The sequence below is a fragment of the Oncorhynchus kisutch genome, linkage group LG11 (assembly GCF_002021735.2).
Source record: "Oncorhynchus kisutch isolate 150728-3 linkage group LG11, Okis_V2, whole genome shotgun sequence".
Taxonomy (NCBI): Eukaryota; Metazoa; Chordata; class Actinopteri; order Salmoniformes; family Salmonidae; genus Oncorhynchus; species Oncorhynchus kisutch.
The window spans coordinates 64,526,191-64,665,452 of NC_034184.2; the positions used below are offsets into that span (position 1 = coordinate 64,526,191).

The 139,262-nt window shown below is 41.5% G+C and overlaps 1 protein-coding gene across 1 annotated transcript; it reads left to right on the forward strand.

Moving 5' to 3' along the window:
- Nucleotides 1-2,359: 2,359 nt before the first annotated feature.
- Nucleotides 2,360-106,655, forward strand: gpr158a (G protein-coupled receptor 158a). The gene is made up of 11 exons (XM_020494083.2): nucleotides 2,360-3,685; nucleotides 24,143-24,248; nucleotides 47,447-47,549; nucleotides 50,604-50,830; nucleotides 56,032-56,100; nucleotides 75,857-75,966; nucleotides 77,898-78,142; nucleotides 96,696-96,834; nucleotides 100,241-100,346; nucleotides 100,440-100,586; nucleotides 101,573-106,655. The coding sequence occupies exons 1-11, from the start codon at nucleotides 2,793-2,795 to the stop codon at nucleotides 103,457-103,459; spliced, it is 4,032 nt and encodes a 1,343-aa protein (XP_020349672.2). The 5' UTR covers nucleotides 2,360-2,792; the 3' UTR covers nucleotides 103,460-106,655.
- The last annotated feature ends 32,607 nt before the right edge of the window (nucleotides 106,656-139,262 follow it).

Consider the following 139,262-nt stretch of genomic DNA (forward strand, 5'->3'; position numbering starts at 1 on the left):
AGAGAGAGAGAGGTAGAGGGGGAGGTTGAGAGGGGGGTGGATAGAAAGAGGGAAGGAGGGATGGGGTGGAGAGAGAGCGAAGGGGGGGTAGAGAGAGATAGAGCGAGCGAGAGATGGAGATAGAGGTGTGTGTGTGTGGGGGGGGGGGGGTGAAATACATGCAATGAGATAGATAGAGGGTCCACATGAGTTAATGAAGCCATGATCTTTCAATGATGCTTACTTGAATAAGACAAATGAGGGACCCACAGAATACTTTAGATGAGTTTATTGATTGGAAGGTGCACAGGTCTATAGTAGATTGTAGGGGAAATACACGCCTGAATTTGCAAGGTGCTGTTGGCAGGATATAATATAACAGGCTTCAAGGCACGCTTCACCTCATTTTATGCCTCACAAGAGGTCTAAAGTAGAACTGGAGTCCATATTCTATTCTATTCTATTAGTCGGATTAGTTTGGAATCAATAAGGTGTGCGGCTACATTAGCAAATTCATAGAAATGGCTTCATTCTTTGAATGTTTTCTTTATTTATTATCTTGTTGAGAATACTGTACCGCTCATGAGGTTAGAGAGTTATAGCTTGATTGACAACTTGATTGATTGTGAGGATAGCGGGACCCATTGAAAAGGTGTCAAAAGACTAAGATGCAAAGGTGACAGGAAATGTGCTGTGAATGCCTGACTGTTGTATTGATGGTCTTGGTTGTAAGGAATGTTGTTGATGAAGCGAAAAATGTACTTTAAATATTCATGCCCATAAACATTTATGAGGGTTATAGTGACACCCTATGGCCAACAAGATATCACAGACTCACGTCATTTCTTGACGTCCTTGGAGAAACGTTATTTTTTACTAGTAACCTGACTTCATCTCCCGTCATCCTGTATTTAGGCACACAGCTCCCGCATAGGCTCCAGACAATCTAGGTATATATTAGGCACACAGAAACAACTACTATTGGCACAGAATGCATTGATTGTAGTACAAAATCTATTACCATATAAACTGGATATGGAATTGAGTAAGAATGTTGGCCATTGTGTGTGTGACAGGGTTTCACTGCAAATTGCAGTAAAACATATTGTTTCATTTATAAAGACGAGTGAAACTGACATTGCATAATATGACAGTGTGTACTTGTGCAACTCAAGCCACGCCCTAGAATTCATTTAGGATGTCTAAAACGAGAAAAATCTGTTTTTGTGCCACATGACCCAGTGACGCAAGTCCAAAGAAAGATGAAGTCGTTTGTTATTTGATATTACCTTGTTTACAGACATGAGCCAACGGATTAAGCGGTCGTGCAGCTGCAATGACTCATTGCACCATGATTCACAACTTGAAACGTTTTACATTCAGCCTGTTCTATTTTCCGGTGGTCCCTCATCGCCTTTTCTTGGACCATATTTGTCTGCGAGGCAGAAAGGATACAATACAATTTCGATGCCATATAGCCTACTTTGGCTGCGTCTGCAGGCAGCCCAATTCTGATCCTTTTTTTCACTAATTGGTCTTTTGACCAATCACATCAGTTCTGAAAAAGATCTGATTTTAAAATATCTGATGTGATTGGTCGAAAGACCAATTAGTGGAAAAAATATCAGATTTCGGTAGCCTGTGTAAATTCAGCCATTGTGACATCATTCAAGATGTATTCAAATGTGTCTAATCAATTTGTGATGAATGGTTTTGTATTTAGCCTACATTGTGGTTGCCTCCTAGGCCTGTAGTCACTAACGGATTTATTAATAAAGACGAAAGCAACGTAATCTGCCCTGTGGCATGTTTTTAGCATTAATCATCAATCCATTTGTAGCCTATACCTATTATAGAGTAGGCTTTAGCGCCTCAACAGATTGACTCTGCACAATCTTAACCCACAACTGACAATCTACTCTTCCTACAACATCTTCATTTTCAATTTGTAGTCAATTCTGCTGTTATCCCTGTTGACTAGCCTATGGACAGCGTCGTTTATAACACTTTAAACACCGCGTATTTTACGACAAAATACCTTTATCAATAAAATCCCCAAATAATGTAAACCTATCTTTAGAACGTTATTAAAGATTAGAATAACCGAAAGTCTCCCTCTAAAAATCATCATCTGGGAGAGATCACAGGTTGCTGAGCGAGCGACTCCTTTCCTTGCCTGTTTTTCTCGAGCGCAGCTTTCAGCACTGGACAGCTCCTTCGCCGCTCCACCTAACCCGCGCTCCCATTGCAATGATTGACAGAGGAAACGGCCATACGCGAATCAAGGGCACTTTAGAAATCCTATAAGATAATGAAGGAGACGGGCTTTAAGAACGAATGGTTCCCGATGTCCCCACGGTTTAGTTACTGCTTGTTGTGGACGGAAGAGGGCGGAGTGTGTTTGTCACCCAAGTGTGAAGTACTGACTCGCTGCTTCCAAAAATCTGAGGATTTTTTCCCCGTTTCAATTCAGGCTGTGTACAAACATCACAGTCTAAGGAGGACGCCAAGCAACACCCAAGCCCGTGTTGGATGTTATTTAGATTGGTTTACCAAACGGAATCAGAGAGGATAAAACAGCTGCAAGCGGGAGACACAATAACAAGCCAAACGTGACATATGTTTGGAGAAAAAATAAGGGATTTGATTAGAGATTTCAAAATAGTTATCTTATTTTCAGGAGCCAAGTGTGGAACTCGCGTGAATATCTACAGGTGAAAAAAAAAGATTTTGTAACTGAGAAATTGGCTCGCTCTATGGTGCCCAACGCAATCATTTGCTGAGCATCAACCCAGTCGCCAAACATCTGTAAAATGATTGGGGATATGGCTGTTATCCGTTTATCAATACTGTTGCAAGTGGGATTTGTTATTGGATCAAATTATAGACATGTGGAGTGGCCAGAGCACGAGCGAGATATCAGAGCACAGCAGCCGATCTACAACACTCATATCAAGTACCAACAAGCACATCTTCGTGCGTCTCATCTGCCAAAAGGCGCGACAGAGCGCTCTGTCTTGCCGCAGACTATTGAGGAGCATCTTCCTCGGGTCGTTACAGCGTTTTTACACACAGGGGATTCTACTACCTTAAAACATGCCAACTGCTCACGGAGATACGAGCTCAGTGCTCTGCGAGGAAGGTCTCATACGGCCCCGCATTATACCATGCACAGCGTGCTAGACACTGTGATGCACGCTACTAACTTCCTAAACATGATACTGCAAGCCAACAGGTCAAGGGAGCAGAGTCTCCGAAGAGACATTGAGTGGTACCACGCGCTGGTCAGGAGTATATTGGAGGGGGACTCCAAGATCCATAGGGCCGTGGTCATATTCAACACTGAGTCGTCTGCCCAAGGGCCCTCTGTCTTTCTCCAAGCTACGAGAGCAGGAGGCGAGATAGTTCTCCAGGATCTCTCCAGCACGGCCCACCATCACCTCAAAAACAGAACGGCCGAGACAGAGTGGTACCACGACATCAAAGACAAGAAGAAGCCCCACTTCCACAAAAGGGTGTTGAGCCAAGACATTACATCAGTTGACGCTTCTCTGAAAAGAGGAGAGAGTTTCATACCTGACAAATCCCATATCAAATGGTCAGCACCATACCTGGAATGTGAACACGGGAATTTCATCCCGCGGTGGCTTTTGACCCTATCAGCTGGTTTCTATGGCCTCAAACCCAACCTGGCTCCAGAGTTCAGGTATGGTTGAACTACTACTGTTGTTTCAGTCATTATTCATAAGCATTGCACCCAGGAGATACCAGAATAGTAGGCCTATGCTGCTGCTGTAAGGTAACGTTACTTTTGGCACATGAGTAAAGTAGTGAGGCAGCCGCATGCTGGTGTCTTTGTGTAGCCTATACTTGTTTTGTTTAAGTCACCTTTCTTAAAACACACCAATGCCCAACGCAATATAATACATGTCAGTTGGTGTGGTAGGTCTACTGGTACTCCGTACTTTGGCGTGAAAGCTAATTATTCATTTCAAGTTATCTACCGCCGCCGTTGTTTCCAACGGGTTGTCGCTCCTTCTCTCGTCTAACAACGCGCGTTGGGAAAGCGTCACTGCAGGTGCAGAGGATGATGCTAAAAATAACTCCCGATGTTATTCCGTTGCAACGATGGAAACCTCTGGCTAATTAATTTTTCAAACTCGTACATCTCCTTTACGACTCATACAGTGTTGGGTGCGTGCTTTTCCCTTATCCGAAAAGGAATCCTTCTATTTTCATATCACTCAAATGTGCATAATAAACATAATATCCTGGTATTTCGAGTAAAACTGCATCCAATTGAAATGCGAGACAGTCACACGCAAGCTCCAGGGTGGCCAGTTTGCGTCTCAGCTGTAACGAGGAATGTTGAAATATATATTCTTGAATATGAGTGTTTTATCTATTATTCATGCTCCAATATGTTTACCACCACTACTGTCTAATAGGGCTCCTGTAAGTGTGGTATTGCCATGTTTACGACAACAGTGGAATAGGTAGCCTAGCCTAAGTGAGGCTCAATAGAATTTTGACCGACATCTTCGTGATACATTTTTTATTCAGATAGATAGTTGTGTGCACTGCGTTCAATTGATATTTAATTGACATACACCAGGGTTGCTCACGGAAAGGCATGGATTGCAAATGAGACATATCGTGCTGAACATTGTATAAGGCTTACTATAGCTAGGTTACATTAAGCTTTGGAATCAAATTCATTTTCTCTTCAGTTTCCCTTTCCTCATTGCAGATGCAGCATCATGTCCATTTGTGATACCAATGTTACTTCAATGTAACAACAACGTACAACAAGAATGTTACAATGCATTTTTACCCCATAAACCGTGTAAACTCACTAACAACATCATACTGGTTAAATAGGGGATGTTATGTATTGTCTCGGGTCCTTGGGGAGTGGCCACAACAACAGCAATCAATGGTGCATCTTTTCAATCCAATTGATCCCACAGGTACTTCGGAAATGTCTCACCGGTCAGCATTATACATTCTCTTCTGAAAATCATTGTTGCGAATCAATATCCGTACATAAAACATTTGTGTTTCACCTCAATGATTAGTTATTAAATAACAGCTTGTAATAGTCTGGTCTATTCTTACCCCCACCTTCAAACTACATGAGAACATGTTGAGATGCTGTCATATGCTCAGCCATTAAGACTGCTGTGTTACCTTTTGTTTAACGCAGAGGATAGGCCTATCTGGTTATAAGATGATATGTGGTTGATCAGGTTTTTACTTAGTCAACATTTTGTTTTGTGACCCCTTTCCCTCCACGTTCTCTTTGAATTGTGTGATGTCCAATTACCTCCTCTCAGACTAGATTAAAAGGAAATATATATGTATATATTCTCTTAAAACCTTTCTGTCCCTTACCTCCCCCATACACAGATACAAAGGGGGAAATGTTTGCTAATATACTGCGTCAGACAGGACATCTCAGTCTCCTATCCAGATCAATACGCAATCAATACAATGATGAATTAATAATGAAAGATGTTCAACAACAACCCTGGGCCATCATGATTCCAGTCCTTTAATTCTTCAACAGCTACTTTTTGTTTTTACTAATAATGCACTCCTTCTGAATTTGAGATATGTGCCTCATGTTAAAATTGTTGCCCACAACACGGAGAGGGAAACTGTGAATAAGTTAATGTCTTTCTACAGTTATTCAAAGTAGATTTGAGCAAACTTTATAGTGGTGCAAACACATACTAATCTGTCCCTATACGGTACAGTAGATTGGTACAGTAGAATGAGTGTGTGTCTATATGAACATGTGTGAATGTGTGTGTGGCAGATCAACCTGCTCACATGGAGGTGTGTGAGCTCACACTTTGAACATCCTCTCAATTCATCAACATTTGCCACAGGGGACAAGAGGGAGGCCACAGGGTGTAGTTAGAACAGTGTGTAGAGACATGCTATCTGTACAGTTCTGGCCCTTAGGTACACCCATCGGGGATGAGTGTGTGTGTAAGAGAGAGAGAGAGAAAGTAGTGTATTTTTACATGTATTTATCCGCTTATTTTAGGCACTAAGCGATCTCCATATATACTTCCATTTATATAAGTTTGTAGCCTAAACTGTTTGGAAACTACAGAAATAAGTTGGCAGAAGAGGAGTCTTGTGAGATTTCTGGGCATCCTAGAGCAAAACGGAGAAACCCATCATGTTCCTGAGAGTCTCAGCTTTCAGTCGGGTGCTTTGTAGGCGAAACCGTTTGGATGCTACAGACTTTTATGCGACAAGACCGATATTCGGGATGTCTCATGGTCTGACAAACACCACTCTAGCTCTGCCACCTTTCACCACAGATGCCCAAGGGTGATATCGGCAGATGCGGTGGATTGAGATGCAGCCCATGCAAAAAAACATATCTCTAGCTTACACGGACAGATTTTGATGGGGATGTTTTTATTATGTTAATTAGGTTGTACCATTGTTTGGGTGAAATAAAACGCCTCCCTTTTCCCTGCAATATTCCCTGTCTTTGGTTATGTTACACTGTCCTTTTTTCCATTTGCAAGTTTTGGCACATTCATTCCAGCAACATAGCACACGGCATAGCACTGCTGGTTTGCCTCTGAAGCTAAGCCGGGTCTGTCCCTGGATGGGGGGACAAGATGTAGCTGGACGTTGTGAAAGATGTATGTCTTAAGCACCCCTTCAAATTAGTAGATTTTCCTATTTCAGCCACACCTGTTGCTGACAGGTGCATAAAATCGAGCACACAGCCATGAAATCTCCATAGACAAACATTGGCAGTAGAATGGCCTTACTGAAGAGCTCAGTGACTTTCAATGTGATACTGTCATAGGATGCCACCTTTACAACAAGTCAGTTCTTCAAATTTCTGCTCTGCTAGAGGTGCCCCAGTCAACTCTAAGTGCTGTTATTGGGAAGTGGAAATGTCTAGGAGCAGCAACGGCTCAGCCGCGAAGTGGTAGGCCACACAAGCTCATAGAACGGGACCGCTGAAGCGCATACCAATAACAAAATAACAAAATCGTCTGTCCTGGGTTGCAACACCTAAGATTACCATGCACAATGCCAAGCGTCGGCTGGAGTGGTGTAAAGCTAGCTGCCATTGGACTCTTGAGCAGTGGAAACACGTTTTCTGGAGTGATGAATCAAGCTTCACCATCTGGCAGTCCAACTGACAAATCTGGATTTGTCAGATGCCAGGAGAACTCTACCTGCCCAAATACATAGTGCCAACTGTAAAGTTTGGTTGAGGAGAAATAATGGTCTGGGGGTGGTTTTCATAGTTTGGGCTGCATCAGATGACCTGGCCTCCACAATCCCCCGACCTCATCCCAATTGAGATGGTTTGGACCGCAGAGTGAAGGAAAAGCAGCCAACAAGTGCTCAGCATATGTGGGAACTCCTTCAAGACAGTTGGAAAAGCATTCCAGGTGAAGCTGGTTGAGAGAATGCCAAGAGTGTGCAAAGCTGTCATCAAGGCAAAGGGTGGCTACTTTGAAGAATCTCAAATATAAAATATGTTTAATACTTTTTTGGTTACTCCATATGTGATATGTCATAGTTTTGATGTCTTCACTACCATTTCACAATGTAGAAAACAGTCCCCCAAAAAATAAAAAAAATAACCTGGATTTGGATTTAACCAGGCAAGTCAGTTAAGAACAAATTCTTATTTACAATGACGGCCTAGGGACATTAGGTTAACTGCCTTGATCAAGGGCAGAATGACAGATTTTTATCTAATCAGCTCAGGGATTCGATCTAGCAACCTTTTAATTACTGGCCCAACGCTCTCACCACTAGGCTACCTGCAGCCCCAGAGTGAGTAGGTGTGTCCAAAATGTTGACTGATACACCAGGATTTCTTCATGTTTTTCTTTGTAAGGGAACTCACACTCACATTCTGATCAAGCTGGTAAGAACCCAGCAAGGGAAAGTGTCCTTCCCTTTTGACCATATAATTAGCACCTTCTAAATAAATAGTTTTCATCTCATGTACTTGGATTGACTTTATTCCCAGTAAGCAACTGAACTCAGTGTTAGAAGATAACATATAACGAAGGGATTAACCTCTCTTTGCTTGACATTTGGAGTCCGTTAAAATAAGATTTGTTTTCATTGGTGCACATTATCGCAGGTACTAGGAACAACTTTCCTTGAATATTGACAGGCCAATATTCAAGCCGTGATTGCACGGTTGGATACATTAGTCCATCTAGTTTCACAATGCGGTGTCTCGATTACATCAGTTTGAATAGACATTCAGAGAAGCTTTGAGTTGAAAAGACCCCATGAAAACATAGATTCTCTACTCTGTTAATGTGATTGCAAATCCATTCATTATGCACACTACTGTAGTAATACAAAGAAAAGAACAAGAAGGATCATGACCGATATACTACCTACACGTTTATTACTCTATTCAAGATACAAATGTCCTATGAAGTTACAAAATTAAACATACTGACTATACTGTAGACTAGAAAATGAGTGTCAGAGAATGGATGAGGTAGAGTACACTCTTGGGAAAAAAAGAGTTCCAAAAGGCTTCTTTGGCTGTCCCCATAGGAGAACCGTTTTGGGGTTCCATGTAGAACCCTCTGTGTAAAAGGTACTGTCTGGAACAAAAAATGGTTCTTCAAAGGTTCTCCTATGGGGACAGCCGAAGAACCGTTTTAGGTTCTAGATAGCACCTTTTTTTCTAAGTGTAGAGAGGGGACAAGGACAACCGTTTAATATAGTTATATACAGTATGCAGTGGTCATATCTTGGCACTGCCATGATGACTGTACACTAAGCCAGGCATAATATACATGGTCACTTATTCATGTGTTGTATTCAATCAAAGCTCCTCTGACCAAAAGTCATTTGTTTAGCCAGTCCAAGTCACATCCTTGCCCACATATAACCAAATATATCATATCTTTCAGAAGAGCACAACACCTTATGCATTATGTCAAAGAATGATCACAATGTCCGATTTTTTCTGGGAAAACGTCTCCAATGTGATGGAAATGTATTAACCTGACAGGACAAGCAGAGACTAATGTGACCAGCTAGCCGCTGGCCCGGACTCCGCCTCTGCTGCCTCCATGAAGCAACGCAACCGGGGTCATTTTATAGAGTTCTGTCGCCGGTCATCAAAGCAGACGGAACGCCCATGGCGACTTTAATGTCACAGAAAGCACTGAACGCCGTTCTCTTGAGTGCTCTCGCTTTTCTGTCTGTTTTCTGTCTGGCACTGCACTTTAAACACCCTCACGTCAACCCTCTTTTCTTTAGACCGTAACCCAGAAATGATTGAGATGATTGAGCAATACCCCCATCTTTATCAAATTAATGAAAAGTGAAAGCATCCATAGTATTGAGAAGATCAAATTTAAGATAATCTCACCATTACTCTTAGTTCAGCTAAACATGCAGAGACATGGCCATAGCTGAATTGTTTATCCTTTATTACGCCCGGTATTGTTTACAGCATGTATCTTTACCCCTAACTAGCCAGCCCAAACACATCTCTCATTAGGCCTTCTCTGCTGTATTACAGCTCTAGCTCTCTGCAAAAGATTACATGGGGATAAATCTAAAGACATTACAGGATTAAAATCCCTGTAGGCGATCTGTCATACAACAACAGATGGTGATTTGATTATCATTAATAAAACCACTGAGATGGTTATTATTAATGAAATGGTTATTATTAATTGCTTTCTCTCTCTATGTAGGGGAAGTCGTGTTTTTGTGTGTCCAATGAGCCTCAGCCGTTTACTCACTGTTCACATTTACCTGATTGGCAACAGAGTATTGACAAGTAACCTTACTGAGCAGTGGAGTCCCCATGGCATCAATGGAAAATGTAGGCAAATCCTAGGGATTGTTAGCTAGCCATTGCACATGTCAAATACAACGTTGCTACAGCGCTGTAAAACCATATAATTTACCCTGGCATAACGTTATTGCAACATTACGGTAGGTTTTGTGTTTGTTGCAATTTGAAGTCCCTGATCTCAGAGAGTAAGGCTGTCAAAATGATCATTTTCTGTCCTCTGATCTTCACAGTTTACTAGCATATTATTCCACTTAGCTAGAGGCATACTGGGGCTTCCTTACTAGCTGTTTCTGGAAGGCCACCATCTCAGCAGATGCTATTGGCACCTCACTGTGCTCCCACTCTGGAGGACAGTGGGATGTCCCGTAGCATTCAAGCTGTCCAGATAGCAGTCAGCTGCTGAGCCAAACTGAAAGCCGGCTACATAGTTCTCTAATGGAAACCATTTGACCATTGGAGAACATACTTTTTTTTGTTGCTCTTGGTCTTTCTAGTTAGTATAAGCTTTAGGATTTTAAAGACAATTCTGAACGACTATTCTGCCCCCAAAACCACTCATGTCATCTCCAATTTGAACGTCCACAGTGCAAGGTGTTCTACATTGGACGGACAAAGAGGCGCCTTCAAGACCACTTAGTGGATCACAAGTACGCCATAAGGCTAGGCAATGAAGACTACCCCATGTCAAGGCACTACAAGTCCTTACACCATGGCAACCCTGCCTCCCTTCAAGCTATGGGTATTGATCATGTTCTGGCCTCAATTAGAAAAGGCTAAACAGCTAAACCAAAGGGAAAGTTTTTGGATTTACAAACTACATGCCACCCTGTTTTAAGTACCCTGTTTTAAATGAAGATATGGATTTCTCACCTGTCCTGTAGGGTTGTGAGAGGTCCATTTGCTGTCATCTAGTGGACATTTTGCTCTATTGCCCTCAGCTATGTTTAGACTGTTGTGGTCCATGTCTGCTGTGATCTAGTGTACTATAAAATAGATGGCTCTCCTATTCGTAGCACTTGGCCCAATCATATTCAAGGTTAGAACTACCTTTCTAGGGGTTCTGATGCTTCTAGCCTTGAGTTGAATTTTTTATAACATATCTACAGTATTTCACTTTTTAATGTGTATAGTATTGCTTGCTAGGTGTTGTCCAATGCATTCATTAACCACTCCTTCTTCAAAATAGGGTTGATTGAAAAAAGCTGTTCAAAAGAAGACATTGTATTATCATATCTTTGTACTCTCTGACGAAGGCCATGCAGCTGAAACACGTTGGAGTTTTTAAATTCGGTTTCCATAGAACATGCCATACAAATAAAGGTATTTGAATTAATTATATGAAGAGTGCCTTGGTCCTCCTTTCTTCTTGATGACTATTCTACTCCATTTAGCATTAGGTCTCAGCATTTCTGCAAATCACTGCACGTATTAGCATATTGACTTTGAAACATGTGGAAGAGACTTCAAAGTGCGTGGGCTAATATTATTATTATATTTTTTAGGGGGTAGATAAGTTTTAATATTGCAGACAGATTGTATCTTCCATCCAATATATATATTGTTTTGCAAATATAATATATATATATTTGCAAAAAAATATATGCCAATACATATACATATGTACACATATGTATGGGCCGGCAGGTAGCCTAGAGCGTTGGACTTGTAACTGACCTAAGACAGGGAATTTTTACTAGGATTAAATGTCAGGAATTGTGAAAAACTGAGTTGAAATGTATTTGGCTAAGGTATATGTAACTATGTACACACATCTTTAAAAAAAAGGTTTCTTTTTAAAACTTTCTAACCCTACCACCCATCCCCTAATTGGAGTAAAGTGAACAACAATTCTTAGGCTTCTACTTCCAGTTTATACATACTATATACATTTTATGGGCACAGTCTATTTTAAAATAATTATATTTAGTTTGTTTTCACTCCTGTCCTTCCTCTAACCTCAACCTCTCCCATCTATTTATTTCACAAAAGTCTTGAACCTACAGTGTATATACGTTTAACGGACACAGTATGCTTCACATTAGTTATCTTGTTGTTATTAGTTGTTATTAGTCCCAACCTTCAGCTCCATTCACCCCCCCCCCATCTATCTCTTAACACCATCCATATTGGATTTCTATATATTTTTCAACTGTGCTATGTTTTACAAAAATTCTGAACCTTTCTATTCTCATAATTTCTACAGATTGTAAAATAAAAAATAAACATTTTTGCTAAAAGTATTATTATATTATTGATCGATTGACTATGACTTTTCAGATCACCCAGTAGTACTATCTGCAGGGTTAAGCTCCAGGTAAATGTTGCAATTATTCAGCCATTCCTGGACCTGTGACCAAAAACAAGCTACATATGGACGGTACCAAAATAAATGATCTATTGATTCTGTCTCTCAGCAAAATCTGCAGAGCTGGGAAGGTTGTATTCCCCCATGTAATATAACATTCTATTGGTTGCAAGAATTTTGTATAATAATTTAAATCTGGCATCGTTTTGCAGGTCAGTTCATAAACCATGTGTCATGGAATCAGTACGTCGAAAATGTCTTCGCAACTATTTTAACAACTATTCTAACTTTTTTTGGTCCGTACTCTTTGGGTAGAGCAGACATTTAGTTTTGTTAGCTGCATGTGTGACATAATTATTTTTCTTTTTTTAATCTATTTGAGTTTAACCACAATATTTGTTGAATTATTTGTTCAGTTTTTTTTCTGGTGGATTAAATTGAAATTGCAACCAACTTTAAATGGCTTGTTTAAAAAAATATTGATTATTTCCTTTTCAAACAACAGAAAGTGCGAGGTTGTAATCTGAATAAAGGGAAAAAGGCCATTCTTGAACATGGGGTGAGACATTCTTATTAATTGGCTAGAGAACCAGTTCGAATTTAAGTGTAGCTTTTGTATGACTGAAGCATTTAGTGAGAGGTCTAATGCTTTAATATTCAATCATTTCTGCCCTCTGAATTCATATTCATTATATAATTCCAAATAAAATGTAATGTTTTTTTAATCATAGAATTTAAATAACTGTTTGCTAGGTGTAGGCAAGACCATATGGAAATAGGTCAACTGGGATATGACTAAAGAGTCAGGGTGATTATTCCACAAATAGACAGGTATTTTCCTTTCCATGGTAGTAAGATCTTGTCTATTTTTGCTAACTTTCTTTAAAAATGTATTGGAATGAGATCATGTATTTATTTCGGGAATATGTATACAGAGTATGTCCACCTCAGACCATTTTACTGTTAAACTTCACAGCAATGTAAAAGTTGAATTATTTTGTGATCCAATAAATAATATAGTACACTTAATCATAATTTGGTTGTAATCCAGAGAGGTTAGAAAAAGTATCTAGATCCTCTATGAGGCTGTGGAGGTATCCAAATAGTAGATTTCAGCGTACAAGGACACCTTTGTTTTTAAACCCTGTGTTTCTAATCCCTTGATATTATTGTTGGATCTGATTTTAATAGCTAACATTTCAATGGCCATAATAAATAGAAATGCCGATAGTGGACCACCTTGTTTTACTCCTCTTCACAGTTTAAAACTTTCTGGGAAGTAGCCATTATTTAATATTTTACACCTAGGGTTACTATACATGACTTCAACCCATTTAATAAGAGATTCTCCAAAATTGAAATATTCCAGGCATTGATGTATAAACTCCAGTCGTACTTTATCGAAAGCTTTTTCAAAATCAGTTATGAACAGCAGACCTGGTTTCCCAGATTTTTCATAGTGTTCTATTGTTTCCAGTACTTGTCTTATATTATCTCCAATGAATCATCCATGTAAAAAAAAAATGTCAGTTTAGAATGAATATGATCTGACAATACCTTTTCAATTCTATGCGCTATACATTTTGCTCAAATTTTTGCATCACAACACTGTGTAAGGGGCCACCAATTTTGTAAATGGACTGGATCTTTATATTTACCACTTGTATCCTGCTTCAGTAATAATTAAATCAGACCTTCTTGTTGAGTGTCTGATAATCTACCATTTACATCAGAGAGGTTAAACATGCTAGTAATGGTCCTCTGAGTATATCAAAGCTTGGTATACCTCAACTGGTATGCCATCCAGCCCTGGAGTTTTCCCGGTCTTAAAAGCTTTAATAGCATCAAGAAGTTCCTCCTCTGCCTTCACATGAGTCTTTCTGTACAGCGGTTCATTTTACATTATTAATAGAACAAAAATCCTTACAATTAACTTCAGTTAGAGGAGATGGAGGAGACAGAATTTTTTATATTATATTATACTTTCTTTCTTGAATAAGTTCCTGCATTTCTTTGAGTTTTTCCTCTAACTTATTCTGAGCCTCTATGGTACCGTTTTTATCTATCTGTTCTATTAGACCTTCTATTTCCTTTTAATATGGACTCTTTTGACAAAAAAATGCTTTTGTTTTAGAGCTGTGTAGTGAATTGAATGGCCTCTAAAGGCACATTTAAAAGTGTCCCATACAATACGGGGATCTGCTGTACCTATGTTTTGTTGGAAAAATTCTGTCATAAATTCCCCTGTCAACAAATAGGCTTTGATAAAATGTCCAATATGCTCACATTCATAGGCCAATATTAGCACGGCATTGTGGCTGACTGGTCCATTAGAGGAAGTGGAACCCCCCCCTGTCCGATGCTCATCCTTTCTCCCACTGTTCTTTAGAACCCGCAATGAATGGAGATGGAGAAAAAAAGAGAGCTCTCTGATTCCTGGGACAAGACTCTTTCCTGTTCCCTGTGATCTTTCAGCCTTTGTGCCTGAGGGCCCAATGACCACTATGATGCCTTTGGAGCCTGCTCCTTGTGGCTGCCCAGATTAAATTGCACTCCAACGGTGTCGTCTTTATTCATTCACTGCCTCTGTCGGATAGAGCCATGGTTCTAGGCATTTGGACGCTTTGGAAAACTGCACGTGCTTGAGACTTTTTGCGTACCATATGGACGCTTTGGCTCGGCTGCTGAAAATTGCCTGGGGAATTTGGCTTAGGCTCCAAAAGAGATGGAAGAATTCGGAAGAAAAAAAAACAAATGAAGCTTTTCAGGGTATTTTGGACAAGATGTGACGAGCAGACAGTGTGTTATCTCAGGATCCAGAGGGCAGAAGATAATTTTTTTGTTTGGTGGGAAAGCAATGTCTTGTTAACTGAGCACTGGCTGGGGGAGTGGGTCAGGCGAGGTCGCAGCAAGAGTTATAAATAACGGCATACTGTAAGCCAGTTCACTTGCACCTGGATAAGGTGCTTCACCAGCAACATACATAGCAACATGTGTACGTGACTGGAAGAAGTACTAGGAGTAATATTAATATGTCCTAGTACATAGTATCAGTTTATGTACACATCCAAATATTACTTTTTAGGTAGTTGAGACTGAATGATTGTATGATTGTGTCAGAGGCAGAACATTGAAATGCATTATTTTCAAAATATCGTTTACCGGTATCTAGTTTTGGCAGCAGCTGGTAGCATCATAGGAGGACGGAGAAATTGCACCTTTTTCTTTTCTCATCTCGGTCGGTATCTGCTTGTGCCAAGCTGTTCTCCAAATCACAGTGAGGTTGCCAACAGCAGGTGCAGGTAAATCAGGTGCAAACACCTGCTGCACCTAGAGTAAAAATAAACAAGGTGAAAAGATAGCAGCATACTGTGACTGAATAGCGCAGTCAACCTCCTATATCCTCTCTGCCATCGGAACCCACCGTCCTCATAAGCCTCATGGATCTAACCAACTACGGGTCAAACACTATTTCATGACATTCTCCCATGTTAAAGGGACAGTATGAGATTTTGTCAATCAATCCCTTTTTATGTCTCTGCGTGCAGTTTGAAGGAAGTTGAAGGTAGTTTCCCAACCCATTGCTATCTAGCATTAGCGCAATGACTGGAAGTCCACTGGAATAGCTCCTCTTCATTACCACAAATGAGAAAAATATACTCATTTCCTCAGCTCTTATTGTTGAGGAGGGAGGTGTAAGGATGACTTGTCATTAGGAATGAGTACTGGGTTGGAAATTGTTCTCTGTAATTGATACACTCTTAGAAAAAAGGGTTACAAAAGGGTTATTAGGCTGTTCCCGTAGGACAACCTTTTTGCTTCCAATTAAAACTATTTTGGGTTCCATGTAGAACCGCCTGTGTAAATGACTTTTACATGGAACCCAAAAGGGTTCTACCTGGAACCAAAAGTATTCTACCTGGAACCAAAAATGGTTATTCAAAGGGTTCTCCTTTTTTTTCTAAAAGTGTATTGCACAGGAGCATTATTCTTTGGCACTGGGGGCAAAAAAAACATTAGAAATCATAAGCACGGTAAAGCCTTGTTAACAAATCTGCAGGTGTAGGGACCTTGTTCGTTTATTTTCTCAGTTAAAAAAATCACAAGATAATGGTACATGGGTAGTGGTGTCCATTTTTTGTCTTACATATAGACCAGCGTGGTCTCATAGACTAGACGTAACATAGTAAAGCTAAATCCGGGACACTCAAATTAGTATGCTATGTTACGTTTGGTATGGTTACATAAGACAAAAGGCTACTTAAGGCAAAAAAGAAAGTAGAGCGGTTGGTTGGGGTAGATGGATGGAAGGATGGATAGATGTATAACGTGAATGTCTAGCAACCCGAAGGTTGTGTGTTTGAATCTCATCACAGACAACTATAGCATTTGAGCTAATTAGCAACTTTGAAACTACTTACTACTTTTAGCTACTTTGCAAAAACTTAGCGTGTTAGCTAACCCTTCCCCTAACCCTAACATTGACCCTAAACCTAACTCTTAACCCTAACCTTAACTGCTAGCCTAGTCACCTAGCTAACATTTACCACAACAAACTTGAATTTGTAACATATCATACGTTTTGCAAATTCGTAACATCAAATCAAATCAAAGTGTATTGGTCACATACACATGGTTAGCAGATGTTATTGCGAGTGTAGCAAAATGCTTATCCTTCTAGATCCGACAGTGCAGCAGTATCTAACAGGTAATATCAAACAATTCCACAACAAAACCTAATACACACAATCTAGTAAAGGAATGGAATAAGAATATATACGTTTAAAATATATGGATGAGCAGGAACAGAGCGGCTAAGATGCAATAGATAGTAAAGAATAGATAGTGAAGGATATAGTATACATTATGTACATATGAGATGAGTAATGTGAGGTATGTATACATTCTTAAAGTGGCACTATTAAAGTGACTAGTGTTCCATGTTTTAAAGTGGCCAATGATATCAAGTTTGTAGGGAGGCAGCCCTCTCTGTGCTAGTGGTGGATGTTTAACAATCTGATGGCTTTGAGATAGAAGCTGTTTTTCAATCTCTCTGTCCCAGCTTTGATGCACATGTACTGACCTAGCTTTCTGGATGGAAGTGGAGTGAACAGGTAGTGGCTCGGGTGGTTATTGTTCTTGATGATATTTTTTGCCTTCCTGTGACATCCGGTGCTGTAGGTGTCCTGGAGGGCAGGTAGTTTGCCCCCGGTGATGCGTTGTGCAGACCGCACCACCCTGTGGAGAGCCTTGCGGTTGTGGGCGGTGCAGTTTCCGTACATATTGTATGAAATGCAATTGGTAACGTATCATATGAATTGTAATTTTTTTGTGGGAAACATAAGCTAGGTGGCTAATGCTAGGTGACTAACATTAGCAAGGCTAGGGGTTGGTGTTAGGGGTTGAGGTTAGGGTAACATATCATACGAAATGGATGATGGACATCCACAAATTAATACATATCACAAGACATGTAACATATCATAGTAATTGGGGTGTCCCGAATTTACATTTACTATGTTAGGTCTACCCCTGAGTCCAGGTTGCAGCGACGGGTTGCCTGACAACTTCACGAATATGATGTGTGCGCAACGATGATGATGCAGAAGGCTGTGTGTTTTATGATTCTGGATGGTCAGATAGCTAGCTAGTCAGATAGCTATCACGTACAATAAGCTGCCAAATGTGGATTCTTAGTTGGCTTGTTTTCAGCTAGTTCTTGATACCATATCTTGTTTTGAGGTATTTTGACTTATGTCAGGCCTATACTGATATGGCTAAAATTCACTAGCTAGCTTACCAACAACTGTAACAATGTATTTGAAAGACAACAAGTACTTATTGTGAAAATGTATTTCTGTTTTCAGTAAACATTTGGAGACAAAATATAGTTCAAATGTTCTCAATCAATAAGCCTTTGGAGATGAGAGTTGTTTTGCCCTAAAGTTGCGCACGCATCAGTTTTGTTGCTAAACAACCCATCTGTCTATGTAACCTACCTAAGAAACTGGGGAAATACCGTCCTTGTGGTGAGTGTGCGTGCACACGCACATGCATCTCTGTTTGCACATACGTGTGTGTGTTTGTTCGTATGTGCATATGCATGTGTGTACGAGAGGGGATTACAGCCAGTCGATGAACAGAATGCTGTTGCAGTTCAGAGAAATGTCAATATTGGCCTTACAAGCTCCTGCCTTTCCATTTTCAGTAGCAGGTTCACTTCTTCATAAACCTTTCTTTAAGTGTTTCGCCTCCAGCCAAGCGTTTTCTATAATTGTACAATGATTTCTATGCATGACACTGCAACGTGTCTAGTACCAATTACTAATAATAACTCCTACAAGGGTTTTTGTAAATACGTAATTATACAGATTAGAAGTAGTGTTAACTTTGTAGTACTAGTTGAGGAAGTTTCTTATAGATACAGTACCAGTCAAAAATTTGGACAGATCTACTCATTCAAGGGTTTTTATTTATTTGTACTATTTTCTACATTATAAAATAGAGAAGACGTCAAAACTATGAAATAACACATATGGAATCATGTAGTAACCAAAAAAAGTGTTAAACAAATCAAAATATATTTTATATTTGAGATTCTTCAAAGTAGCCACCCTTTGCCTTGACAGCTTCACACACTCTTGGCATCCTCTTAACTAGCTTCATGAGGTAGTCACCTGGAATGCATTTCAATTAACAGGTGTGCCTTGTTAAAAGTTAATTTGTGGAATTTCTGTCCTTAATGTGTTTGAGGTAATCAGGTGTGTTGTGACAAGGTAGGGGTGGTATACAGAAGATGGACATATTTGGTAAAAGACCAAGTCCATATTATGGCAAGAACAGCTCAAATAAGAGACGAGAAATGACAGTCCATCATTACTTTAAGACATGAAAGTCAGGCAATCCGGAAAATTTCAAGAACCTGAAGTTTCTTCAAGTACAGTCTTGTTACGCACGCCTCTATGAAGAGGGAACGCAACACCCTGCTACAACTAAACTCTCCGTGAAGTGAAAAGGGTATGGACTGTAGGCGTAAGCAAGGATGACAACAGGCAGAATGTGGTACCGTTTACATGGTAATATGGGAAAAAGGGGCTGGACGGGACCAAAGCAAAGAAAGTAAATCTCAAAGCCCCCTCTCCTATCTTACCTGCCTAACCAATACTTACCTAATTTAGCACCACCTGGTGCCCTAACCAAAATACAGGGGGTGGTCCGCCCAGGTCTTACCTAGTGTGCCTAGACAGTGAATATACTACGGGTATATGTATGCCCGCGGGCCTCTTGCCTAAGCACTCCCTAGGTGCCTTCCCCTTCCCCCCTGGGAACAAATGAAACAGGAGAACAAATAATTTCTCAAACAAACTAAGAAACAAAGGACATCAAATAAGCTCTATCTGAGCAACAAACTCACTGAACATACCAACTGCTACCAACAACTAACATAGTAAATTATCCACAGCCATCTCTCTCAGCAATGACCTCCCTCACATTCAATCTCTCTGCAATGACCTCCCAGCAATGACTCCCTCCTGAACAGAACACTGGCTTTTATATAGCTTCAGAATGAATGTGTAACTGGAGACAGCTGCGTCTTGACGAGGGGGCGGGGTCAGCTCTCCAATTAGCCATGGAGTCGACCAATCAGCTGCTTGAGGGATTTCAGGAAGCCAATTCCTGAAATAAACACATGCAAATACACAAACTACAACACATAAACTGGGGAACGTAACAAGTCTCAAAAACCATCAAGCGTTATGATGAAACTGGCTCTCATGAGGACCACCATAGGAAAGGAAGACCCACAGTTATCTCTGCTGCAGAGGATACGTTCATTAGAGTTACCAGCCCAAATAAATGCTTCACAGAGATAAAGTAACAGACACATCTTGACATAAACTGTTCAGAGGAGACTTCGTGAATCAGGCCTTCATGGTCGAATTACTGCAAAGACACCACTACTAAAGAACACCGGTAAGAAGACGAGGCTTGCTTGGGCCAAGAAACACGAGAAATGGACATTAGAACGATGGAAATCTGTCCTTTGGTCTGATGAGTCCAAATTTGACATGTTTGGTTCCAACCGTCGTGTCTTTGTGAGACACAAAGTAGGTGAACAGATGATCTCTGCATGTGTGGTTCCCACCTTGAAGGACGGAGGAGGAGGTGTGATGGTGTGCATTCAATGCACACTTAACTAGCATGGCTACCAAAAATCAAATCACATTTTATTTGTCACATACGCATGTTTAGCAGATGTTATGGCGGGTGTAGCGAAATGCTTGTGTTTCTAGCTTTAACAGTGCAGTAAAATCTGACAGTAATATCTAACAATTTCACAACAATACACACAATCTAATGTAAAGGAATGGAATTAAGAATATATAAATATCGGGCGAGCAATATCAGAGCGGCATAGACTTAGATACAGTAGAATATGATAGAATATAGTATATACACATGAGATGAGTAATACAACATTTGTAAACTTTATTAAAGTGACTAGTTTTCCATTATTAGAGTGGCCAGTGATTCCAAGTCTGTGTATATAGAGCAGCAACCTCTAATGCGCTAGTTATGGCTATTTAACAGAATTTAACAGTCTGATGGAAGCTGTTGAGATAGAAGCTGTTATTTAGTCTCTTGGTCCCAGCTTTGATGCACCTGTACTGACCTCGGCTTCTGGATGATAGCGGGGTGAACAAACTGTGGCTTGGGTGGTTGTTGTCCTTGATTATCTTTTCGGCCTTCCTGTGACATCGGGTGCTGTAGGTGTCCTGGAGGGCAGGTAGTTTGCCCCCGGTGATGCGTTGGGCAGACCGCACCACCCTCTGGAGATCCCTGCTGTTGCGGGCGGTGCAGATGCCATACCAGGCGGTGATACAGCCCGACAGGATGCTCTCAATTGTGCATCTGTAAAGGTTTGTGAGAGTTTTAGGTGCCAAGCCAAATTTCTTCAGGCTCCTAAGGTTGAAGAGGCGCTGCTGCGCCTTCTTCACAACGCTGTCTTTGTGGGGGGACCAATTCAGTTTGTCAAAGACATGTACGCTGAACGCTGTACGTCTAAATGGATAGGGGGATGCTCCTGCTGTTGTTTCCTGAAGACCAAGATCCACTCCTTTGTTTTGTTGAGGTTGGCTAAGAGATTATTTTCCTGGCACCACACTTCCAGGACCCTCACCTCCTGCCTGTAGTCTATCTCGTCATTGTTGGTAGTCAGGGCTACTACTGTCGTCTGCAAACTGATTGAGTTGGAGGCGTGCAAGGCCACGCAGTCATGGGTGAACAGGGAGTACAGGAGCGGGCTGAGCACGCATCCTTGTGGGGCCCCAGTGTTGAGTATCAGCAAAGTGGAGGTGTTTTTTCCTACCTTCACCACCTGGGGGCGGCCCGTCAGGAAGTCCAGGACTGAATTGAACAGGGTGGGGTTCAGACCCATGGCCGCAAGCTTAATGATGGGCTTGGAGGATACTATGGTGTTGAATACTGAGCTATAGTCAATGAACAGCATTCTTACATAGGTATTCCTCTTGTCCAGATGGTATAGAACAGTGTACAGTGCGATGGCGATTGCATCGTCTGTGGATCTATTGGGGCGGTAAGCAAATTGAAGTAGGTCTAGTGTGTCAGGTAAGGTAGAGGTGATATGATCCTTGACTAGTCTCTCAAAGCACTTTATGATGACAGAAGTGAGTGCTACAGGGCTATAGTAATTTAGTTCAGTAACCTTTGCTTTCTTGGGTAGAGGAACAATGGTGGACATCTAGAAACATGTGGGGAGAGTAGACTGGGATAAGGAGAGAGTGAATATGTCGGTAAACACTCCAGCCAGCTGGTCTGGGCATCCTCTGAGGACACGGCTAGGGATGCCACCTTGCGAGGGTTAACACATTTCAATGTCTTAATCACGTCACCCATGGAGAAGGAGAGCCCACAGTCCTTGGTAGTGGGCCGCATCGGTGGCACTGTGTTGTCCTCAAAGCAGGCGAGGTAGGTGTTTACCTTGTCCAGAAGCAAGACATCGGTGTCCGCGACGTGGCTCGTTTTCCCTTTGTAGTCTGTGATTGTCTGTAGACCCTGCCACATACGTTTCGTGTCTGAGCCGTTGAATTGAGATTCCACTTTGTCTCTATACTGGCGTTTTACCTGTTTGATTACCTTAAAGGAGGGAATAACTACACTGTTTGTATTCTGTCATATTCCCAGTAACCTTGCCATGGTTGAATGCAATGGTTCGCACTTTCAGTTTTGCACGTATGCTTCCATCTATCCACGGTTTCTGGTTTGGGTAGGTTTTAATAGTCACAGTGGGTACAACATCTCCTATACAGTTCCTGATAAACTCAGTCGCCATATCAGTATATGCGTAGATATTATTCTTAGAGGCTACCCGGAACATATCCCAGTCCTCATGATCAAAACAATCTTGAAGCGTGGATTCCAATTGGTCCGACCAGCGTTGAATAGTCCTTAGCACCGGTACTTCCTGTTTGAGTTTCTGCCTATAGGAAGGGAGGAGCAAAATGGAGTCATGATCAGATTTCCCGAAAGGAGGGCGGGGGAGGGCCTTGTAGGCATCCCAGAAGTTGGAGTAGCAGTGGTCGAGTGTTTTAGCAGCGTGAGTACCACAGTCAATGTGTTCAAATTTGCTTTGTTAAAATCCCAAGCTATGATAAATGCATTCTCAGGATATGTGGTTTCCAGTTTGCATAAAGTTCAGTGAAGTTCTTTGAGAGCTGTCGTGGTATCGGCTTGAGGGGGGATATATATATATATATGACTATAACCAAAGATAATTATCTCGGGAGGTAATACAGTCAGCATTTAATTGTGAGGTATTCTAGGTTGGGTGAACTAAAGGACTTGAGTTCCTGTATGTTTTCACAATCACACCATGAATCATTAATCATGACACATGCACTCCTGCCATTCTTCTTCCCGGAGAGATATTTATTCCTATCTCCGCGATGAACTGAGAACCTAACTGGCTGGACGGACACAGACAGTATATCCCGAGAGAGCCATGTTTCCATGAAACAGAGTATGTTACAATCCCTGATGTCTCTCTGGAAAGAAATCCTTGCCCTGAGCTCATCAACTTTATTATCCTGAAAATAATTGGCGAGTAATATACTCGGAAGCGGTGGGTGGTGTGTGCGCCTCCTAAGTTGGACTAGAAGACCACTCCAGGTACCTGTCCTCTGCCGGCGCTGTTTTGATTCAGCCTCTGGAATCAGTTCAATTGCCCTGGGGGGTACGAACAAGGATACGATTCGGGAAAGTTGTATTCCTGGTCGTAATGCTGGTAGTGCTGGTGAGTTACCACTGCTCTGATATCCAAAAGTTCTTCCCGGCTATATGAAATAACACAAAAAATATTCTGGGCTAATAATGTAAGAAATAACCATAAAAAAACAAAATACTGCAAAGTTTCCTAAGAGCTAGAAGCACGGCAGCACTCTCTGTCGGCACCATTATGCAGCGATACGCCATCCCATCTGGTTTGCTATTGGTGGGACTATCATTTGTTTTTCAAAAGGACAATGACCCAAAACACACCTTCGGGCTGTGTAAGGGCTATTTGACCAAGGAGAGTGGCCTCCACAATCACCCGACCTAACCAATTGAGATGGTTTGAGATGAGTTTGACCACAGAGTGTAGGAAAAGCAGCCAACAAGTGCTCAGTATATGTGGGAACTCCTTCAAGAGTCCTGGAAGAGTTCTGGAAAAGCATTCCAGGTTAATCTGGTTGAGAGAATGCTAAGAGTGTGCAAAGCTGTCAATAAGGCGAAGGGTGGCTACTAAATATATTTTGATTTGTTTAACACTGTTTTTGGTTATTACATGATTCCATATTAGTGAAAATAGTGAAAATAAAGAAAAACCCTTGAATGAGTAGATGTGTCCAAACTTTTGACTAGTACTGTATATTGACAAGTACATTCAGATATACCCTATGACAGATAGATAGTCTGTAACGGGCTTTGGTAGTACATCATTGTTTCTTCCTCTGTTTTAGGGGTGTGGTTCGAGTGGACGTCAATCTGCAGGATGTTGACATCGACCAGTGCTCTGCAGACGGCTGGTTTGCTGGGACCCATCGATGCAACCTGACCACTATGGAGGTAGCTATGTCTAATGGATGCATGACTGACTGATTGATTTGAGTGTGTGCGTGTGTTCGGGGGTGTGTATATGTGTGTGTGTGTGTGTGTGTGTGTCTGTGTATATGTGTGTGTGTCTGTGTGTGTCTGTGTGTGTGTGTGTGTGTGTGTGCTTATATGTGTTTTATGATTCATACCTTCCATAAACCTGTACACTGGCCTATGGCACGTCACATTACAGTGTCTTGAATGCCATGAATGGGTAAATGCTGAATCATTGTACCACTTGATCAACGGCAGATAGTATACTTGTATTTTATTGATGTTGTACATGTATCACAGCACTTGATAGTCACATTATGTTGCCTGTCATTGTATTGTTGGATTGGCTATATTTTGTCCCATTTTTTTTAGTAGAGGCTTACTCATTTCAGCCATACATTTTTATTAAGTAAATTCAATAATCCCAGAGTTGGATCATGTATAGAAACATATAATCAAATTTCTCATTTTACACTACAACTATACCGACTGCCTTTACTATTATATGTTTGTACCTACTGTACTTAATAGGTTCTTGTATCTATCAGCTAGTCTTTTGTCGATGGTCAAAATGCTTTAACCTGCTGTTTTAGGATCATCATTGGGAATGATAGATTTTTAAGAGGCACTGTAGATCAGACTCCTTCATAATACATGTGATGTAATGGATTGCAGGGAGCTCCTTGAATAATTAATTTGTCTCTTTGTCTGAGCACTTCCACCTCTCCATGGACAGTTGGCTGGAGTAGGAGACTGGCAGAGTGTGTGTGTGTGCGTGTGTGTGTGTGTGTGTGTGTGTGTGTGTGTGTGTGTGTGTGTGTGTGTGTGTGTGTGTGTGTACACAATAATAGGCCTATGTGTGTTAGTGCAACTGTTTTCTCTCTCAGTGTTTATATGCAGCCATTTTTTTTGTGCTTGTTGATACAGTAACCCAGTTCAGTCTGGCCTTGGCCATGTAATTTATCTGACCTTGACCCTGTACTATATCTGGCCTTGACCCTGTAATATATCTGGCCTTGGCCCTGTAATATATCTGGCCTTGGCCCTGTAATATATCTGGCCTTGGCCCTGTAATATATCTGGCCTTGGCCCTGTAATATATCTGGCCTTGGCCCTGTAATATATCTGGCCTTGGCCCTGTAATATATCTGACCTTGACCCTGTACTATATCTGGCCTTGGCCCTGTAATATATCTGGCCTTGGCCCTGTAATATATCTGGCCTTGGCCCTGTAATATATCTGGCCTTGGCCCTGTAATATATCTGGCCTTGGCCCTGTAATATATCTGGCCTTGGCCCTGTAATATATCTGACCTTGACCCTGTACTATATCTGGCCTTGGCCCTGTAATATATATGGCCTTGGCCCTGTAATATATCTGGCCTTGGCTCTCTAATATATCTGGCCTTGGCCCTGAAATATATCTGGCCTTGGCCCTGTAATATATCTGGCCTTGGCCCTGAAATATATCTGGCCTTGCATACTGTATGTAATAGGAGCTTGACAACTATATGACAGCTTTGTGAATGTGATAGTAATCCGCATGAAAGAAACCCTTGACGGTACAGTATTTTTCTCCAATACAGACACTCACCGCTATCCTCAGGCCTTGTGTTGCTGCCTGCAGCTGCTGTACTCATCTGAACGTACTGTAGTGCCATCATGAGTCGATGTCAGCAATGTATCTGTTACAGTAAACAGCTTGCTTTTTCTATAGGATTGTGCTACAGTATGAGGTAAAGTAGAGGTGAGGGGAGAGTGGGGCTTCTCTAGTGATGGAGACTACCTCTATAAATAGCACATTGGACTGCAATGTAATCAAGACATGCTCAACAGTGCTGTAATTTGATAAAAAACAAGGACTACTTTTGTTTTATTACCGTGCTTCTGTTTCACACAGAAACTGTACAATCCTCCACGGAAAATATCACACTGTTACCCTAAATAAAAAGGGTTTTGAGGTGTGTAGGTCTTGTCAGAGGGGGGTGTGACAAATCAGGAGTCAGGTAGGATTCAGGTGCAAATGGTGGTATTTATTTATAGATGGTGAGCTGGATCCATTAGTATTTACAAGACATTGACAACACTGACATACTGTATAGATTTTCAAGATTACAAGCAGATACACCTAATAGGCAGAGTACCTTCAAACTAGGTATTGTGCATATAAGTTCTTATAAGTTCTTCACACAGAGTTTACACTCCAGCCTTACCCTTATGGAAAAAACACGAATTTCACATGTGAAGTGTTCCAAAAAACATTTTTGTTATGTGATCGTACATGTGAAGTTAATGTGATAACATGTGATAAAAGCAACGTGATAATATGAGACTATACATGTGAAAACGTGATCACATATGAAGTGTTCCAAAAACACGTTTTCACATGAACAGGTTAAAAGTCCAACCGTAAACACTGTGATAATCAAAAAAGCACCTAAATAGGTATTTCATCTATTAACAATGAATACAAATGAACAATCAGTCCTTTTCACCAGTTTCAATATCAATGGCTAGTACATACACATTTCATATGCATCTCAACATATCAGGACATAATACCACAAACATTCAACAAATAATGATTTTGGGGAAAATACCCCTCAACATAGAGCATTTTAATTGTAATTATATTTTAATTAAACCTGCTGGATAACTTGGAGCATGTCCTTTCTTATAGATACCTGGGCATTTGGATCAATGACAAATTGTCTTTTAAAACATAGTCTTAGATGAAGTATTTGTGTCTAACTTTTAATGTGTACTTGCTTGGTGCTCTTGTAATGCAGGGCTCCTTCGAAAAAGAGACATTGGTCTCAATGGGCCTCAATGGGACATGTTAAAAGGGATACTTCGTGATTTATGTCCCTGTGTCCAGTATGAAGGAAGTTCGAGGTACTGTAGTTTTGCGAACCGATGCTATCTAGCATTAGCACAATGCCTGGAATTCTATGGGTACCCATAGACTTCCAGTCATTGCACTAACGCTAGCATCTAATGAATTTGAGAATGATTAGTTGCTGCATTCAAAGTCGGCCATGCTACCCTACTAGATGGCACCATACAGGACTATAAGGGCTGAACAGATGGACATGGGGCCATGAAATTTGGTACATAAACATTATGTATACAGTGCATTCGGAAAGTATTCAGACCCCCTTGACTTTTCCACATTTTGTTATGTTACAGCAATCTTCTAAAATTAATTAAATCGTTTTTTTCCTAATCAATCTACACACAATACCCCATAATGACAAAGAAAAAACTTTTTTTAGTAAATTTTTGTTGATTTTTTACAAATAAAAAACTTAAATATATCACATTTACATAAGTATTCAGACCCTTTACTCAGTACTTTGTTGAAACACGTTTTGCAGCGATTACAGTCTTGAGTCTTCTTGGGTATGATGCTACAAGCTTGGCACACATGGATTTGGGGTGTTTCTACCATTCTTCTCTGCAGATTGTTTCAAGCTCTGTCAAGTTGGATGGGGAGCGTCGCTGCTCAGCTATTTTCAGGTCTCTCCAGAGATGTTCAATTGGGTTCAAGTCCTGGTTCTGGTTGGGCCACTCAAGGACATTCAGAGACTTGTCCCATAGCCACTCCTGCATTGTCTTGGCTGTGTGCTTAGGGTCATTGTCCTGTTGGAAGGTGAACCTTCACCCCAGTCTGAGGTCCTGAGTGCTCTGGAGCAGGTTTTCATCAAGGATCTCTCTTTACTTTGCTCTGTTCTTCTTTCCCTTGATCCTCTCAGTCCATGCCGCTGAAAAATATCCCCACAGCATGATGCTGCCACCACCATGCTTCACCGTAGTTATGGTGCCAGGTTTCCTCCAGGCGTGATGCTTGGCATTCAGGCCAAAGAGTTCAATCTTGGTTTCATCAGACCAGAGAAACTTGTTTCTCATGGTCTGAGAGTCTGTGTGTGCCTTTTAGCAAACTCCGAGCAGGCCTTTGTGTGCCTTTTACAAAGGAGTGGCTTCCGTCTGGCCACACTACCATAAAGGCCTGATTGGTGGAGTGCTGCAGAGATGGTTGTCCTTCTGGAAGGTTCTCCCATCCCCACCTTGGAACTCTTGAGCTCTGTCAGAGTGAACATCAGGTTCTTATTCACCTCCCTGACCAAGACCCTTTCCCCCAATTTCTCAGTTTGGCTGGACGGCCAGCTCTAGGAAGGGTCTTGGTGATTCCAAACTTCTTCCAGAATGATGTAAGGTCACTGTGTTCTGGGGACCTCCAGTGCTGCAGAAATATTTTGGTACGCTTCTCCTAGATCTGTGCCCCGACACAATCTTGCCTCGGAGCTCTACGGACATTTCCTTCTACCCCATGGCTTGTTTTTTGCTCTTATATAGACAGGTGTGTGCCTTTCCAAATCATGTCCAATCAATTGAATTTACCACAGGTTGACTTCAATCAAGTTGTAGAAATATCTCAAGGTTGATAAATGGAAACAGGATGCAACTGAGCTCAATTTCGAATCTCATAGCAAAGGGTCTGAATACTTATGTAAATAAGGTATTTCTGTTTTTCAAAATGGTATTGAGAGATTATTGCACATAAAGGAAGATAGTCCCTACATTATAGAGTGCTAGCTTTGTCATACAAAATTATTTCCATCATCCTGTGAACCCCATTCATTGCTGCTCGCAGCTATATTTGGTATTGATTGATTGTTTGACAAAGGGTACTTTTTCAACTGAAGTGTCTTATTTCCCAATTATTATCAATGTATCCCCCTCTATCCAAATAATGGTATTTCTCTGTTAGCTATTTTCCTTCTTTCATACTACAATATTGCCAGTGGAATTGATTGTTTCCCTTCATTGAATGTTTGGGGTTAATACAGCACCCCACCCATATCTTACCCCACTGTTCAAGCTGCTGTTTGGCCAGCCAACCATGCAACTAGCCCAAACTGAGATGGAGACAGACGGATGTCTGATTCATCACAGAGAGAAAAAACAAAAATGAGTCCCAGTCTGTCTCTCTCTCTGAAAAAGAAGACCCAAAGAAACAGAAACAGAAACAACAACAACAACCAATGTTTATTTTCTGCCAGACATCTCTATTTTAAGATCCAACCCCCATATCCGCTTGAATCGATCTATTCCCACTGACTCATCCAGCTTTTGTCCTTATTGATCATTTTCACTATCTTCAATTTTTTTGCCAACCTTTACGTAAAGTAGACTGGGGAAAAAATGAGCATTTGAAGGAGATGTTTTGTAACATAACTGACTGCCAAACAAATACAGTGGATTGCATAAGCCGTAACATGTTTTACCTTTGTAATATCTGCAATAATCAGTGGTTGTGTATGTGTGTCTGTGTGTGTGCGTGCATGCAGAGTTTTGTTCTCTATCGTGAAGTTTGCTAAAAGTACATATTTAGTGAGCCTTTTCTCCTTGCCTGTCTTTTAGATGTGTCATGAAGGAGATAAATGTCTTCAAAGAGATGTGGTGGTAATGAAAGGGGCTTCGCTGCATGGTGGCTCAGGAACAGTTTCTCTGAGGCCTTTCAGAATCAGGAAACAACCACGATGATCAGTTCAAGTACACTGTCTTCTCCTTCCAACATCAACATGCTTACATCTGTATGGAAATGTTTGCATCCACCAAGTGTCCTTGTACAATCATCCTGCACATTCTGAATTCAGAGATCCACCCGAGTTAATGTCAGATGTTAGATTTCATTTTTTACCTCTTTTCTGCTTATGGTCTGATTATGAAAAGGACAGAACTCTGATGAAGGTGAGCGAGTGTTGCACCTTTTCCTTTGCAGTGACAATTACAGCAAGGCATGAGGAAGTAATATTGGGAGAAGGGTAGTCTGGCGGACCAGCCAGTGATAGCTAGCTCGTTTTACTCATACTTCAGGTGATAGGAATCTGAAAGCACTACCAGCGTTTTTAAACGTTGGTTTAATAATACTTTCCTGTGCATATATTGTCTCAAATTTCAAGCAGCATAAGGACCAACACCCAGACAACCAGTAAGTAAGTTCAAATGTAAGTAAGTTCAAATGTAATTTTGTTCAACATTCCGGCTTGCAGCGGTCCTTAGGAGGACCCTTTCCAAATAATTCCATTCCATTCTACGCATTAGAGATGTAAGGATCTTAATTTGATCACCCTGTAGCAGGAGAACTCTCCTGCAATGCAGGAAATGTAAAACTTGTTCGTTTCTTTGAGGTTAAAAAAGACTACTGAATGTGTAGATTCCACTTTGGAATTTCAGACTTGATTTTCCCTTATGAAAAATGTATCAATCCATTCAGAAATGTCCATTCATTATAATCCACATAATAATTAACATTTCCTGTTGCTGCAGGATTCTTTTCCTGCTTTAAAAAACTTGCTCAAACTTTATCTGTAGCTACCTGTCACCGGCTGGTACACCAGGCTAGGAAAAGTGGTGACCAAGCTATATTCAGTTAACATTTGTAAATAAATGTATATCACCGTTGAATACAAGAAGGCCTATGCCTACGGGGTAGAAGCATCAATCAGACTGCTTAGGCCAATGCCAATGCTACTTGGCCTGTCAAGGACAATATATGACAATCAATTTGGTCATGGATTCTAGGCTGTGAACCAACCATCCATTAGCTTAACAGCCAGGCTACTTTGACCGATTGGATCTCTATATAACTGTATCAGTAATGTTGTAAAGACTCAATGCATATGAAATGTATTAAATACAGCATGTATTCAACGGTGACAGGTATATATATATATATATATATACACATGTATATATTCTAATGGATACACAATGTTTGCAGCCATACTAGTGAGCCATAATGTTCTTGCTATCACTGCAGAAACATTTACAAACAAGATGGGCCTTCAATCGGGAAGCAAATAGGAGTCGAACCTGTCATACTTGACATTTTCCTTTTCCCCTCTTTCCTCATCTCCCACTAATGGCACTTTCATTCGTGTGCTTCCGTGTTCTTCAAAAGTCTTGAACTTTGCACCGGGGGCACCTTTCATGCAAGTACATAAAAATGATGATGAATGTCTCAATCACTTAGCTTATTGCACAGAACAAGTGGTGAAGCCCTCAGGGACTGGCTGCTGGAGCCCAGTGGATGTGGTGACACATAGCTTGAATGATTGACCCAGCAGAATAACAGTGACTGCAGGCTTCACAAGGCTCTCAGTCACAGAGACTGACTGTGGAGAAATGGTCGTACCTAGTGCTCGGCTGCACTGGCCAGCCTCAAATCAACAGGCAACAGTGAGCAGGGTTGGGGTCAATTCCATTTAAATTCCAGTCAATTGGGAGAGTACACTGAAATTCAAAATCAAACAATTTTCAATGCTTTTCAATGTGGAAAATTTGGAATCGGAATTTGGTGTACTTTTTGAATTGACGGGAATTTAAATGGAATTGACCTCAAACCTGGCAGTGAGTTAACCTAGTATTTCATGGAACTTGAGTTCTGATATGTGCTGTTCTTGTAACATAAAGTCTCAGGCTACATCCTCATGTCCATACTAGGATATCACATTGAATGTCGAACACATTGCCTCATTCAGGTCGTATGCTAGTGTGGATATTGTAACAGAGACTTCAAGTGTTTCTCAGTATGCATACCTCGGTGCTTCGATCACGCTAATTGGAGCGGGGAATGGTCTGAGTCCAAACAGAGCACGGAGAACAGTTCTCAGATGTGAACTCCATTTGTACACAATAAGAAGCAAGCATCGAAGCAAGCTTCAACTGAAATATTCCCAGGATTGTTAACGTAACATGACGCAACCACGTAAAAAAATATGCAAAATGTTTTCAAAACGATGGCGGCTGTTTTTTTTAGATGAAGCGAGAGAAAATTAACTCCAACTTCGGAATGAAAAGTTGCCTACTTACATCTTATGTACAGTATGTTGTTGGACTTCAATATTTTATCTTGATTTGTTAATGAATACATGTTGTGTTCATTTTGACAAGTTTAACTGCCTAAAATATCCACAGTAGTCTGCGTAGATCGTAGGCTAACTGACGAAGAATTGGTAGCTAGATAACTACCCATGGAAAATGTGTAGCTAATGTTGAAAATCTACCCTGCATACTGTATACAAACATCCCACTGGTCACATATGTCAATTTATCATCTTGTTTTGATTTACATTTGGTTGAGTTGTCAATTAAAGTGAATTCAATGTGAAATCAACATAAAATGTAATAATTTCATTGAATATAGGTTGAAACTGTTCAGGGAAGTCCGGAACCAATACACGCAGTCAGTCAGGAAAGCTAAGGCCAGCTTCTTCAGGCAGAAGTTTGCATCCTGTAGCTCCAACTCCAAAAAGTTCTGGGACACCGTGAAGTCCATGGAGAACAAGAGCACCTCCTCCCAGCTGCCCACTGCACTGAGGCTAGGTAACACGGTCACCACTGATAAATCCATGATTATCGAAAACTTCAATAAGCATTTCTCAACGGCTGGCCATGCCTTCCGCCTGGCTACTTCAACCTCGGCCAACAGCTCCGCCCCCCCCGCAGCTCCTCGCCCAAGCCTCTCCATGTTCTCCTTTAACCAAATCCAGATAGCAGATGTTCTGAAAGAGCTGCAAAACCTGGACCCGTACAAATCAGCTGGGCTTGACAATCTGGACCCTCTATTTCTGAAACTATCTGCCACCATTGTCGCAACCCCTATTACCAGCCTGTTCAACCTCTCTTTCATATCGTCTGAGATCCCCAAGGATTGGAAAGCTGCCGCAGTCATCCCCCTCTTCAAAGGGGGAGACACCCTGGACCCAAACTGTTACAGACCTATATCCATCCTGCCCTGCCTATCTAAGGTCTTCGAAAGCCAAGTCAACAAACAGGTCACTGACCATCTCGAATCCCACCGCACCTTCTCCGCTGTGCAATCTGGTTTCCGAGCCGGTCACGGGTGCACCTCAGCCACACTCAAGGTACTCAACGATATCATAACCGCCATCGATAAAAGACAGTACTGTGCAGCCGTCTTCATCGACCTTGCCAAGGCTTTCGACTCTGTCAATCACCATATTCTTATCGGCAGACTCAGGAGCCTCGGTTTTTCGGATGACTGCCTTGCCTGGTTCACCAATTACTTTGCAGACAGAGTTCAGTGCGTCAAATCGGAGGGCATGCTGTCCTGTCCTCTGGCAGTCTCTATGGGGGTGCCACAGGGTTCAATTCTCGGGCCGACTCTTTTCTCTGTGTATATCAATGATGTTGCTCTTGCTGCGGGCGATTCCCTGATCCACCTCTACGCAGACGACACCATTCTATATACCTTCGGCCCGTCTTTGGACACTGTGCTATCTAACCTCCAAACAAGCTTCAATGCCATACAACACTCCTTCCGTGGCCTCCAACTGCTCTTAAACGCTAGTAAAACCAAATGCATACTTTTCAACCAGTCGCTGCCTGCACCCGCATGCCCGACTAGCATCACCACCCTGGATGGTTCCGACCTAGAATATGTGGACGTCTATAAGTACCTAGGTGTCTGGCTAGACTGCAAACTCTCCTTCCAGACTCATATCAAACATCTCCAATCGAAAATCAAATCAAGAGTCGGCTTTCTATTCCGCAACAAAGCCTCCTTCACTCACGCCGCCAAGCTTACCCTAGTAAAACTGACTATCCTACCGATCCTCGACTTCGGCGATGTCATCTACAAAATGGCTTCCAACACTCTACTCAGCAAACTGGATGCAGTCTATCACAGTGCCATCCGTTTCGTCACTAAAGCACCTTATACCACCCACCACTGCGACTTGTATGCTCTAGTCGGCTGGCCCTCGCTACATATTTGTCGCCAGACCCACTGGCTCCAGGTCATCTACAAGTCCATGCTAGGTAAAGCTCCGCCTTATCTCAGCTCACTGGTCACGATGGCAACACCCATCCGTAGCACGCGCTATCTCCCTCACCAACTTCAAACATCAGCTATCTGAGCGGCTAACCGATCGCTGCAGCTGTACATAGTCTATTGGTAAATAGCCCACCCTTTCTCACCTACCTCATCCCCATACTGTTTTTATTTATTTACTTTTCTGCTCTTTTGCACACCAATATCTCTACCTGTACATGACCATCTGATCATTCATCACTCCAGTGTTAATCTGCAAAATTGTAATTATTTGCCTACCTCCTCATGCCTTTTGCACACATTGTATATAGACTCCCCTTTGGTTTCTACTGTGTTATTGACTTGTTAATTGTTTACTCCATGTGTAACTCTTTGTTGTCTGCTCACACTGCTATGCTTTATCTTGGCCAGGTCGCAGTTGCAAATGAGAACTTGTTCTCAACTAGCCTACCTGGTAAAATAAAGGTGAAATAAAAAATTTAAAAAAATAAAGTTGTGTGAAAAAAAATAGGACATTTCCTTACGGTGATGACTTTTTGCAAATTCAATCAGTTTTCCACGTTGAGTCAATAGACAATGTCATGAAAACAATATGCGTCCATGGGGCAGAAGTCAACGTGTTGTTGTGGTGCTGGATGGCCAGATTGTTAGCAAAATGACAAGAAACTGCCATGAAGGGAATCGTAAGATGCTCATTTCAGCTCGTTTCATCTTGTTATTGATACCATGTCTTGTTTTGAGGTGTTTTGACTGATTTCAGCTCAATGCTAATATGACAAAAAATGTGGTAGCTAACTAACCAACAACTGCAACAATGTATTTGAGAGACAAAAAGTGCTCATTATGCAAATGTATTTGTGTTTTCAATAAACATTAGAGACTAAATATATCTTACAAGTTGTCAACAATCTAAGCCAACCCGTCTGTTTTGCCCCATAGTTGCGCACCACTTGGTTTTGTTGCTAAACAACCAACCTGTCTATGTTATCACATTGAATGTCTGTTGTTGAAATGATGTGGAAACAACGTTGATTCAACCAGATTTTACCCAGTTGGATTAGTTTTAGGTTGTTTTTTTACATGTAAAACTAGCTAGCTTAACATTATTGACATATAGCTAGCTAGCTAGATTAACATTATTGACATATAGCTAGCTAGCTAGATTAACATTATTGACATTTAGCTAGCTAGCTAGATTAACATTATTCAAATATAGCTAGATTAACATTATTGACATATAGCTAGATTAACATTATTGACATATAGCTAGCTGATCATTTTGAAGTTAAACTTTTGTTTTTGCTTTATGTAGCTATCTTGTTTAATCTGCGAATGCTTCTCAAGTGTAAAATGTGTTGCTTTCTCCACACTCTCATCTTAACAAGAACATGCGCAAGAGAACGTCATCAGAGATCGAGCTTAGAGTATGACGGTGTTCAGCATGGTAGTAAACATATTGGGAGACACGCTTAGTTTTCCCAGTGTGCCACGACCAACTTTATCGACCAACTTTATCGTTCCTGAGTGAATAAGCCAGGTCTTTTCTTTCAATGTGTTTTTTGGTTAATTCTCACCTTGGTTCACAAGGTTATCATTGCCTCACACTGTCATCTCTATCATGCTGTGGTGTTCCCTGTCCCCCTAATGCTTCTGAATTAATAAGGCAATCTGTGTTCCAGCGACCTGCTGCCCTGAGCTAACACAAACTCCATGAAGAGGAATGAGAAACCAACATGCCTCAGTCTGCTCCATTAATCTTTCTCATTGATACATTTGGGAAAACGTACGATGGCACCGGAGTTCCAGTGTTGAAAAGCTGTTTAGACTCATAGGCAGGCTACAGATGACAAAAGGATATGGATGAATACGGATACACAGGCTTTTAGCGATATCTATCCATTGAATGTTTAGTAAGGCTATAATGGATTTATGGGAAGAATCACTTATAAATTCAAGGTACCTGATAATTGATCATGTTTAGTGGTGGTAACCAATGATGTCTTATTGGCTTCACTGTTTCACAAGTTCACATAGAGAGATGCTGTATGCATCCTCATGGCCTCAGTGTAATAGCATGAGACAGAGGCCTGCCTTACACTGCTAGCTGTGAAAAGAAGTGATCCATCTCCATGTCAACACAGGACAGTTCATCTGGTGTGCTCACCAGCAACGTGTAGCAACCAGACCCAGCCAAAATGGGTGTCAGAATAACATGGCTAATGCTGTTTGGATCTCATCTGGGTGACCACCCAAAGGGGAGCTCTGAAACACACTGCGCATGCTCGAAGGGTTGGGCGTTTGCAGTGTTAGCATTAGGATTAGTTGAGTAGCATCATTGGACATCGGATTCATTGTCTCTCTAATTGAGTGTGTTTTTAATGAGATAACCAATTAGAGGTCGACAAGGGTATGGTAAGGACTTCACTTTAGTTGAGGCAAAATTGATTATGCTGAAATAGCAAACAAGTGATGAATTAGTATACGTGAGTGATGGGACCCGCGCCCTCCCGAAAATGAGCATCAAACACAGACAATGGCAAAAACTATTGAATACATCAACAATTTAATCAAGCTTTTGTTGACTTTGTCTTCAGGCAAGACCTACAAATTACCTTTCAAAGAGCAGGAGAAAACAGCTTTTCTCCACAATTATCTAGCAATTACACTGACAGCTCCCACAAAAGCCAGCCAAAGACACTTTGAGATAGGCTGGCGCTCTCTGAATATGAAGTGGAATATTATGTTGCGATCCCATGGGTTCCTGTGACACAAATAGGCCTACATGATGCCAAACTTGTGATTCGGATGCTTGAAGCTAGCCATTTTGCACCAGATAATGTACATAGAATGTGTTGGATATAGCACTGAATAGGACAAAATTGAATGACAATGTATGAACACTTACTGTAAACACTAAATAAATAACAAAGCATCAAAATTTAACACACGCACAAGCAACTCAAAAGAAAATGCTAATCACAGTCATCAGTGATCAACTGAGATAAAGAAAATCTGTCTGTTTTTCTAGTCTAACTATGCTCTCTCAAATATGTTACTTTGTCTTTTTTTTATGTGGAAGGCATATACTCCCCCATGCAGCCCTGGGAAAGTAGGTGATATTTTAGCAGAACGTCAGTGAGTAACATATTTATCTGTTATTAACGGTGACAGCTTCTCCGCCTTGGTTCTCCTTCTACACGGAGGGAAAAAAAGGTGCTTACTCTTTCATCTCCAGCCCTAGTTCCAGATTGTTCGATAAAAATAGCATATTCTCCTGTTCCCTTGAGGGATTTCCCCGGCGTTATAAACATTGTGTCATCCCAAGTAGGGCCCTATGTCAACGAATGAGGGCCCCTGCTCCTCTCTGTGAGAACTCCCCCTCCGCCCACCCCCAATCTACAGTACAACTGATTAGGGGCCAGACAGTGACACTGAGCAAAGGGATTGGGATTAAGCATACAACACTGATTATTTGCTCTGCCTTTTTTGACACACTTGGGGTGTATCATGTGTGAGAGATTTGGGTTGGAAGGGATAGAAAATGATTCGGAACATTTTAGCGCAACCAGACTTTTGTATCAGACCTTATTGTGTGAATTAGCCAGGCAATGTAATGGCACCCCAATGGTATTCGAAGAGCTCAAAGTCCAAAGTGGACACTGCTGAGAAATCTAATTTCCCATGGCCATAACTAAACAGGGCCAGCCAGTTAAGAACATCAAATGCAAAGTTTGGGCTGTTGTCCGTGATACTGTTCGTGGAGAGATCACAGAACACGTGTGGATTTAACAGTAGCCTCCGGCTTTGTCTGTACGGGCCTTCCTTCAGCACTGTCCCGTTAATTGGCCATGTGGATCATGTTGGAACTCTGAATTTACATGAAAAATGCTTTGAAGACTTTAATACACATGCCCCAAGGCATACTTTCACATTTTAGTTCCCCATGTCTGTGTATGAAACAGAAAGCAAAAGCAGCACGGAAACAGATTCAGTCAGGGAAGTATGGGATGACAGAAGGGTTGTCAGATACTGTAAGTCCAGAGCTCTTGAGTTTAAATACGAATGGGAATTGATCTTAAACCTTGGCTGGTAATTAAATGCAAGTCGTTGGTGTACCTGAACAAGAAACTGTACACTGTTGGCTTCAGCAAAAAGTCATCGCAATACAGCACATAGGAAAGGAAAGAAGTAACTATAATAAGAGGCAATGGGTCAGATCAGTGGAGGACAGGTCAGTATCTCACCACACTGCATGATTAGGATGGGCCTGAGCTTTATTATAACAGCCATGAAGCTATTTAGGCCTTCTCCCTCCTGGGGCTGTTATGGGCCTGTCAAAAAGGCTGAGAGTGGGTGTCCATCCTCTGCCTATGCTCTCCTCATCTCTGCTCTCCTTGCCCCTATGCTTATCAGAGTGTGTACGCCAACTGTACGTTTTAGGAGTGTGTGTGCATGCGTGTTGTTGATATGTGTATATGATCGGAGCAGTATGTCACAAGCTGTCTGTGCTAGTCGCCACAGTCCCTGCCTGGTAGGCTGTTTAGCTCAATGTTTGGTCTCAGTGTTTATCTCAGTACCGTTTAGAGGCTGGCCATTGGACATCACCCAGGGCATTGCCTTCTGCAGACCAGACTGCTCAAAGGTGTGTGTCTGTGATTCTGTGTGTTTGTGTCTATCTGAATGTGTCTAATGAGAATACGTGTGGTGTCAAGATGGTGCTATGTTTAGCAATTCTCACAAAACTGTTGTTTTTCTCTTCTGTCAAACAAAACATGCACTGGCTTAATATCCTCTTATTCCCCCTGAGCCTTCACACGTACTGAGCTGGCATCTTAGCTGAAGCACAAACACACACAGACTCTCTCTCACACACGCACACAGATTCTCACACACATGTACGCACGCATGCACACACACAAACACACACACACACACACACACACACACACACACACACACACACACACACACACACACACACACACACACACACACACACTTCGACATCATGCCTCCAAATGTTGAATTTTTAAATGTCATAGAAATCCATGCACCTCCTGAAAATGCTACATGTATGAAGGTTATAGCATGCTGGGTCTTATTTCAGTATCTCGTGAAAACTATGGGATAAGTAAAATCTGGAAATGTCACTTTGTCATTGGTGTAGCCATAGCGAGCCGAATGGTTTATGACAGGAGATCATAGCGGTTATCACTATGAAGATCATTATCATGTAACTACCAGTGTTACTTTGAATGTCTACTATATGGGGGTCCACAATCACTCTCATTTGCCATGATAACTCCCACAGCCCCTCTTTACCTTAAAGGGAACATTCAAAATATTGAAACCTCATATTCATCAACTCCAGCACCACCCCAACATCAACATATGTGAACATTTCGCGTGTCTAGGTTTTGTAGTAGAAGATATAGAGTAAAATAGGTGTTTCAAATGACATCATCGGTGTGGTTTCATCAGTTGATGATGTCATTGGAAACACTCATCTATCCTCTACCTTTTTTATGACAAAACATTGAAACGCACCATTTTCACATGTTGGGGTGGTGCTGGAGATGATGAATGTGAAGTTGAACATTTTTGAAAGTTCCCTTTAACTCCTCCCAAAATACCATGCTATACATACCGTATACATTCCTCAGCAGTAACCACTGTATGATGAGCTTTTGTTCCTCTGTGCTTTGCATTAAGACTTGGAGGGATCACTCAGTCCACATCCAGACCTATTAGAGAGTTGATGAGGCGCTGTGTTTGGAGTGTGGGCTTAATTCAAAGAGAAGGGGTTTATGGGTAAAGGTCTAATGATCGAGCAGTGTACCTACTGAGCAGGTGGAAATGGGAAGGCTTCTGTATTAATTAGCCCAATCGCAATATGTTTCCCCCCCCCATTCATGTCAGAGAGCGGTGAATGAGGAGACCCTCTTATATGTTATGTGAAAGTGTGTGTGTTTGTTTGTGTGTGTGTGTGTGTGTGTGTGTGTGTGTGTTTGTGCCCATATTAGCAGACTTATTTAATTTCAAACCTTTCTCTAGTATAAACTACTTACTGTGATTATCTATATTAGTAAAATGCCCTCGATAAGTGGCTGGTGTCAAAAATGTTCTGTTTATCGTCCCAGCTCTACAGTATATTTGTGGAGCCATATACCCTGAACCATATGTGCAAGTTTTCCTGCAGGCAATACTTATTGTATAATGTGTTTGTACTGGAGCCTGTGTGTCCACCGTTTATTTCTGACTCCTATAGCTACCCTGTCATAGGCTCTTGGTACCGACGGCCCCCCTCTGGCGTGACAGCATGACGCTCTCCAATAAAAAGGCTCTCGCTCCCGGTCACACACATGTCACCATGGCAATTAGCGTGCCAGAGAGTGGGTGATTGACAGCTGCCACAGCTGTGTTGTAAACAACGAGCAGTTGTGCTCGTAGGGAGACCTACGGCAACCACTGCATCACACCTTTCCTTTTATGATTGATAGTAGAAATACATTGCATACTGTAGGAATCTCTGTACATCCGCCAGTGCAAGGTGGAAACAGATGGTCAGAAACTGATATCATTATAATGATACTGTACGACAGAATGTATGACAGAATGTATGACAGAATACATATCAGTATGCATCCATATACTGTGCCATATAATACCTAGCATCCAACTGTCTGTCACTTGTGCTTCTAAAGCTCCTTATCCCTGTGTGGAAAGGTTTATGTATCTTGTCCAAACGGACCATTTTACGGCCCATTGGAGGTAATCCCACTCCTGGCTTGGCCGATGGGCCGATGTTGCTGAGATCACATGTGACGGATGGCAGGTAGCTGGGAAGCAGGCTGCTCCGTCTGGCCTCCTTCGCCGTTCAACACACTCCAGGCCCAGCCCGCATCAATCACCTAGTCAGAGTGGTGGGGGAGTGCTGTGACTATTCCCGGCCCCTCACACTTTTACACACGCACACACACACACACACACACACGCACACACACAAACACACACACACACAAACAAACACATACACACTTCTCATTTCCCAAGCTAATGCAAAGGGACTGTATTGAAAGTGGCAGACAGGTCCACTACGCCCCACCTTCCCTTCCTTCCCTATTACACAGAGCAGATTTCAACAGCTGTTTGTTCTGTCAGATGGAGAATTGGGAATGACTTGCATTTCAAACCAAGCTGCACAAAGGTATAGTCTGAATTGGTAGGAATATATCTGCAACAAGACATTTCACTTCATCAACTGGGCTAATTGATCAATTTCAGTGATTTCCGGAAGAATCTCACCTACCTGTGCTCTCAGGTCAAAACCCAAACATGACCCAGCAGCAGTGCATGGGTAAAATTGTTAGGGAAGCCAAGCCCCCCCCAAATAATTGCATTATTTGCTGTTAATTCATATGCCTTGCGACTGTGATATTTATGCCTAAAGGCCATGACAATAAGAAGACAGCGGCAGAATACATCTTACCACAACTTTGTTTCTGTCCGATGAAGTCCACAACGCATATTGCATGTAACAGATATGACCTACAGCATGGTTAAGCAAGTTCATGTTTTTGACATTTTCAGTCCACTAAACAACAATTTATTTGGAACCACAGAGTTACCACAAGTCGCAAAGAAAACAGGAGCTACCGCCACTATTACAGCACCATTTCAACTTCAACATTTCGTCATCATCAATCAAATCACCTCTGCTTAGTCTAACGCAGTGACAACTGAAGATACCAAAAACAATTTGGTCCAATCAACATAAGCTGAATATGATGTGGCTGTCCATGGTTCTGATTTCTGTTTGCGCGCGTGTGTATGTGTTCGTGCAAGTAGAAAAACATGTTGACTATGCCGTCCTCCTCTCTTTCATGTTGACAAAATGGTTTGTCACTCTGTCATACAGTGCATGCTTTTATTTTTTGTTGTCCTAGGCTACCTGGCAAAACATTTTGCTCACTAGCCCGTCTTCCATTCACGGGCAACGTTAGCTAGTTAACATTAGCCTTCTACATCTAGCTACTGTACATATTGAATATTTGTTCTGATCCAACCATTATTTGAATTAATGGTTGGATCAGAACCACCATTATAATCATTGGCCAGTACAGAGAATTAAGTAAAACCGTCCAAATTCGTCTCTCCATCCATGGCTAATTTAGGGGCCAATTTTAACTAGCTAGCTAGCCACTGGAGGAGAACAACACAACGAGATGCAATAATTCAAGTTGTTTCTGTTAATGATGTGTGCTCTCAAAGCAACTTGATAGGAGAGACGCCAAATCCAAGCAGGCTTCCTTTGACACTTTTTTTTTATTCCGCCAGGACCATTCATAGTTGAGCTCGCTCAGTGTAGTTCAATGCTGATTGGCTAATTTTGTATATTTGTCTTGTCAAGGGAGGCCATGTGCTCACTGACTTCACATGCCTTCAATGCTATGGACGACAACAACTTCATACTTGTTTGGACCAGACAGCATCAGATAGATGGCCTACACGTAGAGAGACAGGGGGGTTCTGTTTCGCTCATTCGGATGCTTTCCCCTGTGAGATACATTCAGCCTCTTGCTAATTGAAGGAATATTATGGAACACAGAGAGACAAAAAATCTAAATGATAATATTATTATTAATATTATTATCCGTTGGCCTTCATGAATACACACCACTGAACATGACACGTAAAAAAAATCTGACCTGCCTGCGATACTCCAGAAAAAGGATTGCCAGTCCTCCCATAGCTCACAGCAAGTAAAACATGTTCTCTGTTCTAAAGGCAACAGAGAGAGAGAGAGAGAGAGAGAGTGAGAGCTGCATGACACTATAGTAGCGTGTTGTCCTGGAGTTGTTCACTGTTGGCCGCTTTGTGAAGCAGGGTGAGCAAAGTTCAGCAGGCCAACACACATTCTTAATGATTCATAGGGTTTGGAAGCATGGTGGTCCCAGTTGACCTTACTGAATGTCTGAGAAGATGCCCGCTGAGTGGGGAATTCAGAGGACTAATACTAAAAGAGATGGCAAAGATTCAGGAGGAACTGTGCTACACTATCCTATTCTATGGAATTTGAAATATGCTGTATCAATGAAAAACCTCAGCAGCATCATTCATTTAAAAAAAAAAGTATTGAATGTAATTTTAGCCTGAGCCAGTTATAGGATTCTCTGGCACACTCTGAGGAAGAGGGGTGGAGCCCTCTTCTCCAACAGCATATTTGCATCCGATTGTAAACAAGATCTGCTAGATGGAGTTTTCCACAGATTTTCATGGCAAGTTAAATGTCACTGAAGCAGGGGCATAGGCATATATATATTTTTTGGATAGCCCTAGAAAAATTTGTTTAGGCATTTTTTATACTTATTTATTTTATTTATTTAGCGATTGCACCATATATTATTTTCGTAATACAATCATTTTATACTAGTGCATAGTACTTGGAGCAACCTCGTTACATTTACAAATAATTACCTATCCCAGCATATTAAAATAAGACAGTAACTTTAGACCAGTTACCAACTTGCCAACAACACAAAACTCATCCTCAGACGCACTTTAATCTCAATGGGTTTTACAAGCCTATGTTTGATGTTACAATTTATACCACGGCGGGCAGTAGTACTATAAAATGGTACCTTACCTTTAGTAGACGGTGAGGTTTTGAGTTGAATATGGTGATCATAATCCAATGTATCTGTCAGTTCACTCTCAAAAGACAGCAAACTGAAGTGGTTCAGCCGGCCGCTTGTCATTGATGTACGAAGACCATTTTTTATCCTAGTTGTTGTTGAGAAAAGTCTCTCCACACTAATGACATTGGAAGTGTGTCAATGATCCTTAACAGAGAGTTTATATTAGGGAAAATATCATCAGGGCAGCTGTCAAGTACACTCATTATGGAGGAAAAGTCACTCTTTCCCATGTTACTTTTCAGCATCCTCAATTGATATTGCAGAATGCATGTGGTCTTCAGCTGCTCTTTAAGGCCGCAGGTTTGGGATTCCTTGGAAAAGGAGTCTGCCGCTTGCATGATCCCGTATGTGTTTTATTGAAATCTTGAGTTCAATTCAGTAATCTGTCTGTCTAGAATATTGTTGTTTTCCCTAATGAAGTTGTGACTACACTTGTCTGCAAATTTTACAGGCAGTTTTTGCTGCCGTGATGCACTCACATCCCATTTACTAATATCATGCTTAATCATCATCTCTTCAGTTAGCCTGAGAACTTGATCGAATTCTCCTCCTGATGAGTTGTCTCTGAACGTAGAAAACCTGCGTTTGAGGATTTCAATTAAACCAATACAGTCCGTCACAGATAATGTAGAGCTTTGTAACAGGAATAAGGAATACACACTTGTTGTCCTGGATTTGTTGTAAGAGGGCATCGGCTTCTAATTTGGTTTGTCCACAAGCCTCTGAAAACCCTGAAAGAACCTCTAAAATGACATCTATCAGTAACAGCACTTTACTCACAGACACTGATTTTGAACTCCACCGTACACCCGTGGATCTTTCTAGCTCGATACACGGTCTATCGGGATGCAACTCTTTCTGTACTTCCTATGAATCCAGCATGTCTGTGGGATCCACTCATAAATGTGGGTAGCTGATTTACTGTGTCTAAAAAAGTCCTGACGTGTCCAGACACTTTTGCTGCGGTGCACAGAACCCGAATTCAGACGGTGGGAGTTGCAATGCACATATACCGCTTGCTTAAATGTTTGCTTTAGTAGGACATGTACCCCTCCTCTGTTCCCTGACATGACTGATGCACCATCAAAACAAAAACACACACACAGAGTGGGATCCAACTCCAGGGGTTGCAACACTTCTAGTATTTTCCGAGACATTCCTTGTGCAGACAAATCAGCGGTTTCCATAAAACCAACAGCTCTTTCTTTAATCAGTCCAGCATGAATGTATCGGATGCACACAGCAATAAGTTCTCATTTAGGTTGATCTTTATATTCATCTGCTAGTATGGCAAAATACGTGGAAGGCGCAGAATGACCTTCATCTTTTATCCTCCACAGTAACAGTCTTGCTGCACACTCCAGCATCTTGTTCAGAATTTCGGGGCTCATAAGCGTGGCATTGCGAGGTAGAACATTAAGCCTGTTTTGTATTTCTGAGTCATACTTTGTCATAAATCTGAATTCGCATTTGCCTCAGGAAAGTGCCTACAAAATGTACAATAAATTGCATATTTTGCTTTACTATACTCAATCCACACTAACTGGTCATACCAACTTGAAGAGAAGCAGCGTGATTTGCCATTTATCATACTTGAAGGGAACTTTGCTAGCTTTGGTTGACAGGCTTGTTCATAAACAGCAGACAAATCTGTTGGTGGACCTACTGCAGGTTCACCCCCGCCCGAAGCATCAAGAACGAGAGGAGGCCGTGGGGTAGGCAAGCATGCCTGGCTCGACGTGACATTGGTGGTTGTGATGGCGATTGCGGTTGTTTCTATCATGGCGCCACCTGTTAATGTCTCATTCTGGAAGCTATCGGTGTATTGATCCAAATTATTTCCTGGCACACACTCCTTCTCCTCACTCCTTTTCCTTTTTTGAAAAACCTAGCGATCGACATTTGGTTTGCCATTGCTAGAACTACTAAATGACCTTAGCTGGTGAGTAAATTTGAGTAAGCTAGCATTATAGAACTTGCTAGCTAATGCGCTACAAAGTTTAGCCATGTGACGTTGGCAGGTTGTTGAGGCAAACCACGGTATGAATTTATTTAAAATGTAACCAATAGTCGGAAGCAAACTTGATTGTCATGGGCTATTTCTTTGTTACATTATAATAAAATTACCCATAGAAAATAAATCTCACATGCGTTTCTTTTAAAAATGTAATAAATTATAACACAATTTATATTGAATAATTTCTGGGACATTTTTTGGGTAGGCCTGAGATCAAACTGGGTATGCCACTGCAATGAAGTTAGGATTTGACGCCATGTAAAGTGAATCATATTGTACCCCATATGGCAAATTTGATTTGAATGCACTTCTGACACCATATTCCTGGGGCAGCAGATAGCCAGCTGGGATGGCAGGTTGCCTAGTGGTTAGAGCATTGGGCCAGTAACTGAAAGGTTGCTGGATTGAATCCCAGAGCTGACAGGGTAAAACCTGTTGTTCTGCCCCTGAATAAGGCAGTTAACCCACTGTTCCCTGGTAGGCTGTCATTGTAAATATAAATTTGTTCTTAACTGATTTGCCTAGTTAAATAAAGGTTCATTTAAAAATAAACTAAATATCTCGGGCAGGGCTTGAATCAAGGACCACTATGCCACCATACTGCTGAATACTTCTGTTTAAAAAAACTGTGTAGTGCTGATTTAGGTGGCTTGGTGACATCAGTGCTTTGTCTGAGAAGAGTGTCTATTGAGCGGTAACTCTGTAATTACCTTGCGATTGCAGATGGTCGGGAAGGAGAGTCTCAAAGGATTTGTCTGAGGGCCTGGTTGACTGTTTTCAGATTTGTAAATGCAGATGGCCCCGGCTCAGAGCTCCTTGAGAGACAGACAGAAATAGCGACCTCTTAATGCAAAGTCCAGTCACAATAGCCGCTGCTTCATTTAGAGTAGACGGTGCCACTGCCATTGGTCTTCAACTACAGGTCACCAACACTTCAACACTTCACATCATGTTAAGTGTCTGGTGGAGTCCAATACTTAGTCTGAGTCCCTGTTGTTATCCTGGGATTCTCAACTTAAGTTATATTAATAATCTGGGCTGAGAAAATAAAATCTTGTTTCAGTTTGAAAATCAGACGGTACTCTTAAAAGAAAATACAATTTTGTCTCACTGTGACCCAGATGTTTTAGAAGCGGAATGGAAGATGGAATCAGGTCCCCCGAGACATAGAATTAATAGTTCTCTTTTAATCCTTGCAAATACGCCTGTTCTTAATTTAGATATTAATTACATCTTGTAATTTGGCAAATGCGGCGAAAAGTCTGCCAAGGATGCCCCTTGACGCTCCTCTGGAGCTCTCTCTAACAGGCCTCTCTCTGTTTCCTATCAGCTCAATCAAATGAAACAGCCTCGCCTAATTTAATATGGAGCATTTCACTGGTTTTCCCATTATGTTCATTGATTAAGACGAGGCTTTGGAGGTTTGTGCTCACTGTTGTAAGTGTTTTCATTGGTTAATTGCTGAGAGAATTGAGTGCGATTCTTTGACATATGTTTTTTTAAATGTAAATAGAATTACCATTGTACCGTAAATCCATATATTGACACCTGTACCTACAGTAGATGCCAAATACTGTATTGTCCTTTTTTCTATCCACAGTGCATGTCTATCCGAGGCCATGGGTTTGTGCTGGACAAATACAAATGCCAGTGCAAGACAGGCTTCTACCACCCCAACAGAGTGGCGGTCAATGGCTTCAAAAGTAAGTAACATTACGGATATTTGCCAACATGTTGCAAACATGCTCTGCGATGTGTGACATCACTTGGGATGGGAGCATGGTGAGGACTGAAAGCAAATCATGGTCCTCAAAAACTCTTGACAAAATAGGATCCTCATTCGTAGCAGCTGCAAGTCGGTGATGTGTTGACCATGCAAATGTATTCCAGTCCTTCTTCTTTCTGTTGTTCCTTCCAGTCGCACATGATGGCTCCTAATCGGGAAGAGGAATTTAGCAGATGTAGCTGTCTGACCCTTTGAACACTCTCTCACGACATGTTAAGTAGTGTTAGTAGCATTAGCATAACCCTTGCTATGCCGACATTACCGTTGTTTACGACATTACCGTTGTTTACGGCGACATTACCGTTGTTATGACGACATTATCTTAAACCTCGCCTGGTGTTGGCACCATGTGGTCCTCTATAATCCTTTATTTAAGGAACAAGATACAGTGGAATTGTCATTTTGTGACCCTTCTTCCTTCCCTCCTTTGTATGTTAATTAGAATAGGCCCTTGCAGACATGAAGCCCCTGTGGTATTCGGTTGGTCGGGCTTGAAGCCCACTCACACTCTTGTGTTCTCCTCCCAACTCTCTCCCTCAGTCTCCTCTCATCCCACCCGGACCTCTGCATGTCTCTCTGTGTCTGCATCAGTCCCCCCCGCCATCCCTCCCTCCCTCTCTCCCTCTCTTCATCCCTCCATCCTTACCCACACTCGTCCCTTTTTGCATATGACAGCACAGCAAGAGCTCCCACCACGAAGTTAAGCTCTCTCTCATTCAGAGAGGGGTAGATGTGTGTGTGTGTGTACGTAGATGTGCGTTTATGGGCATAGGCGTGTGTGTGTGTGTGTGGGGGGGGGGGGGGGGGGTAATTTGATTAGAGCTAACAGAGGCACGTTCTTCAGCAGTCTTGCCCACCACCGGGCCAATAACAACTGTTGTCTTAATCTCAAAGTGAACATTCTCCATCCTCAACACTCTTTGTAGAGGAAACCGCCACTGTTCACCTTTCCTTTTCGATTCCTTACATTTCTATAGCTTTAGCTCTCAATGAAGTTAGGCTCGCTTTCAGACTGTGAAAAACTGAGTCAACAGGAGAAGCAATGAGCCAAATGAGAAACAGCTATGAGTCATACCATCAAACCAATGGGAGATAAGTAGGTATTTTCAGGAGATCAAGGATGTGCAGAGTCATAGAGTTCTAAAATAGTCTTTGGTTAAGAGCAAAGTCCCAGTAAATGGTAGAACTGGTTGGATTTTTACCCAATATCGCTGCCAAACTGGAATCACTAAAGGGTTTCTCGCTCTCTCCATCGACACCCCTCTTGAGACAATTATCTGAGCCCACCAGCCTTTCTCATGTCCCCTGAATTTGTCCATTTAGAAATAATGTGAGCCTTGCACATTTGTCTGTGCTTTAGCCATGAGTATTCTCTGCGGAATCCTGGTATGCCAATCGTTGAACCAGGGAAACTGTGTTGACTTTTCATGTTCACACGTATGCTTTGATGTTTAGGTACAGTACAGACACCAGAGAGAGCTTAGGTTTCATCCTCCAGGCTTTCACTCTATCATAGGGTGGCAGGTAGTCTAGCGTTTAGAGCGTTGGGTCATTAACCGAAAGGTTGCTGGTTCGAAGACCTGAGCCAGCACCGTACTGCTATGGCTGACCCTGTAAAACAACACATTTCACTGCACCTATTTTTGTTTTTACAGAGGATACTGTCATTTTAAAAAGGCTGTGTACTTAAAGGCCCAGTGCAGTCAAAAACTTGATTTCCTGTGTTTTATATATATATTTCCATACTATGAGGTTGGAATCATATTTTAATACTATAATAATAATACTAATTGTGAAAATTATGATAATACCTTTTTAGTATAAATGCTGTTTGAAAACCCCCTTAAATTTCTTCATATTTTGGTTCAGATGGAGTTTTAGCCTGCCTGGGGACATCATTATTAGACCAATAAGAAAGAGAGTTCCAAACCTATCTGCCAATAACAGCTAGTTTTCAGTGTTCCCCTTCTCACTCAGACAACTCCCAGATAGTCCTAGCAATATTCTTTCTTGAGAAATTGCTCTTTGCTAAGAAGCTATTTTTGTTTATTTTTGACCATTATAATTGAAAACAGTCTCAGCAAGTTATTGAATTATTACCCAGAAATGATTTGATATTGAGATAAAAACGGCTGCATTGGACCTTTAACACAAGAGCCGAGTGAGTCATTCAGACTCGATTTGAATTCAACATTTTAAACAAGATGTGCTTCTATGCCCTCATCCATACAGCCAATCAAACATTCAGCGACGTTTAAAGTGTCCGTTACTTAGCTATGGCTTTAGCAATGTCAGGTGTATGTGTATGTACTGCTGACAGAAACACTCTATTACAACAAACAGTATGCCACCCCTCCTTGTTATATACAATGGTACACAACATAAATCCTTTTTTACATACTGAAAATGATGTCATCAATGATCGAAGATGTGAAAGTTAATCAATGGCACCCTATTCCTTTAGAGTGCACTACTTTAGACCAGGGCCCGGGATCTGTAGCGAATAGGGTGCAATTTATGCACATGCTGGGTCTTATCTTAAAAAATAGCTGTGAAATTCCAATAAATGGAGGTGAGATGATATGATGATAATGATGATGATGATGGTGATGATGCCGAAGCCAGAGAAGATATTAGAGATATAGAGGCCTGGCACAGATGGTGTTCGAACACCCACGTAGAGACCTACAGGAAACCACAGGAGGAGCAGCCATAATCAGAGAGAAGGGCCTATGTTTAACACGTTTAAGGAGAGCCACTTGAACAGGGTGAAAGGTTACGTTGACATGAGGAGCCTGGCTCCCTCTAATTGCTACAAAGGAGCAGAAGAATAGCACTAAGTAATTTACCAAATAAAGCTACCATAAAGTACTACAAAGAACCTCATTTAGTTGAGTGTTGAAGTGCCATTTTATTGGAAATTGTTTTTATGACCCAGGTAAAAAATCTTTAAGAAATCTTTCTGTCACAGGTTGGGGCAGAAAGGGAAAAGCTTCAAACGGGGGTCCTAACCTGGCCGAGGGGTCGTCCAGCGACTGCCTGCCCTGTCAGGAGGGCTGTGCCTACTGCAAGGATGACACGCCCTGTGTTGCTCGAAGTGACAGCGCCCTGCGCATGGCCGTGCTCTCCTTCCAGGTCCTGTGTATGCTGGTGGACTTTGTCAGCATGGTGATCATCTACCACTTCCGCAGGAACAAGGTGAGGCACTATTCAGCCGTCATTCATCCCCATCTACATTGATCATAATCACTATTCATCATCTATTACATTGATTTATGATATATTGATATATAGTTCATGACTTAATACATGTTATTCATGTTATTTTCCATCCTAATTCATCATCTATGTTGATGTATTAGTTAATGGATGACTTGATACATGTTATTCCATCCTATTAGCCTACATTGTTTTATTCATTAGTGGATGACTGGGTCTATCTTATCCTTTCCTTTTTTTGTTCTTGAACCTGAATGAGAACAGGGGCACACACTGTACTGTACTTTTTGAACAGAATGATATTTGCTGTATATTTTACTGTATAGATTGGATGTGTTTCGACCATATGGCCATGGGTAGCTCAGGAATGTTCAACAAGTGTATTATTCATGGGGATACCTCTTCTGACAGTTCAGAGCAGCACAAATAATAATTGACTCTATCTGATTATACATGATTCATTGGGCACACACAATCTGGTACAGTTTGGCACATTGATGGCAGAATTAAGGTTATTGATGGCAGAATCCAACTCTAAGCTTTAATGCCGATTGACAAATTTAGTTGGCATTTGCACCAGTTCAAAAGTTGTATCTTTAGTTTCAACTGAACTGGAGGGAGTTTTCCAAGATATTCGTGGCACTAAGATCAGCGTTCGCCCCTTGCCAACCAAATGTCTCACTCTGGTTGTCTCACTCTATGAGATGATCTTAGCTACAACGTTTTGGAGTTCACTATAGAGCTGGGCTTGTATCCACGAGATGTTTCAGAGTAGGAGTGCTGATCTAGGAACAGGTCCACCCTGTCTACATTATCTTATTCATTATGATCTTAAAGGGAAAACTGAAGAATATGGGCCCTGATGTTCAGCATATGTTATGAAGGGAGAATGTTAGTACAATGAAATTGAGAACAGTGCTGCATACCTTAGGTAGATGATAATAACTATGTTGAGTCTCAGACAAGGGTTTAGTCTAGGCCTCACTGGTAAGTAAGCCTTGTCAGAGCAGCCTAAAGTGCAGGAGCCTATTACATTTTTTTTTTGCATGAGGCAGCTTGTACAAGTACACCCCCTGGACAGGATGCTAGACTTTCCTTGGGCCAATCCATCTCCTTAATGCTGAGTGCCAAGCAGGGCATTATGACCCATTTTAAGAGTCTTTGGTATGACTTGACTAGGGATCGAACTCCAAACCGTTCAATCTCAGGGCAGACACTCTAACCACAAGGCCACTGAGTTGGTACGTGGAGGGATCTGATTTCTCTTAACAAGATTCAGTTTCTCCATGGCTGTCCTCGATGCTATAGGCTTATAAATAGATCTGCCTAGCTTCTCCAATGCCCACACACTCTCCAAATCCCCCAGGCTTCTTACAGTAAAATAATAACATCTCTGAGATAAAATAATCTTGGGTACAGTGATATTCTTTGATACAAGTAAAAACTTTAGGAAACCTCCTTGCCATGGATATGGAATCCTTAAGAATGTGTGTACTGTAGACCACACTACCTACGTAGAGAGTTTTCATCTGTATTTTTCGTAGCTGTCTACATACCACCACAGTCAGAGGCTGGCATTAAGCTATGGCTTTAGCAGCTATGGCTTTTACAGCTTTGAATGAGCTGTATTCCGCCATAAGCAAACAAGAAAATGCTCACACAGAGGTGGCTCTCCTAGTAGCCTGGGACTTTAATGCAGGGAAACTTAAATCTGTTTTGCCACATTTCTATCAAGTTAAATGTGCAACCAGAGGGAAAAAACTCTGGACCACCTTTACTCCACACACAGATATACATACAAAGCTCTCCCTCGACCCTCTATTTGGCAAATCTGACCATAAACCTATCCTCCTGATTCCTGCTTACAAGCAAAAATTAAAGCAGGAAGCACCAGTGACTAGATGAATAAAAAAGTGGTCAGATGAAGCAGATGCTAAGCTACAGGACTGTTTTGCTAGCACAGACTGAAATATGTTCCGGGATTCCTCCGATGGCATTGAGGAGTACACCACATCAGTCATTGGCTTCATCAATAAGTGCATCGATGACGTCATCCCCACAGTGACCGTATGTACATACCACAACCAGAAGCCATGGATTACAGGCAACATCCGCACTGAGCTAAAGGCTAGAGCTGCCGCTTTCAAGGAGCGGGACTCTAACCTGGAAGCTTTTAAAAAATCCCGCTATGCCCTCCAACGAACCATCAAACATGCAAAGCATCAATAAAGGACTAAGATCGAATTGTACTACACCGGCTCTGACGCTTGTTGGATGTGGCAGGGCTTGCAAACCATTACAGACTACAAAGGGAAGCACAGCCGAAAGCTGCCCAGTGACACAAGCCTACCAGACGAGCTAAACTACTTCTATGATCGCATCAAGGCAAATAAAACTGAAACATGCATGAGAGCACCAGCTGTTCTGGAAGACTGTGTGATCACGCTCTCCGCAGCCGATGTGAGTAAGACCTTTAAACAGGTCAACATCCACAAGCCCGCAGGGCCAGGCGGATTACCAGGAAGTGTACTGCGAGCATGCGATGACCAACTGGCAAGTGTCTTCACTGACATTTTCAACCTCTCCCTGTCCGAGTCTGTAAACCAACATATTTTAAGCAGGCCACCATAGTGCCTGTGCCCAAGAACACTAAAATAACCTGCCTATACAACTACCGACCCGTAGCACACACGTCAGTAGCCATGAAGTGCTTCGAAAGGCTGGTCATGGCTCACAACAACACCATTATCCCAGAAACCCTAGACCCACTCCAATTTGCATACCGCCCCAACAGATACACAGATGATGCAATCTCTATTGCACTCCACACTGCCCTTTCTCACCTGGACAAAAGGAACACCTATGTGAGAATGCTATTCATTGACTACAGCTCAGCATTCAACATCATAGTGCCCTCAAAGCTCATCAATAAGCTAAGGACCCTGGGACTAAACACCTCCCTCTGCAACTGGATCCTGGACTTCCTGACGGGCCGCCCCCAGGTGGTAAGGGTAGGTAACAACCTCATCCTCAAAATAGGGGCCCCTCAGGGGTGCGTGCTCAGTCCCTTCCTGTACTCCCTGTTCACTCATGACGGCCAGGCACGACTCCAACATCATCAGTAAGTTTGCCGATGACACAATGATGGTAGTTCTGATCACAGACAACAACGAGACAGCCTATAGGAAGGAGGTCAGAGACATGGCCGTGTGGTGCCAGGACAACAACCTCTCCCTCAACTTGATCAAGACAATGGTTGTGGACTACAGGAAAAAGAGGACAGAGCACGCCTCTGGTTAAGGTTAAGAGCTCCACCACGTCACTAACAAACTAACATGGTCCAAACACACCAAGACAGTCGTGAAGAGGGCACGACAAAACCTATTCCCCCTCAGGAGACTGAAAAGATTTGGCATGGGTCCTCAGATCCTCAAAAGGTTCTACAGCTGCACCATCAAGAGCATCCTGACTGGTTGCATCACTGCCTGGTATGGCAACTGCTCAGCCTCCGACTGCAAGGCACTACAGAGTGTAGTGCAAATGGCCCAGTACATCACTGGGGCCAAGCTTCCTGCCATCCAGGATCTCTATACCAGGTGGTGTCAGAGGAAGGCCCTAAAAATTGTCAAAGACTCCAGCCACCCTACTCATAGACTGTTCTCTCTGCTACCGCACGGCAAACGGTACCGGAGCTCCAAGTCCAAGAGGCTTCTAAACAGCTTCTTCCCCCAAGCCATAAGACTCCTGAACATCTAATCAAATGGCCTCCCAGACTATTTGGATTGCCCCCCCCCCCTCTTTTACACAGCTGCTACTCTCTGCTGTTATCGTCTATGCATAGTCATTTTAATAACTCTACCTACATGTATATATTACCTCAACTATTCGGTGCCCCCGCACATTGACTCTGTACCGGTACCCCCCTGTATATAGTCTCGCTATTATTGTTTTACTGCTGCTGCTTTACTTGCTACTTTTATTTCTTATTCTTATCCATATATTTTTTTTTACTGTGTTGTTGGTTAGGGGCTCGTAAGTAGGCATTTCACTGTAAGTAGGTATTCACTGTAATACCTGTTGTATTCGGCGCATGTGACGAATAACATTTGATTTGATTTGATACTGGCAAAATATGGCAAGGCCATTACTTAGATTTGACAGTATTAAAGGCAACTTCGCTGTTCTACTTCTACAACATGACATTTACTTTATATAGTAGAGCCGTATAGTCCTGAACCAGTTCCTTATTCATAGCCTGGTGAACTTTCGGCTGTGGAACTTTTGGCTCTATAATCGCATTAGCTTTCTGGATTGGAGCACAACACCTAAGCCCTCAGTTGGGTTCTGTCAATTAATTGGCTTCATTTAGGACTTTGTCTTGAGCGTGAGAAATCTCTGGATTAGGATGTAGGTTGACAGATTCACTGACAGGAGAACATCTCCTTACTGGATCACACACACCTTGGGATGAGTTTGCTCTAATAGGGTTGAGACGAACAATGCCTTTTCTCACGAATACAACTTCTAGAATTTGGAGGTATGTCATATTGAATGTCCCTGTATGTAATCATCATTTATCCTCCAAAAGGGACTTTACTTCTGTTGCCACTCTATGCGTGGTAGCAGCACTATCATTTGCTCAAGGTTCAAGAGCAGTAAGCTGTGTATAGGCACTTATACTGTATGTTTGCAAACCAATGGCACAGCTGTCCATTGCCCCTTGAAAGCATCCTCAAGCACCGTTTACTGTAAAAGAATGCATGGCTGAATGTCTGATGTACTGTAAGAGGAGCCTGGAAATATCCATGAAATGGAAAACCATAGGAAAACGTAGAATGTTCTAGTTCTGTGGGGCAAATATTTATTTGATGAGTTTTGATCAGACTTAGGATACAGCTGTTATTTATTTAGTTTGTTTACGAATGCACTAGTACATTGACATTTTAGTCATTTAGCAGACACTCTTATTGAGCGACTTAAAATAAGCCCATTCACCTTAAGGTACAGTAGCTAGGTGAGACAACCACATATCACAGTCATAGTGAGTACATTTGTCCTCAATAAAGTAGCTATGAAAGTAGGCTTCATTCAGGTTGTCTTGGCTCTTACTAATACGTAGAGTTTTAGCATTATTCAAATGAGACCTTTATTAAATGTTGTTTCTGTCTCCTGTGTTTCAGAGTATCAGAGCCTCTGGGGTAGTTCTATTGGAGGCCATCCTGACTGGAGCACTGCTTCTCTACTTTCCGGTGAGTCACTGTGTGTGTGTGTGTGTGTGTGTGTGTAGGAGGAGGGGAGGGGTATTTACTCTCTATAGTATGATTGGCCTCTGCCCTTATTATTTAAAAGTTTAGGACAAAGTATGTGACAAAAAGTTGCCATTCAGTTTAACCTTTGATCCAGACCATATATTAATTCAACAACACACAAAAACAACTTTTTTTTTGTATGACAAGACTAATGTGGCATGAAGGCTGCCATGGAATGTTGACTTGGTCAGGTCATAGAAAACCGTTCATATATCACAGTGCCTTGTTTTGGAGGGTTTCTACAGAGTAGAGTTAAACCGTGTTTCTTTGTTTGGCGGAGACAAACATCCTGGGGCTCTCCTCTGACCTCCTGCTAGCTGTATGCTGCTAATCTGCCCAATGAACCCAGCAACCTGTGAAATATACCATCTGTTGACCAGCCACTCATGTTAAATGTGTGCAGCACCTATTCAGACCTTAGCAAGTCTCCTATTCAATTACATTACATTTGCTAACACATTTCTTGTGTTATGGTTGACATTAACGGTCTAGAACCTTATTTGACACGTGTGACATCACTCATAACAGATGTTATACCATTCTAATTGTAGAAACTCATAGAAACGATCAACTATACTAGATTAAGTATCATTAAGAGCAAACGATACAGTTTAGAGGCAGATGAAAATAACCAAATAACCAGAGTTTCTATTTGAAGCGTCCGATTATTTCCACAGATGACCGAGCCTCAGGGCGTCTCCACATAACATTGATTTACGCAGATGTATTGTTATGTCTTAGTCAGTGGTGCCCCGGGCCTCTGGGTGATTGCAATTTAGTGGTGATCGCAGCGAGCTATGGGCTTAGCATAGCCACGAAGGGTAAATTAAAGTGAACTGATTTAGAGCAGCTCGCTAATCAATGCAATTAGCCAGTGACAAGGAAAGTAATCATCTTTGAAATTGCAATGAAATAGGGAGCGAAAGCAGGGGTTGGTTGGATGGGGTTGGGGTCGTCTGTGATTGGATGGACAACGTCAGTCCTGTTGGAGGATTGGTGAACGAGCAGGAAGTGGGCATTTCTCAGATGGAAATTTAAATATGGAAATTACAACAACAAATTCATTGAAAACTGTGGTTGAAAAATTGCTCCATGTCTTTTGTTTCCATTGAAATGGAATGGACCACAAATCTTATGTAACACCATTTTGGCAAAAATCTTCCATTATCAAAATGAGCCATCCCAATTGAATGCTGAACATATTGGAAGGCTGAGGAAATTATTTATACCCATATATTATGTATTGAAATCCAAGTCACCAAAAGACCTCCTTGTCTCATTTTGATATGCTGTCTTTCAGTCCCTTTATATGAAAATGGTTCCTTTCTGCTCGAGTCCATTGTCTACGCAGCACGCTATATTGATCTCCAGCCTGATCCCTTTGCATGTCTCCTTTGTGAATCTCACATGAGCCTTCCTTCCTGCCTGCTAGGGCGAGTCGCATCACTCCCAATCTAAATATAGATTCAGAAATATTCCACCGCTGCTGCTGCTTCTATTTTAAATAATTCCAGTGTTATTAAGGAGCAAGGAGATGCATCTCATCCCAGCGCTCTCTTGGCATTCCGTTCTTTGGAGTAATGCAATTTCCCCCCCTTTCCCCCCTTCTCCTCAGTGTGTCACATGCAATAACTTCAGTCCCTGCCCAGAATAAGGCAGGAGGAGAGACAGGGAGCGAGTGGAAAAAAGGAGAGAAAGGTTATTACGGGAGTGCCAATGCTGGCTATTTCTGTTTGGCTGTGTGGAGATGAGAAAGGAGGGAACAGACACATAACTTGTGATTCTCTATGTGATCTGTGCATTAGCTTTCCGGCTATGTATTTTTCTCTTATTCAGGTGGCTCGAAAGCCTGAGATTGGAGTAAAGTGACAGTTTGCATTGCTATTTCTCATCATTTTCAAAATGCCACCAAGTTTCTCAATCAAGGGGGGATATATTCAGATAGAATCATTTGTGGGAGCTGTCCATCGTGGGACAACCTCGCTCACTCATTCACTCACTCACTCACAATTCTCTCCTCCCTTTATTCACTGTTGGTAGCTCCATCTCTCTTTCTTTCGTTTCCTGTCTTCTCCTCCCCCACAGTGTTTTGTGCTGCTCCCTCTCCCAGCCCATCTGTGTGTGTGCTAGCGCAGGCTGCCACTGAGACCCCCCGTCTTTCCCTCTCCCCCCGCCTGGGTACCCCATCAGAGACACTGGGCTTTTACTCTGCTGCCTTCCTGTTGCTTCACACACATACACCCACAAACATGTACACACACTCATGCATGCATATACTCTCTCTCCCTCTCTCCCCCTCTCTCTCTCTCTCTCTCTCTCTCTCTCTCTCTCTCTCTCTCTCTCTCTCTCTCTCTCTCTCTCTCTCTCTCTCTCTCTCATACACACACACACTCCACCTCTCCCTCCTTCTCCTCCTCCACCTGTCTGCTTGCGTCTCTCCTCTCCTTCTCCATCTCAGGCCTTCCCCAGTCCCCATGCAGTGCAGGGCAGACAGACATAGCGTCACAGCACATCAGGGGGCTAATGAGAAACAGTATGTCTGAGGGATAATGCATCCTGACCTGTCAGGCCATGAAACACAGCCCGCCTGGCATCGCCTGCCCCCTTCCTGCTTCCTATCCCAGCTGCTCCGACACTTTCAATCTGCCTTAAGTGGATCTGTTGTGGGTGGAGGGTGAAGTGGCGTGTTTTGGAGCCCCCCCGCCCACCAACACCGCCAGATCGTGTGCCTCCCTGCTTCCCTGCAAAAGTGCTGAGGCGTAGGGCTCATCCAAAACCCACAGATGCTCTCTGAGTAGAACGTTAGGGGGTAGATAAACTTGTGCTATTGTGGTGCTTGGTGTGTTTACAGAGAAAGAGGAACTTAAGAGAGTGAGATTGAACATAGATGGAAGAGCATGAAAGAGGGTTGGACAAACACAGTACATTGACTTAGGTCGACCAGTCAAATCAAATCAAAATCAAATGAAATTGTATTAGTCACATGCGTCGAATACAACAGGTGTAGACCTTACAATGAAATACTTACTTACGAGCCCCTAACCAACAATGCAGTTTTAAAAAATATGGATAAGAATAAGAAATAAAAGTAACAAGTAATTAATGAGCAGCAGTAAAATAACAATAGTGAGACTATATACAGAGGGGTACTGGTACAGAGTCAATATGCGGAGGCACCGGATAGTTGAGGTAATATGTACATGTAGGTAGAGTTACTAAAGTGACTATGCAAAGATGATAAGAACAGAGAATAGCTGCGGTGTAAAAGAGGGTGCGGGGTGGGACAATGCAAATAGTCTGGGTGGCCATTTGATTAGATGTTCAGGAGACTAGCGGCTTGGGGGTAGAAGCTGTTTAGAAGCCTCTTGGACCTAGACTTGGAGCTCCGGTACCGCTTGCCGTACGTCTATGACTAGGGTGGTTGGCCTTCCTCTGACACTGCCTGGTATAGAGGTCTTGGATGGCAGGAAGCTTGGCCCCAGTGATGTACTGGGCAGTACACACTACCCTCTGTAGTGTGTAGGCCGAGCAGTTGCCATACCAGGCAGTGACTTGGGGCTCAGGATGTTCTCGATGGTGCAGCTATAGAACCTTTTGAGGATATGAGGACCCATGCCAAATCTTTTCAGTCTCCTGAGGGGGAATAGGTTTTGTCGTGCCCTCTTCTCGACTGTGTTAGTTTGTTGGTGATGTGGATACCAAGGAACTTGAAGCTCTCAACCTGCTCCACCACAGCCCCGTTGATGAGAATGGGGGCGTGCTCTGTCCTCTTTTTCCTGTAGTCCACAATCATCTCCTTTGTCTTGATCATATTGAAGAAGAAGTTGTTGTCCTGGCACCGCACGGCCAGGTCTCTGATCTCCTCCCTATAGGCTGTCTCGTCGTTGTCTGTGATCAGAACTACCATCATTGTGTCATCGGCAAACTTAATGATGATGTTGGAGTTGTGGATCTGTTGGGGCGGTATGCACATTGGAGTGGGTCTATGTTTTGTGGGATAAAGGTGTTGATGTGAGCCATGACCAGCCTTTCAAAGCACTTCATTGCTACAGACGTGAGTGCTACGGGTCGGTAGTCATTTAGGCAGGTTACCTTAGTGTTCTTGTGCACAGGGACTATGGTGCTCTGCTTAAAACATGTTGGTATTATAGACTCGGACAGGGAGAGGTTGAAAATGTCAGTGAAGATACTTGAAAGTTGGTCAGCACATGCTTGCAGTACAAGGCCTGGCAATCCGTCTGGTCCTGCAGCCTTGTGAATGTTGACCTGTTTAAAGGTCTTACTCACATCGGCTGCGGAGAGCGTGATCACACAGTCTTCCGGAACAGCTGGTGCTCTCATGCATGTTTTAGTGTTTTTTTGCCTCGAAGCAAGCATAGAAGTAGTGTAGCTTGTCTGGTAGGCTCGTGTCACTGGGCAGTTCTGTGCTTCCCTTTGTAGTCTGTAATGGTTTGCAAGCCCTGCCACATCCGACGAGTGTTAGTGCCGATGTAGTACGATACGATCTTAGTCCTGTATTGACGTTTACCAGTTTGGTGGTTCGTCGGAGGGCATAACGGGATTCCTCCGGGTTAGATTCCCGCTCCTTGAAAGTGGCAACTCTAGCCTTTAGCTCAGTATGGATGCTGCCTGTAATCCATGGCTTCTGGTTGTGGTATGTACATACGGTCACTGTGGGGATGATGTCATCGATGCACTTATTGATGAAGCCAATGACTGATGTGGTGTAGTCCTCAATGCCATTGGAGAAATCCTGGAACATATTCCAGTCTGTGCTAACAAAACAGTCCTGTAGCTTAGCATCTGCTTCATCTGATCACTTTCTATTGATCACGTCACTGGAGCTTCCTGCTTTTATTTTTGCTTGTAAGCAGGAATTAGGAGGATAGATTTATGGTCAGATTTGCCAAATGGAGGGTGAGGGAGAGCTTTGTATGTGTATCTGTGTGTGGAGTAAAGGTGGTCCAGTGTTTTTCCCTTTGGTTGCACATTTAACATGTTGATAGAAATTTTGTAAAACGGATATAAGTTTCCCTGCATTAAAGTCCTTGGCTACTAGGAGCGCCGCCTCTGGGTGAGCATTTTCTTGTTTGCTTATGGCGGAATACAGCTCATTCAATACGGTTTCAGTCCAGCATCAGTCTGTGGTGGTATGTAGACAGCTACTAAAAATACAGAAAAATTCTCTAGGTAGATAGTGGGGTCTATAGCTTATCATGAGATACTCTACCTCGGGCGTGCAAAACCTTGAGACTTCCTTAGACATCATGCACCAGTTGTTATTTACAAAAATACATAGTCCGCCACTTCTTGTGTTACCAGACACTGCTGTTCTATCCTGCCGATACAGCTTATAACCAGCCAGCTGTATTTTGATAATGTCGTCGATCAGCCGTGGTCGTTCATGAAGCATAAGATATTACAGTTTTGAATGTCCCGTTGGTAGTTTAATCTTCCACGTAAGTCATCGATTTTATCCAAAGATTGCACGTTTGCTTGCAGAATGGAAGGAAGTGGGGGTTTATTCGATCATCTATGAATTCTGAGAAGGCAGTCCGCCCTCCAGCACATTTTTCTCCACCTTCTCTTCACGCAAATGACGGGGATCTGGGCCTGCAGTATATCATTCATGTCGAACTCGTTAACGGATTCTGCCAGTCTGTGGTGAGTATTGCAGTTCTGATGTCCAGAAGTTATTTTTGGTCATAAGAGACGGTAGCAGCAACATTATGTACAAAATAAGTTACAAAATAAGTTGCAAACAACGCAAAGAAACAAACGAAAAAAACACAATTGGTTAGGAATACGTAAAACGTCAGCCTCTGGGACAGTAATGTGACAACATGTGAAGTGTGCACAGCTGAGTTCTGAGTAACTTGGGGACCTCTGTGTTGGTGACACATATCAAAATGTCCAGATTAACATCCTGTATGCACACTGTAAACTGACACATACTCACACAAACAGTCCAATATGTCCCATGTCTCATTGAGAGGGAATATCTCACAGGAAATAGTGGTGAAAAGGAGAAGGTATTGTGGGAGGCCAAGTTGGATGTAATTTACACAAGGCCAACATCAGGGGGACGAGGGGGAGAAACCATTACCTCGCCCATAGCCACTGGGCCCTCTCATATCATATCATTGGGGAGTAGCTGTCAGCTTTCATATCAAAACAGATTCATTGCCCCTATCCCATACCAACCCCACCTCCCACCCCTCTCTCCCTTTAAGGAATTTACTCGATTAGAGTGGAATGGACAGAGGAGAGGAACGAGATGATGAGACAGAGGAGGGGAACGAGATGATGACCAGAACAGAGAGGATTGAGAGAGATGGATAGATGGAATGGCAGTGGGCATGTCAAAGCAGGAGAAGGGGTGTAATGACATGATACTTTCCTGAGGCTTCAGTCTCACATTATCTCCTTCTCAGATGGAAACAGACAGACATGTTAAATAGCTCATAGGGATTTGTTCTTTTTTATTTTTTTGCCTCAGGCCCAACACATGTTGACAGTTATCGTTGTATGAGAAGATTGGAATGCCCCACATAGTGAACCGTCTTGCATTAACTAGTTAATGTCTGCTGGTTGGAGCATGGTTCTGGCAATGTTCTAGCAACATTCTGGCAACTAGAGGCGTTTCTAGGATTTGTACACATTCAGGATTGTTATTTTTTTTAGGAGGAAAATGTTATTTTTATAAATGCATTTCTTGCAATTCTATGTCATATTACATTCCTCAATAAATTACCAAAATGTGTTTTAATAAGGCAAAAATGACCGAAAATGCTATGCTACTCTGACACTGATAACCTGAGCTCAATAAAAATTATACGGTCTTGAATGCAACCAATGCAAAAATGTTAGAGTGGAGACAAATTGTAGCCCACAATATTACTTCCATCTGGAGGATTTTTCCACTTTTCGCCCATGTGAACCTGAGTAAACCCAGTCACTCAGACCCTTAGCCATGCCTGTTTATTGGCAGCACACACCATCACGCACTGCCTTGGCTGAATTCAATCTTCTCAACCAAAACTCACACTCGTGAAATGTCATAAGCTTGCAGGGGAGACAGGCAGTCAAAGCAACTGAACCCAGGTGCGATTTGAAGCTTATGAAATTTCATTTTTTTGGGAGTAGATTTGATTTCAAGCACTGCCTGGCTCCCTACAGACATGCTCCCTTTCAACTGAAAGTTAGGATACTACTCTGTAGGAGGAACAAATAAGGAAAGTGTCACTGGTGACACTTTGCGTGTTGAAAGTCCAATATCTTGACTGCTGACATGCAAAACACTTTGAGACTGTTTGTTTCAACAGAGGACTAATTTTAAAAAAATACCAAAAGATTGTTTTTGAGCTCAGGTCACAACTCCAGAGCTGGACTTCTGTGTATTTCCCAGTATCCTTTATGGAATGCATTGTATTTTATCGTATTCATTCAAATCAAGCTACCATGCAGAATAAAGAACAGGCGGCAGTTCTATTTGTTGTATTTCTATGCCAGACAATTTACTATAGGGTTACTAGTGTATGTGGGAAAGGTGAATAAGAGGTCAAAGGGACAATTGTTTCTTGAACGGATGGTCAGGGGGCTGGAACATAATTACACATAATATTTGACTGAAGCATAATAATTTCAAACCTTGTATACAGTCACATACAGTGCATTCGAAAGTATTCAGACCCTTTTTACTTTTTCTACATTTTGTTACGTTACAGCCTTATTCTAAAATGGATTAAATAAAACATTTTCCTCATCACTCTACACACAATACCCCATAATGACAAAGCAAAAACGTTTTTTTGTCAACTGTGGGACCTAATATAGACAGGTCTGTCCAAATCATGTCCAATCAAATGAATTTACCACAGGTGCACACCAATCAAGCTGTAGAAACATCTCAAGGATGATCAATGGAAGCAGGATTCACCTGAGCTCAATTTCGAGTCTCATAACAAAGGGTCTGAACACTAAATAAGGTATTTAAAAAAATTGTGTGTAGATTACTGAGGATTTTTTATTTATTTAATCCATTTTATAATACAACTGTAGCGTAACAGAATGTGGAAAAAGTCAAGGGGTCTGAATACTTTCCAAAGGCACTGTACCTACTATATAAGTGGGGGTGGGATGCAAGCATTCTAAGGGGGTCTCAGATAAGCACCTGATAAGGTTTTAATCCTGTTAGTATTATGGTGATGAGGTTATTGGCATTTGACCTTTGTGACACAGGAAATCCTTCAGGGGTTCAACGGTTAGTTACCAGTGGTTGAGATTGAATGAAAATATTAGCTTTTTGGAATGGTTCACCGATGAAGCGGAACTTCATTGGAAATGTATTGACATTACATACAGTAGTTGAATGATTTAAGTGATGGTCGCAGTCAGTAATCACACCTGCAATCTCTTGTGGGAACACATAAAAAAACACAAACACACACAACCCCCCCAACACACACACACGCACACACGCACACACACACACACACACACACACACACACACACACACACACACACACACACACACACACACACACACACACACACACACACACACATATACACACACACTGTCAGTTCAGTTGTTTTATCTAACTAAATAACAGTGGAATCAAATAGCTGACTGGAGATCAATACCCGGGGCCACACGTCCTGACCTTGACAGGAAGGAAAGGGTCCATGTGGGGGATCGATCCCTCAGGTACTCACCCCCCTCCAAGCATCTATCAATACCACCTCTCCATCTCATTTACATGTTTATAGTCTACAGGCTATAAGTCAATTACATAAAGGCCTGTCATGCCAAATAGTGTCCCCCTGCCAAAAAGTCCCCCCCCCCCCTTTTGTCACAATGGGATTCGATAAACTATTAGCGGCCCATTCTCTGGTGGTCAAAGGCTATGTTGTTGTGATCTCAGTCTCATGTGGTCAATAGCGCCCTCCTCACCTCCCACGGTAGCACGGCTAACTCCTAAAGGGCACCAAATTCCCTATATAGTACAATATGGCCCTGGTCAAAAGTAGTGCACTTCGTAGGACATATGGTGTCATTTGGGACAAACCCAGGGTTTCACACGTTGCTGTTAAAAAACAACATGGAACAGTCCTTCTCAATAGACTACTGAGAGAAATGAGGTGACGGGAACTACCCTGGTGCGTTTGGATTACTGTTACAGCGCTAGTTGGTGATTCATTGGGACGGCAGGTAGCCTAAGCACATTGGGCCAGTAACCAAAATGTTGCTGGTTCGAATCCCCTTGCCCACTAGGTGAAAAATCTGTTTGTGTGCCCTTGAGCAAGGCACTTAACCCTAATTGCTCCTGTAAGTTGCTCTGGATAAGAGCTTTTGCTAAAATGTAATTTGTTTAGACATTTTTATTGTTTTATTATTGTGTATTGTTTGACATTTACTGCATTGCTAGGAGCCAGTTACATAAGCATTTTGCTGCACCTGCTAAAACATCTGCTAAAATATGTAGGTGACCAATAAACTTAGATTTGATTTCAGCAACAACACCCATGATGGTAGACTCTTCTAAGACACAAGCTGGCAATGATGAGCATTATGGGTGCTTGAATGAGCTTCATTCTATAGAGTTTTCTTAGTCTGCTCATTCCCACCTTTGTGACTGGGATGCTGAGAAAAGCGAGTGGATTTGGGAGGCCAACAACAGTAAAGTCAGCATTATAGACTTATTGCCATCAATACGTTTGTTTATCCATTTGTATCAAGCCTCGAGTTGTACAATCTGACACAGTCAGCTCTTCAGCAGGGCTCTCTACTGTACTGTAGCACAATGATGTTCTCAGGACCCACAGGCCTTTGTGAATGAAGCACAGCAGTCAAAGAATCCCAGCTAATGTACAAAGGTGCAAAAACCAAATCACTCCCGCTGGAATAGAAAGATATGAATGCATTCTAACTACGCTTTCAACTGACAAACGCTGGTTTTGAGATCCCAGTACTATGATGCAGTGATGAGCAACACCAGGAGTGTTCATTCACGAAAGGTGGTCATTAACACTGGAATGAGAGCATGATTCATGTATAGTGCATTATGATCTTTTTCTCTCCTTTCTTTCTTTCTTTCTTTCTTTCTTTCTTTCTTTCTTTCTTTCTTTCTTTCTTTCTTTCTTTCTTTCTTTCTCTTTCTTTTTTTCTTTCTCTCTCTCTCTTCCTCTCACTCTGTCATCTCACTCGCTGCCGCTCTCTCTCTACTTCCCTCTGCCGAGCTTATAGTGCCTTGAACAACGTTTGAGCAACAGACTGAGGTGGTTTAATGGGGCGAAGCTAGCGTATGTCGATGTCTAGCACGTTAAGTGAAAGTTGTGGGCTCTTTCAGACAGTGTTGATTGACAAAAGTGTTATTATCAAACTCATCCCTGTCTCCACTCGTGTCTATGTACAAACACTTACTGACAGGTTCTCTACTCCACCCATGCTCTTATTGTGTTCTGTAGAAAGAAGAACACGTAGAACACGCTCTAGGGACAGACTTAAGGTAGATAAGTGCTTAAAAATATATAAATGATGAAATCACAATGGACGGAGTATAAGAACTTCTAAGAAAATACTATGAGAGTAATTATGAGAACAAACTATGTATCCTGTCATACATGTAGGTGGTCAATGAGTAGTCATCATCATAGCTTATGGGAGATTCCACCCCAGGAAGGCCCGAAAATATTTTGGTATCTCCGATTGTTCTGGCAATTCTCACATAGAAATGTAATTGAGAGGGAAGGATGTTAGATATGCTTTTTACATGTGGTTTGTATCGCAAACCACAAACCTATACATGCCTCCAGTAAGACCCTATGATCTGTGAACCATACGATACAGAAAACAACTTGGTGTCATTATACTTATAAATATGAATATCTCAATACTACCACTTTTTGATTCTGATTATTTTGAGACATGTTTGGAAAAACATACTCTTCAAACATGTCACATTTCCAGAGCGGCTCTCTGCTACTTTTGCACCATTTTGTCGTAACAATCACAGCCGTCCTTTAAGATTACACATTCAGAAAATCACCAGCAGAGAGTTTCCTTTAAATCCGTCTTCCCATCCACTGTGTTGGTGGTGCTCATAACATGTATCAGAACTTGAAAAGTAGCAAAGAGCCCACTCTGGAAATGTGATGCACTTATAGAGGATATTGTTTAAAACAATACGTCAAAAACATTTACAAAATCCAGGGGCGGCAGGTAGCTTAGTGGTTAGAGCGTTGGGCCGGTAACCGAAAGGTTGCTAGATTGAATCCCTGAGCTGCAATGGTAAAAGTCTGCCGTTCTGCTCCTGAACAAGGCAGTTAAACCCACTGTTCCTAGACTGTCATTGTAAATAATAATTTGTTCTTAACTGACTTGCCTAGTGAAATAAAGTTTAAATAAAACAATTTATTAAAAAAGGGTACTTTTGAGATATGAATATTATTATTGTTGAATAAATTAATGTGAAAAATAGCATTTCAGAATCTAGACCTACTCCATATGTTAGAGCACCCTAAAGGGAGTATAATGACACAAAGATGTCTGTATCATGTACGTTTCACAGATCATCAGGTCTTACAGTAGACATGTATGTATAGGTCTAAAAAGGGCCTAATATGGCCACTTTAATCATGGTCTTCTCCCCAAAATTATTTTGACACAAACGTAAAAACCATGTCAAACATCCTGTTTCGTAATGAGAGAATTCTATTTGAGAATTTCCAGAACAATCTGAGATACCCATAATATTACTGGGCCACGCTGGCATGGAATCGCCCTATACTGTAAAGGGAGCCTTGATAGTCACGGTAGACATTCTAGAGATGAGTGTGTGTTGATAATGCTCTCCAGGATATTGATGTCTGTTAGAAAAGTATAAGGTAGACTACCCCTCCCCCCACCCATACACATCTCCCACACACAAACAACACCCGATCCCCTCCCTCTTCCCCCAGAGCGGAGTCCAAGGTTCCGAGCACTCAGCATTGATTATTAATAGAAGGTTTTAAAACAGAGGAAGGGAGAGGAATTGTCCTCCTCTTTATGCATACTGGAATTAACACCCACTTGTCAAAGCATCAGGGCTTTCCTTTTTCCCAGAACTGATGCAGTCTGAAGAAAGTGCAGTTCAACAGTGTGTTGCTAGCCTAATGGCTCTCTGCTGAATAGGAGATTGTGTGTGTTTGTGTATGTGTGTGTGTGCATGCTTGCGTTTTGGTGTGTGTGTGTGTGTGTGTGTGTGTGTGTAGGTAAGTAGGTAGCAGTGCATGGCGATGGTAAGAGAGAGATGTGTGGGGGGTAGAGGATATCATATTGGATATCTGAGACTTAGCTACAGAGTAGAGTGGAGAATCCAGGAGGGAGACATTTTGTTTCGGCCAAGTCATCTCCTCTCATTGTTTTGGAATAGGAAATTAGAGCCTTGTAAAATTGTCTTGTATGAGTAACTATGAGCAATTATTGTTTAAGCCTTGAGACAATTGAGACATGGATTGTGTATGTGTGCCATTCAGAGGGTGAATGGGTAAGACAACAGATTTAAGTGTCTTTGAACGGGGTATGGTAGTAAGTGCCAGGCGCACCGGTTTGTGACAAGAACTGCAACACTACTGGGTTGTATCAAGAATGGTCCACAACCCAAAGGATATCCAGCCAACTTGACACAGCCTTGGGAGGCATTTGGGTCAACATGGCCACAGTAGTCATCATCACATTGCTTTAAAACAAAGGTCAATCATTGATCAAATCATCAATACTATTACAGTGTACGAGTAAAGTCGGTTCAGTGTCAGTTGTGGCATCCTGCAGAAGCAAACCTTATACAGCCACATCACGTCATCACGGATTCAGTGGGTATTTATGCACTTTATCTAAAAGGGTGTCATGATCTGTGTTTTCCCATGGTGCATTTTACAAATCATGTGACCTCTTGTGCGTTGTTAATTCCCAATGGACCTGGGCATGCGTCAGCAAGTTGCTCAGTGCCTGCCTCGATCCTTCTCTCCTCGCTCCTTCTCTCTTCTCTCTCATTCTCTTCTATCACTTGCATTTGGGGAAAGTGGGACTTGAGACCAAATGGCACAACTTTATTTGCGGTCTTTGTGTATTCCCAGGACTAGATTTGGAGTGACATTGGTTTGTTTGTTGTATAAATATTGAGTTACCAGTGCAATTGAAATATACTGTAACATAGTCACGTCATAGTTAAGAAGGAATAGAAAAAAAGCAGACACTAACACATAATAGGCCTGTGAATTTCCAGGGACCTCGCGAGATTATCTTATCACAATCCTTGTGCCGATATGATATGTATTACGATCTCACGATTCGGGCCTCCCGAGTGGCACAGTGGTTTAAGGCACTGCATTGCAGTGCTAGAGGAGTTACTACAGACCTGGGTTCATTCCTGGGCTGTGCCACAACCAGCAGTGGCCGGGAATCCCATAGGACAGTGCACAATTGGCCCAGTGTCTTCCGGGGAAGGGGAAGGTTTGGCCGGGGGGGCTTTACTTGGCTCATTGCTCCCTAGAGACTCCTTGTGGAGGGTCGGGTGCCTGAAGGCTGTCGCCAGTTGAACGGTCTTTCCTCCAACCCATTGGTGCTTCTGGCTTAAGCTGGTGGGTGTTAAGGAGCACGGTTAGGTGGTTCATGTTTCGGAGGATGCATGACTCCACCTTCACCTCTCCTGAGCCCGTTGGGGAGTTGCAGTGATGAGACAAGATTGATATTGGGGAAATAATAAAAACAAGATTCTCATGATTCTATATGTATAACGATTGGATACTGTGAATCTATTGCGATTTGATGTTCCAAACATATTGCTGCAGAGGGACGAGAGAGAGCCATGAGAACAGGTTTTGATCAGTCATGGAAATAAAATGGCTGAAAACTACAGACCCGGGTTCATTCCCGGCCATGGGCGGGAGTCTCAAACAAATTGGCTCCCTATTTAAAATAAGATGGAAAAATAAGCTATGAAGGAAAAATACTTCAGTTTTGGTGCAGGCACAGCCAAAATAATATTGAGATATTGTCAAAACGATACATTACGATTTATCGTCAAAAATAATATCCCGATATGTAACAGATTTTTCCCCCATCAACACTAAGACAGTATGTTGGCCTATGTTCAACTTAAGCTCTGTAATTACAAGACTGGTCCCCAAAGGACTTTCTCAACTAAAGGAAGTGGCCAACTTCGCATTGCTTCAATCAAAGCAGGTATATTTCAGGAAGAGTAACTGTAGTTAATGTTGTCCCACTTAGTGGGGTGGAGGTTTTGGTTCAAGCCAGTCTACTTTGTTCTGTGTGTTGTTAGCCAGTTTAATTCAGTTCAGTCTGCTCAGTGTTGTCGCTCTGCTTCTGAGCTGCTGCTGATGATGTGGGACTCATCCATCTCCAGTGGGGTCCTTCTCTGTCCTCTGACTGACTCAAACCTAGTGAGCACAAAGGTTACTATGCCTGCGTGCAGCTTCACTAGCCTACTGCTTCTCTGCCTGGGGGGAAATATTAATGCCTCTGCAAATCGGATTAACATGAACTATCCCACATCTGCAATGCACAGATAATTATGTCTCTTCAAATGTTTATTTTCTCGCTTTTAGGTTCTGGATGTTTTTTGGACAATCATCAGTGTTTTTTTTCTGTTGTCTGCTAGGCTGGGCATAATTTCAGTGGGTTTCCGGGGCTTATAGCTAACATAGACGAAAGACCGCTTTCCTTGCCTAAAGGGCAATTTTGGTTGTTGTTGCGATGATTCGTGGTTTTAGTATGATTGATTTGTGATTACTGGGCAGTAAATTAAGTTGAGTTATAAATGTCTTTAAAGAGAGTCATAATAAATTATGCTTGTACAGAAAGACTTCCAATACATCCATTCTTACAATACATCCATACTTCCAATACACCCATACTTACAATACATCCATACTGTAGATATGCATTTAGGACACTGAAGAACAGAGAGACAGTTCAAATGGTACCAAAGTGCAGGAAGCTTAAACCCCATACACTCATGAAAACACAACTAGGCGCAAACTGGTTGAATCAATGTTGTTCCAATGTAATTTCTCAACCAATTACGTTGGATTTGAAAAAAGCACAATTGTTTTGTTGGATTCGCGTCCCCATCTCAACCACAAAAATGTTAAGTTAAAGAATAGGACTAAATGCGCTTAACATAAAGTTTGATTTGATCTAGTCCTGTTCTTTACTTTGATTCTCGGTTGAGATGGAGACGTGAATCCAACATATCAATTATTAATTTGTAGACAAAGTGGATTTAAAGCCAGACTTAATCAGTGTCACAAAAAATACATCTCCTTCAAATGTTGATATTGGACTGTGTTGACAAAACCAAACACAACTCAATATCACTTTTGTAATATAGTAAATAGCCTTAAGTTAAGGCTAACTAACTAATGTAACAGTATTTATTTAACCTTAAAATGAGTAACACATATATTGCCACATTTTGAGGTTAGCCTACAGTAACTATAAATGTCTTCTTATGTAATCATAGAAAATGTGCACGTTCAAGATTGCATGCAAAGGTCGCAGATCTGTGGAGATCTTCACAATTGCTATAATAATCTGAGCAGAAAAGGCCTTAATCACTCGCACCATGTACTTTTTATGTAATCTCAACTGCAATCCAGGTCATTTGGTTAGACTATTAGATGAAGCACAGTGATAACACATTAAGTTGTTGTATGAATACAACATATATTTGAACTTTGCTTTGCTTTTAAATGATTGAAAGCGCAGTGATACACATTTAGATGACAACTAGACCAAAAATCTGACATTGTTTTCCCATTGGAATTTTTTGAGTCGGCAAATAAAGGTTGAAATCTCATTGATCAACGTCACAACCATATATGACCTATATTTCCACTTTGAATGACTTGGTGTGACCAGCGGGAAGTCTGCACACAGTATAGAGTGTTGGGACTGGGCATCAGACCTGTGTCTGTTTGGGGATAGAGTCATACAGACATACTGTCTAGGGCTATGGCCAGATGACCTATACTGGGGCGATGGTTAGACACTTTTTCTCACCTAGGAAATGAACACAGAGTCAACTCAAGAGAACCCCTACAGAACATTAAACTTTGACTACAACACCCCATACTGTTCCTGATACATCAACAACCAATGGTATTTACTCAGTATCAGTTCTCCCCCCCCCCCCCTCTCTCTCTCGCTCTCTCTTTCACACTCTCACTCTCTCATGGGCAAATATTGTACATTTGAGTTGTGCAAAGCTCATAGAGACTTACCCAAAAAGACTCACAGCTGTAATCGCCGCCAAAGGTGCTTCTACAAAGTAATGACTCTCTCTCTCTCTCTCTCTCTCTCTCTCTCTCTCTCTCTCTCTCTCTCTCTCTTTCTCACTCTGTATGTCTGTCTGTCTCACTCTCTCTATCTGTCTCACTCTCTCTGTCTGTCTGTCTGTCTCACTCTCTCCTCTCCTCTCCTCTCATTTCCTCTCCTAACCATCATTGCACTCAATTATGACCAAACAGTCAGTACTTCAAACACGGCCGAGATGTAATTAATCTACACGGAAGCAGTTTTAGCTAATCAATCCGATGGACTCACATTGGCAGTGAGCATACAGGCTTTATTGGATTATACAGAGTGAGCATTTCCCCCATTCACACACTACTAAGGGCTAAACCAGGAAGACTCCCGACAGCAGATGCTCGTGGAGGTCCGCAGGAGGCCAAGGCACAGCTGTGCCTCTTTTTCAATTACAGCCCCTCGTCTGGTGCCCGCTGCCTTGTTTTGGAGGGTGTCGATGAGTTTGTGTATGTGCGTATGTGTGTCCATCCCGCCATACATACATACATACAGTGGGGTCCGAAATGATTGACACCCTTGATAAAGATGAGCAATAATGACTGTATAAAATAAATCATATAAAGCTATATTGTATGCAACGCTTTTGAGGGAAATTCTAATATTTGATACTAACACAGTTGTAATCCTGAATGAATCATGAATGAATCGTGAATAATGATGAGTGAAAAAGTTACAGAGGGTCAAAGATCATACCGCCAAGACATGCTAACCTCCCCTTGTCTTTGGGGTATGATCTTTGACCCTCTGTAACCTTTTCACTCGCCATTATTCACGTTTCATTCAAGATTATCTGCAATAATGGTAGCATCTACATTAATGTAGAAGTGTTTAGAAACATATTCAATTCTTATTATATTCTTATTTAGTGACTCCAAAATGACACAATACATTTTGGAGTCATTCATTTTCTATTGGGCACAAAATAATCTGAAACGCAAACAAAACAAACTGCAAATATATCCAACAAGTTTATAGAGTCACAAGCTTGATGTAGTTATTGAGTGCTAGGAATATGGGACCAAATACTAAACTTTTGACTACTTTATTTATCAGAATCTTTAGGGGTGTCAATAATTTGGATCCCTTTGACCCCTACCTTTTTGAGAAAAAATGTATTACTTGTTTTACAAAATCTCTTTCTCTGAGCAATTGTATTAGTATAAGATATTATAATTTCCCTTTTTTTTCACACAATATAGCTCAGTATTTGAATGATTTATTTTATAGAGTCATTATTGCATATCTTTATCAAGGGTGTCAATAATTTCAAACCCCACTGTACAAACTTTACATACACTGAACAAAAAATATATAATATATAAAGGCAACATGTCAAGTGTTGGTCCCATGTTTCATGAGGTGAAATAAAGATCCCAGAAATGTTCCACATGCAGAAAAAGCTTCTTCCTCTCAAATGTTGCGCACAAATTTGTTTACATCCCTGTTAGTGAGCATTTCTCCTTTGCCAAGATAATCCATCCACCTGACAGGTGTGGCATATCAAGAAGCTGTTTAAACGCCATGATCATTACACAGGTGCACCTTGTGCTGAGGACAATAAATGACCACTCTAAAATGTGCAATTTGTCACAATGCCACAGATGTCTCCAGTTGTGTTGGCATGCTGACTGCAGGAATGTCCACTAGAGCTGTTGCCAGATAATTTAATGTTCATTTCTCTACCATAAGCCGCCTCCCGCGTAATTTTAGGGAATTTGGTAGTACGTAACCATGCCAGCCCATGACCTCCACATCCGGCTTCTTCATCTGCGAGATTGTCTGAGACCAGCCACACGGAAAGCTGATGAATCTGTGGGTTTGCACAACTGAAGAATTTCTGCTCAAAATGTCAGAAACCGTCGAAGGGAAGCTCATCTGCGTGCTCGTCGTCCTCGTCAGGGTCTTGACCTGACTACAGTTCGCGGTCCTAACCGACTTCAGTGGGATCTCAGGGATTCCAACATGAGGCCAATGGCGATTTAAAAAAAGTTCAAGAGTTTAATGGCTGTGATAGGAGAAAACTGAGGACGGAGAATGTAGTTACTAACTAAACGACAGAGTGAAAAGAAGGAAACCTGTACAGAATACAAATATTCCAAAACATATATCCTGTTTTCAATCAGGCTCTAAAGTAAAACTGCATAAAATGTGACAAAGAAATTAATGTTATGTCCTGAATAAAAAGCATTTTGTTTGGGGCAAATCCAACACAATACATCACTGAGTATCACTTTAAATATTTTCAGGCATGGTGGTGGCTGCATCATGTTATGGGTATGCTTGTCATCGGCAAGGACTAGGGAGTTTTTTTAAAGGATAAAACTAAATGGAATACAGCTATAAGCACAGGCAATATTCTAAAGAAAAACCTGGTTCCAACATACACTGGCAGACAAATTCCCCTGTCAGCAGGACTATAGCCTAAAACACCATGCCAAATATGCTCTGGAGTTGCTTACCAAGTCAACATTGATGTTCCTAAGTGGCCTAGTTGCAGTTGACTTAAATCGTCTACAAAATCTATGGCAACACTTGAAAATGGCTGTCTAGCAATGATCAACAATCAACTTGACAGCGCTTGAAGAAAAATGGGCAAATATTGTACAATCCAGATGTGCAAAGCTCTTACCCAAAAAGACTCACAGCTGTAATCACTGCCAAAGGTGCTTCTACAAAGTATTGACTCAGTTATGTGAACACTTATGTAAATGAGATATTTCTGGATTTAATTCTTCAAAAGAGTTAGCTAAAATGTCTAAAAACCTGCTTTCACATTATCATTATGGGGTATTGTGTGTAGATGGGTGAGATAAAACCCACATTTAATCAATTTTGAATTCAGGCTGTAAAATAAAATGTGAAATAAGTCAAGGGGTATGAATATTTTCTGAAGGCACTTCATACAGAAGGTGAATTGTTGGCTTGTTTGCTTGAATGGACACAATTCAGATTACACGACTATACTTTAAAAGTCCCCCCTTAGAAGTTGAATGTAGGCCATGTCTCACCACTTCACTCTGTGTTTACTTGACCTATGACCACATTAACATTCAAAAGCATAACAGGAACAGCAGGGGTTTTCCAGGAACTTATTTTGGCATTTTGCAAACTATCCCATACAGTACATGGAAAATAAGGTTTGTGTGATTTAGCAGTCCTCCCATCCTTTAAAGGTCAAGGACGACAAGATTTGTTACCAATACCGTTTGGTATGATTTTATTTTATGTGACTGTACTAATATGGACACCATAGCAGAATAATCACATAAACAGAAATGATTGTAATTTCCACTTCTGTTCTCTCTCTGTTTGCATGCAGGTGGTCATTCTGTATTTCCAGCCCAGTGTATTCCGCTGTATCTTGTTGAGATGGGTTCGCCTGTTGGGATTCACCACAGTCTATGGGACAGTGACCCTAAAGCTCTACAGGTACTCTTTTTACCATGTTTAAGCATTACTATTAACCAGGTATGGGATAAATGATGTTATATTGCTACCTGCTGAGTAATTACTTTAGGATGAGAGTCATGTCCCAAGAAAGGGACTCTGGAAAGCACTTGACTGATGGCTTTGTACAGGGTTGCATGCAGTGGAAAACACTCATGCACGCACATGTGTAACAGAGTATATTCTACACACGCACACGCGCACACACACACACACATACACACGCGCACACACACACACACACACAGTAACATGGCTATCTAGAAACTGCCAATGAATCACCCTGTTTATTTATGATTTTTTCCCCCATTTTTTTTTCACTGGCAGTGATTCACTGGCAGTTTCTAGATAATCCATGTTATTAAATGTCACATCCCTCTCTAGGTGACTGGGGCTGTCCTATTTGACAGGGACAACCCAATACCAATGTCCTGGGAACACAAGAGAAAGATGTGCACTGAGAGGCGAAGGGAAGGATTCTACTGTAGTTGATTGTGTACTGGAAGAAAGAAGCAAAGGTTGAACATAGCCAATCACATCCTGCCTGTGTTCTGCCAGCTTTAGAGTTCAGGGTGTTACTCAAGGATCTGGTTTACTCTGAACATGAATCAAATGGAATGCTGTAAGGGCCATTCTGCCTGCTTTCAAAGTCTGTCTCATCCGCAATGGTAATGAACTAAAGGAAAGGGAAAACAATGGAAAGGATATACCCCAAGGGCTGGTTTCCTGGACCTACAGTAGATTAAACCTACTCCTGGACTAAAAAGATATTTCACTGCAGATGAGACAAAGTCTGGCACATACAATTACAGTCATTTACAGTAATTTAATGGAATATGTGCTCTGGCACTTCAAGTCTGTATTAAGTTTTGTAAGTGCATTCACATTTACAGTGCAATCTCTTGTTTTATCCACAAGCCACCTACATTTGTTTAAACCGCGTTAAACAAGCCAGTTCATCCCTATTGACCCACTGTGATACTCTTTAATAAAAGCAATTATAGGTCGGATGATGTCGAATTCCTTCCTGAAAGTAAGAGCCCTTATAAAGTACAGGGAGCAGCTAGTGGTGTTTCTTGGCTTGTTCATCAGGCCACACTTTAGAAAAAAATTCACTACCTCGTTAAGCGAGACGGAGAGTTTGCCCAGTTAAAGTGTGGGAGGAAGTGAGGGGAGAAAAAAACAGAGAGCACTTTGGTCTCAATTTATTACATTTTATCGAATGGCTGAGACAGGCCAGGAGGCAGAAAACAAATAGAGGGAGTAATGCTGGTAGAAAGAGGGAAACCCCTTAGTCAAAGCTAGCTGTGGGAGAGAGGGAGGAGTCTAGAGGAGGAGAGGTGGAGGGTGAGCCCCTGTGAACAGTTGATAATGAGACATGGGGCAGACGTCTTTTAAATAGATACAGGAGCGTGATCGTAAATGGCGACAGCGCCAGTGTTCTCAGCAGGTGAAGGTGGCAAAAATACCTAAGGAAGCTCTTAATTATGGCGAGGGGAGATGAATTTGAGGAATTTGAGCACATTGCACAGATCCATTTTTGAGAGGAGCTCATTAGGGGGGATGCACAGGACACTTCATCAATGTGTCTGGAAGATTAGGGGCTAATAATGAGGATGGGGCTCATGTTAAACACTCTACAGGACCTCTCTGTCTCTGATGGCCCCCATGGGTGTTCATTTGAGGAAAGGGAAGGGAATTAAGAGATATATCAATGCCACTATTACATCATTACATTGAAAAATCATTGCATGATGATGCTAATGAGAATGATGATAGTAACTATAATGACGAATGTTATCGTAATTCATAGATGACGATGACAATAAAACCACAACAATAAAATCAACAAGCAGCATCACAGCAGCACCTTTCCTTGTATGTCTTGACGTTGAGCTGTCCCATTTCCCCAGGGTCCTGAAGGTGTTCCTGTCGCGAACGGCCCAACGGATCCCCTACATGACCAGTTGGCGGGTGCTGCGTCTCCTGGCCATTATCCTGCTCATCGTCTGCTGGTTCCTGGTGGCCTGGACCTCGGCCGTCTGCCAGAACCTGGACAGGAACCTGGCCCTCATCGAGGTGGGCTACACCCCCGACCCGGACGGCCTCCAGTTCAGCATGTGCCTGCTAGATCGCTGGGACTACATGATGGCCGTCGGTAAGTGACATTTTAAAAATCTTTATTTAACCTGGAAACCTCTTTTGTGTTGGCAATAATAAAATATGCCACTTAGCGAACTCTGCAAGTGAGTGCATTTTTTGTATGTGATGCTTGCGGGAATTGCCAGCGCCTTTCTCTCACCAACTGAGACAGAAACATAGTAATCTTACTGCCTCCTGTTAAAGATACGAGGGCTTAAATGTGTGAAAAGAGAGGAGAGAGAGAGAGAGAGAGAGAGAGAGAGAGAGAGAGAGAGAGAGAGAGAGAGAGAGAGAGAGAGAGAGAGAGAGAGAGAGAGAGAGAGATGTGGTTGTAATAAACAGAGCGGTCTCGGTTTCCTTGCTACAAATTTGGCTCTATCTTTTGAACATAATTTTTTTTTGTAATCAGAAGGTGAGTCATGGAGGAAGCATTTCATCTTCCCATTGTGTTAACGTTGCAGGATTGGTTGATTTCCAGTTTTTAACTATACGTTTTTTCAAGTTGATTGATGAGAAAAGGATTGTCCAACCCATCTTTCAGTGATGACCCCATCACTGAAAGATAAGACTCTCAGGAACACGTATGTGTCTTCTGATAACCCTCAAGCCACACAGGACTCATTAGTACAGAGCGTACAAGACCAGGCACTAAATCAGACGGGGGGGAAATTCTACACAGAATATACAGTAATACAAGACTATTGCCTGATGATCTTCTGAACTTCCCAATACCTTGCTGATGCATTTCAGTCAATTCAAACCATACTCACACCAGACTGATTTGTAATAGACTGTTATAGACTGTTATAAGCTGTTATAGACTGTTATAGCCCCAATTAAAAACGTATACATTGGCCTTTGATAACATCACTATTTTTTATATGGTGAGGTTGCAATTTTTTTTAAATATCAAAGTAGGGTAGCGTGCCAAAAAAGTTTGGGAATCCCTGGCCTACACCCTTATCTGTGCTCCCACAACAGACATTAACTCTCCTTAGATATCCTGCAAGTCAGCCCAAATTGAGAGTGAAAAGCAGACTTGTTTTAAGCATATGCTGACTAAGGTCCAAGTAATGCTCCAAGGTCCAGGAAAACAGAACGCTGGCCCTGCTTTGCATTTGTGGAACAGGTGTAGCCCAGGGCAACCATTACATGCTGTGTTGAAGCCAAACATCTTTGTGTTCAAGAGGGGAAAAACTGGAGGATGGAACACAGCGTTGTTTTCAAAGTCCAGCTATATTTGAATCACTAAGCTGTGTATGAGCAACTGGGTCGTTCCACTAAATGAGTCCCTTTATTTGATTTTATTTCACCTTTATTCAAGCAGTGTGTCACCCTGAGAGCAGGGCTCTTTCACAAGGGAGTCATGCATATCAAATTTAATAATCAAATACAACATAAAACTATTATTGAATAAAAACTGTTAAATTCCTCAATTATATATATATATATAGATATACTGTAAATAAAGACTTACTAAAGTGCCAAAATGCATCATTTTTAAATGTATCTCCGTGTACCCTCCATGACTTCTAGGAAGATTTGAACCCATTTAACCCTATCATTTCTCAAAGTTTTCATCATCATTGTAAAGCCCTAGTTATTTTGTTGCTTTCACAAAGTGATTTCTGAAGATTATTATTTATTTCATGCAATTCATTTTAATGGAAAAAAACAATAACCTGTCCCTAATTTAAGGTCAACCTTGTGAAGTGAACTGAACTCTTGTTTTAATGTAGTGAAACTATTTGTTTTATTATTATTCAAAAGAAACATTGAACCTTACAAGATGGCGCCGGAGAAGAAGACTGACACTACAAGATGGTGCTGGAGAAGAAGGCTGACGTTTGACGTATTCCTAACCAATTGTGTTGCTGCTATCGTCTCTTAAGACTGAAAATAACTTATGGACATCAGAACTGCGATTACTCGCCACGAACTGACAGAATCCTTTTTTTCCTTTAACAAGTCCGACGAGCCCGACGTGAATGACATACTGCTTTCCCAGTAACAGGCCCAGATCCCCATCGTTGCGTGAAGAACAGGCGGAGAAAAAGGGGACGGAGGGCGGGCTGCCTTCTGAGAATTCGTAGACGATCGATTAAACCCCCACTTCCTTCCATTCTGCTAGCAAACGTGCAATAACTGGAAAATAAAATCAATGACTGATGTGGAATATTAAACTACCAACATTAATATCTTATGCTTCACGGAGTCGTGGCAGAACGATGACAGCTGGCTGGTTATACGCCGTATCGGCAGGATAGAACAGAGGCGTCTGGTACGACAAGGGCGGTGGACTATGTATTTTTGTAAATAACAACTGGTGCACGATATCTAAGGAATTCTTGAAGTTTTGTTCGCCTGAGGTAGAGTATCTCATGATAAGCTGTAGACCACACGATCTACCTAGAGAGTTTTCATCTGTATTTTTCGTAGCTGTTTACATACCACCACAGATTGATGCTGGCACAAAGACTGCACTCAATGAGCTGTATTCTGCCATAAGCAAACAGGAAAACGCTCATCCAGAGGCAGCGCTCCTAGTGTCCGGGGACTTTAGTGCACGGAAACTTAAATCCGTCTTAACAAATTTCTATCAGCATGTTTAATGTGCAACCAGAGGGAAAAAATCTCTGGACCACCTTTAGTCCACACACAGAGACACATACAAATCTCTCCCTCGTCCCTCCATTTGGCAAATCTGACCATAATTCTTACAAGCAAAAATAAAAGCAGGAAGCACCAGTGACTCAATCCCCAAAAAAAGGTGGTCAGATGAAACAGTTGCTAATCTACAGGACTGTTTTGCTAGCACAGACTGGAATATGTTCCGGGATTCCTCTGATGGCATTGAGGAGTACACCACATCAGCCATTGGCTTCATCAATAAGTGCATCGATGACATCATCCCCACAGTGACCACAAGTACATACCTCAACCAGAAACCATGGATTACAGGTATCATCCACAATGAGCTAAAGGCTAGAGCTGCCGCTTTCAAGGTGTGAGACTCTAACCCGAAGCCTATAAGAAATCCCGCTACGCCATCCGACGAACCATCAAACAAGCAAAGCATGAATACAGGACTAAGATCGAATCATACTACACCGGCTCTGACGCTCATCGGCTGTGACAGGGCTTGCAAGCCATTACAGACTACAAAGGGAAGCACACCCGAGAGTTGCCCAGTGACACGAGCCTACCAGACGAGCTAAACTACTTCTATGCTTGCTCGAGGCAAAAAACACCAAAACATGCATAAGAACACCAGCTGTTCCGGAAGACTGTGTGATCACGCTCTCTGCAACCGATGTGAGTAAGACCTTTAAACAGGTCATCATTCACAAGGCTGCAGGACGATTACCAGGATGTGTACTGCGAGCATGCGCTGACCTACTGGCAAGTGTCTTCACTGACATTTTCAACCTCTCCCTGACCGAGTCTGTAATACCAACATGTTTTGAGTAGACTATCATAGTCCCTGTGCCCAAGAACACTAAGGTAATGTACCTAAACGACTACCGAACAGTAGCACTCATGTCTGTAGCAATGAAGTGCTTTGAAAGGCTGGTCATGGCTCACATCAACACCATTATCCCAGAAACACTTGACCCACTACAATTTGCATACCGCCCTAACAGATCCACAGATGGTGCAATCTCTATTGCACTCCACACTGCCCTTTCCCACCTGGACAAAAGTGACACCTATGTGAGAATGCTATTCATTGACTACATCTCAGCATTCAACACCATAGTGCAATCAAAGCTTATCAATAAGCTAAGGACCCTGGGACTAAACACCTCCCTCAGCAACTGGATCCTGGACTCCCTGACGGGCCGTCCCCAGGTGGTAAGGGTAGGTAACAACACATCCGCCACGCTGATCCTCAACATAGGGGCCCCTCAGGGGTGTGTGCTCAGTCCCCTCCTGTATTCCCTGTTCACTCATGACTGCACGGCCAGGCACGACTCCAACACCATCATTAAGTTTGCCAATAACACAACAGTGGTAGGCCTGATCACCGACAACGACGAGACAGCCTATAGAGAGGAGGTCAGAGACCTGGCCGTGTGGTGCCATGACTACAACCTCTCCCTCAATGTGATCAAGACAAAGGAGATGATTGTGGACTACAGGAAAATGAGGATCGGGCACACGCCCATTCTCATCGACGGGGCTGGAGGTTGAGATCTTCAAGTTCCATGGTGTCCACATCACCAACAAACTAACATGGTCCAAGCACACCAAGATAGTCATTCAGGGAACTGAAAAGAATTGGCATGGGTCCTCAGATCCTCAAAAGGTTCTACAGCTCCTCCATCGAGAGCATGGACTGGTTGCATCACTGCCTGGTATGGCAACTGTCCGGTCTCCGACCGCAAGGCACAACAGAGGGTAGTGCGTACATTCCAGTACATTACTGGGGCAAAGCTTCCTACCATCCAGGACCTCTATACTAGGCCGTGTCAGAGGAAGGCCCTAAACATTGTCAAAGACTCCAGCCACTTTAATCATAGACTATTCTCTCTGCAAGCGGTACCGGAGCGCAGTCTTGGTCCAAGTGGTTTCTATACAGCTTCTACCCCCAAGCCATAAGACTCCTGAGCATTTAATCAAATGGCTACCCAGACTATTTGCATTGTCCCCCCACCTCTCTTTTTACACCGTTGCTGCTCTCTGTTGTTATCATCTATGCATAGTCACTTTAGTAACTCTACCTACATGTACATATTACTTCAATTACTTTGACTATTCGGTGCCTCCGCACATTGACTCTGTACCGGTACCCCCTTGTATATAGTCTCGCTATTGTTATTTTACTGCTGCTCTTTTATTCGTTTTTTAAATTAAAAAAATAATATATATTTATTGAGTATTCGAAACATACAATATACTTGCAGTGAAGCCGCTCAAAAACTACATCATACCACTCATTCAACAGATTCCCATTCACAGCGACACATAGAAACATTCAGGGTCAATGTCTTACCGGCTGCTATCTGAATAGACAATCGGACAATTTTATTTATTTATTTATTTAAATTATTTATTATTATTATTATGTTTTCTTCTTGGGCCTCTATAACTATATCTATTGTTTTTATTTTTGTTGTTGTTGTGTGATTTGGATTGATCCCCTCTACCACACGGAACCCCACTAATCTACTGACGGAGCGCAGGAGGTGGCTAACAACAGACCTCCATCCTATGCTAGCTTGCTACCGATGCCCTGGCTAGCTGTCTAAATCACCAACCAACCTCTCCACTCACCGGACCCTTTTGATCACTCGACTAAGCATGCCTCTCCTTAATGTCAATATGTCTTGTCCATTTCTGTTCTGGTTAGTGTTTATTGGCTTATTTCACTGTAGAGCCTCTAGTCCTGCTCACTATACCTTATCCAACCTATTAGTTCCACCACCCACACATGCAATGACATCTCCTGGTTTCAACAATGTTTCTAGAGACAATATCTCTCTCTTCATCACTCAATACCTAGGTTTACCTCCACTGTATTCACATCCTACCATACATTTGTCTGTACATTATACCTTGATGCTATTTTATCGCCCCCAGAAACCTCCTTTTACTCTATGTTCCAGACGTTCTAGACGACCAATTCTCATAGCTTTTAGCCGTACCCTTATTCTACTCCTCCTATGTTCCTCTGGCGATGTAGAGGTGAATCCAGGCCCTGAAGTGCCTAGCTCCACTCCTATTCCCCAGGCGCTCTCTTTTGACGACTTCTGTAACCGTAATAGCCTTGGTTTCATGCATGTTAACATTAGAAGCCTCCTCCCTAAGTTTGTTCTATTCACTGCTTTAGCACACTCTGCCAACCCGGATGTTCTAGCTGTGTCTGAATCCTGGCTTAGGAAGACCACCAAAAACTCAGACATTTTAATTCCAAACTACAACATTTTCAGACAAGATAGAACTGCCAAAGGGGGCGGTGTTGCAATCTACTGCAAAGATAGCCTGCAGAGTTCTGTCCTACTATCCAGGTCTGTACCCAAACAATTTGAACTTCTACTTTTAAAAATCCACCTCTCTAAAAACAAGTCTCTCACCGTTGCCGCCTGCTATAGACCACCCTCTGCCCCCAGCTGTGCTCTGGACACCATATGTGAACTGATTGCCCCCCATCTATCTTCAGAGTTCGTGCTGCTAGGCGACCTAAACTGGAACATGCTTAACACCCCAGCCATCCTACAATCTAAACTTGATGCCCTCAATCTCACACAAATAATCAATGAACCTACCAGGTACCTCCCCAAAACCTTAAACACGGGCACCCTCATAGATATCATCCTAACCAACTTCCCCTCTAAATACACCTCTGCTGTCTTCAACCAAGATCTCAGCGATCACTGCCTCATTGCCTGCATCCGTAATGGGTCAGCGGTCAAACGACCTCCACTCATCACTGTAAAACGCTCCCTGAAACACTTCTGCGAGCAGGCCTTTCTAATCGACCTGGCCGGGGTTTCCTGGAAGGATATTGATCTCATCCCGTCAGTAGAGGATGCCTGGATATTTTTTTTAAATGCCTTCCTAACCATCTTAAATAAACATGCCCCATTTAAGAAATTTTGAACCAGGAACAGATATAGCCCTTGGTTCTCCCCAGACCTGACTGCCCTTAACCAACACAAAAACATCCTATGGCGTTCTGCATTAGCATCGAACAGCCCCCGTGATATGCAGCTGTTCAGGGAAGCTAGAAATCATTATACACAGGCAGTTAGAAAAGCCAAGGCTAGCTTTTTCAAGCAGAAATTTGCTTCCTGCAACACTAACTCAAAAAAGTTCTGGGACACTGTAAAGTCCATGGAGAATAAGAACACCTCCTCCCAGCTGCCCACTGCACTGAAGATAGGAAACACTGTCACCACTGATAAATCCACCATAATTGAGAATTTCAATAAGCATTTTTCTACGGCTGGCCATGCTTTCCACCTGGCTACTCCTACCCCGGACAACAGCACTGCACCCCCAACAGCAACTCGCCCAAGCCTTCCCCATTTCTCCTTCTCCCAAATCCATTCAGCTGATGTTCTGAAAGAGCTGCAAAATCTGGACCCCTACAAATCAGCCGGGCTAGACAATCTGGACCCTTTCTTTCTAAAATTATCTGCCGAAATTGTTGCCACCCCTATTACTAGCCTGTTCAACCTCTCTTTCGTGTCGTCTGAGATTCCCAAAGATTGGAAAGCAGCTGCGGTCATCCCCCTCTTCAAAGGGGGGGACACTCTTGACCCAAACTGCTACAGACCTATATCTATCCTACCGTGCCTTTCTAAGGTCTTCGAAAGCCAAGTCAACAAACAGATTACCGACCATTTCGAATCTCACCATACCTTCTCTGCTATGCAATCCGGTTTCAGAGCTGGTCATGGGTGCACCTCAGCCACGCTCAAGGTCCTAAACGATATCTTAACCGCCATCGATAAGAAACATTACTGTGCAGCCGTATTCATTGATCTGGCCAAGGCTTTCGACTCTGTCAATCACCATATCCTCATCGGCAGACTCGACAGCCTTGGTTTCTCAAATGATTGCCTCGCCTGGTTCACCAACTACTTCTCTGATAGAGTTCAGTGTGTCAAATCGGAGGGTCTGCTGTCCGGACCTCTGGCAGTCTCTATGGGGGTGCCACAGGGTTCAATTCTTGGACCGACTCTCTTCTCTGTATACATCAATGAGGTCGCTCTTGCTGCTGGTGAGTCCCTGATCCACCTCTACGCAGATGACACCATTCTGTATACTTCCGGCCCTTCTTTGGACACTGTGTTAACAACCCTCCAGGCAAGCTTCAATGCCATACAACTCTCCTTCCGTGGCCTCCAATTGCTCTTAAATACAAGTAAAACTAAATGCATGCTCTTCAACCGATCGCTACCTGCACCTACCCGCCTGTCCAACATCACTACTCTGGACGGCTCTGACTTAGAATACGTGGACAACTACAAATACTTAGGTGTCTGGTTAGACTGTAAACTCTCCTTCCAGACCCATATCAAACATCTCCAATCCAAAGTTAAATCTAGAATTGGCTTCCTATTTCGCAACAAAGCATCCTTCACTCATGCTGCCAAACATACCCTTGTAAAACTGACCATCCTACCAATCCTCGACTTTTGCGATGTCATTTACAAAATAGCCTCCAATACCCTACTCAACAAATTGGATGCAGTCTATCACAGTGCAATCCGTTTTATCACCAAAGCCCCATATACTACCCACCATTGCGACCTGTACGCTCTCGTTGGCTGGCCCTCGCTTCATACTCGTCGCCAAACCCACTGGCTCCATGTCATCTACAAGACCCTGCTAGGTAAAGTCCCCCCTTATCTCAGCTCGCTGGTCACCATAGCATCTCCCACCTGTAGCACACGCTCCAGCAGGTATATCTCTCTAGTCACCCCCAAAACCAATTCTTTCTTTGGCCGCCTCTCCTTCCAGTTCTCTGCTGCCAATGACTGGAACGAACTACAAAAATCTCTGAAACTGGAAACACTTATCTCCCTCACTAGCTTTAAGCACCAACTGTCAGAGCAGCTCACAGATTACTGCACCTGTACATAGCCCACCTATAATTTAGCCCAAACAACTACCTCTTTCCCAACTGTATTTAATTTTAATTTATTTATTTATTTTGCTCCTTTGCACCCCATTATTTTTTATTTCTACTTTGCACATTCTTCCATTGCAAAACTACCATTCCAGTATTTTACTTGCTATATTGTACTTACTTTGCCATCATGGCCTTTTTTGCCTTTACCTCCCTTCTCACCTCATTTGCTCACATTGTATATAGACTTGTTTATACTGCATTATTGACTGTATGTTTGTTTTTACTCCATGTGTAACTCTGTGTCGTTTTATCTGTCGAACTGCTTTGCTTTATCTTGGCCAGGTCGCAATTGTAAATGAGAACTTGTTCTCAACTTGCCTACCTGGTTAAATAAAGGTAAAATAAATAAATAAAATAAAAATGTGCTGTTGACCTATCTACCACCAGGCCAAAAAACGTGAACCCGAACCCTCCAAGATCCTCCCCCACAGTTTTCCAATAGCTGTCCCTCAACCATTCGAGACCCCTCCCACAGTCCCCCCCCAGGAAGAAAAATATCAAATACAATGAATTCCATTCCCCACCCCCAAGAACCCCCCAATGCACCAACGACCAAGAGAATGAACTAAAGAGAAAAAATGAAAAGACAGAAGATAACAGCAAACAACAATGCAAAAAAACCAAAACAACATTTAAACAAAGGACATCAAGGACAACTAAAATCATAAAAGCAATGCCAACTGTATATGTGTGTGTGCATGTCTGGCACTATTACATGCATTGTGTGTGTTCTTGTATATGTTTATTTGAATGAGAGTGTGTGTATATGCATGTGTACAAACATCTGCACGGAGTCAGCCTCAGGCAAATCGGCATTAGTTGTAAAAACACTGCCACTTAGTGTCATTCAAATGTACTTTTTATCATGTTTAATTTTGACTTAGTTTTGACTTTTACCTTTGACCATCATCTCCCTCACAGCAACTCCACTCCCACTTGTCTCCAATTCCACATACCAACCCTCAGCTTCCCTCAGCCCATCCCATCTATCTCTGCTGGCCACCCACTTCGGGTTTCTACGCAACACATATCTTTCAACTATGCTGTGATGTTTAACGTACAATTTCAATCTATCTAATCAAATATAATCCACAGATTGCAAGTTGAAGATAAATACTTTTACTAAGAGTATTGGTATATTAGTAATTGTCTCTCCAGATCTCCTAACAGTACTATTTCTAGGGTCAATTTTAGATCAATACTATGCATTTTCAGCCATTCCTGAACCTGAGACCAGAAACAGGCTACCTGAGGGCAATACCAAAATAAATGGTCTATTGATTCTGTATCCTCACAACAAAATCTGCAGAGCTTTGATGCTTTTATGGCCCAAATATTCAACATTTTGTTGGTGGCAAGAATTATATATAATAATTTTGGCTGAAAAGCACTAATTGTTGAATCTTGCATTGTTTTATATATCAACTCATACACCCTCTACCATGGAATCAGTTCATCACAAATCTCTTCCCAACTATTTTGCAATCTGTATGGCACAGTTGTCAACATCCTGGTCCTCAAATGATACTGGAATACTTTCCTATTTATGCTATTTTTATCCCTCTGCCAGTTTTGATCCTTTATATTGGGCAGACAGACCAGTTCCCTTCCTCCTCACGCTGCCACCTGCCTCCTCCATTTTTGGGGTAATGCTGTAATCAATTGGTTTACTCTTGGATTGAGCAGACCTTTCCGTACAATTCTGATAACTCCATGAAGGACATAACTCTACCATTCCAATTTACAATATATGAACAAAATAGCTTTTTCAAGCATCTTTCCCTTAAATACAGGTATTTTATCAACCAGCACATTTGGGTTCAGCCATAATATTTGTTGTAATATTTGTTCTACCTTTTCAGGGGGGTGAAATTGAAATTGTAGCCAGCTTTGCGATGCTTGTTTGAAAAAGAGAGATATGTTGAAAAAAGTATAATTTTCAATGAATCTAAAATGAGACATGGCAATCTGCACAAAGGCAAAAAGGCCATTTTTAAACAATGGATTTCTTAGTAATCTACTTGAGAACCATTTAGGGTTCAAATAAAACATTTGAATGAGTGAAGCTTTTAGAGAGAGGTTTAGTGCTTTTATATTTGATCATCTCAACCCACCCAATTCATTATATAGATAGGCACGCTTTATTTTGTCTCATATGATTTGATAAGCGAATCATCAGGAGTAAGCAGCGCCATAAGTAAGTGAGTAAACTGAGATGTGACTAAGTAGTTAATCATGCCAATTTTTCCATAAATAGACAGGCATTTACCTCTCCATGATTTCAGGATCTAGTCTATTTTTACAAGTTTTCTATTGAAATTCATTGTTGAGAGCTTATTTATATATTTTGTGACATGAATACTGAGTATGTCTACTTCACCATCAGCCCATTTTATAGGTAAACTGCAGGGTAATGTAAAAGTTTTATTTTTTAAGGATCCAATACGTAATATTGTACACTTATCATAATTAGGTTTTCGTCCAGAGAATACAGAAAAGTTATCTAGATCTTCAATGAGACATTGCAGGGATCTAGCTTGTGGGCTTAATATAAAACTTGAGTCATCGGCATACATGGACACCTTTGTTTTTAAGCCTTGGATTTCTAATTCCCTAATGTTGTTATTGGATCTGATTATAATAGCTAGCATTACAGTGGCCATAAAGAATAGATATGGTGACAGCGGACACCCTTGTTTAACTCCTCTTGACAATACAAAACTCTCTGAGAAGCAGCCGTTATTTACTATTTAACTCCTGGGGTTGCTATACATATTTTTTTTTACCCATTTTATAAGACAACTAACGGAATTGAAAAAAACCAAAACAGGTATTTAGAAATAAAATCCAGTCTTATTTACCATAATTACTGCTTGTAAAGTTACTGCCATAAGAGGTATTATGAAGGTCAAAACTAGAGCTTTCAAATGTATGATATTTAGAATTCAAGAAATAGGTTCTAGCAATATTTGTTTTATTCCCTTGCCTGTTTGCCTGTGAGCCAATGCCACAGATGTTGGAAAATTCAAAGATATTATGTGTGTATGTCACGCCTTGGTCATTGTATTTTGTGTTTTCGTTATATATTTGGTCAGGCCAGGGTGTGACAGGGGTTTATGTTATTGTATTTCGTATTGGGTTGTAGTATTTGGGATCGCGGCTGATTAGGGGTGTTGTATAGGCTTGGCTGCCTGAGGCGGTTCTCGATCAGCAGTCAGGTGATTCTCGTTGCCTCTGATTGGGAACCGTATTTAGGTAGCCTGAGTTTCGCTTTGTCTTTCGTGGGTGATTGTTCCTGTCTCTGTGTAGTGTTCACCAGATAGGCTGTATAAGTTTCACGTTCCGTTTGTTGTTTTTGTATTTATTTAGTTATTTCATGTATCGTCACTTTTTCCCATTAAAGACATGAGTAACCACCACGCTGCATTTCGGTCCGACTCTCTTTTGACAAACGAAGAACGCCGTTACAGTGTAGCAAATCTGAGTAGGTTGATGTGTATGATATTGGATGTGATATAGTGAGTGTGTACGATGTCTGTTTAAGAGTAAGACTATAATGTGTAATGTCCAAATAAATAATAATTCTGCATGGTTGAGTGTCTATGAGTGTAACATGTAGTGCATATAGCCTTAATATTCATGATGATAATTGTAATCCATATCGTATCACCAACATAGTTGCATCATAATTACCTTTAACATAATTGAAAAACATATCCCAGCATTTCCATAGCAATTGACGTTTCACATGATCATGAGAGACCTTGCATTACTCTAGAGATGGCTTCACTACAGTACAAATGTATTCCGTACAATATGTTATTATTCCCCAATGCCCCTATTCTGATATCTTCCCCTTGCTTGTTGTAAACATATATAAACTTGTAGACAAGTACATAAAAAATACAGACAAACAATAAACACATGAAACTATAAAACAGTTCTCGACAACAGAGAGGGAGAGAAGAGAAGAGAAAAGAGAGAAAGAGAGAAGAGAGTGAAGTCAGGTGTGTGTGTATGTATAAATGCATATGTGTAAGCAAGCATGTAATTGAGTATGTGTGTGCTCATATCCACTTCATAATTTTCAGATATTTTTACAGTTCCCATGTCTTCTTTTTTTTGTAACCTGAAGTTCCTGTAGAATTTAGTACAGCCACGGTGTCATGGAGCTGTCTCGGAATAGCTGTCCATCTATAAAGAGTTTGTCCACAATGATAAAGGCATGCCTACCATTCTCCCTTTATTATCTTTGTACCAGATACAGTCTCTTACGATGTTTGTTTATCTCCCTTGGAAATTGATCATTGAGACCGAATTTTGTCCCTTTAAGCTCCCTTCCCCTGCTTTTGATCAGCTCCTTTTGTTGGTAGTGTTCAGATTTTGTGATGATCGGTCTGGGACCCTTGGTCTTGTCGCTCCGAGCTCCAAGTCTGTGTACTCGGTGGAAAGCCACCTTGTTTACAGGCTCTATAGGGAGTTTCAAGGCGGATTGCATGAATTCTCTTGATCGCGCCCTCTGGATTATTGGATGCATCCTCAGGAATCTCAGAATAAATTAGATTTTCACGAATGCTACGACTTGTGAGTGTCCCTGTTTACCCTGAGTAGACAATCCATGTTGGAATCGTGGATTTTTACCTTGGCTTGAGTGTCTTGTTTTCTCTTTGGAGCATGAGAATTTCACTTTGGCTGAACTCCAAACTCCCCCTCAGCCCTGCTACCTCCTCACACAACTTTTCCAGTGTTGCATGGATTCCAGCCAGAGCTCTAGCCTCTACCTCAATGGTAAGTAAATTGTACGTGTCTGTATATTAATCTGTTTTTCTTTTTTTTGTTGGGTTCAAGTTATTTTGTGAGGTGGTCGGATCTTTCCATGATGGAGTATGTTGTTCCTCCATAGCGTAAAGCTGTTGGTACTCATCGATTTCCCTCAGGATCTCCTTAGTATCCAGATTGGCTCTTTACTGCAACCAGTTGTTTTACGAAAAGATAACAATGAGTCTTTCCCACAGCGATGACAGGTGTCTGTAGTACAGCCAGCTAGCACTTGCAGAATCCACGCAAAAAAAGCAACACAAACTTGCAGTCCCAGCCGTAAAGGCTAACCGCGTCGTGGAATCCTTAGCAACAAAACGTTTGTTCGGATTAAAATCGATTTAATGAAAACTTTTTAATATAAACAACAAACCGAGTGTAGACAGTACACTGTTCTGTTGCGCTCTCTGATGACATGTCTGATGACGTATATCTGGTACACTCACCTGTCTCTATAAGCTCTATAAGCTTGGCATCTTTAATCTCTTTTATTACTTGTTACTTTTATTTCTTACTCTTATTCATATTTTTTTTAAACTGCATTGTTGGTTAGGGGCTCATAAGTAAGCATTTCACTGTTGTATTCGGCGCATGTGACTAATAAAATGTTATTTGATTTGACATTGGCCATTGATTACATTGGCCTTTGACTTTAAGGCACTACAGAGGGTAGTGCGTACGGCCCAGTACATCATTGGGGCCAAGCTTCCTGACATCTAGGCCATATATACTAGGTGGTGTCATAGGAAGGCCCAAAAATGGTCTCTCTGCTACCGCACAGCAAGTGGTACTGGATTGTCAAGTCTTGGACCAAAAGGCTCCTTAGCAGCTTCTACCTCCAAGCTATAAGACTGCTAATCAAATTGCCAATCACACTATTTACATTGACCCCCCCCCCCTCCCCCTCGCATAGTCACTTAACAAATGACCTAGACTAACCTGTACCCCTGCACATTGCCTCCCTACCGGTACCCCTGGTATAAAGCCTCGTTATTGTTATGTAAATTTATTGTGTTATTTCTTGATTGATTCAATTATTATTTTTTACCTTAGTTTATTTAGTAAATGTTTTATTAATAACACTCTTTCTCGAACTGCATTGTTGGTCTTGTAAGCATTTCACAGTGAGGTGTTGTATTCGGCGCATGTGACAAATAAAATTTGATTCACATCTACATTGCCTTCAGAAAGTATTCCCACCCCTTGACTTTTCCCACATTTTGTTGTGTTAAAGGCTTAATTTAAAATGGATAAAAATGAGATTGTGTGTCACTGGCCTACACACAATAGCCCATAATGTAGCGGAATTATGTTATTTACATTTTTACAAATAAAAAAATGAAAAGCTGAAATGTCTTGAGTCAAGAAGTCGTCAACATCTTTCTTATGACAAGCCTAAATTCAGGATTAAAATATGCTTAGCAAGTCACATAATAAGTTGCCTGGACTTACTCTGTGCAGTAATGCTGTTTAACATGCTTTTGAATGACTACCTCATCGCTGTACAACATACAATTAGCTGTAAGGTCCCTCAGTCAAGCAGTGAATTTCAAACACAAATTCAATGACCAGGGAGGTTTTCCAATACCTTACAAAGATGCAGGCATCCTTCCTCAGTTGCCGGAGAGGAAGGAAACATCTCAGGGATTTCACCATGATCCAAATGGTGACTTTAAAACAGTGACAGAGTTTAATGGCTGTGATAAGAGAAAGCTGAGGATGGATCAACAACATTGAAGTTACTCCACGATACTAACCATAAACAACAGAGTGAAAATAAAAATAGCTTGTACGGAATAAAATATTCCAAAACATATGTTCTGTGTGCAATAAGGCACTGAAGTAAAACTGCAAAAAACGTGGCAAAGAAATGTACTTTATGTCTCGAATACAAAGCATTATGTTTTGGGCAAATCCAACACAACATATCACTGAGTAAGTACCCCTCTTCATATTTTCAAGCATGGTGGTGGCTGCATCATGTCATGGGTATGCTTTTATGAGTATGCTTGTCAATGGCAAGGACTAGGGAGTTTGTCTGGGGGAGAAAACAGAATAGAGCTAAATACAGCAAAATCCTAAAGAAAAACCTGGTTCAGTCTGCTTTCCAACATACATTGGGAGACAAATTCACATTTCAGCATGACAATAACCTTAAAAGGCCAAATATACACTGCAGTTGCTTACCAAGACGACATTGGATGTTCCTGAGTGGCCTAGTTAAAGTTTTGACTTAAATCGGCTTGGCAGGACTTGAAAATGGTGTCTAGAAATGATCAACAACCAACAATTTTTTTTATTTTACCCTTATTTTACCAGGTAAATTGACTGTGAACATATTCTCCTTTACAGCAACAAAGAGGGGAATAGTTACAGGGGAGAGGAGGGGGATGAATGAGCCAATTGGAAGCTGGGGACGATAAGTTGGCAACGATGGAATGAGGGCCAGAGTGGGGAATTTAGCCAGGTCACCGGGGTTAACACCCCCTCTTACGATAAGTGCCATGGGATCTTTAGTGACCACAGAGTCAGAACACCCGTTTAATATCCCATCTGAAAGACAGCGCCCTACACAAGGCAATGTCCCCAATGACTGCCCTGGGGCATATGGGATATTATTTTTGACCAGAGGAACTTGACAGAGCTTGAAGAATGTTTAAAAGAATAATGTGCAAATATTGCACAATCCAGATGTGCAAAGCCCTTAGACTTATGCAGAAAGACTCATAGCTGTAATCACTGCCAAAGGTGATTCTAACATGTATTAACTCAGGGGGTTGAATACTTATGTATTCAAGATATATTAGTGTGTTATTTTATAGTCTCAACGACAACAGTGAACAGGCGACTCTGGGATGCTGGCCTTCTAGGCAGAGTTCCTCTGTCCAGTGGCTGTGTTCTTTTGTCCATCTTAATCTTTTATTTTTATTGGCCAGTCTGAGATATGGCTTTTTCTTTGCAACTCTGCCTAGAAGGCCAGCATCCCGGAGTCACCTCTTCACTGTTGACGTTGAGACTGGTGTTTGCTGGTAATATTTAATGAAGCTGCCAGTTGAGGACTTGTGAGGCGTCTGTTTCTCAAACTAGACACTCTAATGTACTTGTCCTCTTGCACAGTTGTGCACCGGGGCCTCCCACTCCTCAATTAGCCTTTTTAAATGATAAACTTGGATTAGCTAACACAACGTGCATTGGAACAAAGGAGTGATGGTTGCTGATAATGGGCCTCTGTACGCAGATGTAGATATTCCATTAAAAATCAGCCGTTTCCAGCTACAATAGTCATTTACACCTTTAACAATGTCTACACTGTATTTCTGATCAATTTGATGTTTTTTTAATGGACCAAAAAATAAGCTTTTCTTTCAAAAACAAGGACATTTCTAAGTGACCCCAAACTTTTGAACGGTAGTGTATATGTATATATATATATTCTTTACAAATGTTCTAATTTTTCTTCCACTTTGACATTAGAGAGTACTTCATGTATATCGTAGACAAAAAAAATGACAATTCAATCCATTTTAATCTCACCTTGTAACATAACAAAATGTGGAAGAAGTTAAGGGGTGGGAATGCTTTATGAAGACACTGTAATAGTCAAAGCATAATCTAAAAGCAGGTGAGCTGATTCAACTCTTTTATGGACATTTTCTTGTCTTTTGTGGTGAAAAACTGAGCCGGCCGAGCATAACACATCAACCCTGTTACCCATAGATCGACAGACTAGAAATGTTTTAACACATACATTTTTTTGTGAAGCTGTACATTCAATTGCCCCTCCCTGTTGCACACAACAAGCTTGCATTCCCTCTATAACAGGGGGATTCATGGCAGATTTAAGATTAAATCATCAACCCTGTTACGGTCAACCCTGTGACTTTATTTGGCACTTATTAGACACTTACTATAATCATTTTTTTATTTGACTTATTAAGTTGAACATGTGCTCGTTATGACAGAATGTTTAAAATAGGATGAGTCACACTTCCCATTTCGCAGAACGACTCAACTATACAGTAGGACACACAGGGCGGCCATTTTGTTGTTTATTGATGTAGACCTAAATATCTACCCAGGGCCATGGTAGATTACAGCCTGTCAGAGCTCTTGATGGATCTTAGTCCTTAGATAAACATAACAAATGGCATTTTGAGTGAGCTATGGCACTCAATAGTGTTTATCCTGCTGTGTAAGGCACATACTGTAGGCCTCTGTCAGACCTTGGAGCACTTCCATTCATGCAGACAAGCAACGTGAATGTTAAAATAATGGTGACAACTATTCATGGAAACGGCAGACGTTTATTGCTGTCAAGCCGGCAAAGCTACACTCAGAAAACAAGGGGGGTTGGGGAAGATTTATAAAACCTTGGACAAGTCATGGAGTGTCTAGAGAATACAGCCAGTAGGAGCAGGTTTGCATTTTCATTGCATTTATTGAACATGTCATTTTTCAACATGCCAGTGTTAGACAATCTATATTGCCCTGAGTCCATGAAATCAGTCATCTGTGGAGTGCATGGGTGGTCGATGTTGATAGTTATACTGCTAAGGTGAGGAGGGGAGCATTTAAGGGTGCAACCTCCCATTCCTTTGCATTCCAAGCAGGATGCACAGGCTTTGTATGTATTGCTTGTTGTTACTCTAATGTCTTTCCCCCTGGGTATATATCAAGTATTCAATCTATCTATTTTTAAAGGGACAATCAGCAGTTGCTACATTTTGAAGAATATACCTTATCAATGTCTCATGAGTTTAGTTAACTGTCGTATCGCATCAGAGCTCAAATTATAAGCTTGTTTCGCTCCAATGTCTGTAAACAAAGTACATATAAACAAACACTATATAAAAAAAGTCCAAAAATGCTAAAACTTGAATTTTCATATCATGGATGTCAGTCCTCACATCCACAGCTCTATCTATGAATTTGACTGTGGTTACATTTCTCCAGCTCCATAACTCCGCTTTTTACCGAAACAGGAGCGGGGAGCGGGCTTTGTTATTATTGCTACTGCCGATTTACGCTTTAATCCCTTTCCTACAGTAGCTATGTAGCTCCCATTGGGTTGAAGTTCTCTATGTCCTTCTTCATGTTTGTCACACAGCGGAGTTCCTGTTCCTGCTGTGGGGAGTGTATCTGTGTTACACTGTGAGGACGGTGCCGTCAGCCTTCCACGAGCCCCGTTACATGGCCATCGCCCTCCACAACGAGCTCGTCCTGTCTGCCATCTTCCATGTTATTAGGTAAAGATCCCAACCTGTGGTGGGGAGAGATATGACAGTATGGATGTGTATATATTTTTGTAATGTTTAGCTATATTTAGAGATAAGTATATGCATTGAATATTACACATCGTGGACTTTAATATGTTTTATATGTAAATAATCGGACACTTTCTTGTCACTCACTGTTGGCTTGCCTATTGCTTTCCACCAATTTGCCACGATATTCAATGAGCCACAAGTTTAGTATCTCGATGCGTTTCAAAGGGGAGTTTTGTTATTGTATCCAAGACTATGAATATGCCCTCTGCTTTCCGTGTAGCCTAAATTAGATGTTGCACCGTTTCAGCTGACACCACCAAACCCATTCCCAGTTGGAATCCTACTTATTGAGAGCTCAGCTACATCAGATTATTCAGTCATTAGGCACGTCAACATGATTTATGTTTTGACACACCATAGATATTCAGAGCTATTGGCAGCATCATTTCAGTTAGACGTTAACAGAAATTACAGATAGGATGGGCAGGCATGGACGTTTTACCTTTTAATCGGTCTGTTATATTTGTCCTGTGGAAATGTGTTTTTTGCATATCCCAACTCCCCCTGAGACACCCTTGGAGAGTGGAGTCAATGTCAGCCATTATCAACGGCAACCCTGAAACAATTAGGGTTAAGTGCATTGCTCAAGGGCACATCAACATATTTTTCACCTTGTCAGCTCAAGGATTTAAACTAGTGACCTTTCAGTTGCTGGCCCAACACTCTAAGAGCTAGGCTACCTGTATTTAGCTGGAAATCTGACAGCCAGCGTGTGTTTATGGCGGCGTTCGACTTCTGTTATGGTGTTGGGATGGTTTCAGCAGCTAAAAGCAAGACGAGGCCCAACGTAAATGCAAAAATGTGTCTTGTCTGTTTGGGAAATGCTGAGAGCTTGTCACCAGGGAGTATCGCATGGGCTTGTTAGAGCTAACACAATCTATGGCTGTTACTCATAGAACCTGCATGTGGTCCCACTGTGACCAGTTAAGTCAAGGAGACTTCCTGTAGCATCTGTAGGGGCAATTAGTGAACTCTCTGTTCTAAGTGTTCAGATCATTATTTGTGATTATTTCAGAATCCACAAATTTACTCTAAGCTCTACCGATGATTTTATTGAATGTTTTCTTAATGAGGTGTTTTGGGAAACACTCTTGAAAATGTACCACCCATTCTCTCTAGACCTTAGTCTCCCCTCATGGTTTTTAGCTACCACTACTTTAACTGTACATGAAATAACCATTCACTAACTCCTGCCAATTAATGAGCCTGCTGGATGCCATTTACTGGGATGTAGGCTTTCAAGTGGTTAAATTACTGTGTGACAGGACATGCCTCCTAATCACTCTACCTGGTCTCAGAGCATTTGGTATTATTCTATACGTAAATCCGAGACACTCCATTTAGTATGATGTTACATTTTGTATGATTTGTATTAACTTGTGGATATCCATTAGCCATTCGTATGATATGTTACGAATTTGCTAAATGTACAATACATTACTACTTTGCTAAATGTACCATATGTTCCACATTTGAAAAACGTTTGATATGTTACGAATTCAAATTTGTTGTGGCTAATGTTAGCTAGGTGGCTAACGCTAACGTTAGCTAGGCGGCTAATGCTAATGTTAGCTAGCGGGCTTGCTAGGTTTTTTTTATTTATTTATTTTTTATTTTACCTTTATTTAACCAGGTAGGCAAGTTGAGAACAAGTTCTCATTTACAATTGCGACCTGGCAGGTTAGGGATTAGGGTTCAGGTTAGGAGTTTGGTTAAATGTTTAAGACTAGGGGTAGGTGAAGGTTAGCTAAAAGGGTTAAGGTTAGGGGAAAGGGAAGGATTTTCTAACATGCTAAGTAGTTTAAAAGTTTTAGTTTTTGCCTTAAGTGACCTTCTGTCTTATGTAACCATACCAAACTTAACATACAGTATCATACTCATTTCAGTATCCCGGATTTACATGTACTATGTTATGTTTAATGAGACCAAGCTGAATTACAACACTGTAGCTACTGTAATTAAAGCACTATTCCACAATTACATTTTGTTCACTCTGGAAACTGTTAGTATGTGTTCTCCTTGATCGTCAGTCGAAAATAGATGTGCAGTGGATCTATAATCAATGTTGTTGCTGCCTCAAAGTGACTTTTTTAATACAGTTCAGCATGGAACCCACTGGGCACAGACATAAATTCAAGCTCTATTCAATGTTGGTTCCACGTCGTTTCATTGAAATTTCATGGAAACAACGTTGATTCAACCAGTGTGTGCCCAGTGGGAAGTTATCAAGCTGCTTCTTCTAAATCAGAGCGAATCAGTGTCCTATACTGTAACAATCCAAGGTGAAGACAATCTCCCTGATGGGAAATGGATTACTGAGGCAGTAATCAGCATGGATAAACCACTCCAAGCAGTGAAATGAAATATGTTCACGCCCAGACAGAGTTTGGTTTAAAATGAACATCTTATATCCTGTCTATGTCTCTCACACTGCCTGCGTGTTGAGAGGTTTGCTGCAGCGCAAAAATACATTTCTTATTGATACAGTACACAAAAACCACTGTCATTCACTTAAATTCTGCAACATGCATTATGTGTTTAGTGTGATGCTGAGAATCAGCAGTTTTGTCGGTCACGCTATAATGTTCCTGCCAATTCATTTTTGGTTACGGGTTAGGTTTACAGTTAGAAAGAAATAACACTGCCTGCCACAATCTATTAACTATTACATGTATAGATCAGCTATTGAATAAAAACATACTAACGGTGACATTATGTACTGTAGCTAACAGGCCCAATTTCTTCTCTGCAAACTGTCAGTGAGGCAGATGCCAGCCCTCTGTGGATTTCTCAATGAGCTCTATGATTAATGACTCTGCATAGCATTATTCAAATGGGAATCTCATCTGTAACCCAACACAACCTCTGCTAAATATAGAACCGGGTCCTACTGTATGTTTTGTAATGTGTTTTTTATTACAGTTGTTTTTTTCTACATTTTCACACTCAATTAAAAAAACTTATTTTTGCTTGCCATCTCTCTCTTTTTCTCTCTCTCTCTCTCTCTCTCTCTCTCTCTCTCTCTCTCTCTCTCTCTCACTTACTAATTCAACCTCTCTTTATTTTTCTCTCTCTCTCATTCTCTCTCTCTGTCTATCGTTCTCTCTCGCTATTTCTCTTTCTCTCACTCTTTTTCTCTTTCTCCTTCTTTTTCGTTATCTCTCATTCTTTCTCTCGTTCTCTCTTGCTATTTCACTTTCTCTCGCTCTCCTTCTCTTGCTCTCTATTTCTAAATTTCTCTCTCTTTCTCTCTATTTCTCTCTCTGTTTCACTCTTTCTTGTTCTCTTTCTCTCTCTCTCTCTTTCTATCTTTCTCTCTGTACAGGTTTACTCTTGCACCTGAGCTCCACCCAGACTGGATGCTGCTACTATGGTTTGCTCACACCCACCTGACTGTAACTGTCACTCTGGGGCTAATGATTGTCCCCAAGGTAAACCTCTCATTCTGAGCATAGCATTGCTTTGCTATTATACATCGAAATCAAATCAAACTAAGTCATTGCACTCTCTTTTGTCGACTACAGTTTCTGCTTCATGGTACTCACATGAGAGATGACATTGCCTCTGAGGCCTATGAGGATGAATTGGACATGGGTCGCTCTGGATCTTACCTCAACAGCAGCATAACATCAGCCTGGAGCGAACACAGTCTGGATCCGGAGGACATCCGGGTGAGCAACTTTCCCTTTCCATTTTTTAAAATAAATTCTCCCATTCAATTGCATAACCTTTTTGATACAGTACGTTTTGAATCCTTGTCCTCTGACTGTGGCAAAAATAAAGATTTTTGCAGATGTAATGTCTAGCAACAGTCTTTGGGGAAAACGTATCAGCGGGAGCAGAGGTTTCCGTTTGTTTATTAGAGTTGAATAATTTTTGGGCCAAAGACTTGAGCACATTGTCCAAGTCTATTTATCAGAGCGAGAGATAAGATCTCCTAAAATTATGCTTGAGAGAGCAGTCAATACATTAAATTCAAGACCAATGCTCAAAGACCTAACAATAAAGCACACTCCAGTTTCCTTATTTAAAGCGGCAATATCTAACCTTTTTTGGCGACCCGACCAAATGCACATAGAAATTGAGTTATAGATCTGTCATTCGCATTGAAACCAAGTCTAAGAAGCGGTAGATCCATTATATGCGCGCTATTTCTATGCTACCCATGCTTAGGTAGAATTTTTGCATCTTTTTGGTTTTGTACACCAACTTTAAACAGCTGGGGGAAAAATGGTTATGGAAAATATGTTTCACAGCCGTTTAGATGGTACAGTGATTCTCCATACAATGACTGCTTGTTTTTTTCACATAAACTGAAATTAGATTAACTATCACAGTTTTAGCAACCAGGAAATGGCGGAGCGATTTCTGCCTATTGCATCTTTAATACTGTCCAAAACCTGTTTTTTATTTATGTCAAAGAGCATGTTATACACTGTGTACATCGTTGAAGCACTGTCCGTAGTTTAAGCACTGTTCATGTTTCAAATTCAAGTGTGCATGTTCTGTATTCAATTGATGCATCGTTAAAACACTTAAAACACTGCAACGCTATCGGGAAACCGGGCCCAGATCACTTTTAGTCATATTAATTCATTTTAATAGCTCTATTTTTTTGTCTTATTCTTGTCATTATGTGTTTTCCATAAATGTCCAGGAGGAGTTGAAGAAACTGTACTCCCAGTTGGAGATCTACAAGAGGAAGAAGATGTTGGCCAACAACCCTCACCTACAGAAGAAGCGCAGCTCCAAGAAGGGACTGGGTCGTTCCTTGATGAGACGCATTACGGAGATCCCAGAGACGGTACACCGGCAGTGCAGCCGTGAAGACAAGGAAGGGGGCGATCATGGGAGCAATCGCAACAGCATCTGCGTCTTGAGGAAGAACCCATTCGACCCCTCTCATCCGGGGAAGCCTGCCAAAGAGGAGTCCTTGAAGAGCAAGGTCTTCACCCTGAAGAAGTCGCACAGTAGCTACGACCATGTCCGCGACCAGAGCGAGGACTCCAGCAGCTCTATTACTGACAAGATGGAGGTTATGACCACTGAGGGATCCCTTATAGACACCCTGATGGGCAAAAAGCTGGTCAAGAAGAAGTCCAATGAGAAGATAGATGCTGTGAGCGAATTGACTGAGAACGTTCCCTTGGTCTGCAAGTCGGCCAGTGCTCATAACCTGACACAAGACAAGAAGCCCATCCACCCAAGAACATCCATGCTACAGAAGTCACTGAGCGTCATCGCCAGCGCCAAAGAGAAGACCTTGGGCTTGACAGGAGGGAAGACACAGACTGTTGAAGACAGCAGCAAGAAGTTCCAACAGAACGCTAAAGAAACCAAGGGAAGTCCAGAATCAGAAGACGATTGCTATCCTCACATGATAGGTAGCCAGTCGGTGGAGTACAAGCAGACTGCAGCGAAAACTGGGATCATGAAGCAGCAGGTGAGTGGCAGCCAGCCATCCATCTGCTCTGACCCATCGAAGGCCAAGGAAATACAAGACCTCACAGAGGTGTGTCCTTGGGAAGTAGAGGACCTGCCAACACCTTCTGAGAACAAGGTCCAGAAGCATGTCTCCATAGCACCCGAGGAAACGACCACAGTCCATGGAAATGGAACCAAGGGGGTCAAGCCCCAACAGCAAAAGCAGAAAGGTAGTGACCAGTCCTCCACAAGTTCCCGGCATTCTAAAGACATCCAGCGAGCAGACATATGCCCTTGGGAGGATGGAGTTGAGAGAAAAGCCCCAGTGGAGGGATCCAAGCCGCAATCATCCAGTCAGGTTCCTCAACCTGCTAAGAATATCCAGTCTAGCCAGCCTCCACCTGCAGCAGAGTGCTCTAAAAAGAAGGTTGACGTATGCCCTTGGGTCTTTGAAGAGGAGCCTGTCAAGATAGCTGAGGTAGCTTGTTCACCTGACAAGACTCGGCACAACAAGTGCACTACTCTAGTGGAGAGCAAAGGGAAAGGTGCTCTGTCAGAACCACTCTGCAAATTACCAGGCAGCTCTCTCCTCCAGCCGGTTACAAAGGTTGACGTCTGTCCCTGGGATTATGACACCCCAGCGATATCTCCCAATTCTGAGAAAACTCCTAGTCCTACTACAGTTTCCAAAACAAAGGAATTCCCCTCCAAAAAGAAGGGCACACCTTTCACAAGAACTTTTGAGAAGGAGAAAGAGAAGGCACAATACACTGACGATGACAACTTTAGAGCGAAAGCCAAGGACAAAAGTAAATCCACAGAGAAACATATGAGCCAATCCAAAATGACGGAGGTGTGCCCTTGGGACGTAGAGAGTAGTCAGGAAGTGCCAATGGTAGAAAAACGGAAAAGTGCAAATGTTGGAGCAGTTAAAGGGAAGCCGGTTGAAGTCTGTCCGTGGGATTATGAGGATGCATCAGAGAAAAAAGGAACAGACAAGGGTACTTCTGCAGCGAAACAGAGTAATCCAAATCCCAAAGGGGGGGTTGTAAGTGGCGGGAAAAAGGCTGATGTATGTCCTTGGGACTTTGACGACAGTACTGCAGGGAAAAAGGCCTGACATAAATCAACATTTATGGACAACTGGAAATGTAGTCGTTGTTGTATACATTGTTTTCCACTTTAGAGTCCTCAAATATAGACTTTTACTATGAATATGGTGACTTCGACGAAAATATCAAGTTGCACAAGTTGCCTTCCTTTCCAATATTTTCCCCCGTTTTGTCTTTTTTTGTGTGAAAATGTATAAACTTACGAAAACAAAGCAACAAAATCATATTAAGCATTCCAGATTCTTACAGAGTATTCTGAATGGTAAATCTTAGTCGTACAATTATGCAACTTCCAATTCACTTTATGGGCAATGTTGAATAGACATTTCTCATATTCTTTATGAGTGGACATTTCAGTGGACATTTGCATTTAAAAAAAATATGTATCTTCTTTCAATCGGTCATAAAAAGCCCTCCACACACTAACATGGCACACTTCGAAAACAAGGTTAATCGATATTATGTAAATAGATGTTCTCCTGCAGGTTTTATTAACTGAAATGTACTAGTTGTTGAGCATGAACTACCATGTCTATGTTTAAAGTCAGAGTGGCTTGTTGAACAAATAATAGAATGCCAAAGATATAGGGAACATCTTTAACAAAATAGTGGAAGAACTCACAAGAATCGCGTCATGACAAACAACTTAACAACTTTTGTGTGCCCAGACCAAGGCGCTGCTAGTGAGGAAATCAGCTTATAGCACTTTAGGCGAAAACCTTAGGGAAAATGTTTTTCATCACATACTTTATTCAGCCTCATGGTTCTAGCAAGTCACCACATGTACATCCATGTTTAAATTGCTGAGTTTTTAGATTTCCTTTAGTTCTCAGCAATGTCTAATGCTTCCAATTCTGCAGAAATGTTTTACTGTATGTGCCTAACTAAATAGAACTGTCTTCTTTCAGTCTGTGTAAAGTCCTGAGTGGAACAGGGATAGTTCTTCAGCATTCTGCCAAGGTGTATTATATAAACAGCATGCACAGTGAGGTAACGAGAGGGGTGGGATCCAAACGGTTTGTCAACTGAAGCAAATAATAATTAATTTGTGTTATTAATACTTCAGCATGGTTTTTTTCCCACTTTTAGAAAAGCATTAGCTCATCCTTTTAAGATTTTGCATTCCCAAAAGCACATTGAGAGTTGAAATTATACAATGGGGAGAGGCATTATGGCATTAATGTGTGTCGAATTGTTCCTCTTTCTGGATAGAACATATACCTGTGTTTGTGATCGTTTTAGCATTTTTATACATACAGTATATTTCTAGTGTTTAAAGTATAATGCTCGTTTTATTGTCTTAGGACTTTTGCTTAACACTGTCTCTACAAATTCTTGGCAGAATAAATTCACACCAGGTTTTCATTATTCATATTCAAAAGTATTATTCCTTATTCACACTTTATGTCTAACGTTTCCAAAAGCTTCAATTCTTTGAGCAAGCAAAAAAAGCATTTTGCTTTCAAGCATCAATTAAAGATGAACGTTTAGAGGAATATCTGAGTTACAAAATAGCTACATCACAATAATAATTTATTGTAGTTTATTAACCATTCTGGTTCTTAGCGACATCTGATGAAAGGTAATGTAATGGAAATAATATATCAATATAACAATAATGTAACAGTGTACTCATAAATTCGATGATATTTTGGACTGAGTTGAATGTTGTCATTGGTAATGATTCCTGTACAGCTATCATAGTTGTTTGTTACAGTTGGCATGGATTACTGTAGGGTATGATGCCTGTACATGTGATTAGGTAATCAAATTTCGGCTTCATTCAAATTATAACATTTTTGCTCAGTAACTTAACACTCGAACAAGTAGATTTAACTTGTTTTCAAAAGCAAAATAATTCTCAAACAATATTTTTTATGCTTTTATGATCTCTTTATAATATTTCACTTGATTTTGTTTAACAACCAAACAGGTACAGTATATCATAATATAGCCACTCCACATCCAGACTCTATAAAACATGATTGAGATGTTACATCTTATTTCTGTCTCCCTCTACAGAGAATTATATCTACCATTGACCTCATGGGGCCATGTCTGAAATATGTCAAACCCAGACTATCAGCCTTAGAGCATGAGATTGAGATTTGTCACAGGCTTTGCTTAATGGGCAGCTGGAATAGTGTTTGAAAGGAAATGTCACCCTGCCTAGTTTGATTGTAATGGTTTGATGGACCTCGATGATATTTATGAACTAGACGTATCAACCATCACATACATTGTGATATCTGCTCTTAAATGCCAACTTCAGACAATCCCAGGGACCTAGCCTGCCCCTAGCCAACAGTATCCCCTCAAACACTGATAAGATGAACCCATTGGCTCTTGAGCATATGATACCTGGTCATTTCAGCCACTGTAAGATCACTACAAACAACTCTCGAAGCTAAAAAATATATTATGTTTTACACCATTCATTCATAATTGGGTGTCTTCATACCTCTCAAATGGCGTGAAAGTGCTGTTAAGTACCAATAACAAAAATGAACATCACACAGGTCTTAACAGTCACATTAGATACACATAACCTTCAATGATATGTGTATCAGTACCTTGTGGCAGTCGAATCAGCTCATGGATTTGTAACAAAGTGTATCAATCTGTGTCTATTTTGTCAGTCTCTCTGGAAATGGTCATTGTATGTATAGTACGTCCTACATACTTCGCTTCTTGAACACAATGATGACTAAAGACCCATTGTTACCTGTAACCTTTTCAACATGAATATTGTGTCCTGTTACTTTTCTTCGATCTCATGATTTTACTTTTTAACCATGGGCGATTTCCGTTCGTAAGCTTGTTTGATTTAACCTGACTTCTCTTGTGACCAAACCAAGTCACTGATTGGGAAATACTACTACTACTACTACTCAGTGCTGTAACGTTGTAACTATTGCTCTCGTGGCTTCTGCATGATATCAAGAAATTCGTAGGACCAATGTTTCACTGCCCTTGATAGAACAAAAAAAAAAAAACGGTATCTTTTATGGACTGTTACAAGTTGTTTAGTGAGTGATACTGTACCATTACCCACTGTATTATGTGCTTGTTATACTTATTGCTCTATGACAAGCGTATAGCATCCGTATATGGGAATATTTGGTAGATTTATATTGTGTTATATTGTGATAGCATGTACATAAAAAATACCTCCTCTGCAATAAATATTTATATGAAACTCAACTGTGTGATTGGTGTTTTACAGGTAAGAATGGTCGGATATCGTAGGCTATACGTGTATCTGTTGATAGCTTACTTAGGCTAAAGCCATATTTTCTGATGGAATAATAGGAGACTGAAAAGAAAACGTCTAGGTATTTCTCGACATTTTTCAAACAATTTGTTTTGCCCTCAGTGTGTCCTTTGCCTATCTTGAATGACAAAATCTTGTCAAAGATAACAAGGTGTAGAAGTGAAATAACTGACATTCAAAATCTCCAATTGGGAGTCTCTGGGGTGAAAAGAAACCAGAGGGAAAACAAACATACCAAGAGTTCCTTATGTCCTGCCATTTTATACTGAGTTAATGTAATTATGCATTTAACCTGTGTTAGAGAAATTGAGTGGAGATCCTAATTAGGCATAGCCTACTTGTCAACTGTATAATGTGAGTGAAGCATGCTTAATTCTTAACACTGAACAGGTGGCTGCCATAATTTAAATGTGTTAGAGATGAATATAAGCAAATTCTTGAGTTTATACGCACATTCTCAATAGCTCTCAAAATATTTCAACAGGTGCTCCATCTTCAAAGCATCCACAGAACCTATTTCAGCTAAATCCCCACACAGTATGATGATGAAGCCACACTGGGATTTGATAATTACAGTATCTCAGCCTTTTTCCTCCCACCACCATTGTGTGCATACAATACACTAGCAGTGGCTCCAGTCTAAGATGGACACGGGACACTCCCAGGGCGCATTGTGCCGGGCCAGTAATTTTCCCTCCCTGTCTCAGGTTACTTTACTGTCTCTGAATCCTGACTTTGAGAAATGCATCCCTTTAAAAGCATTGTGCACCATAACCACTTTAGGATATTCGTATGCATGTCCTGGCTGCTTTCCTGCAATGCTTTTATGGGATGTTGTGGTCTTTTAAGCCTTATTTATACCTGGTTCTATTATGTGTCCTGTGTCCTGATCTTGTCCAGATTCTGATTGTGCACACATTTTCAGACATGTCTACACATTGTATTAAAATGTGATTCTTATCTGTACGCTGTGTCCTCAATGTGACCAGATTTGCTGGTCCCTCCCTGTATGCAAGTTATTTGACATATATTCTTTCAAAATAATATTTATTATCACACATATTGATGCCACAAGTCAATTATTTCACACATAATTGATGAACAATGGTGCAAACTGTCAAGGATTTTACAGGGTGGAATATTGATGATTTAAATGGTTTCACTGTCCAGATCCGTCCACACTTGTGTGCCTGACTACCTTTAGTTGTGGGCAGGAAGATCTGATCAGAATCAAATCAAAACATGTCTTTTGAATACCTACACCTGTCTAAAAATGTGGGCACAATAAGAATGTATACAAGATCAGGACAAAGGAGACATGTTTTGACCATGTATAAACAGGGCTTTATACCGAGATCAATAGTTCCCCTGCAGAAAGAGAGAGCAGGATAAGATGACATCACATTCTGGCTGGATTATACCTCTTACAGTAGCTTGAAATCTATTGAATCAAGTATACTATTGCCCAATGCCCAGGCTAACAGCCATTTGAATTTCCAGTCTCGAATGTGTGTATTTCAAATGACTTTGTACTGACCGAAATGAAAGCAATCGCTTCACTATCAAGCCACTATGCTTTTCTCTTTTAACAATTAAGGAGAAAAATAGCCAAACATCAGTCAAAACCCCCTCAATGGATTGTCTAGAGCCGATCAATGCAAACCCATCAAGTCAAACCCCTTAAAAATATATATATAAAAGTCAAACCCAACAATAGATTGACTAGAGCTCTAAACAGAATCCCAAGGCCTCGATTTAAATGTCCAGGTTCCTGAGAACCATTCACCGTAGGTTCATAGCATCAATCAGTATGCTGGCGTTTTAGCGCCAGAGTATTAAGAGACTAAAGACCTAGTTGCGCTTCCCCTCCCTGTCAATCTGAAAATATGATGAGCTATAATGTAACCTAAACGCACCCTGAAAGAATATAAAGAAATCATTTTAGGATTGATTTTCTGTTTTCAAGAGCACTATGTGTGCCTGCCTGTCCAATGAAGAGGTTTTACTACTCGGCTACAGGGATCTCAAATGTTGAAATATTGGTTGAAGAAATAGTAAACTATGAGAAATGACCTGTGACTAGTAGACGTTATTGGTTTTCTCTTATCAATATCTTATAGGTCGTCTTCGAGGTTATTCATTCTACTGTATGTTGTGAAAAAAAGGAATGTTCAGTGTTGTGTTTCTGTGACGGAATGGGAAAGTGTTATTGCAATTGATTAGGCCTATAAAGAATGATCCGAAAAAGGTCAATAGAGGTAAATGTCATGCAATTCACATTCAATTCAACAGCATTAAATTATACTGTTTGAGTAGGTTGAATCAATCTGATGGATTAATCTGAGATGCATCATAATCTGTATATAAACAGGTTTGTATATTATACTAATGATATTATGTTGAATCTTTTCCCAATGAAATTCATCAATATTGCTTACTACAGTAAACCTTCTACTACACGACAACAGTTCTTAGGCAACTGTTTGTGATGTGATTATGCCTGTCTAGAATGTGTGTGCGTGTTTGCGTGTGTAAAATTTGAACATGGTACGATGAAACTACACGTGACAACATTTGAGCAGGTGAAAACCCAAATGTCTAATGTCATTGAGAATATTTTACTTTAAAATGCATCATTGATATTACTTCAACTTAAAACAGATGGTTCCTTGCAAGTTTTTATCAAGTTCCCAGTTAATCCCCTAGAGTGTTTTCAGAACATTGTGCCAATATCCCCTGGATAACTTGGGACTGAACCTTACTTGGGATTTAAACTCACAATCTCTTGGTTGCTAGGTAGCTGAAGTGCCTGCTGCGCCACCAGTTATGTGGACATAATGCAGATTGACTATACATACACTCAGTGGACAGTTTATTAGGTACACCCATCCAGTACTGGGTCGGACCTCTTTGCCTCCAGAACAGTCGTAATTCTTTGGGGCATTGGAACATTGCTCAATTGGTATCAAGGGACCTACACCATTACATCACCAGCCTGCACTGTTGACACCTAGCATGATGGGGCCATTGACTCATGCTGCTTACGTCAAATCCTGACTCTGCCATCAGCATGACGCAACAGGAAGTGGGATTCGTCGGACCAGGCTATGTTTTTCCAGTCCTCCAGTTTTGGTGATCTCGTGCCCACTGGAGCCGCTCATTCTTGTTTTTAGCTGATAGGAGTGCAAACCGGTGTGGTCGTCTGCTGAAATAGCCCATCTGTGACAAGGACTGACAAGTTGTACGTTCCGAGATAAGGTTCTGCACACCACTGATGTACTGCTTCATTATTTGCCTGTTTGTGGCCCAACTGTTAGCTTGCACGATTCTTGTCATTCTCCTTCGACCTCTCGTCAACGAGCTGCTTTCATCCACAGGACTACCGCTGACTGGATGTTTTTGTTTGTCGCACCATTCTCGATAATCTCTAGACACTTTTGTGCATGAAAAGCTCAGGAGGCCGGACGTTTCTGAGATACTGAAACCAGCGCGCTTTGCACCATCGATCATACCACGCTCATAGTCGCTTGCCCATTCTAATGTTCAATTAAACAGTAACTAAATGCCTTAATGCCTTTCTGCCTGCTTTATATATCAAGCCACGGCCACGTGACTCACTGTCTGTAGGAGCGAACCATTTTCGTGAATGTAATAGTGTAAAATATAGTGTACTCTAACCACACTTGTGACTCAACTGGGATTTGAATCCCAAACCGCTTAGTTGCTAGCAACTTGAAATGTCCTACTACACCACCAGGTGCATTCCTGCACTTTGCTAAAAGCTACCCAGAATCAAGTAAATAAATATCACCATGAACATTACATCAACGTAAGACTAGCAGTACTCAAGCACACTGGACATAGAGTATACATGAATGCTTTGGGGATTTGAACTTGCAACCTTTTGGTTGAGTGCATCAATGTTTCTGCAGTACCACCAGATTCATACTTATTGCTTGGAATGTGTACTAATGCACAAAAAATAAAGGTATGGTTAGGGTACAGTGTTGTTCCCTGTGATTACAAAAGTCGAAGGTACACTTCAGAGGTATATACAGTATATGAACTCACATGGTACAATTTGGTACATTGTAGGTATAATGGGAAATTTTTCTACGCAATATTATTATATTGAATATGAGGTACAATCATCACTGCGCTTTGATAAATGGGGGCAATGTACTGGTGGGATTCATGAGCATATTTGGGGACGTGGTACAAATACATGTGTATTTGTGCCAACCGTCAGTGGAAGTGTTGTAGCAGTTGAAGTGTTTGACGGTTATGCCAATTCAAGTAGAGCACCTCCTTTGACACTGTTTGTACTGCAAATGTTGTAAGAGTGATGGAGAAACAAAGCTTACAGAGGCATTGAGCATTTCCAGCCAATTGTGTTGAAAATATGTTAAATACTCAAGTGCTGGTCAGAAGAATTTAGAACAGCAAAATTACTACAGATGATATTGCACACGCCGTAGCGCATGCACAGAGTGTAGCTTTCTTGTTTTCTACCAATACCAAACCAATCAGGTGGTTGTACAAAGAAACCAAGCTTTGGACGTCATTGTTCACTTGCTTCTGATAAAGCAATACAAGCATCGGCACACTGCTTCTAAATTAACAGCTTAGCGATTTCAACGCATGCCTCAGCACTCTGGTATTAAATTGAAAATACAGCTGTAAAGAGTTTATTGTGCATTTTCCAGTAATATAATGGCAACTTGTTGCTGTGAATTTGTATGCAACTGGCTGGAACTAGCAATACATTCCAGTAACCTACTGTGCCTTCACTGACTCTTCTGTTGACAACATGTAACATTACGTGCTACTTTGCAGCATACTGTAGCAGCGGTAGAACAGTACAGCCATGGATTATTGGAGGCTTGGCTTTCAGATAGCTCTTATTGGTCTCCAATGAGGGGGGACGTTATCCCAGTTAATGTGATCTGTTGTATTCTGCTCATAAACACTAAGCTTGTGCAACGTCAGTTCTCCAGCATTGTTAAAGGCAGACATCAGTGCATGTGATACTGAAGGGCCATACAACATTTCATTCATTCTTAAGAGTCAATTGATGCACATGTGTCAATCTGATTAACATAACAAACTAAATAAATCACCATTAAAATCTCTGTTTAAGCTACAGATATCAGGTTTTTGCATGGGCTGCATCTCAATCCACTGTGTCAGCCTTCCGCATCTGCAGTGGAAAGTGGCTACAGCACTGTGGAATGTACAACAACCAACTTGCAGCTAGTTGACAATACGTTTTTGAAAATGTAACTTTATCTTTCTGTGAACGAGCTGCCCTTAAGCTACTGGAAAATGCACAGTAACCTCTTCACAGTGTAGCTCTTGAGTGTCACAAGTTCATACAATGTTTGCAGAACTGACCCTTTTTATTTTAATAGGCAAGTCAGTTAAGAACAAATTCTTATTTTCAATGACGGCCTAGGAACAGTGGGTTAACTGCCAGTTCAAGGGCAGAACAACAGATTTTGTACCTTGTCAGCTCGGGGATTTGAACTTGCAACCTTTCGGTTACTAGTCCAAAGCTCTAATCACTAGGCTACCCTGCCGCCCCAGTGTCCCCATTTTAGCAGTGCAGAAATTTATTCTTGCCAATAAATCTGTGGTCTATCTCTGTCATGGCCACAGACCTAATTCAGATAGCTGGTTTCCCCCCATGTGGAAAAACCACATGACTTTACATGGAAAATCACTATTTCACACGTAAAATCATATGCTAAGCTGACATGGAATTGTTTTAAGGTGGTCATACTATGGATAATTTTAGGACCCCTTTAAGTACAAGAAATATATTCAATTTTCTAAAATAAAATATTGATTTTGGTCATAAATGGCAAAAAGGACGGTCAAAAAATAAATCAACAGAAACAAGGTATTGAAGTGTCTGTCCTATATTTAGGCGATATAAAATAACTTAGGAAATATTTTGTTTTGTGTGTACACATATTGAATCCCTTTTTTTGGCTGGGCACAAAACTACCTTCAACCATACTTCCATTTAAACAGGTTACCTTCAGACGCGGGGGTTCTAACGAACACCATCATGGTCGTGAGAATGTTCTCCTTCCATAGAGTGGTTGTAGTAGTTTGTAGGTCAAATCGTTTGGATGCCACAGACTTTTGGTGAGAAAATCGATTTTTAGGATCTCTCACGGTCTGACAAACATGCTTTAGCTCTGCCACCATTCATCACAGATGTGGAAGTGTGACACTGGCAGATGTGATGGATTGAGATGCAAAAAAAAACAAATACACTACATGGTCAAAAGTATGTGGAAGCCCCCCCCCCCCCCCCCCCCCCCCTTTGCTGCAATAACAGCTAACACTCTTCTGGGAAGGCTTTCCACTAGATGTTGGAACATTGCTGCGCGGATTTGCTTCCATTCAGGTACTGGAGCATTAGTGTGGTCGGGCACTGATTTTGGGTGATTAGGCCTGGCTCGCAGTCGGCGTTCCAATTCATCCCAAAGGTGTTCGATGTGGTTGAGGTCAGGGCTCTGTATAGGCCAGTCAGGTTCTTTCACACTGATCTCAACAAACAATTTCTGTATGGGCCTCGCTGAAACAGGAAAGTGCCTTCCCCAAACTGTTGCCTCAAAATTGGAAGCACAGAATCATCTAGAATGTCCTTGTATGCTGTAGCTTTAAGATTTCCCTTCACTGGAGCCAAGGGGCCAGAACCATGAAAAACAGCCCCAGACCATTATTCCTTCTCCTGGCATTTTCCTGGCATCCACCAAACTCCGTTTTGTCCGTCGGACTGCCAGATGGTGAAACTCGATAACTCCAGAGAACGTGTTTCCACTGCTCTGGAGTCCAAAGGCAGCAAGCTTTACACCACTCCAGCCAACACTTGGCATCGCGCATGGTGATCTTAGGTTTTTGTGTGGCTGCTCGGCCATGGAAACCCATTTCATGAAACTTCCGACGAACAGTACTTGTGCTGACTTTGCTTCCAGAGGCCGTTTGGAACTTGGTAGTGAGTGTTGCAACTGACGACAGACCATTTTTACTCGCTATGTGCTTCAACACTCAGCGGTGTCGTTCTGTGAGCTTGTGTCGCCTACCACTTCGCGGGTTGTTGCTCCTAGACGTTTCCACTTCACAAGACAGCACGATTTTATACACTTGTCAGCAATGGGTATGGCTGAAAGTGTGTCTACGTACATATTTCACCAATTTAAGGGTTATCTGTATTGTTGTCTAATGTTAATGGGGCATATCATTCTGTTTCAATGTGACACCTGAATATATATATATATATATATATAAGTTTTTCTCTAGTTTATTTTTAACAAAGCTGAGATTCCTTTTGAATTTCAAAGTATAAGAATACAGGGGAAATCAGCTACTGACAGAGATGTGTTGGCGTAACACAATGATCGGAATACTGTGAACCAAGAGGTTATGAGTTCAAATCCCAGGTCCGATCATGTTGAATAGTAGTTCATGTATCAACATACACAATCTAAGTAACATTTTAAATAATCCCCATCAAAATCCATCAGTTTAATGATGCTCTATGCAGAAATTGCTCTGCCATTTCTTGGTAGCCAAAATTCATAGATTTCAGTTTATGTGCCAAAACAAGCAGTCATTGTGTAGAGAATCGATGTACCTAAACAACTGCGAAATATTTATTTTTATGTAAATAAGGCATTTCTGTTTTTATGCACTGTGTGTATGTGTTATTCAATGTGTTTCTATGGGCTATAGTAGTGAAGACCAAATTCAATATTTTATCAAATCATAAAAAATACAAAAATAAATTATACCTAAAAGGGTCATAAAATTCTCAATTAAATAGTTAAATGATAAATGGTATGACCATCGTAAAACAATTTCAAATGTTCATTTTGAACATGTTAAGAGGGATATTTGACCATTCTTCCACACAGAATCCTTCCAGATCCTTGATTTCCTTCATCTGTGTTTATGGACTGCGCTCTTCAATTCAAACAGGTTTTCAATGGGTTTCAAGTCCGGAGACAGATGGCCATTGCAAAATGTTGATTTTGTGGCCAATTAACCATTTATTTGTGGATTTGATGTGTGCTGTGGATTTTGATTATTGTCTTGCTGGAAGATCTTGCGGCCAAGTTTCAGCCTCCTGGCAGAGACAAACAGGTTTTTGGCTAAAATGTCCTGGTACTTTGTAAAATTCATGATGCCGTTGAGGCATTGTTCTTAACAAAGGACTTGTGCCGCTCCTAAAACAGCAGCACAAGATAACGCAGTACAGTTCTGTTCTTAGAGTAGCAGAAGACATCAGATCATTCTCCAACAAATAACCACCTCCCTACCACCTCTGCTAGCTCACCCAACACACCCAGCTCAGCTCCAAGAACAACATGGGGTTGTAGTCATTATCTGTGACTCCAATGGCAAACATCTACGTCAGTGGTAGGCAAACATGGTCCTGGAGTGCCAAAGGCACTTCCTGTTTTTGATTTAACCTACCTGGAAGACCAGGTGTTTTGAATTTAGGCAATCACAGAACTGATCAATTAGCTCAGTTGGGTAGGTGTGGTGCCTAGTTGGAACAAAATCCTGCAGCACCAATCCTGCAGCACCTGTGGCACTCCAGGAACAGGGTTGCCTACCCCTGATCTACGGGAAAGAGAACTACTACCTGGCATGGAGGTGAGAAAAACATTGTGGCCCACGACCCAGAGTGCCATTCAATAGGAGAGAAGAAAATAATAATCCACACTGGAAAGAACGACCTAAAGAACATGAGGATGTGTGGCCCCAGCTATGGAAGAAGTAGCTTTTATGGCCACAGAGAAATACCCATCTGCAAGAATAATAACTTCATCTCTTCTCCCGCGCTACGATGTGCCATTCAATAATATTTTTGAAAACAATGCAGAGCTCTCACTAAAATATACACTAAGGCCTAATGTCTTTTTGGCACACCACAAAGACATCCACCCTCACCACATGCAAGACCACATCCACCTAAACAGGTGGGGTGTGAAAATCTTTGCACTGGTGCTAAAGTACATGGTCAATAAGGGAAGAAAGACCAGGAGTATCCAGCCTATGGGAAGCCAGCAAATAAGAACACCACAGTTTCACACCCAGAGAGCTCATCTCTCCACTCCATTGGCCCTCACTTACAGTTCTTATTTTTTATTTTTTACAAGCGCTAGGTACCATTTCTCAATGCTTAGGTCACTTTTCCAAAACCCTTCACACAGTGAGCACAACAGCAGTGTATGTAGCCTAAACTGTGGATCATTTTTCATTGCTTTGGCACAAAATGCATTCAATGACTACATCTTTCAAATTTCATGAATTATTTTCTCACTCAGACACAACCACCACCAAAACTCTATGTACCTACAGGCCAATTTTCACATGTTTACATACTCTTTTCAAAACAGTTAAACTTAAGTTCAAAACCTAACATAACAAAAAATTGAATAAAACAGCAATTTGCTACATTTCTACAGTAACACCATTTTGAAATATATTCAACATCTACAATAGACCAACCATAGTTGATTCCCATTGTAGCTGAACACCTACCCAGGTGTTAGTCTTTCAATTTCATTACCTTCTGTACAAAAGGGGACATTGTAGGAATAACGCTGTACTGTAATGTCAACATGGACCCAGCCAGAGATAGAGACGTGGCTGACAGAGGAAGAAGGGTGTCTGGGAAAGGGAGAGGAGTAAGTATGTGTGGAAGAGGAAGACTGAGAGGAAGCTCAAGAGCTGTAGTCTCAGATGAGATTAGGGCTACTATAATTGATCATGTAATAAATCGTGGTCTATCAATGAGAGAGGCTGGTCTGAGAGTGCAGCCAAATCTGCAATGTTCAACAGTGGCACCTATTCTGAGAAATCTCTGGCAAAACAACAAGTAAGATGTGCATTCTGCATCTGACTGAACTGTACATTACAGAAGTAAATTGAGCAAAGCCTCCAAACCCACTTGTGTGTAATTGTTTTTGTATTTTTGATTAGGACTCAACGGTTACCTCCCACAGGGGGGAGAGGTAGGATTTTCACTGCTGTGCAGGAAACTGCAATCGTTGATATGGTCATCAGAAACATTGGCATAAAACTCACAGAGATTTGGGACAGAGCGTTGGTAGACAACATTACATTTGGAAATATTCACAACGTAAGCATAACAACTATTTCTAGAGTCCTGAAACAACATCAAGTCAGGATGAAGCAGTTGTACACTGTTCCCTTCGAGAGGTACTCTGAACGAGTCAAGCAACTCAGGAACCAATATGTTCAAGTAAGATGACTATAAAATACAGAACTGGTTTTGAACAAAACCAAACAGGGCAGAGGCACACAATGGCATGTTTTTTAGGTATAATGTAAACTACTGTAATAGCCTAACTCTTATGTTGTCTTGTGGATTTATTTTAGAGATTCATGGAGATTGAAGTCGGCCAAACACCCCACATATTTATCTTTGTGGATGAGGCTGGTTTCAACTTGGCCAAAACACGACGGCGAGGAAGAAATGTGATTTGGAAAAGAGCCACAATGGATGTCCCGGCCCAGAGAGGTGCCAACATCACAATGTGTGCAGCAATATCCTCTGATGGATTTCTGTTACACAAACCGCTAATTGGGCCATACAACACCGAGTGTCTCATTTAATTCCTGGATGACCTCTATGGAAGGGTTGTGCCAGGTGAGGAAAGGGTTGCAAGTGAGGCGAAATCGGCCAATGTTTGTAAATGTATGGGACAATGTGGCATTTCACCACTCCCGTGCAGTCACAGAGTGCTTTGTAACCCATCCCAAGAAGGTGTCACTTTTCCTCCCACCTTACTCTCCATTCCTCAACCCTATAGAGGAAGTATTTTCCTCATGGAGGTGGAAGGTTTATGACCACCATCCACATGATAAAATGTCCCTTGGGAGATCAACCGTGTCCTCAATAGTTCAAACGTTTCGAAGAGAGAACAGGTATGTCCACCAATGTACAGTGCACTGGTGGCAGAGGACGCCTTTTCACACCTCAACAGGAGGAGGCTATTTGCACCATGGTCCGAGCAAACAATGTCATGAGACTCAGGGAAATACAAAGGACCATAATAGAAGACAACAATGTCTTTGAAAACATCCATACGGTTAGCATCTCAACCATCGACAGGGTGCTGCATAGAAACCAGATGAGTATGAAACAGCGGTACCGTGTATCATTCCAAAGGAATGAGGACAGAGTTAAGGAGCTACGGTACCAGTATGTACAGGTAAAACAAATATCTATGTAACTACTTTACAGCAACATTTTATAGTGATACATAGTACAGTAAGCATAAACTGGACACATTTCCATTGCTGTGGAAGGAACATGCAATATATGTACATTTTATGTCACTCTTCCTTACCAAAACAAATTCAACTGTGTCTTCTGGGATATAGCGTATAATGGAGTTGGAATCAAGTTAACCCTGTCACAACTTTGTATACGTGGATGAGGCTGGCTTCAACCTGACCAAATGCAGAAGGCGGGGTCGGAATATCATCGGTCACAGAGCTACTGTGGATTTGCCAGGCCAACGGGGAGGAAATATCACCATGTTGTACTGCTATTTCGGAGCATGGTGTCCTAACCCATATCCCCCTTATAGGGCCATACAACACCCAGCATCTACTCAACTTTTTAGAGACTCTCATCCCTGATGATGAGAGGGGTCTGTTTAGAGAGTATTTGCCAAAGTATGTGGTCATTTGTGATAATGTGAGTTTCCATCGATCAAACATAATAAGGCAATGGTTTGTGACCCACCCGAGGATGCTCATAGATTTCCTCCCACCTTATTCACCATTCCTTAACCCAATTGAGGAGTTATTTTCAGCATGGAGGTGGAAGGTGTACGATCGTCAGCCACACACACAGATGACCCTGCTGGCTGCACTGGATGCAGCATGTGAGGACATCACAGCAGACGCCTGCAGAGGATGGATAAGGCATTCCAAAAGATTCTTTCCACGTTGCATTGGAAGGGAACATATCCGGTGTGATGTGGATGAGAATATGTGGGTCGACAGACAGGAACGTCTGGATGTGTAGAGACAGCACAACAGTGCTGCGGGCAAAGTTGTGCCTTAGGGGTGGTTTCCTCTGTTTCTTTCAAAGCATTTTTTTTCCCTTTGTGCCCCTTGGGTTGTCCAGTCTCTTTTAATCAATAACCCACATACAGTAATATGTAAATAGTACTGTTGAAATTGATATATGCCATTTTCAATACAGTAGCTGTCATCCAAACTGTAGCCTAAGTTTACATCATACATACTGTCAAAGTACACAGTTACATTGACAACATGCCTAAACATTTTGACGACCTTGTTCGTGAACAATGACTCAATGACTTATCATTCTGATGACACTGACATGATCATTGGCATGAATATTTACTTTTGAGAGATGTACTAAGGGTTTTTAGTGACTGACTAGCTTTAGAAACATATCTATTGTATATTGCAGTTTGTACAAATTGTTCTGAGAAATGCACTTATTATTTTGCACATGTTAGTGATGATGTGAAAAATGCACCAAAGCGACTGAGAAAAACTGTAACTGCTGTGCCAAGCTGAAAGTTGGTTAGGAGAGCTGTGTGAAGAGTTTTGAAAAAGTGACCTAAGCATTGAGAAATGTGTCCTAGCGATTGTAAAAAAAAAAAAAAAATGTAATTTCCCAGCCTAATACCTCCGCATGCTGACAGTACAGCATGTCAGCATGCACTGTCAGTATCCAGATAATATGTGTGTATTGTTAGTTAAAGTCTCGGATGTTAACAGATAAATATATTTTCTTGGTGACCTGAACATTGACTTGCTATTATCTAGTTGTCCTGTCAAGAGGAAGCTTCCTACTGTGACTAGCGCCTGTAACATGACCAATGTTATCACACAACCAAATATGGTGTCGTGTAAACCAATAGTGTTGGATCTGTGACATCCACTTGTATTGGTCATACCGTCACTAAGGCTGCAGAGCTTTGCTCCAAAGCAATATCAGTTCCCATTGGCTGCAGTGACCATAACATTGTGACAATAAAAAGGAAAGCCAAAGTAAAAAAAGAAATAAATTATATTACCAAAACAAGATAAATTACATTTAAAAACTTTGGAGCACCTTATTAAATGATATTATGGGCAGAAAACCCAATTCATTTCCACGTTTACAACAAAACATTTGGATATAGCTAATCATTTCAATGACTATTTCCCTGGTAAGGTTGACAAACTGATAAGTGAAATGACAACATTGAATGGTGTACCATCATATTAGTGTATTGAAGATCTAATAATGAAAGAGCAGGATTGCTGTTTTGAATTTGGTCGAGTTTGTGTGGAAGAGATAGAAAAACGATTGTTATCCATCAATAATGAGGAGCCACCAGGTATAGATAACCTGATGAGAAACTATTGAGAATGTTAGCTGATTCTATTGCCACCCCTATTTGCCATGTCTTTAACCAAAGCCTAAAGGAGTATGTCAAGTTTCAAGTTTTAATGTCCCGTGCACAAGTACAGTGAAATGCTTTTCTTGCAAGCTCCAAACCCAACAACGCAGTAATCAATATCAATGTAGCACTTAAAATAACACAAGGTAGAACAAAAACACCCAAGAAATAAAAATAAGAAGAACAGGAGAAAGTAAGAAGCTATATACAGGGGCAGTTCCAATACCATATTTACAATGTGCAGGCATACTGGAGTGATATGTATAGGGGTAAGATAAGGTGACTAGGCTTCAGAAAATATGATAAGCAGAGTAGCAGCAGCATAAAGGGTGTGTGTGTGTGTGTGTGTGTGTGTGTGTGTGTGTGTGTGTGTGTGTGTGTGTGTGTGTGTGTGTGTGTGTGTGTGTGTGTGTGTGTGTGTGTGTGTGTGTGTGTGTGTGTGTGTGTGTGTGTCTGGAGATAGGTGTTTTATACAACAGCTTTGTGTGTGTTCTCTTTTCGACTCCGTCTGCATATTTGCAATCAAATGCCAGAATGATCTCCATCTCCTTAACTATCATACTCTAATACCACTGATTTCAAAACTCGGTCATTCAGAAAGTGGAGCGCAACACTTATGCAGTCCTACTACGTCATATATTTAAAAAAGCCACGTTAGAAAGGATTACCTACACATACCGACCAGTTAATGTTATAGACAGAAGCATGCTACCTGTCAGACCAAATACAAAATTGTCTCTCGGCATGTCCAGCCCACTCATTATCTCAGCAAATCATGGCTAGCGGGAAGGTTGCTGACTTTTTCCGTGGCTAAACTAACTAAGCTCGTAATTTAACAGTTTTATTTTTATTTACAGATGACATACACGTTTGTTATTAAGGCACATAAAATGTCACATGTCCCAGAAGACATTTCTGCCAAAAATAAATTTTGATTAAAAAAGAGGTTCACGTTCAAATGGCTCTCCTGTGAAGTAGTGACGCTCGACATATGCCTAGTTTCCTGAAACGAGTCACAAATAGGCATAGACCTATGCACAATGCACAGCTATTTTTTAAAAGAAGCTAAAGATCCTCTGTAGCTAAGTCATGCTTTGTGGTGTTTTGTATTTTGAATTATTTTATTTATTTATGTACAGACAGGACAAAATATTGTGTATATACTGTATATAATTTTAGCAAATGTATTTAAATTTACATTAAGCCTATAGAACGTGGTTACCTGCTAAGGATAAGGTTAAGGTTACCGTGCTACGGTTACCTTAGCATGTTCGTTCAAAATAATTCCATCATCCGAACAGTACACCGTGCACCCGCCAACTTTGCTTCAATTCACATGGCTGAAACCCTCGAGAAAGCATCCGTGCGAGTGAAACAGCACCCCTCTGTCTTATTATATGTAGCCCACTGATCTGATGCTGTTTGGAAAAAAATAGTATGATGTGCCATTCGGCATCAGATACATGGGCTACACATACTGAGACAGAGGGGCGCTATTTCGCCCGCTCAGATGCTTTGTCTGAGATTGACACATCTTTCTGTTAGCATGCATCTCGGTCAAATAAATGATCAATATTTGAACATTTAATTTGGACGGGCATGGAGGTACGGTAGCGCGGGCCAGGCCCCCTAAGGCCCACCCATAACGCCGGCCCTGCTCTCCTCCCTTCTCCCTGTCTTTCCCCCAGCTATGAGAAAGCAGCAGAGCTCTGATTCAAAGGGGTTGGGTTAAATGCAGAAGACACAATTCGGTTGAATTTCTTCAGTTGTGCAACTGACTAGGTAGCCCATTTACCTTTCCCAAAGTGAGCCATGGAGATCAAAGAGGCAGATCCATCCCTGGTGTGTGGGAAGGCCCTGTCTTGACACTCGTCCAGTGGGGACATGTTTAGCCAGTAAAATTAAATACATATTATTCATGTAATCATGTATTATTATTATAATAAAATAATGTGAAATGACATAAACACCACCCTTTTCAGGGCCTCAAACTCAGATTATGAAGGTTTTTTATTCCATATTCACAAACATTTCCATATTAACATGGCTCTCTGTTACTATCTATGGAAGCATATTTACAGTGCCTTGCGAAAGTATTCGGCCCCCTTGAACTTTGCAACCTTTTGCCACATTTCAGGCTTCAAACATAAAGATATAAAACTGTATTTTTTTGTGACGAATCAACAACAAGTGGGACACAATCATGAAGTGGAACGACATTTATTGGATATTTCAAACTTTTTTAACAAATAAAAAACTGAAAAATTGGGCGTGCAAAATTATTCAGCCTCCTTAAGTTAATACTTTGTAGCGCCACCTTTTGCTGCGATTACAGCTGTAAGTCGCTTGGGGTATGTCTCTATCAGTTTTGCACATCGAGAGACTGAATTTTTTGCCCATTCCTCCTTGCAAAACAACTCGAGCTCAGTGAGGTTGGATGGAGAGCATTTGTGAACAGCAGTTTTCAGTTCTTTACACAGATTCTCGATTGGATTCAGGTCTGGACTTTGACTTGGCCATTCTAACACCTGGATATGTTTATTTTTGAACCATTCCATTGTAGATTTTGCTTTATGTTTTGGATCATTGTCTTGTTGGAAGACAAATTCTTCCAGAATGGTCCTGTATTTGGCTCCATCCATCTTCCCATCAATTTTAACCATCTTCCCTGTCCCTGTTGAAGAAAAGCAGGCCCAAACCATGATGCTGCCACCACCATGTTTGACATTGGGGATGGTGTGTTCAGGGTGATGAGCTGTGTTGCTTTTACGCCAAATATAACGTTTTGCATTGTTGCCAAAAAGTTAAATTTTGGTTTCATCTGACCAGAGCACCTTCTTCCACATGTTTGGTGTGTCTCCCAGGTGGCTTGTGGCAAACTTTAAACTACACTTTTTATGGATATCTTTAAGAAATGTCTTTCTTCTTGCCACTCTTCCATAAAGGCCAGCTTTGTGCAATATACGACTGATTGTTGTCCTATGGACAGAGTCTCCCACCTCAGCTGTAGATCTCTGCAGTTCATCCAGAGTGATCATGGGCCTCTTGGCTGCATCTCTGATCAGTCTTCTCCTTGTATGAGCTGAAAGTTTAGAGGGACGGCCAGGTCTTGGTAGATTTGCAGTGGTCTGATACTCCTTCCATTTCAATATTATCGCTTGCACAGTGCTCCTTGGGATGTTTAAAGCTTGGGAAATCTTTTTGTATCCAAATCCGGCTTTAAACTTCTTCACAACAGTATCTCGGACCTGCCTGGTGTGTTCCTTGTTCTTCATGATGCTCTCTGCGCTTTTAACGGACCTCTGAGACTATCACAGTGCAGGTGCATTTATACGGAGACTTGATTACACACAGGTGGATTGTATTTATCATCATTAGTCATTTAGGTCAACATTGGATCATTCAGAGATCCTCACTGAACTTCTGGAGAGAGTTTGCTGCACTGAAAGTAAAGGGGCTGAATAATTTTGCACGCCCAATTTTTCCGTTTTTGATTTGTTAAAAAAGTTTGAAATATCCAATAAATGTCGTTCCACTTCATGATTGTGTCCCACTTGTTGTTGATTCTTCACAAAGAAATACAGTTTTATATCTTTATGTTTGAAGCCTGAAATGTGGCAAAAGGTCGCAAAGTTCAAGGGGGGCGAATACTTTCGCAAGGCACTGTAGCTCTGAAAATTGTATTTGAATTGGATAATGATAAATATATCACCAATATCACCACCGACTGACTGTAAGTCTTTCTGTATAAGAGTGTCTGGTAAATGACCAAAATGTTAATGTAATTTGACACCAACAGTATATTCTTCCATATCTATTGGATGTGTGCACATATCAAATCACATCAAATTGTATTTATCACATAACCAGAATACAACAGGTGTAGTAGACCTTACCGTGAAATGCTTACTTACAAGCCCTTAACCAACAATGCAGTTCAATATAATACAATGAATCAGATCTGTATTGATAAAGGATATTGAGATCTCTGGGGGCCCTGGGAACTGGGGGTATGGGGTGGTCTGCCAGTCACTGTGATGACAATTTGGGATGGGGGTTTAGTGGGTGGAATAGTGGAGAACATTTGGAGGTGTACTTGGTAGCAATGCAAATATCATGGTACATCTATATGGACACTCAATCGCTATGATACTTTTTAATGGTACATTTACCAATATATATTATGATAAATAGAATTTAAACTTGTATCTCATTTTGGTAAATGGTGAAATAACTATAGCCAGTTATAATTGTAATGGCTTAGCAGATAATAAGTAAAGACGATCAGTATTTACCTGACTGTATAGAAAGACTCATGTGAAGGCCAATTTACAGAGGAGGAACTTGATGCAATTAAAGCTGTTAAGTCCGGGAAAACACCAGGGCTGGATGGCATACCAGTGGAGGTATACCAAACCTTTTTTGACATACTAAGAGGACCGTTATTAGCATGTTTTAACCACTCCAATAAAAATGGTAGATTATCAGATACTCAACAAGAAGGTCGGATTTCATTATTACTGTCAAGTCCTGACCTTAGTTCCTTTTTTATGTCTCTATTTTAGTTTGGTCAGGGCGTGAGTTGGGGTGGGCATTCTATGTTTTGTTCTGTGTGTTATATTTCTAGGTGTTTGGCCTGGTATGGTTCCCAATCAGAGGCAGCTGTCAATCGTTGTCTCTGATTGAGAACCAGACTTAGGCAGCCTGTTTTCCCACTATGGGTTTTGTGTAGTTGTTTTCTGTTTTGTGTATTGCACCTTGCAGAACTGTTCATTTGTTGTTTTTGTTCAAGTGTTCGTATTTATTAAACGCATTATGAATACTTACCACGCTGCACCTTGGTCCTCTTCTCCTTCTCCCGACGACAGATGTTACAATTACTGAAACAGGATCCAAGTTGTAAATAAAAAGATCCAGTCCATTTAAAAAGTTGGAGGCCCCTTACACTTCAGTGTTGTAATGCAAAAAAATATAGCAAAATGCATAGCGCATAGAATTCAATAGGTACTGTCGGATATTAGTCTTCCTAATCAGACTTTTTTACATGGACGATACATTGGAGATAATATAAGACAAGGAAGAAATAGAACACTATGAAAAATCTGAGAAACCAGGCCTGGTATTCATAGCTGACTTTGAAAAGGCTTTTGATAAAATACGCCTGGAATTTATATATAAAAGCCTGGAATATTTCGATTTTGGAGATTCTCTTATAAAATGGGTTAAAGTTATGTATAGTAACCCTAGGTGTAAAATAGTAAATAATGGCTACTTCTCAGAAATTATTATACTGTCAAGAGGAGTAGAACAAGGTTGTCCACTATCGGCATATCTATTTATTATGGCCATCAAAATGTTAGCTTTTAAAATCAGATCTAGCAATCCAGGGCTTAAAAACAAAGGTGTCATTGTACACTGATTCATGTTTTCTTTTAAGTCCACAATGTGGATACCTCCACAGCCTTATAGAGGATCTAGATACTTTTTCTAACCTCTCTGGATTACAACCGAATTATGTGTACTATATTACGTATTGGATCATAGAAAAATACAACTTTTACATTACCGTGTAGTTTACCAATAAAATGGTTTGACAGTGATGTGGACATACTACTTATACATATCACGAAAGAAAGAAATGTTCTCACTACAATACATTTTAATACAAAGTTAGCAAAAATAGATAAGATCTTGCTACCATGGAAGGAAAATACCTTTCTATTTGTGGAAAAATCACTCTGATTAACTCTTTAATCATATCCCAGTTTACATATTTGTTTATGGTCTTGCCTACACTTAGAGACATGATTTTTAAACGATATGAGCAAATAGCGGCAAGCCAGACAAAATTAAACCGGCGTTTTTATAAAATGAATATGAATTCACAGGGCAAAAAAATATTCAATATTAAAGCATTAGACATCTCACTAAAGGCGTCAGTCATACAAAAGTTATACTTACATCCTATCTTGTTCTCTAACAGAATAGTAAGAACGTCTCACCCCATGTTCAAGAATGGCCTTTTTCCCTTTATTCAGATTACAACCTCTGACTTTCGGTTATTTGAAAATGAAATAATCTCCAAAATATCGCTATTTTTGAAACAAGTCATAAAAAGTTGGTTGCAATTTCAGTTCAATCCACCAGAAAAGACACCACAAATATTATGGTTAACTTCTTGGTAACAGGGGGCAGTATTTCATCCGGATGAAATGCATGCCCAAATTCAACTGCCTGCTACTCATCCCCAGAAGATAAGATATGCATATTATTAGTAGATTTGGATAGAAAACACTCTGAAGTTTCTAAAACTGTTTGAATCATGTCTGTGAGTACAACAAAACTTATTTCGTAGGCAAAACCCTGAGGACAAACCATTCAGATTTTTCTTTTTTGAGTTCACTCTCTTTTCAATGGGTTTTCATTGGGAATCCAGATTTCTAAGGGACCTTCTTGCAGTTCCTATCGCTTCCACTGGATGTCAACAGTCTTTAGAAATTGGTTGAGGTTATTCCTTTGTGTAATGAAGAAATACGGCCATCTTGAACGAGGGCCAGAAAGCAAGCTTCAGTTTGTTTTCTTCCTGTATTGAACATAGATGATCCAGTCTTCAATTTCATTGATTATTTACTTAAAAAAATACCTAAAGTTGTATTACAAAAGTAGTTTGATATGTTCTGGCAAAGTTTACAGGTAACTTTTGAGATATTTTGAAGTCACGTTGAGCAAGTTGGAACCAGTTGGAACCAAAAAAGGACCATTTGTGATGTTTATGGGACATATTAGAGTGCCAACAAAAGAAGCTTGTCAAAGGTAAGGCATGAATTATATTTTTATTTCTGCGTGTTGGCTGGATTCAAAACAAGTGTAGCTTTAATTTGCTTTAATTTGCATGTGTGATTTAATGAAAGTTAGATTTTTATTTGAATTTGGCACTCTGCATTTTCCTTGGCATATCCCAGAGAGGTTAAACTAAAATATAATTATCAGGTATGAAGGTAAAACCCAGATGCAGACATCGTCGAATTAACAATGGTTTAATCATCCAACAGGGGCAGGCAATAGACAGGTCAAGGCAGGCAGGGTTCAGTAAACCAGAGGTGGGGCAATGGTACCGGACAGCAGGCAGGCTCAGGGTCAGGGTAGGCAGAGGTCAATAATCCAGAGATGGGGCAAAGGTACAGGTTGGCAGGCAGGCTCAAAGTCAGGGGCAGGCAGAGTGGTCAGGTAGGTGGGCTCAGAGTCAGGACAGGCAAGGGTCAAAACCAGGAGGACAAGAAAAAGAGAGACCAGAAAAAGCAAGAACTGAGACAGAAAAATGCTGGTTGACTTGACAAGCAAGATGAACTAGCAACAGACAAACAGAGAACACAGGTATAAATACACAGGGGATAATGGGGAAGATGAGCGACAACTGGAGGGGGGTGGAGACAGCACCTCTCATCTGGGCCATAACGCTCCCAGTCAACCAGGTACTGGAAATCCCTGCCCCATGGTCGAACACTCAGGAGGCGTCTCACTGTGTACGCTGGATGGCCATCGATGACACGGGGAGGATGGGTGGGCCTGGAAATAGAAGACAAATGGCTGTGAGACACGGGCTTAATCCTAGACACATGGAAAGTAGGGTGAATACGAAGGGTACGTGGTAACAAAAGACATATGGCAGTGGGGCTAATGACTCTGGAGATGGGAAACGGGCCGATGAAATGGGGGGAAAGTTTATGGGACTCCACCTGGAGGAGCAGGTCCCGGGTGGAGAGCCAAACTCTCCTTCCAGACTCATATCAAATATCTCCAATCTAAAATCAAATCTAGAGTCGGCTTTCTATTCCGCAACAAAGCCTCCTTCACTCACGCCGCCAAACTTACCCTAGTAAAACTGACTATCCTACCGATCCTCGACTTCGGCGATGTCATCTACAAAATAGCTTCCAATACTCTACTCAGCAAACTGGATGCAGTCTATCACAGTGCCATCCGTTTTGTTACTAAAGCACCTTATACCACCCACCACTGCGACCTGTATGCTCTAGTCGGCTGGTCCTCGCTACATATTCGTCGCCAGACCCACTGGCTCCAGGTCATCTACAAGTCCATGCTAGGTAAAGCTCCGCCTTATCTCAGTTCACTGGTCACGATGGCAACACCCACCCGTAGCATGCGCTCCAGCAGGTGTATCTCACTGATCATCCCTAAAGCCAACACCTCATTTGGCCGCCTTTCCTTCCAGTTCTTTGCTGCCTGTGACTGGAACTAATTGCAAAAATCGCTGAAGTTAGAGACTTTTATCTCCCTCACCAACTTTAAACATCTGCTATCTGAGCAGCTAACCGATCGCTGCAGCTGTACATAGTCTATCGGTAAATAGCCCAATTTACCTACCTCATCCCCATACTGTTTTTATTTATTTACTTTTCTGCTCTTTTGCACACTAGTATATCTTCCTGCACATGACCATCTGATAATTTATCACTCCAGTGTTAATCTGCTAAATTGTAATTATTCGCCTACCTCCTCATGCCTTTTGCACACATTGTATATAGACTCTTTTCTTTTTTCTTTTTTTTTTTCTTTTCTTCTACTGTGTTATTGACTTGTTAATTGTTTACTCCATGTGTAACTCTGTGTTGTCTGTTCACACTGCTATGCTTTATCTTGGCCAGGTCGCAGTTGTAAATGAGAACTTGTTCTCAACTAGCCTACCTGGTTAAATAAAGGTGAAATAAAAAATATAAAATACCCTCTGCCTGAGCCAATAGCATAGAGTAGGGGTCCGGTGGTGATTCGCTTGTCGCCTATACCTGGATGTGGTCTTCAACAAAGCGGCTCGGGCTCTCTTCCAGGTACGGCAACAGCGGCGGATGAACATCTGGGCAGAGGGATTGCTGACCACCTCCTCTTGCATTAGGGCGAGAGACCCATGTTAGAGCAAGGAAGGGTGTTGCGAGCATACTTAAACCATACCAGTTGCTGACTCCAGGTGGTAGGGTTGGGGGAGACTAGGCAACAAAGAGTCATCTTTAACTCCTGGTTGGCTCGCTCCGATTTGCCGTTGGACTGGGGGTGGAATCCGGAGGACAGACTGGCCGATGATCCAATGAGCGTGCGGAACACCTTCCAGAACCGGGCTGAGAACTGCCTACCCCGGTCTGAGACCATGTCCACGGGGAGTCCGTGGATCCGGAAGACGTGCTGGAAGATGTTCTTCTCCGTGGCGTTGAGGCGGTGGGAGAAGACGGTGCAGGGATGCAGCTTAAGGTCCAGAGCAGAACATTGGGATAGAACAGCCCCCACTCTGACATCCAAAGCATCTGCCTCCACCACGATCTGACGGGAAGGGTCAGGATGAACCAAGATAGGAGCAGTGATGAAGCGGCTTTTAAGGTCCTGGAACACCAGGTCAGTGGCAGAGGACCACGTGAACGGAACCTTGGTAGAGGTGAGTGCAGACAGGGGGTGCAAGGGTACTGTAACCCCAGATAAAGCGGAGATAAAAGTTGGCAAACCCCAGGACGCATTGCAGCTGCACCCTGGATGTAGGCTGAGGCCAATCCACCACCGCTCTCACCTTCTCGGGATCCATCTGGACACTCCCAGCAAAGATGATGTAGCCCAGAAAGGGAATGGTGGAGCAATGGAACTCATACTTTTCCACCTTAACAAACAACTGGTTCTCCAGAAGGCGCTGGAGACCCTGTCGGATATGGAGCACATGTTCTTGGGGGGAGTGGGAGAAGACGAGGATGTCATCAATGTAGACGAAGACGAACCGGTTCAGCATGTCGCGGAGAACATCCTTCACCAGAGCCTGGAACACGGCAGGGGCGTTGGTGAGGCCAAAGGGCATGATCAGATATTCGTAGAGGCCGCTGGCCATGTTGAAGGCGGTCTTCCACTCGTCCACCTCTCGTATCCGCACCAGGTGGTAGGTGTTTTGTAGATCCAACTTGGAGAAAACAGTGGCACCCTGGAGCGGCTCGAAGGCCGAGGAAATGAGAGGTAGCGGATAACGGTTCTTCACAGTATTGTCCTTGAGTCCCCGATAGTCAGTGCAAAGGCGCAGGGACTTGTCCTTTTTCTCCGCGAAGAAGAAACCTGTGCCAGTGGGAGAGGAAGAGGGATGGATAAAGCCTGTAGCTAGGGAGTCCCCAATGTAGGTCTCCATAGCCTCTTTGTCTCTGGTCCTGACAGAGAGTACAGATGTCCCCGGGGCGGCATGGTGCTAGGGAGAAGGTAAATCCCGCAGTCATAGGGGCGGTGCGGCAGAAGGGAAGTGACTTGCTGAACACCTCCCGGAGGTCGTCCCGGGGCAGGTTGCACCGACTTCAGACAATAAGCGTGGCAGAACGGACTCGACTCCAGCCCATGATAGCAGCCGTAGACCAGTTGATGAGGGGATTGTGTCGCTGGAGCCAGGAGAATCCCAAAACCACTGGAATCTGGGGGGACTTGATGAGCAGGAATTGAATGGTCTCGCTGTGATTCCCAGACACACGTAGGTGTGTAATTTTCATCATAGGTACACTTCAAATATGACAGACAAAATGGAGGAAAAAAATCCTGAAAATCACATTGTAGGATTTTTCATGAATTTATTTGCAAATTATGGTGGAAAATAAGTACTTTATATGGCGGTTGGCAACCAACGTTAAGGTGCGTTACCACCATCAACTGGACTGGAGTGTGGACCTCAGTTCATCTTTCAATCACCCATGTGGGTATATGCTCCTAAAAACCAATGAGGAGATAGGAGTTGCAGCACATCAAGTGACACAAATAGAACCAAGTTCTATTTTAGCACCTGGCTGCACAGACACTTGTTGCCGCTTGCGAGCAGTGTGGGTGCAAGGATTGAATATCATGTACAGTGGCAAGAAAATGTATGGGAACCCTTTGGAATTATAAATTGGTCATCAAATTTGAGTCACACAATAGACAAACATAGTGTGCTTAAACTAATAACACACAAATTATTGTATGTTTCTTGTCTATATTGAATACATCATTTAAAACCTCTCTGAACTACCGATACCGGATCCGGGAGCGTGACTACACCCTCAGGCTCATTACCATAACGCAACGTTAACGATTTCTAAAAATCGCAAATGAAATGAAATAAATATGCCTGCTCTCAAGCTTAGCCTTTTCTTAACAACACTGTCATCTCAGATTTTCAAAATATGCTTTTGAACCATAGAAAATCAATAATTTGTGTAAGAGTGTTGATGGCTAGCTTAGCATTTAGCGTAGCATTTAGCACATAACATTTTCACAAAAACCAGCAAAGGAAACAAATAAAATAATTAACCTTTGAAGAACTTCAGATGTTTCAATGAGGAGACTCTCAGTTACATAGCAGATGTCCAGTTTTTCCTGATAGATTTTTTGTGGGACAAATCGCTCCGTTTTGTTACTACACATTTGGCTACCGAAACGAACCGAAAATTCAGTCACCAAAACGTCGAACTTTTTTCCGAATTAACTCCATAATATCGACCGAAACATGGCAAACGTTGTTTGAATCAATCCTCAAGGTGTTTTTTCACATATCTCTTCATTGATATGCCGTTTGTGGAAGCATGGTTTTCTCAGAATCCCATGGAAAAATACCAGCAGCTGAGTTTTGCGCACCAATTTCCACGCAGGACACCGTGCGGACACTTGGAAAATGTAGTCTCTTATGGTCAATCTTCCAATGATATGCCTGCAAATACGTCACAATGCTCCAGACCCCTTGGGGAAACGATAGAAAGGGTAGGCTCATTCCTGTCGCATTCACAGCCATATAAGGAGATGATGCAAATCGGAGCCTCTGAGAAAAAGCAAATCCTGTTCATTTCCTGGTTGCAGAAACATCTTGGTTTCACCTGTAGCATGAGTTCTGGGGCACTCACAGTGAAAATCTTTGCAGTTCTGGAAACGTCAGAGTGTCTTCTTTCCAAAGCTATCAATTCCATGCATAGTCGAGCATCTTTTTGTGACAAAATATTGCGCTTAAAACGGGAACGTCTTTTTATCCAAAAATGAAATAGCGCCCCCCTAAGCTTAAGAGGTTTTAAACATTCCCAGTGTAGGTTGGAAAAGGTTTGTGAACCACTAGGCTAATGACTTCTCTAAAAGCTAATTGGAGTAAGGAGTCAGCTAACCTGGAGTCCAATCAATGAGATGAGATTGGAGATGTTGGTAAGAGCGGCCTTGCCCTATAAAAAACACTCACAAAATTTGAGTTTGCTATTCACAAAAAGCAATGCCTGATGTGAACCATGCCTCGAACAAAAGAGATCTCAGAAGACCTAAGATTAAGAATAGTTGACTTGCATAAAGCCCTGATGTTCATCAGTCCATAGTAAGACAAATTGTCTATAAATGGAGAAAGTTCAGCACTGTTGCTAATCCCCCTAGGAGTAGCCGTCCTGCAAAGATGACTGCAAGAGCACAGCGCAGAATGCAAAAACACATTTCTGGAACATGCTAGCATCTCTGTTGATGAATCTACGATACATAAAACACTAAATAAGAATGGTGTTGATGGGAGGACACCACAGAACAAGCCACTGCTGTCCAAAAAACACAATGCTGCACGTCTGAAGTTTGCAGAAGTACACCTGGATGTTCCACAGTGCTACTGGCAAAATATTCTGTGGACAGATGAAATAGAGTTGAGTTGTGGAAGTTGAATTGTTTGGAAGGAACACACAACACTATGTGTGGAGAAAAAAAGACACAGCACACCAACATCAAAACCTCATTCCAACTGTAAAGTATGGTGGAGGGAACATCATGGTTTGCGGTTGCTTTGCAGCCTCAGAGCCTGGACAGCTTGCTATTATCGACGGAAAAATGATTTCCCAAAGTTATCAAGACCTTTTGCAGGAGAATGTTAGGCTATCAGTCCTCCAATTGAAACTCAACAGAAGTTGGGTAATGCAACAGGACAACGACCCAAAACACAGAAGTAAATCAATAACAGGATGGCTTCAACAGAAGAAAACATGCCTTCTGGAGTGGCCCAGTCAGAGTCCTGACCTCAACCCGATTGAGATGCTGTGGCATGACCTCAAAAAAGCAGTCCTCACCAGACCTACCAGGAATATTGCTGAACTGAAACAGTTTTGTAAAGAGGAATGGTCAAAGATTCCTCCTGACCGTTGTGCAAATCTGATCCGCAACTACAGAAAATGTTTGGTTGAGGTTATTGCTACCAAAGGAGGGTCAACCAGCTTTTAAATCCAAGGGTTCACATACTTTTCCCACCCTACACTGTGAATGTTTACACGGTATGTTCAATACAGACAAGAAAACGTATAATTGTTTGTGTGTTATTAGTTTCAGGAGACTGGGTTTGTCTATTGTTGTGACCTAGATGAAGATCAGATTAAATTTGATGACCAATTTATGCAGAAATCCAGGTATTTCCAAAGGGTTCACATACTTTTTCTTGCCATTGTATGTGTAAAAAAAATGCAGCTCTCGCGCAAGTGAAGCGGGCGGTGTGGTCAGCATGTAAGTGATGTTGTTCAATAGTTTACCCCAATTAGAGCAGGGGTGGTAGGTTTAGTTGAAAATAATATGTATACATATATTTTTGTTTTTTGTCAACCATTCCACAAATTTCTTGTTCACGAAATATAGTTTTGGCAAGTTTTTACCAAAAATTGCTTATAGACAGATTATTTCGCTTATAATTCACTGTATCACAATTCCAGTGGATCAGAAGTTCACATACACTAAGTTGACTGTGCTTTTAAACAGCTTGGATAACTCCAGAAAATGATGTCATGACTTTAGAAGCTTCTGATGGACTGACATCATTTGAGTCAATTGGAGGTGTACCTGTGGATGTATTTCAAGGCCTACCTTTAAACTCAGTGCCTCTTTCCTTGACATCATGGGAAAATCAAAAGAAATCAGCCAATATCTCAGAAAAAAAATTGTAGATCTCCACAAGTCTGGTTCATCCTTGGGAGCAATTTCCAAACGCCTGAAGGTACCACATTCATCTGTACAAACAATAGTTTGCAAGTGTAAACACCATGGGACCACGCATCCGTCATACCGCTCAGGAAGGAGACACGTTCTGTCTCCTAGAGATTAATGTACCTTGGTGCAAAAAGTGAAAATCAATCCCAGAACAACAGCAAAGGACCTTGTGAAGATGCTGAAGGAAACAAGTACAAAAGTATATATATCCACAGTAAAACGAGTCCTATATCGACATAACCTGTAAGGCCGCTCAGAAAGGAAGAAGCCACTGCTCCAAAACCGCCATAATAAAAGCCAGACTACGGTTTGCAACTGCACATGGTGACAAGGATCGTACTTTTTGGAGAAATGTCCTCATAAGGAAGGAAAATTATGTGGATATATTGAAGCAACATCTCAAGACATCAGTCAGGAAGTTAAAGCTTGGTCGCAATTGGGTCTTCCAAATGGACAATGACCCCAAGCTTACTTCCAAACTTGTGGCAAAATGGCTTAAGGACAACAAAGGCAAGGTATTGGCATGGCCATCACAAAGCTCTGACCTCAATCCTGTAGAAAATTTGTGGGCAGAACTGAAAAAGCGTGTGCGAGCACGGAGGCTTACAAACCTGACTCAGTTATACATGCTCTGTCAGGAGGAATGGACCAAAATTTACCCAACATATGGTGGGAAGCTTGTGGAAGTTTTGACCCAAGTTCAACAATTTAAAGGCAATGCTACCAAATACTAATGGAGTGTATGTAAACTTCTGACCCACTGGGAATGTGATGAAAGAAATCAAAGCTGAAATAAATAATTCTCTCTACCATTATTCTAACATTTCACATTCTTAAAATAAAGTGGATGACCCTTACTGACCTAAGACAGGGAAGTTTTACTAGTATTAAATGTCAGGAATTGTGAAATACTGAGTTTAAATGTATTAGGCTAAGGTGCATGTAATCTTCCGACTTATATACAGTCCCAGTAAAAAGTTTGGACACACATACTCATTCATGGGTTTTTATTTAATTGTACTATTTTCTACATTGTAGAATAATAGTGAAGACATCAAAACTATGAAATAACACATATGGAATCATGTCATAACCAATAAAGTGTTAAACAAATCAAAATACATTTAAGTTTCTTCAAAGTAGCTAACCTTTGCCTTGATGACAGCTTTGCACACTCTTGGCATTCTCTCAACCAGCTTCATGAGGTAGTCACATGGAATGTATTTCACTTAACATGATTGTTTAGTTAAAAGTTCATTTGTGTAATTTCTTTCCTTCTTAATGCGTTTGAGCCAATCAGTTGTGTTGTGACAAGGTAGGGGTGGTATACAGAAGATAGACCTATTTGGTAAAAGACAAAGTCCATTTAAATAAGTGAAGAGAAACGACAGTCCATCATTACTTTACGACATGAAGGTCAGTAATCCAGAAAATGTCAAGAACTTTGAAAGTTTCTTTAAGTGCAGTCGCAAAAACCATCATCAAGCGCTACGATGAAACTGGCTCTCATGAGGACCGCCACAGGAAAGGAAGACCCAGAGTTACCTCTGCTGCAGAGGATAAGTTCATTAGAGGTATCAAAACCCTGCCATTTTATATGTGCCAAACAGATCATATTCCAAGTGCATTGTCATACTGTGGGCAAACATATTCTGTATTCTGGCTAATAAATACTTTATTGAAACATAGTGTGCACAGAGAGTCAATCCATGCAGTTTCAGAAGAAAAAGTTTCAGTTACAGGTATATAATTTTAAACAGCTGACAGTATGACATGGAGTAGCTCTGGTCCAGATCCTTTAACATTTAAGGCTAAAACCACACTTAAGACCCTGGATCAGAGCTAGACATGGACCAGATGAAGTAAAGGCAGGTTTGTCCTGCAGAGAAATGTTGGGCCTCATTCACCGTCATCCAAAATGTTTTAGGAAGGGAAAATGCATTACAGTAGTAATTATTGGTCAGAGGCTGCATCCATAACTGCAATGATTGATAACTTATTCAATTCAGAGTGTTACAACAATCTTTCCTCGCTGTCAACATGTGACACATAAGCATGATTAAATGTACAGCTAACATCTGTATGTACTTGATCCATTACATCAATCTTAAGTTCATTTAAGAGAACTACATGTGATTTAGGGGCAGGTAGTAGGCTAATGTTAGGGTATTGTAACTTCCAGTTTATGCTCTCTGATGCCGAAATTAAAATGTACAGCTATACGCTTCCACACTGAACAGGCTTACACTAGTAAATTCTTACCCTTAGTAAATTCCTACCCTTGGGGAATATGAAGATCATCAACAGCAGCACTTTAAGCTCATTAACCATGCATTGCCTTCCCTTTGAGCAGAGGTACTTGCAATCATTATTGCTACTGTAGTACAGTTAGTGGTAAAGAAAGAGCTCGCTTTATTTTATAATGCGGAGATACAGTAAAATACAGTATGCTCGCTGCAATGAAGCTTGTGGTGTCAATGTTTCTTTATTAAAAGGTGGTAGGTGTACAATGTTGCTGAAATAAGCGATGCATGGCGATGATAATGGATGCGTCCCAAATGGCAACCCTATTCCCTTCATAGCGCACAACATTTTAACAGACCCAGAAAGTAGTGCACTATATAGGGAATAGAGTTTAATTTGGGACATAGCCAATGATGGTTGCCTGAAAGCAGATGTGTCTATCTACTTCCCGGCAACATCTTCCTCATCTGAGTCATGGGCTCCTCTCCTCTAGAATCTCATCCTCTCCCCTCCCCATGTCTTCTGGGAACAGAGGAACAACATGGTGAGGAAGAATTTGTCATGGATCGTGTCTGAATACCCGTACTAGTGTTCTACATGGATCATGTCCGAGTGCCAGTACTAGCGTTTCATTTTCGGTAATTGAGTATGCTTTCCAGCCATTACTATGAGCCAACTTCCCCGGGCCCTCACCAGCCTCCACTGATACATGGTGACTTTGCTTTTCTGTTCTCACCATACAGATACTACAGTATTCTTAAAAGGTTTGTTTGGTACTGACCTTCTCGGGGATGGTGTAGGCCAAAGGGATGCCCTCCGGGAGGCTGGGGATGGGGCCTGTGGCTGCCTGGAGCTCCTCATCAGTCACCTCCTACACCAGCTCAGAGAAACAACATAGGTCAGTAATGTTACATGAGGACTTACTATGGACAGTACATTGAGACAATATCCCTCTAGCTTACCCCAGTCGTTCTCCTCGTGAACCACCTCCTCCTCCACCACCACTTCCTCTACAACCTTTTTTCTGTGGAGAGAGAGAGAGAGAGAGAGAGAGAGAGAGAGAGAGAGAGAGAGAGAGAGAGAGAGAGAGAGAGAGATACAGCGACAGAGAGGATGAGAGAGAAAGAGAGAGAGAGAGATAAAGAGATAGAGATACAGAGATAAAGAGACAGCAACAAAGCGGATGAGAAAGAGCGAGAGAGAGAGAAAGAGAGAGAGATGAAGAAACAGCGACAAAGAGGATGAGAGAGAAAGAGAGAGAGAGAGACAGCAAAGCACTCACATACCATGAATGAGTAGTTGTGTCCAAACTTCTGACTGATACTATACAGAGTGGGGCAAAAAAGTATTTAGTCAGCCACCAATTGTGCAAGTTCTCCCACTTAAAAAGGTGAGAGAGGCCTGTAATTTTCATAATCGGTACACTTCAACTATGACAGACAAAATGAGAAAAAAAATCCAGAAAATCACATTGTAGGATTTTTTATGAATTTAATTCCAAATTATGGTGGAAAATAAGTATTTGGTCAATAACAAAAGTTCATCTCAATACTTTGTTATATACCCTTTTTTGGCAATGACAGAGGTCAAACGTTTTCTGTAAGTCTTCACAAGGTTTTCACACACTGTTGCTGGTATTTTGGCCCATTCCTCCATACAGATCTCCTCTAGAGCAGTGATGTTTTGGTGCTGTTGCTGGGCAACACAGACTTTCAACTCCCTCCAAAAATGTTCTATGGGGTTGAGATCTGGAGACTGGCTAGGCCACTCCAGGACCTTGAAATGCTTCTTACGAAGCCACTCCTTCATTGCCCGGGCGGTGTGTTTGGGAACATTGCCATGCTGAAAGACCCAGCCACGTTTCATCTTCAATGCCCTTGCTGATGGAAGGAGGTTTTCACTCAAAATCTCACGAAACATGGCCCCATTCATTCTTTCCTTTACACGGATCAGTCGTCCTGGTCCCTTTGCAGAAAAACAGCCACAAAGCATGATGTTTCCACCCCCATGCTTCACAGTAGGTATGGTGTTCTTTGGATGCAACTCAGCTTTCTTTGTCCTCCAAACATGACGAGTTGAGTTTTTACCAAAAAGTTAAATTTTGGTTTTATCTGACCATATGACATTTATAATTGATCATTAGAAAACCATTTTGCAATTATGTTAGCACAGCTGAAAACTGTTGCTCTGATTAAAGAAGCAATACAACTGGCCTTCTTTCGACGAGTAGAGTGTCTAGTTTGAGAAACAGACGCCTCACAAGTCCTCAACTGGTAGCTTCATTAAATAGTACCCGCAAAACACCAGTCTCAATGTCAACAGTGAAGAGGTGACTCCAGGATGCTGGCTCTTCGCTTCTTCATATACAGCGCATCCGGAATGTTTTCAGACCCCTTGACTTTTTCCACATTTTGTTACGTTACATCCTTATTCTAAAATTGATTAAATAATTTTTTCCCATTTTCAATCTACACATCTTATGTTTAATACATTTGGAAAAATTCATAAAAACTTGTTTTCGCTTTGTCAGTATGGGGTCAGTGAAGGGGACTGAATACTTTCTGAATGCACAGTACCTTGACATTTTTTAAATCTGAAAACCAGTTAGTATCTGGTGTGACCAACATTTGCCTCATGCACGCATCTCCTGTACGAAGTTGCTGGATGTTGGTGGGAACTGGAACACGCTGTCGTACACGTTGATGCAGAGCATCCCAAACATGCTCAATGGGTGACATGTCTGGTGAGTATGCAGGCCATGGAAGAACTGGGATATTTTTAGCTTCCAGGAATTGTGTATAGATCCTTGTGACATGGGGCCGTGCATTA

Coding starts and splice junctions, on each gene's coding strand:
- gpr158a (XM_020494083.2), top strand. CDS start 2,793: ATGATTGGGGATATGGCTGTTATCCGTTTATCAATACTGTTGCAAGTG. Junction 75,967..77,897: donor GTGACCCTAAAGCTCTACAG/GTACTCTTTTTA, acceptor CCATTTCCCCAG/GGTCCTGAAGGTGTTCCTGT. Junction 96,835..100,240: donor GCCATCTTCCATGTTATTAG/GTAAAGATCCCA, acceptor CTCTCTGTACAG/GTTTACTCTTGCACCTGAGC.